At 43.1% G+C, this 102603-nt stretch overlaps 17 protein-coding genes, 1 long non-coding RNA gene and 1 other non-coding gene across 27 annotated transcripts; 11 read left to right on the plus strand and 8 right to left on the minus strand.

Moving 5' to 3' along the window:
- Nucleotides 1-9046: 9046 nt before the first annotated feature.
- Nucleotides 9047-11613, minus strand: LOC128252153 (eukaryotic translation initiation factor 3 subunit D-2). Its single transcript, XM_052979651.1, has 2 exons — nucleotides 10508-11613; nucleotides 9047-10130 (listed from the first exon to the last, which is right to left on the minus strand). The coding sequence occupies exons 1-2, from the start codon at nucleotides 11492-11494 to the stop codon at nucleotides 9468-9470; spliced, it is 1650 nt and encodes a 549-aa protein (XP_052835611.1). The 5' UTR covers nucleotides 11495-11613; the 3' UTR covers nucleotides 9047-9467.
- Nucleotides 11614-12150: 537 nt separating this feature from the next.
- Nucleotides 12151-13152, plus strand: LOC128252186 (uncharacterized). The gene has a single exon (XM_052979698.1). The coding sequence runs from the start codon at nucleotides 12290-12292 to the stop codon at nucleotides 12410-12412; it is 123 nt and encodes a 40-aa protein (XP_052835658.1). The 5' UTR covers nucleotides 12151-12289; the 3' UTR covers nucleotides 12413-13152.
- A 1945-nt stretch (nucleotides 13153-15097) lies between these two features.
- LOC128252162 (uncharacterized) lies at nucleotides 15098-17141 on the plus strand. Its single transcript, XM_052979665.1, has 2 exons — nucleotides 15098-15757; nucleotides 16398-17141. The coding sequence occupies exons 1-2, from the start codon at nucleotides 15247-15249 to the stop codon at nucleotides 17081-17083; spliced, it is 1197 nt and encodes a 398-aa protein (XP_052835625.1). The 5' UTR covers nucleotides 15098-15246; the 3' UTR covers nucleotides 17084-17141.
- A 7296-nt stretch (nucleotides 17142-24437) lies between these two features.
- Nucleotides 24438-24509, plus strand: Trnat-ugu (transfer RNA threonine (anticodon UGU)). The gene has a single exon. It is a non-coding gene; the product is annotated as a tRNA-Thr (tRNA).
- A 2142-nt stretch (nucleotides 24510-26651) lies between these two features.
- LOC128252152 (uncharacterized) lies at nucleotides 26652-29768 on the minus strand. Its single transcript, XM_052979650.1, has 5 exons — nucleotides 29207-29768; nucleotides 28930-29137; nucleotides 28316-28502; nucleotides 28138-28254; nucleotides 26652-27768 (listed from the first exon to the last, which is right to left on the minus strand). The coding sequence occupies exons 1-5, from the start codon at nucleotides 29405-29407 to the stop codon at nucleotides 26817-26819; spliced, it is 1665 nt and encodes a 554-aa protein (XP_052835610.1). The 5' UTR covers nucleotides 29408-29768; the 3' UTR covers nucleotides 26652-26816.
- A 3700-nt stretch (nucleotides 29769-33468) lies between these two features.
- Nucleotides 33469-34660, plus strand: LOC128252377 (uncharacterized). The gene is made up of 2 exons (XM_052980039.1): nucleotides 33469-33743; nucleotides 34517-34660. Exons 1-2 carry the CDS (start codon nucleotides 33660-33662, stop codon nucleotides 34658-34660), a joined length of 228 nt encoding a protein of 75 aa, XP_052835999.1. The 5' UTR covers nucleotides 33469-33659.
- Nucleotides 33719-39615, minus strand: LOC128252145 (conserved oligomeric Golgi complex subunit 1). Of its 4 annotated transcripts, none has more exons than XR_008267287.1 (6): nucleotides 39382-39615; nucleotides 38626-39308; nucleotides 36911-37968; nucleotides 36186-36851; nucleotides 34792-35089; nucleotides 33719-34687 (listed from the first exon to the last, which is right to left on the minus strand). XR_008267287.1 is itself a non-coding variant. In XM_052979642.1 (6 exons), the coding sequence occupies exons 1-5, from the start codon at nucleotides 39513-39515 to the stop codon at nucleotides 35838-35840; spliced, it is 2565 nt and encodes an 854-aa protein (XP_052835602.1). In that variant the 5' UTR covers nucleotides 39516-39615; the 3' UTR covers nucleotides 34966-35089; nucleotides 35799-35837. The 4 variants fall into 4 exon arrangements, 3 of the variants coding, with proteins under 3 accessions (XP_052835599.1, XP_052835601.1, XP_052835602.1); XM_052979642.1 differs by lacking the exon at nucleotides 33719-34687 and adding an exon at nucleotides 35799-35861 and having other exon boundaries at nucleotides 34966-35089; XM_052979639.1 differs by lacking the exon at nucleotides 33719-34687 and having other exon boundaries at nucleotides 34730-35089.
- A 941-nt stretch (nucleotides 39616-40556) lies between these two features.
- Nucleotides 40557-43031, plus strand: LOC128252159 (uncharacterized). Of its 5 annotated transcripts, none has more exons than XM_052979658.1 (4): nucleotides 40557-40683; nucleotides 41051-41277; nucleotides 41701-42567; nucleotides 42629-43029. In XM_052979658.1, the coding sequence occupies exons 2-4, from the start codon at nucleotides 41064-41066 to the stop codon at nucleotides 42823-42825; spliced, it is 1278 nt and encodes a 425-aa protein (XP_052835618.1). In that variant the 5' UTR covers nucleotides 40557-40683; nucleotides 41051-41063; the 3' UTR covers nucleotides 42826-43029. The 5 variants fall into 5 exon arrangements, with proteins under 5 accessions (XP_052835618.1, XP_052835619.1, XP_052835620.1 ...); XM_052979659.1 differs by having other exon boundaries at nucleotides 40558-40699; nucleotides 42629-43030; XM_052979660.1 differs by having other exon boundaries at nucleotides 40563-40712; nucleotides 42629-43031.
- A 1999-nt stretch (nucleotides 43032-45030) lies between these two features.
- LOC128252161 (short-chain specific acyl-CoA dehydrogenase, mitochondrial) lies at nucleotides 45031-48128 on the minus strand. Its single transcript, XM_052979663.1, has 3 exons — nucleotides 48004-48128; nucleotides 47704-47943; nucleotides 45031-46190 (listed from the first exon to the last, which is right to left on the minus strand). Exons 1-3 carry the CDS (start codon nucleotides 48035-48037, stop codon nucleotides 45217-45219), a joined length of 1248 nt encoding a protein of 415 aa, XP_052835623.1. The 5' UTR covers nucleotides 48038-48128; the 3' UTR covers nucleotides 45031-45216.
- A 1211-nt stretch (nucleotides 48129-49339) lies between these two features.
- LOC128252157 (uncharacterized) lies at nucleotides 49340-51147 on the plus strand. Its single transcript, XM_052979656.1, has 4 exons — nucleotides 49340-49652; nucleotides 49766-50244; nucleotides 50308-50388; nucleotides 50446-51147. The coding sequence occupies exons 1-4, from the start codon at nucleotides 49469-49471 to the stop codon at nucleotides 51034-51036; spliced, it is 1335 nt and encodes a 444-aa protein (XP_052835616.1). The 5' UTR covers nucleotides 49340-49468; the 3' UTR covers nucleotides 51037-51147.
- Nucleotides 51128-52170, minus strand: LOC128252169 (chymotrypsin-1). Its single transcript, XM_052979672.1, is given in 4 exon segments — nucleotides 51128-51298; nucleotides 51447-51712; nucleotides 51715-52041; nucleotides 52103-52170. Coding segments are annotated over 4 exon segments (822 nt in total). The 5' UTR covers nucleotide 52170; the 3' UTR covers nucleotides 51128-51136.
- A 306-nt stretch (nucleotides 52171-52476) lies between these two features.
- On the minus strand, nucleotides 52477-53682 carry LOC128252167 (chymotrypsin-2). Its single transcript, XM_052979671.1, has 3 exons — nucleotides 53418-53682; nucleotides 52754-53355; nucleotides 52477-52690 (listed from the first exon to the last, which is right to left on the minus strand). The coding sequence occupies exons 1-3, from the start codon at nucleotides 53506-53508 to the stop codon at nucleotides 52535-52537; spliced, it is 849 nt and encodes a 282-aa protein (XP_052835631.1). The 5' UTR covers nucleotides 53509-53682; the 3' UTR covers nucleotides 52477-52534.
- A 1263-nt stretch (nucleotides 53683-54945) lies between these two features.
- Nucleotides 54946-56734, plus strand: LOC128252188 (uncharacterized). Its single transcript, XR_008267289.1, has 3 exons — nucleotides 54946-55080; nucleotides 55737-56155; nucleotides 56281-56734. It is a non-coding gene; the product is annotated as an uncharacterized LOC128252188 (long non-coding RNA).
- A 578-nt stretch (nucleotides 56735-57312) lies between these two features.
- On the plus strand, nucleotides 57313-60267 carry LOC128252170 (chymotrypsin-1). 2 transcript variants are annotated; one of them, XM_052979673.1, is made up of 2 exons: nucleotides 57313-57981; nucleotides 58964-60267. In XM_052979673.1, the coding sequence occupies exons 1-2, from the start codon at nucleotides 57331-57333 to the stop codon at nucleotides 59129-59131; spliced, it is 819 nt and encodes a 272-aa protein (XP_052835633.1). In that variant the 5' UTR covers nucleotides 57313-57330; the 3' UTR covers nucleotides 59132-60267. The 2 variants fall into 2 exon arrangements, with proteins under 2 accessions (XP_052835633.1, XP_052835634.1); XM_052979674.1 differs by lacking the exon at nucleotides 58964-60267 and adding an exon at nucleotides 58147-58480.
- A 134-nt stretch (nucleotides 60268-60401) lies between these two features.
- On the minus strand, nucleotides 60402-61529 carry LOC128252164 (phosphoglycerate mutase 2). Its single transcript, XM_052979668.1, has one exon. It carries the CDS (start codon nucleotides 61418-61420, stop codon nucleotides 60536-60538), a length of 885 nt encoding a protein of 294 aa, XP_052835628.1. The 5' UTR covers nucleotides 61421-61529; the 3' UTR covers nucleotides 60402-60535.
- A 707-nt stretch (nucleotides 61530-62236) lies between these two features.
- LOC128252380 (probable cytochrome P450 313a3) lies at nucleotides 62237-81798 on the minus strand. The gene is made up of 15 exons (XM_052980045.1): nucleotides 78949-81798; nucleotides 66685-67054; nucleotides 66423-66623; nucleotides 66181-66366; nucleotides 66050-66122; nucleotides 65862-65988; nucleotides 65235-65808; nucleotides 65020-65172; nucleotides 63938-64084; nucleotides 63663-63863; nucleotides 63414-63599; nucleotides 63288-63360; nucleotides 63103-63229; nucleotides 62470-63043; nucleotides 62237-62410 (listed from the first exon to the last, which is right to left on the minus strand). Exons 2-15 carry the CDS (start codon nucleotides 66839-66841, stop codon nucleotides 62250-62252), a joined length of 2940 nt encoding a protein of 979 aa, XP_052836005.1. The 5' UTR covers nucleotides 66842-67054; nucleotides 78949-81798; the 3' UTR covers nucleotides 62237-62249.
- A 1841-nt stretch (nucleotides 81799-83639) lies between these two features.
- Nucleotides 83640-86052, plus strand: LOC128252148 (glycerophosphocholine phosphodiesterase GPCPD1). Its single transcript, XM_052979646.1, has one exon. It carries the CDS (start codon nucleotides 83779-83781, stop codon nucleotides 85990-85992), a length of 2214 nt encoding a protein of 737 aa, XP_052835606.1. The 5' UTR covers nucleotides 83640-83778; the 3' UTR covers nucleotides 85993-86052.
- Nucleotides 86053-93429: 7377 nt separating this feature from the next.
- On the plus strand, nucleotides 93430-93755 carry LOC128252387 (uncharacterized). The gene is given in 4 exon segments (XM_052980060.1): nucleotides 93430-93456; nucleotides 93459-93549; nucleotides 93552-93616; nucleotides 93618-93755. Coding segments are annotated over 4 exon segments (321 nt in total).
- Nucleotides 93756-96488: 2733 nt separating this feature from the next.
- LOC128252184 (uncharacterized) lies at nucleotides 96489-98593 on the plus strand. Its single transcript, XM_052979696.1, has 2 exons — nucleotides 96489-97248; nucleotides 98455-98593. The coding sequence occupies exons 1-2, from the start codon at nucleotides 96853-96855 to the stop codon at nucleotides 98551-98553; spliced, it is 495 nt and encodes a 164-aa protein (XP_052835656.1). The 5' UTR covers nucleotides 96489-96852; the 3' UTR covers nucleotides 98554-98593.
- The last annotated feature ends 4010 nt before the right edge of the window (nucleotides 98594-102603 follow it).

Below are 102603 nucleotides of genomic sequence, written 5' to 3' on the forward strand. Positions count from 1 at the left end.
CAAGTTAACATATCATTGTGTTTGTGTGGACATCACTGACTTAGAGTAACGATTAATGTTCCAGTAAATAAGAGTTTTATTATATTTGATTAATTGAGTGAAAAAACTGAACATTTGTATTCATATAGTTGTTCAATATCAACAGCTTACAACTTCACTCTTAATTCTTTTTATCCTCAGTAACTATTTTTTGTACAAAGAACTTTGTAAACACAATTATTTTATATATTTAAAGGTAACCAAATTTTTTGGAATGTGCCATTTGGTTGATCATGATGCAAAATATATTGTAACAGGGCAGTGAGTTTCAGGAGTTTTGTTGTTTTTAATGGGTTTCTGGAAACAAAGTACCGAAAACATTTTTTCCAAAGCTTATTGAACTCAATGTTCGTACTTGTTTTGCACAGACTAATTCCTCGGTTTACAGAAAACGGAACCAATGTTCGCCGGCCGGAATGTGGGTGGGTGCACTTGCACTTGGATGCCTGTGTGTGCATTTGGGATGCCTTTGTCGAGATGCCATGGCATGCTTATTGCTGCCCCTCAACCGCTCGACCGCTCACAACCACCCACACCCCCCTCGAAATTCCCACCCAAGCTGCGCCTCAGCTGCCCGACTACTTAAAGCGAAAGTAAACTTTGCTTTCCCGCAGACTTCCACACGCACACACATGCTCGCACACAAATTGCTCTGAATGTTGCCAAGCCAAGAACGCAGGGGCGGTGGAAAGGGGGCGTAACGGGGGTGCTTGGGTGGGCAGTGCCACCCCTTCGGGTGGTTAGGTGTGTGTTTCATTGCGGTCATTTAGCCGGTCCTCAATGCAGCGTGTAATGTGGTCGCTTATGCGATAGAATGATTCGTTTAACTATTTTGCCCATTGAAAGGCCAGCTATTCCACTTGCAGTTGAAATTGCAATAAAATTCTCGAATAGCTCGCATTGATTTCCGAACTTGGCGCGGATATTTTCAGCGAACAGGCATCCAAATGAACCAGCTACCCTTTTGAAATTGAATTCATAAACTGCCGGCGAAAACACGCTTTCAATGGCTTTTGCCGCTTGTTTATTACTTTGTAAATGCGACACAAGTGTGCTGGGGAACATGAGCAATCAGCCGCCCCGTATGACACAGTCGTTGCCATGGGTCGATCTGTCTTCCCCTTCCGGTCCCCCTCTTTCAGGACCCCTGCCCACTGCCCCCTGACCCCCTGACCCCCTGTTTGCATTGTTCGGTTGTGTAAAAAGTTTTGTATTACAAAACACAATCAGACACAGATGCACTTGGTGGGTGGGTGGTGCACTGCGGGAATAGGGGGAACAAAGTTTAAGGCTCTTTGTGTCACTTCTAGGTAGCTTCAGGCGAAATACTGCGGATGAAGGGGGGAGGGGCATTTGCCGGAAACGCATGCGACACGATGGCCAAAGGGCAAAAGTCGCCGCTGCTCGTCGTCGCCGCATAATAATGTCAGCGATGGGCGACGTCTTTTTCCTGCCGTAAATTGCAAAAATGCAGCCAGAGGATATGCACATGTGCACATTTTCTTTTCCTCCTTTTTGTTGCAGGTTTCAAGACCAAACGGAAGCCAAACTCAGACCCTGACAAGCTGCAGCAACCAACTAACAGAAGCAGCAGCATCTACTTCGAAAAAAAAAGTATATGTATATGTGTAGAAAAACCGGCCTGGGCAAAAAGTTTATGTACATTTAATGCACGGCAGCAGGCTACAAGGAAACAGCACAATAAATCCAGGATACATTAAATAACACAAACACGGGGGCCAAAGGGGGCGTGGCAGGCACACACAGACAGACAGGCGGCCATATGGAGCGAGCGGTCAACTTCCCTTTTCGTGTTTTGGCACGCTAAAGTTTTTTTGGGGGGTGAGTGATTTCTAGGGTATGGAGGGAAAGTAAATGACGGGTCGTGTTCATTACAAAATTATTAAATACTTTGCTAAAATATAGAAATTAAAAGTAAATTACTTGGATACTTTTTATCTCGCCCTTAACTACCTTTAAAGATAACCAACTGTAAATTTCCGGATTAACTTAACGATTTTGTGATTTTTATTTATCTTAAAAATAAGCTATAGTACCTAAATATATTTGTATTTACCTTTTTTACCTCTTACTTTATCTAGACAATATTATTACAGAATAATATAATTGTCAATTTATCAGACCTAAAAATGTTTTTTGAAAAAATAATGCAACTTTATTGGCATATTCTGCATCTTAGATCCAAAAAAGGGTTACAAATCTAGCAAATGTTACACAAATATCATTACACCCTAAATGAGAAATTCAAACAGAAAACAAATAATATATGTATTTTAAAGTAAGAGGTTGGAATTTTATTTGACCAAGATAAGAGTCACTTTGCCAGTCTACCCCGTGTTTGGTGAGTGTCCCCAAGTCGTGTTTTTGGCTGTTTATGAAAGTTGACCAACATGATGTGTATGCGCGTTTCCTGTTCATCCATGTTTGTGTGAGTGAATTTCAGCGGAAGTTAAACAAGGCTGAGGGCATTTCTGTGCGGTGTTGATGGGGGGAGGGATAGGTGGAAGGGGAGGAGGTGTGGTGTGTGTGGTGTGTGTGTGATTACGACAAGGACGGACTCCTGCGGCAACTGGCGCTGCATGCTCATAATAATTTCTTATTTAGAGAGCCACCAGGTGATAGGCGCCACTGAGGAACCCCTGCCACGTCCAGTCTCTCTCATGTTGTTTGTTCGGCTATTTTCGCATGATTTTCTCCTTCGTCCTGGCTTGACCTCCTGCTTGTGTCCCAGATTTATACACTTTTTCTAGCCGCCTTTGTTCGGAAAGGTATTTAAATTCAAATTAGGTGAACGCCATGTTCAGATCTGGTGACAAGAAAGAAATAAACGAAATAAAATCTGTGGCACTGATTAGCAGCAGAGGTTGATAATTTTTTTCTTTTCCGGCTAGTGGGTTTGGAACCTCTTGAAGTGAATGTGTGTCGAGTGACGAACACGCAGGTTGCTGGGAAAACCTGGAGAAATGGGAAGTGGGAGTTGACCTCATTCGTGGTGGACTCTGGAAATGAGTTCGTTCCCAAGTAATGCGCTTAACCACATAAAATTTAACTGAAATCAGCTCATTAAAGGCCTACCGCACTCGACACCGATACACACATCCTGCAATGGGAGCAGCTATTAAAGGAGGACCAACAAATTGGAGCCGGAGACACGAAAAACATTTTGTTTTTGGCCGTTTGGGTGGGGGGCACCGTCATAAAGGAGAGTTTATGGAGCCACATTAAAGTGCGGAAGTAAGTGGCGCATAAAGGACCAAGCACCAAAAAAAGTACACGAAAAAGAAAACTAAAAATGCAGCTCGCAAAAAACCACAACGAACAAACAACGTGAAAGTCAGACACATTAAATATGATATATTAGTGGGATGGCAGTCAGAACATGAGATATATTTTATGGCTCTGAGGGGCCAGATACGGTGACCCAAAGGAATCTTTGCAGCGGTCAATAAGTCAGTTCTTTCCGTTTATTATAATATTTTATATTTTCGTTGTTTCTCTTGCTCATACGAAAATTTTGATTGTCTCTTTGCAAAACAAATTTTTTATGCTAGCCCTAAGATCTCAGAAGATCATTATCAATATGCTTTTCGCTTGGACCCTTCCTTATCTCAGTCAATTGTTGAAATTTATGAGCCAAATAAATAATTCTTCGGCTATTATTGATTGCGAACAGTTTTACAGTTCTGTTTTGTTTTTCAACATTTGCATATAGATATTTACATTTTCTCCTTTGACTCAATTAATTACATTTTCCGTTTTGCTTGCTCAGTCCAATTTATATACAAAAATTATAGTTAATTAGACTTACATTAAACTCGTGTTGTTTTAGTTATTTTACTTTTAAACTGATTGGTTATTATTTGATGTTATACGATTTCCAATCTTATTGCAATCTTTAGGCGCTCTTTAATTTGCAATAAATCTAGATGAGTCTGATTGTATCAAAGAAAGCACCGGACCTTTGATAACTTTTCGATTCTCTCAGGCACCATCCGAATAATCACTCTCCTTTTTGCGACGCCAACAAGTGTGGCACTTGATCTTTTTCTTGCCACTTGCCACCGCACTCAGATTGTGATTGAGTATGTGCAACTGAGCCAAGGGCCAAGCAAGAAAGCCCAGAACCTCATCTTCGCTTTTTCCCTTTTTGTTTGGACACTGGCAGAGGAGTGAGTGATGAAAAATTCGACGATGCCCATCCAACAATGCCAGTTTACTGGGGATGGGTCGAAAAGGAATTTAATTTTGTGCGAAACTTGGGAAGCTCGCAGAGAAGGACATGTTTGTCATCACGGCTGCATCAGCTGTCCCCCAACTTCAGCATTCGGCAGATGATAAAACCCAATTTGTAGCAAATAAAATAAAAAACAAAGCAGACAAGCAAATGGACACAAGGAGCTCATGCTCCTCTTGTTGCACCATCAGCAGGAGCAGAAGCTGGTGCAATTGAGCAAATTCATGGCAAATTGCCACTCGATGTCTGCTGGTGTTCGAGCAAAAGGAATCAAAGTCTGCTGCGGGTTGCATTTCACTTCGCAATCGATGATCGATGCCGAAATTAGAAACTGGAAAACGCATTTGGCATAATTTTAGTGCTCTCCTCCTCGCTGCTATGTTTACAATTCGTTTATGCAAAGTCTGCCCTGCTGCGGGCCAAAGGGGGGAGTCAGACAATCAGCTTACACACTCGAAGACAAACCAATATATATAAGAGTATTTTCCATTTCAAACAGGTAATCGATTTTCATGCTTGTGGCGAAATGTACAAAAGAACTGAAACGAACCCAAAAGTAAACCAACTTTGTTGTCTGTTTCGTTTGTTTTCATTCTTATGTTTTTTCCCTCGGCAGCTGGATTTGGGTTTCGCCTCCACCTGATTCTTATGCCATGTGCGTGGGTGTGGGTATGTGGGTATCCGGTGCGTATACTTGATATTTATGTTGAAAACTTAAAGCAGTTAAGAGCTCGTCGTGCTTAAAATATTCCATCGGTGACTGACAGCCAAGTTTATCCAACTTGTTGATTTACTTTTCGCCCCACTTTCCGGGCCAAAGTTAAGCCACATCAGTGTTTCCTCTCCTTCTAGCCATTTAAAGTGATACCTGCCTGGAATAATCACGATTCAAGATCGTGTTTTGCTTTTGATCTTTTCGTTGATTTGCATAACATAAAATTCACCTTCGAGTAGGGCTTTATTGAAGACTTTGGCTTAGAAATCCAGGCGTTCCCCTTATTCTGGCAGTGTAAGCCAGTCCATTATAACACCATTATTTTTAAACAAAGTTTAGTTAGTTGTGGAAATATTACTTTAATCATTAAATGTTACTTATTCGTTTTCCACCTTTCAGATTGATGCAATGATTACGAAATCGAAGGCCTAATATTATTCAGTGGATTTTAAATCTGAATACCAGGTAAAGTGCATGTCCTCGAGCCATTCGAATTTCTAATCTGCTCTAAAATATTCAAGAGTGCAAAAGGGCACATGTGCCCGACTGGGTTGACAACGTCAAGAAAGAATCCAATTACGCTGGAAACTGGAATATTTTTGACAAGTATTCAATGAATTTCATTCGAGATTTGTAACCCTGGCAGCCAGCCTTCCGCCAGCCAGCCAGGCGTTCGTTCGCAGCCAGGAAACGAATTAGAAATGTGTAAAACAGAAGTTGCTCCACAGTCGCAGTTGGTCAGGACTTGAGGCTAAGGAGCGCAGGGGGCAGGACTCGAGTGAGACGTGAAAAATATTCCCCTTTTTTGCGGCTGCACAGGATGGGGATCGGAGAACTGGGTCCCGAGCTGAATCCATTGCCTGGCCGGAAAAGGAAAATGATTTCCGGCCTGGGCCGGGTGGGGTGATAATTCTGCGGGATCCGAGAACTTTTTATGCAATCATTGGCGGATTGTCAGCTAACTCGCAGCTGGCTCTGCAACTGCAACCAATTCATTTCATCAAATTATGTGCACATTCCCGGGCTCCAGTTACCCCTCATTGCATCTACATAATGTTAGACATTATTCTCCTTCTCTCCACCAAAAAGTTTTAGCTCAAATGGCGAGAAAAAAAAGTTTGTCAAAATGTTTGCCCAAACTTCTACCAGAACAGAACCCGTGGCGAAATGGGGCGAACAAGTTGTTTTCGTTGTTTTTGATGGAGGTGTTTGTGGCATTGATAACAATTCTCATTTTGTTGGCAGCGACTGTGTCCGCTCGTCTCTGTCTAGTCGTGCGTATAAATCACAAAAAGGTAATTTAAATATATTAAATCGGGGTGAAACTCAACCTAACAAACTGGTTTCCCCCAAAGAACTTGCATTGCGAAAAGGAGAGAAAGTCCATCAGGTAAGTGCTGCTGTGAAACGGGACAAATTTAACATTAATCTTTATATATTAATGTAAATTATGTAACTAAAAAATAAATACTATATAAGAACATTTAATAAAATCTGATTTTAAATACTTAAAGATATACCTTCAATATGACGAAATCAAAGACAAAGATTATTATTGGGGTTACAAAGCTATTTCTTGAGATTTACCCAAACAATTTGTAAAAATATAACCCTCTTCTGAGCCCCGAAGCCTTATCCTCTATTAACTGACTCGTGGCAAACTTTTACCCTGACAAATGATATTTAAATGAGCTGCATTTGAAAAGATAACGGTGAATGTGAATGGTGCCCAAAGCAAATGTCACAAAATTGACAGGATCCTCGAAAAGAAAAGAGAAACTGGCACAAGACGCCAAATTAAATATGCCAAAAGGCAAAGGCGAAATCCGAGCCGGCCAAAAGAACACAAAACTTTTGGCTTACAAACATTCCTAAACTCTTCAGCCGGGCCGCCAAAATCCCAGCCCCCGTGACCCCAACTAATGTCCAAAGATGGCAAATCCGTTGCTTAAACGGCTAGAGGGCCCGGAGCCAACTGCTTTGGCGGCAACTTTAAGTCGCATTTGGTTTCCTAATGCGGCTCAGACGGCTTCCTCTCAGTCGCCTTCCCCAGAAAAAGCGCGTGGGGCAAATTGAAATGAAATTGAATTTAGCCAGAGGTCGCAGGAGCGGTTAGTGGGAGTGGCTTGTGGAAAAGTTGACGCGGGTGTGGCAGTTTTATTTACAACTATTCCTCATGTGCTGGGCTGGGAAAATGCAAAAGAGTTTAATTTGCAATTTGTCGCCCTCATTCAACGCTTAACTTTTCACTCGAGCGGTGTTTGTGGTTGCATATGCAAATGCCTTGGCCATCCACCAGCTCCATCCACCAGCTCCTCGATCCCTCACCACCTCACTTCCGCACCTCTGCTCCTCCGCACCTATTCCCCTGGAATGGCCCGCAGCCCTGCATATGCGATAAAATGTACAAAGTTTTGCGTTAAGGCCCCACTTGAGCTGGGCTCGGAGTTGTTGCCGCTGGCAAGTGCCCTATTCTGGCCTGGCCTGCCAGTTTGTTAAACGCCTTTCAACGGCGTGGTTAGCCAAGCGCAGACCTTGAAATGCCACACATATAACCAGTCCTGGCCAGAAGCTAAAGCTGGTAGCTAAAGCTGCTAGATGGTGGCTGCTGGATGGTAGTTGGTAGATGGGAGCTGGGAGCTGGGAGCTGGGAGCTGGTAGTCGGCAGCTGAAGCCACTCAAGCAGCTAACCAGCCGGAGCAAACTTTTCTGCGGCAAACGCTTTAAAAAAGCATTTCGCAAAAGTCATTCCGTAAGTTGGTCCTGCATCCCGAGTGCACACTGGCACATGTTGATTTAGCAAACAAAATGTTTTAATTGAATAACACTTTGGTGTTTCACTGCTGCTTACGGGCAAGTTCAAGTGCTTCACTGTCCAACTGTGCGTGTACTTGATGTGTCGGTTCACGTACTGCATTGTTAATCAGTGAAGTGCAGTGGGCAGTTGAATAAAATATTAATGAGCCTGGCTATATCAATCAAATTTTTCCACCGCAGCAATGCTGCGGGCAGGGAAATAAAAATAATCTGCAGCAATTTTCACTACCGAGAATTCGCCAAATAATTTCACACACTTTGTTAGGTCACTCATCCTTCCGCCCGGCGAGTGCGACTTGTTCATGCAAATTGAATAGGTCTAAATTCAATTTGGCGGACTGAAAACAAAAACAACGAGAAAGGAAGCAAACTTCCGCAAGCCTATGTTCATATACCCTTGCAACTATTGCAAAAATGTAATATTATTGAAAACATTAAAATTTTAATTTAAAAACATTGAATCTATGATGATTTTAAGCTCAATTTTTCGATCGTTCCTATGGTAGCTGTATGACATTGTTTTCCGATTTAAATAAAATTAAAAGGGTAATTCTGAACTATTATATTATTAATATGTCACAAAGAATTAAAAAAAAAACAGTGAAGTTATTTATTTTCTTCAATATTTTGATTCTTCTCATTGGAGCTATATGATTTAGTCGTCCGATTTTGAATAAATTAAAGCCGTAATTCTGAAATATTTAACCATTACTATATCTCGAAGAACATTATTCCGATCGTTCCTATGGAAGCTATATGCTGTAGTCGTTCGATACGGCTCGTTCCGACTTATATGCTACCTGCGGACATAGCTAGTTCGACTAGTCATGCTAGTCAACAATATACATACTTTATAGGGTCGGAGATGTATCCTTCATTGCGTTGCCAACTTCAGACTCAATCTATAATACCCTCTGCAAGGGTAATAAAATGAGCAAACCATTTTGGTAATTTAGTTGAGCGATTTGCATTTCCGCTAGGGAATAATTTCTGCACTTTTGTGCCCAGTGAATGCCCAAATTGAATTGCCGAATAACAAAAAGGCAGAGTGCATATGAATTTTGAGCATATATATGAATTTAATTAAATGCTGTTGAATACGAAAACATTTTGCTTAAATTGTCACACGCGCAGCACCACAGCAGCAGGAGCAGCCGCAGCAGCAGCAGCAGCAGCAGCAGAATTTGCATTGATTGATGCCGTATTCGGTGATTTATTGAACCTGAGGTTTGTCAGCCAAACAATCTCCCACTTACACCCCTCCGTCCCTACCCCCGATCAATTATTGTGATTGTCAGTCGGTAATGGTGGGGAGGTTCTGCGCAATGCATATTTATATAGCCGGGTTTCATTCTGTATTTCTTGGAACCGCAGTGATTGATGTGGCCATGTTATCCTCAAATAACTGTGACTGCACCCACCCCGATCCCTTGCTTCCCCCTGGCATGTGATGGCTCCGCTCATATGCATATGTATTTGGGTTCGGACTCGGGTTCAAGCTGGGGTTCGGGCTTGGTCAAAAACTCAATTTAAATTGCATTTGTGTTCGCTGCGCATCTGTCAGTGCGGCATGTGTCGCCTGTCATCGGATCCCTTTATTATTATTCGAGCAACTATTAGTTAAATGAATTTGTGTAAACATTAGTTGCCGGTGGAGAGGGCACAGTGCTCGCTGGAGTCCTCCTCCTCGTCGCCGTCGGATTCGAAGGTGCTCTCCGGAATGTCGTACAGCCGGACCATCGGCTTGTTGGGATCCTTCATGATCAGGTACTTTCCGTCCGGCTGCTTCATCACGATGTCGACGAGGCAGCGCAGGATGCCCCAGGCGTTGTCCATGTTCAGGTTGATCTGGGTGGCGAACTCCTGCGGCTTGAACTGCTGCGTGCCCAGGATCACGTGGCGCAGATGATCCCGCGGACTCACCCTGGACACGTAGCCCAGTTTCAGCTGATCCGACCCAGCCAGCATAGCCTCCACCGTCCAGCGGGCCAGCTTGCAAGCGTTGTTGCGCAGCTCGGAGGCCAAAACAGCTCCGCGCTGGGTGTCCAGCTTCTGGCGCCACTCCACACTGTTGGTCACCTTCGAGTCCCACTCGTTCAGCGCCCTGATCGAGAGGAACTGCAGCTCTCCATTGGGCCCCTGGATAACCCCGTTGTGCTTGCAACGGGCGATCAGCACGATGTCGTTGCCAAGCTCCCACTTGCGGTAGCGGTAGCCCATGGCGGCCAGTTCCACGCCCGGCTCTTCGAAGGGATTGGGCTCATCGAACTTGAAGCGCGGCTCCTGGTCACCCGTGCGTAGCACCTGAAACACAAAATTAACTTCTAATATCAAACAAAAACCACTTTTTAACGAAGAAAAAAAGATCGCACCTTCAACATTCAAAATTTCTGATAAGCTTTATGGCGAAAACAATTTTTTTTTTCGTGTAATTAAAAGTGTAAAAGTTTAAATTAATTAAATTTAACAATTTAATTAAGTTAAAATTTAACAATTAAATTTCTGTACTAGAAATCACACCAAATATTTGCAATTTTGTATTTTTTAAATGCTATTAGTCACACATCTAGCAATCTGAGTGATTGTGATTTGTGATTGGGCTAAAATGTTTCCATAGCACCCCTGGGGTCTAAATCAGAACCGAAATAAAAAACCTTAAACTTAAGTCAAAGTTAATTTACCTGCTGACTGAAATTGTGGTTAATGAGCGTGGCCTCCATGGCCAAGCTATGGGCTGAGTTGATGGAGCCCTCCTCGTCCATCGGCGGCTCCAGCGAAGTCTCGTTGACGGTGAGTAGGTCAAACTGGGCGTTGTCCCTCTTGTCCAAAAACACCTTCACTCCCACCTTCTCGATGACGACATCCCAGGAGTAGTTAGAGCGAGTGCAGCACATAATGGTGGCCAGGATCTCGTCGGTGGCGAAGACATTGCCCATGGTCTTGGACAGCCGACGGATGATCGGGTCATCCGTGGTTGTTACGGTGTGCACAATGCGGTCCATCTTGAGCAGTGGCTTTTCATTCCGCAGATTGACTCGGTCGTACAGCTTGTCATAGTACTCCAGGGAGCCGCAGGTGACGATGTCCTGGCCCTCTTTGATGTTCGGAAGTGTGAGCTTGAGGAGTCGTGGAAAGTCGATCTCCTCGATCGAAACCCAATTGGAGCGCACCATCACGGAACTTTCGCGGAGTCTGGTGGGCGCATTGCGGCCGAATCTGCGACCCACATTCCGGCGTGTCTCACGGCCCTTTCCGTACTTGGTGCTGTTGCTCATTCCGCCCCCAGCCGTGGGTCCTCCGGCCACGCCCTGCTGGGCGTTGCCACGCCCCGTGCGACCCCTGGCCCGCACACTGTTGCGAGTGTTCGGGCGGTAGCGACCGCGCTGATAGGGCCTAAAGCCCCTCAAACCACTATTGTCCACCAGATGGAAGGTGTCGTCGTCGTCCTCGTGGAAGTACGCGTACTGGCTGTTGTTGCCGAAGGTCGAGGCATACTTGTTTGGGAACTTCTTCTCCTGCACCGCCACTGTCCAGTCGCAGATCTTGCCCAGACGATCGCTCTTGCAGAACGGCTGGTAGGGCACGTCCAGTTCGGGCACCTCGCACGGACCCCAGCCGTGCTCGTTGTACTGGACGTACGGCTTTACGAACGGAACGTAGTTGGACATAGCCGTGCCTAACGATTTCTATTACTAACAAAAAAATGTTTATATGCTTTACGAATCCTGATCCGTTCACCACGAGGCCAAAGTTACACTGAGCTGATTTCGATTATGAGGCAACAATTCGGCTTGACAGATTGGGTATGCAGTGACAAGCGCGGAAAAGGTTTCCAGTTTTAAAAAGTATATGAAAACTAGGAATGTAGATAAATGCTCTATACTTTTAGTGACTTGCTTATCAAAAAATCATCAATAAATTTTACTTAATTTTCTTTTCGACTGGATTTTAACTTCTGTTTTTAAGTACACCATATTTTAAATGTTTCCTTTTATAAACATAATTAGAGTAAAAGCTGTCAAATTTACTACGTTTTTTCGGGCTAAATCCTACACTGATCAAATAATTTAATAGTGAAAATAGAAATAAAATATATGAAATCATAATATTAAATACAGAGCATATTAAATTACTTGATTTGATATTAATAATTTGAATTAATGTGCAAAATATTCGATTTAAAATGGTCCCAATTTTATTCAAATTCATTTTATTCGAGTTAAATACGGTTTAGATTTAAATAAAATGTTCAAAAATTTAAATCAAATCCGAAAGTAGTCAATAGTTAATATTATCATATTTAAAAAACTTAAAACAAGACAAATCGGTGCTTAGGCTGTCAAAATAACCAATTTTTTGTTGTGATGACTTAGGTGTATTTGAAATACTACTCATACTACTACCGTTCAAGACGCCGAGAGAATGAACCGAAGGGGGACACGCTGCCCCGCCGCTAAGCACGCATGGATGAGGCCCCTCGTCGGACAACCGCAATGAAGTCATGTATAATTGCCTGTTTATCTTTCGGTTCTCCATCAACCTCCTGCTGCTTTCCTTGGCCACGGTTATTCTCGTCCTCCGCATAGTGATCTGATGATAGAATGGGCGCAGAGAATGTCCATCGCGCCGATAAATTCTTGTTTTATATTATCTTTTTTAAATAAAAACCCGCACGAATAAATGTATGTTGAGCTGTGGAAATCGCACAGGAAGCGGAGGTACTGTGACGGGATTATCACTTGACAACGCATCAGAGCTCACATTGACATGGCGCCATGCACAGTACTAAAAGTACAGTACTTAGAGCCATTGTTCGGGTCTGAGTAGCTGGAAGGCAAAGGAACAACGGCAGGGTGCAGTACAATGGAGCGAGTGTCCTGTATGCAGGATCTGGTCAGCTGCCCTTATTCTTGGATGGCAGCACCTCACAACAATCTCGTTAAGCGTAAAGGCCAAATTATAGTAAAACTAACAGAAGGCAAAAGGTAATCACATAAAAAGCTTGTTAGATAACAACGTGAGAGGCGGCGAAAAAGGAAGCGGACATCCTGCTCCTCGGCTCATCCCAAAAAAGCAACATGTCGAGCGTGTGAATGTGCCTGGATGTGTGGAAAATGATATGGGGAGGAGGCGTACATGAGTCTGGGTTTGCGGTGCCATCTTCCAGTTTCCAGCTCCCAGATTCTGAGCTAAGCTTTGTCAAGCGACGGGGTGTCATGTTGATGTGTGTGTCACTGGCAGCTGGTGCTTACATGGCCCAGCTCCAGATTCCCTCGCATTTCTCGGTTAATACACCAAAAGAACCAGTTCAAAGACACCAAAAATACGCTGGATTTAAATAAAAAATAAACTGAATAGTAAAGTGGTATGCAGATTTCACTTAACATATCAATTAAAATATAAATAAAAACATTAAGTAGACAAAGAAAACGAAAATAACAAACAATTTAAATATTTAGCCAGATTATTATATACATCCCCTGAAAGCTTGAGGACTCCCGTTGGAAAAGCTCCTAAAACTTTCCGATAGTTTATAGTTTTATTTTAGAGGTAGCATAATAACAATTTTGTAATTTTTTTTTAATGAAATCACTGTTTATTTTTGTTTTTGGTGTATTAGACAGAATTCAACTGAATTCAAATAAATAAATTTGCATTTTACCAATTCGGATTCCTCAAAATGGAGTTGTAATCGTTATCTTCCATGTTTTCCTCCAAGTGTAGACTTAAGCCGGGGATGAGTGTGCGTGCGGCAGTGCACTATAGTGTGGGCTTGAGTGTGTGTATGAGTGTGGATTATAATTGCCATGCGGCTGTCAGTGACTGCAGGCGGCGCCTAGCTGCAAACAGCTGCAGATGTGCGGCTCGTGTTGCAATATCATTTTTAATGCAAACCGCATGCCACATTATGCAGCTGCATTGCCACGTCACCGCTGCGGTTTTCCCAGCCTCTGCACCGCTCATCTTCATCTCATCTGGCATCGCTCCTGCTGCTGAAGCTTTTCTACTGCCGGTCTTGTAGGAAAAAGCGGCAGCGGTTAGCAAAGGGAACACAGCCAAGAATAATGCCCTGGCACATAAGTAAGTACTTACCCAGCGAACAAAAGCAATAAGAACAACAACTACTACTGCTATGTGCAAGCAACAAAAATAACAACAGCAGGAGCAAAGTGAAAAACCGCTTGCATACTTTGCGGAGCTCGTGAGCAATAAACGACGCCATCGTCACCCACCGCCCACCTCATCATGCCTGAAAAAGTATGCTATACTGTGTGCGATCCAACTGAAAGCGAAATTAAAAACACATTTTCACAGCACAATTTATTTTCAAAATTACTTGGAATTAATGCCCAAAGTTGATGGTATTTTGAAGCTTTAACAAATATTGATAACAAACTGTAAATTATTTCTTTAACAGCTCTTTGCATCAAGGTGTTAAACATTAAACTTCCTAAAATATGTACTTTATATATTAGCCCACACATTATCAATCAATTTATGTTCAATATCTTTTTTTATTGATACTTTTTTCATATTGCCTTCAATATTTGCAATTGCTAAAACAAATAGAAACTATGTTAATTCATTAATTTTAAATAAAAGGAATTAAGAAAATAAAAGTAACTTTATAACCTTCGTACATAATTTTGCGTTTATATGTGAGCCCGGAGAACAAAATGGAAAAGGATTTTATAAGAATTTTAAGCCAATTAATTAAAGACTTTTATTTCCATTTACTTACAATATTTTGTCTAAGGTATTCTTAATTCGAAGATCAATTCCTCATTTAATTTTTCGCGTGGCTCCAACGCGCGTCGGAAGCTCGGGCTGCTTCTGCAGCTTTTGTGCTGCATAAAAATTAAAATTTATGCCAGGCAACTTGTGCAAAGCACTGCAAATGCCATTGTTTTTCACTCCCCAGCCTCCTGCTGGCGCCACTGATGATGTTTTTTTGGCGGCGGAAGGACATTCACGTTCTGGGTGGTTGCATTCACCCCCTTGTTGCCCACTGCCTGCTTGTCAAGCCCACTTACATTCAATTCATTCATCTCCGGCAGAAAAATGAAAATAAAAGCCGCAATGCCGCCCCCTTTTCGACGCTGCCAGCCCATCGTAATTGCAGAGCAATTATACATACTTCCATCCACAAGATGGATACGTAATTAATAGCACATTAAATTGGGCCACAACAATATTAATTGTCCTGATTGATTTATGCAGGTAATTATCATTTTAAGCAACTGAGGGGAATAAATTCTGGCCCTCTTCAACGAGCTGAGTGGCAATGGCGATGGCTGTTCTCCTTCACTCAAAAATTTCGTTACATCCATCATAACTAGCAGTACAAAATAGTTGGGCAGCATGAACAAACTATAGGTGTGGAGTTAGGTAGGCTTTCTCAAGAACCGACGAGGGGCTTATGATAGGGATGTCCAGGAGGATATTAAGCAAAAGTCTACAATCATTTCCGTCGCTGATTAAAGCCCCGATCACTCGAATTTCACCAGCAACTTTGAATCAGGGATTTCGGACTTCACTTAGGAGCTTTAGCGACAGCCAAAAATCCGCGACAATGGAACTGCCAGAGGGAATCCTGATGGGCTTTGGCAATCCTCTGCTGGACATCACCTGCACCGTCGAGGACAACGTGATGCTGGAGAAGTACGGCCTGGATGCCAATGCAGCGATCGTAGCCGAGGAGAAGCACGACGTCCTGTTCGACGAGCTAATGAACATGGAGAACGTCATCTATTCGGCGGGCGGAGCCTGTCAGAACTCGATGCGGATCTTCCAGTGGATCGTGCAGACTCCGTTTCGCGCCGTCTTCAGCGGGGCCGTGGGCAAGGACAAGCTGGGCGACCGCATCGAAAAGAGAGCCAGGGCCGATGGCCTGCTGACACTTTACCAGCTGAAGGAGGAACTGCCTACAGGTACTATCATGCAATCACAAGATCTTATTTTCAATCAGTTTGAGTGAGTAACTTGCTTAGTCCAACATATCGTTGTATGTATCTGCAATAACGGCTGATATGAGTGTGCAGACAATTGGTTTTGAAAAACTATTTTGTCTAGGAAAAACTCCTTAATTTAAAAAAAATTTACTTAACATTAGGGCCATGTTGATGATTTATATTGTTGGATAAATTTAGAAAATTTCCAAAAAATGAATTAAAGCCATTTAATAAGGCATATAAAATTTGTTTACCAATAATGGTATTCTCATTATTAGGGCCATTATTCAACACGATTTGAAGGAATTTTTCCTAAAATCAAAGAATTTTGTTTTCTGAGTGTAGATTAAAGAATTTTAACATATCATTTAGCCTTAACTTTTGCAAAACTTTATCAGGTAATTCCGTTAAAAACTTAATTAAGCTGCTTAATAAAAGCTTTGTTTTTTGTGGAAACAGCTCTTTCAAAATCTTCCTTTTTTATAAAAAACCCATAAGCATTTTGCTAGATTTTTTTCTTAAATATAATTCCGTCAAAAATGTAAATAAGCTGCTTGACAAAAGCACTTGTTAAATTAATTTGAAATTACCGTGTTCTAATGAACATTGTCTTTCACAGGCTCTTGTGCGGTGATCATCAATGGGCCGAACCGCTCCTTGGTGGCCAACTTGGGGGCGGCCTCGCTCTTCACCGAGGATTGGGTTGACGACGAGGAGAACACCTGCGCCCTGGAACGCGCCAAGTTCTTCTACTTCACGGGCTTTTTCCTGGCCGTCTGCGCCAATGTCGTGGAGCAAGTGGCGGTAATGTGCTCCGAGTCCAACCGAATTGCTATCCTCAACTTTAGTGCCGTGTTCGTGCTGCAGATGCACAAGGACACTGTGGCCGAACTCATCCAGTACGTGGACATCATAATCTGCAACAAGGAGGAGGCCATCGCCTTCGCCGACTCCAACGACTGGAAGACGAAGAACATCTTTGAGATTGGCTCTCGGCTGCAGAAAATGCCCAAGGCGAACGTCCGTCCGCGCCTTGTCATGATCACGGATGCCGTGTGCCCGGTGCTCGTCTTCCAGGACAACGACCGCGTTCTGGAGTACCCCGTTCCCAAGGTGACCAGGGGCCCGGTTTTCGACACCAACGGTTGCGGCGACGCCTTCGTCGGCGGGTTCCTTGCCATGTTCGTCCAGAGGATGCCCCTGGACTACTGCATCCGCACGGGGATATTCGCCTCCCAGCAGATCCTCAACGTGGTCGGCGTGCAGATCGAAAAACTGCCAAAGTTTAGCGAAAAATGCATATAATTGGGATCGGGGTTTCTGGCAGCCTAACCTTAATAAAAATCTTACAGTATAGTTGGCATATTATTGGTAGCTTTAAAGCAACACACAAGTGTGTTAAGCGAAATAAATTCTTAACTTGATTATCAGATTAGCCCCGTCCCTCCATGGGCTATCAATATAATAATTTAAGGTACCAGTCAGCCCGTTCGCCTGTCCTCCGGCACTTCCTTTGGCCGCACCGCACCTTTTCCGGCATATTCATGCCCTCAAGAGTCGTGCGGCTCTCGCTCTGCCTTTGGCTCCGGCAAAAATAAATACATTTAAATGTATAAAGCCCCCCTCCTCGGGTGCTCCTGCCGCCAAGCCGTGGCTCTGGCAGAAAGGCAAACAGAAGTGATGTAAAAATATGCGTTGCATACTTTGCAGCGCCAATGTAAATTTCCCCCCGTCCCGCCGGGAGGGGCTTTGTCTTTCGGGTCCTGGCGTCTGCTGCCTGCCGGCTGTTGACTTTGGCCTGACAAAATATTGCTTCCATTTCAGAGTCGAAGACGCAGACAACGCGTTCGGCGAAGGGAAGCCGGGGCAGCTGGACAAGAGCACGTGCCAGCGGACAGTGTGCCGAATCACGAAATTAGCGGCGATTACTTCAAATGTTAAATTCCATTTGCTGAAAATATACTGCGAATAAGCCACTCGGACTTAAAATAAATTTGGGCTTACTTTTAATCATCATTATAAGTAATTTTAAAATCATAGTGACTTCTGTTGGACCCTCCATTGTGTGTTAGGTAAATTATAAGAGATCTATTAAATCAGTATACATATATTTATTTTTAAAATGTATTTTATGTAATAAGTTGTGAGAACTTATCAGTGATTTGATAATTACAATAATTATATTTAAAGGCATAAATACTTTTTCTAATTATTTAAAAGAAAATTAGTATTTAACGTAAAATTATGTCAAAAACCATTAAAACGAAATAAATAATAAGTAACAAGTTCTAAAAAAAATCCAAACAGGTATTATAAGTATTAAATTAATCATAACCTTTTAATTTATACTATTAAAAATTGTTAACTTTAAAGTATAAGTTTTAGTTGCTGAATCCTATAACAATATGACCAGCGAAATAACAATACGTTTAAGCTTGCACAGGTAGGTGTTTTTATTTAATAAAATTAAAAAAAAAAAGGTAATTATTGAATCATAATACTTACAAATCCAAAATTCAAAGGTTCAACCAGTGTGCAACGGGTGGTGCTGAATAAAGCGAAGGAAGAGGCGGTACAGTGACTGTCTTCCACTGATTAAAACGATGCGTCCTCGTGACAGCGATTTTTTCTCGTTAAATCCTTAAATGTCGCTTCGTTTATCGTGAGCTTTGTTTTTTAACTTTCGCAGAGTCCGTTTTTCCCTTGAAATCGACTTCGGACGCTGGTCGCCGGCAGAGCTCAAGCGATAATTTATGCATATATCCATGGTGATTTATGACATTACCCCTCCCCCGCCCCCGAGAACGCCCCCGACCACGCCCCGTCCGATGTTCCGCTGCGCTGTGTGCCCAGTGGCTCAGCTCTTCTTTTCCACTCGAACGTTCTGGGACGCCGCGCAATTAGCTGTGGGAAAAATGAGCAGCAAACAGCGAGCCAAAAGATTTCCTTTGTCCAAAGTCAAACAACTTAAAGCTGAAATTCTGGTAGGGCCCTTCCCTTCCCTCGATTACTTTGCATACTGCATCCGCAAAACTTTTGCGGCTGGCGAAGGAAGCGGAACGACTGGGAACGAACGAGCACAAATCTGGGCTGGAAAGTTTTCGGATTTGTCATATGCACATCTCAAAGCTAATATTCTGACACATGGCTGCTCGACCCGAGGGCCACATGAGTTATGAGTTATGACTTAGGTGAGATCTCCTCAGTCGGAATCCAAGCAGACAGCTTAATTACGGCAGTCAGGACCCGGATTTTGCACTCGGCTCCGGGCGGGAATTTAATTAACTGGGCCGGCATTGTATTAAAACCTCTGTGGGCGGCAAATAACAACTTAATTTATTGGTGCAGTCTCGGTTCAGTGAACAGCAAATGCTCAAATTTCAAAAAATTCTCGGTAAATCGAAGCATGTTAGGCTCGATGGTACAGACCACGGCATGTTTTCAAGTGAAAAGTTTATACTTTTTCATTTTTCCTTCAGCTACGGACTGAGGTCTAATTTATGCAATTAAGTGATTTAATTTGATTAGGCCGAAGACAAGCAAAGACAGACAAAAGGCAGGGAATTAGAGACCAAATCGAGAGAAAAACAGAGATGAGGAGGATAAAACTGGGGGGCAGAAGAGCCGCCGGCAAATTGCACTTGTCATGTTCGTATAATTGCGTCTGTTCTCGAGTTTGCCGAACAACACCAGACGCCAGGAGATTGGGGGGACAACTCGGGGCAGACAACAAACAAACACGCCTGACGTGCAGAGGTGCCCATAAAAATCACTCATACGCAATGGGAGACAGCGGCAATAGGAAGCTCCCAGCTCGCAGGACAAGTTTCAAATGCTACTTGTAACTTTGTTACAACAGCCACCGCACAGTAAATGTGAGAGTTCCCCGCCCCGAGTTTGTGCTGGGAATGGCAAAAGTTTCTTTTTCTGTGTTTTATACTTTGTAGCCAGCCAACTGTCGGCCAATGCCAATGTCTCGTCATGAACCCTTTCGCAACCCCTCAGCCTCGCACCCCTCACCAGCTAGTTTCCCACTCATTTTCCCAGTCAGTCAGTGAGTCAGTGAGACATTGTTCTAAAGCCACAATCTCACAATAAGCTCTTATGCACAGCAAGAAATTACTATCGAAATTTAGCATAAGAGTATTAAATAAGGAGTTTGTTATATATTGATAACTATTGTGCATTGGAAGAAGCTAAATCATTTTGGATCCCAAATTTAGGGTTGAACATCAGTCAACAGGTATTCGAATGTAAGTTCTTTGTATGGGTTTTTAGCTTATATGTTCACATTGAGGCACCTATTTTTTTTATAGTAACATTATGACCTAGTCTCAAGTGCTGATTGTCAATGCCATCATTTGTTCTCTGTTGGTACTTCACTACACACACATGTGTGTGAGCTTGTGGATTATGTGAAATTATCGAAGATTTTCCGAATAATGGCGAGTCGTGTTTGCTGCTAATGCCTGACATAATTTCGCCTGCGACCAATGTTTTCCCAACCCGATGCGATGGAATTAAGCGGAAAGCATTTTCATTACATGTCGCAGCCACATGGCCAATATTAATTGGGAACTTTAGGAGCCGGACGATTGTGCTGGAACTCATTTTGCGTACTTTAAAGAAGTTTAAGCTTCTTCTTTGGTCTTGCATTTTCATTCCCCCGAGCAGCATCAATTGCAAAATGTCTGAGTCATTTGCATAGAGTTATTCCAGGGCTTTGTGGAGGGGGGACTGGCTGAGTGGCTGAGTAGCTGATGGTGGTAAAAGTTTTATGTTAGCAACGAAGAACGATAATTTGCAGCAGTTACAATATTTCATGGAATATCTCTTGGCTTCTCCTTTGCCACAAAACTTCAAAAAGTAGCAGCAATAAAAAGCGAAAAAGATTTTCCCTTTGCTTTATGGCGGGATCAATATTTTGACAACCGCAAAGTAACACAAATAATAGACAAATTTTCATTCTCTGTGCGGCCATATTTTCATCTGCCAAATGCCGCAGACTGGAAATTTGTCAATTGAATAAATTGTGCTAAATATACGTATGTTATACATCTCGAATACACATAAATAAATATGCAATGCGTCTTGCAATTGTTTGATTGGGTTCTTGGGGCTGCTGCTTTTGTGGCCACTCAACGCTAATGGACTTTAAAGTGTGTTCTCAAGCGTTCATTGCCAGATTCCGCCCCTAAAAAGTTTCTTCGAAATTTCTCGGCTTGCATTGTTGTCACACATATCACGCATACGCCCCGCTGCAGTGCCATACTGAACCAAAAACGAGCGGACCTTGTTGGAATACATCCAAGTGCAGCCCCAATCCCACGAAGAACTGGTCCAGGAGCAGCTGGCCAAATAATGAACTGCCAGCCAACACCAACCCAATCACAATTACACTTACACTCCCCAATTGGAGCACAAAAAGTCTTTGGTGGCCCGTTGCCTTTGTTTTTCCAATTTCGTAAATGGCTTCCATGCATGTCTGAATGGCTGTGTGTTAATTAGCAATATCAAGAGCACTTAAATTTGGTAGAGATTAAAACACCAAAAGTTTCTCCATCCCATCCGGCTTGGCTTGTTCTTGGGTGTTCTTTGTTCTGGCATCGAGCTCAATTCTCAAGTTGCCCATTTCGGGAGCCAGCTGATTGTGTTTTGTGGCCTGAGCGGCTATTCGATTGCCAAGTTTGGCAGTTTTTGCAGCAGCTGCAAATAGTTAGCTGTGAGCCAAGGATTTGCGCTCTGACCATTCGGTGGGAATGCGAGAAAGCATTTGAATAATTCTGGGCCGGTCCGGGCCGGGCCACTTCAAAGGCTTGACCAACTCGAGCGCTCTGCTCATTTAAAGTGCATCAGGCAAGAAATGCCTGAATGCAGCCATCAAAAAGGCATTACCACAGTCGGAGCGTAAAAAAAGGAGGCGGGGCGACGAAGGAAACTAAATGCGCATTTAACAATAAATGAGCAACGTTTTCGGAAATTAACTTTCAACAACATGTGTTGGAATGCATTTATCTTCCGCACCCATAACGAGTTCCACGGCAAACTCAGTTTAGCAAGTGGGCAGCATGAAGTAGAGGTGGAAATTAATTTGAGCGCAAGAAAAAGAAGTGGAAATTATGAGTGGCTGCCAAATTGTGCTAAATGAGCCCAGGCAAGTGGAAATTAAAAGCGAGCATGGTACGGGAACAGTCTCCCAACCCAGTTTTATCCCCACCGCTTCCTATTTCCCTGCTGCTCAGACTGCTCGAGCCTTTGGGTCTGGGCCTGGAGCCACTTGCATTATGATTGCATCATTTGGGGCTAATTTGCATTTAAATACTTGGCTCTGTTATTGTTCGAGTGCAGCAGGGAAACTTTTTGCAGCAGCCAGGGCAGAAGCAGGAGCAGGAGCAGGAGTAGGAGCAGGCCGAGTGCATGGAACAGCAGGAACAGCCGGATCTGGCCAGCCCTGGGCACCTCGGACAAAGTTATGCCAAGTCAAGGATATCACGAAAATTGTCCTGCTCCAGCCGAGGCGAGCCGGACAACTTCTGTTAATGCGTTTGAATAATGAATGTGAGCGGGAGCGGGAGCGGGAGCGGAAAGGACTTCAGGGATATAGAGTTCGGGACGGGGTTGAGTTGGTCGTTGCACCTTGGACCCGGCGTATAATCCCGCAGTCCTTAGCAGATAACAATGTACAAACTGGCGCCGTCGGCGTCCAGCCGTTGATGGCAGCAGCGCGAATCCCGAGAACAGCGAATGAACTTAAAGAAAAGACTGCTTCTTATTTCATAATTAAAATTTACAAAATTGTTGGTATAATTAATTCTATAACAAAGGGTTGTGATGCATATCTCCCACATTTAAATGTCATTACTTAGTAATCTAAATGAAGAATGTGACATATGTTCATTTCATGTAAGGTCATGTCCTTTGTCTTTATTAAATGTTTAAATAATCAAAGAGGAGAAAAACGTTAACAATGTTCTTTAATTTTTCATATCTATCTAATTATTAAGGTCAGTGTTCATGTCATACAATATTTAGGCTAGTCAGATTTATAGGTATTAAAAAGTATGTTTCATTTACTATACTAAGACTATTTAAAATGAATTGTTCAGAAACGAGCTTGCATAGCAATCTTTTCAAAAAGTTATGTTATTTGTGTCATCGCAGATGTCCCACTCTCCTACAAAAATATCTGACGTAAAACCATAATTAATTCATTAAGTTATGCATTATTAATTTTATAAGTATATTGTCTGTGATTGGCAGTAATTTTCTTTCTTTGAGTGTGGGGAAGTGAGAACTGCCAACCATCTGCCTGGTGTAGTAAAGTAAAGCGAAGATTTATTGAATGGCAAATGAATCACTTCTCGCTCTTTCTCTCAACTCTTTGGCGCTGAGACCTGCCACCAGATCTGCAGTTCCCCTTCCACCAGTCCAGCCCCTTCTTCATTTCGTCGCACTTTTAATAACTTCTATAAAAGTTTTATGTCTCTCGGTGGCAGCAAACTTGCATGCTGCTGCAACAGAGCAAAAAGTTTGCGTGTGTTTGGCACTTGAAACTTTACTTTCGCGGGATCAAAAAAGTCCTGGCTGCGGGGGCTATACATATATATATATAGGTATTTTTATGTATGCAAGGCAAAATCGGTGGAAAATAATCGCGTCAAGTATTTAAAGTGGCATTAAAAATATTGAAAAACTCGATAAATATTTGTTAAGTATGATGCTGTTGCTGCCAGATAATCTGCCCGAGGGGGAGTTCTGCTGATGCAACGGTGCGTATGCGTGTTTCTGCACTTTATACCATAAGTAGCGCCAACTGGCTTTCAAATTGTTCTGCCACTCCTTCCAGTGCCTTTTCCACTAGAGTATTTGCCTTTGGTCTTAAGACCGAGCAACTCGAGTGAATTATGACCCCTGGTTAAGTGAGTGCTTTAAGGAAAATGCTGGGCTACTGGGCACATAACTAAATATTTATACGGAAAGTGTTTAAGCCACACACATTAGAAAAATAATAGCTGCAGTGCAGTGAAGCCATGTCGGTCAGTTTTGTTGTGACACAAGCCACATTTTTACCTTCGTATTTGAGCCTGTGGTTTCCATTTCCCCCACCTGTCACCGCAAATGAGTTTGCCAAAGATCACACAAGATTTCGATGCGTACAATTAATTTCATTGATGGCGCCAATTACTTTTGCGGTGTCTGGCTTCCAATCGCAGATACATCTCAGGTGATGACGCTGCTGAAGTGTGGCAGCTTATTCAGTTCAGGCAATTGATTTGCCAATTTGCCAAATAAACAGACTCCAGCGAGTGAGTGCTGTGCTGTGTTTGCCTCAGTGCGCCAGTCTATCAATTACCGACACAACGAGACGCAGGACAGACAGTTGCGAAAATTGAAAACTGCATCTCGGGCAGCTGCTAATTGGGGTCCATCTCCAGCTCCACAGTTTTAATTAGCCAACGCAGCTGAGTGATTGCCCAAATGAATGGATACATGTGTACCTTTCGGTGTCACTCGAATCTCGAAACTCGAGCAGTTATCAGTTGACAACTGTTTAAACACATGTTTATTGTTCGTTTTTGGCAGGGCGTTACTTCTTTACGCCGATGGAGTATGAAATAAGGTAGCTTTAATTGAGTTTTTCTCCGCCCGTCAAACGTGAGCCTCTTTAGCTCAGTGGCAGAGCACTGGTCTTGTAAACCAGGGGCCGTGAGTTCAATTCTCACAAGAGGCAAAGGTCAACGCACTCTTTTGCATATGTTTTTTTTTTCGTCACCCCAAACTATTTTCTGATTCCAGCATATTTCAAGCTTGATTGAACTGCTGCAGCCCGGCTTTCGGGGGTCTTCAATCAGAAGTTGACATGTTCGTTATTTGACTTATGCAGGCGGGGGGATCGTTTGCCGCCGACTTCCGAATTTCCGTTCCCCCGCTTAGCCAAGTCAATTGACTGACGGCTCCGATTTCTCCTCGTGTCACTGCTTCCACTGATTTCGCTGTTCTGACAGTGGAAGAAAGTGGGTCGTATTTTAAAAAAATAAATACAACTAAGTAAGGATAAAAAAATAGTGGTAAGTTAACCAAGCGAAATTGTGATCGACTTAGTTTAAACAACATTTGAAGATGTTAGAGCCTTGGCTCAAGCTGTATATATTTATATAAAATATTATGCTGAGCAACCTCACCCGGAAACCTTACCCATATAACATACACATTATATTTTTTTCAAATCAAAATCGGACAGTAATTGCTTAGGGCTTTATAAAAAAAAAAACTACACATATTGACTTAAACTTAAACTGCAAGGATATACAAAAAGTTATGTTAATGTACTTAAGAATGTTGAATAATAACTATATAATAGCTTATATATATCTACCAAAAAAGAAAACAAAATTTAAATTAAGCTAAAAAATAGAAAACGCTTAAGCGATTTGTTTCGTTAATGTTAAAATGATAATTATAATGACAAATCATTTGGGGTGCCTAACATTTTTTTTTCGATAAATTGTCCATTTTGGCCGTCACCTGATTCCCGAGCCACCGAGATGCAATAATTTGTGATGCCGTTGACATTTCACTCCTGCAGCCCGAATCCTCCTGCTTTTGACGGGCTCCCACAATCACACGCACAGTGAGTGAACCGCATGCCGAACGATTCACTTCCGCCGAGATCCTTTGGCAACTTCATCATGCGCATATTCACAGTTCATAAAACCGAACGGAGGGTGGGGATGTGATGGGATGGGATGGTATAGGGTGCGATGGGACGGGAGGGGACGGGACGGGACGGCACTGACAGCGGCTCAGCAAATCGAAATAAAAATTTATGTGCACATGTTTGAATTTATTGCCCGTCTTTGGGTGCCCGTGCCTGCTATCCCTTCCAGGACTCCCCGTACACCCCGGACACCCCGGACAATCCGGATTCCCCGGACTGAGATCCGGACGCAGATTGCGATTCCTTCGTGGTGCTCGCTTGCGTGTGTAAATTTTATTCAATCGAATGTGAAATCATATGAGCGCTCTCCACTCATAAACATTTTATTTACCTTTAATTTCGTGAAAAGCTTCTTTTTGTACGGCACCGTGATTTGGCACCCGTTACCCCCCCCAGATGCTTCCACCTTGCCAATTCCGTGCGTGCGATTTTTATGACTAAATAAAATGATTTTTTATTCCGTGGGAGGAGCGCCGGCACGGCGCTTGACGCAAAATGGCAATTCTTTGTTTACCCAATGAAAGTGTTTAGCCATAAAGAAACAGCGACACAATTCCCGTTGAGTTATGGCCCGAATTTCTGCCCAAACTCACACAATATTTTTATAACCAAATTGATGGGATGACGGCGTTAATCAAATGTTGTCGGCAATTGTTTTTTGAATGTTGCTTGGCCTGTGGATATTTGGAAGAGATTTGTGACATGTCCTTGACCCAGGGCATACAAAATGTAACCAAAATAACTACAAGAGATTTGTTAAATGAAAGTGAAATTTCAATTCAATTCGAAGCTATCAATCATGCTGCCTCAAAAAAGAGCAGCATCTTAATAAAATTAGGATTTTAACTCTGTTCACTACAGAGAAAAAAACATCTCTTTAATTTATTGTTCTTCAAATTTAAACAATCATGTAGAATATAGAGTGATAGGATTTATTTCATGCGCATCCATCAACGATTTTATACAAAGCATTTAAAAGGCAAGTTAAGCCGACAAAAATCTAAAAGTTTCTTTTGCTCCATTTCAAAATATATAAATATGGCAATAACTTTTCTTATACTTTTATAAGCATCATATTATTTACTTTATATCAAAAGGCAGACAAATAATTCAAACAAATAATGAGCCTGTGATGTGGAGCATAGAAATGTTCATCGGTTTTTATACTTCAGCAATTTCTTTATTTGATAAGTGCACATTGACATTGTTCTGAGAAGCGGAGGTAGTGGGCGGCATTCAAGAAGCATTTAAAGGGCAAATTAAAGCGAAAGAAACCAGACTAGATTATTCCATATGGCCAAGGGGCCTTGGGCCCAGCACTCAGTTCTCCTTGGACAGGGCGACGAACAGATCGCGGGCGTAGCGCCGCACGGCCTTGCCGTTGTGGTTCTGGGGGATCTCGTCCGCGAACTGGACGCCGGCGCGCATCTGCTTCTGGATGTCGGGCAGCCGCTTGGCCACGTGGTCGATCACCTGCTGGGCGGTGAGGCTGGCGTTGTCCTCGCGCACGACCAGGGCACCGGGCACGTCGCCCTGGGTCTCGTCGTAGACCCCGATCACGCACACACGCTTCACCTCCGGCAGCTCGTCGATGACCGCCTCCACCTCGGCGGGCCACATCTGCAGACCCTTCCACTTGAGCACCTCCTTCTTGCGGTCCGTCATGTACAGGTAGTCGTCTTCGTCGAAGTAGCCCATGTCGCCGGTTTTGAACCAGCCCTCCTCATCCCGCACCTCCTTAGTGGCGGCGGGGTCCGCGAAGTATCCGTTCCAGTTGAAGCCGTTGTGCACGACGATCTCGCCGGTCTGGTTGACCCCCAGTTGGTTGCCCTCGTCGTCCAGGATCTTGATCTTGGTGCCGGGCAGGGGGTTGCCCGCAGCAGTGAGCTTCAAGTGGCCGTGGTTGAACGCGATGAAGCCCACCTCGGTCATGCCGTACGATGAGTTGAGCACTCCGTTGGGCGCCAGCTTCTTGATCCGCTCCACCGTGGCCTGTGTCATCCGTCCGCCGCCGAAGTTCAGCTTCGTCAGGCTGACCATCTTGTCCGGCGTGGCCGTGGGGCAGTCCAGCAGCGAACAGCAGTGCTCGGGGGGAATCAGGGCGTAGGTGATGCTGTACTTGCTTACCAGGTGCACAAAGTACTCGGCGGAGAAGGGTTGGCTGCTGATGATGCGGGTGCAGCCGTTCACCGTGCTGAAGATGGTGGCCCACAGCCCAGTGATCCAGTCCAAGCTGGCCGAAATGAAGATGGTGTCGTGGCCATTGACAAAACTGCGGGTAACCAAAAAAAAATATTAAGTTTGGCACACACAAAATATTAATAATTGTAATGGAAGCTCTGGCAATTGAACATTCAAGTAAAATAAGTTACTGATTAAAGGCAGTGACATTTTTGGAAACATATTTTTCATTCATTGGAAGACTCGGGTTTTTAACGAAGTAGTCAAATATTAACTCATATTCGGTAAAAATATAAGCTCTTATCACCTACGTATGTGAAGATTAAACAGAACAATTTACAAAAGTTAAGGGCAATGCCATTGTCTTCTCCCCTTGAAAACAAAGAAACTTTAACCAATTTTTGATTTAAATCTTGTACAAACACTTTCAAAAATACTTTTGAAATTTTAAGAAACTTACACTGTCTCCTGGCTCAATATATCATTGGAGATGCACACAGCCTTGGGCATTCCAGTGGTTCCCGATGAGGTGAGGATCGCCACTGTCTGCTTGGGTCCCTCTTTCAGAGGTGTTGGCCTAATAAATGTGCAATATAAATATCCTAAACTCAAAAAACTAGTCTGTACTTGATACTCACTGGTAGAAGAACTCCGTCTTGGTGGGATGCAGCAGATCCTGAATGCTGAGCACACCATCCCTAGTTCCGGTGGTTAAAATTATCTCTGGGTTGAATTCGCTGGTAGCCGAGTATAGTTTCTCATAATGATCAGCATCGGTGAAGATTATCTTTGGCCTAGAGATATTATACAAGTGCTTAAGGGTGGCTGCAAGTTATTAAAAAAATAATTAGTCTTTATTTAGAAGATGGTGTTGTGTAGGTAAAGTGTTATATTAATTCATATAAATATAAAAATGGAGTAATAAAAACAAATATTTCCCTGTTGAATTCAAAATTGTATATTAAGTATTAATAATTAAATATTTAAACATAATATTTAGTACAAGGCATATTAATATTTAATTACTTAAAATGTGAAGAATGTATAATTTAAAACGGTTCATTTTATAATCAATTTAAATTAAATTTTCAGATATATAAATCAATTCCAGAAATAGTCAATTGAAAAATTAAAAAGGGTTAATCTTTTTATATATTAAATAACCAAATAATGGATAAAAATCAAAATTGAAAAAAAAATATATTTGATTTGTAGTATGGAAACCAATTAAGTTTCAGGTGTCAATACGTACATTCTTCGAGAATAGGGTTCGCCGACTGGAAGGGGGTGCCATGGAAGAAACAGGCCACGGCCGTGGGCATTATGTAGGTGGTGTTCCTGGCGGAGATGCCGATGATGTCCTTGTGGTCAAGACCGCGGCTCTTCAGGTGCTGGGCGATGCGAATGGCCCAGGTGAGGGCCTGCTGGAAGGTGACCTCAACGCCCTCGGAGTCCGAAATCTACGGATCGTCCATCGATTAATGGTGTCCTGGAGGGGGGAGTGGCAAAACGGATCCCATTTCACTCACCTGGCACACGTTCTTGGGCCAGTTGCGCATGTTCTTGAAGATGATGCGACCCAGGGAGGTCTCCGGCTTGAAGGGGCTGTTCTGCGGAATACCCTTCCAGATCTTGTTCTCCGCATCGTAGCTGCACGGTAACTTGGACATTTTAGCTGCAACAAAGTCTGAATGCACACCTGGAAGATCGGCCACTATCTGGGGAGCCATTCGCTCGGGGGGCTACTTATAAAGACACGGATCCCCAAGGGGCTTATCTGGGCCGATAAGCATGGCCTAGGCTAAGTGCAAGGTATCAATGAAAGATAAAACCAATCTTGACCAAAGTTGACCACATGAGTCGCCTTTTTGCATATATTTACTGAAACTTATCTGATAGCTTGCACTGGGCTCTTTAATTGAAGGGTGTCCTCAGGCGTGATAAGAGTTATTAATTTTGGCCAATTGCCAGTCAATGGCAACGACCCTACTGGCTGAAGGTTTTATCTTTGTTCCGGGTTGTGGACTTCCTTTTATCTGGCTGTCTTATGTAATGTTATGGCACAGCAAGAGACCAGTTCTATTTGGTAATTAACTTAAACGCTTTATACAATGCTTAACAGAGATAAGTATTGTACAAGTTTTATACAACTAAGACTCTATGGCGCTAGAAGGGTTATTTTAAAACTTATGAATACTGTAAAACCCTTTGAAAGTCTATCTTAAATTTGGTAGTTTAACTTTGGACTTTGCACAAAAATACCTCATGACTCCCAAAATGCCCGATCCCAGAAACGGAACGGAAAGTTTGAGGATATATTTCCAACGTTTAATTAGTCACCAGTGGATTATCGGCATAGACAAGCGCTTTTAAGGTGTTTATTTCGGGCTACTTTAAGATATATTTGACCATTTCATTTCGATATGAATACAACATGATAGCCCATTTAACAGCGCCATGATAATTCGGGAAATTCCACCAAACGCGAAATCTACCCAAATCAGTCCAATTGAATGGGTTTTTCTGGCGGCGAGCTCTATCTCAATGCTTTCCATACATTTTGGCTTTTATTATCCCTTTTCTGCGCTGCGGCTGACAAAAAGTTGGTGCAGCGAAAACGTTATTTAAATACCTTGGCGAAAAAGTTCGCTTGCAAGATATTTGCAAACATCTGTTTCCTGATTTTCCAGCAATGGCAGCCGGCAGAGAAAATCAACTTTCCGTTCCCGGTGGCACGTGAACTAAAACCCAATTCTGTGGCAAGGCTGCCGATGATGAAGTTAGGTTGTGGATGAAGTTCCCGTTGCAGCAGACTCGTGGTTGCTCTTCCCCATAAATAGTTTTTATCGGGGTAAATATTTCTAGGTATTTTTCATTTAACGTCTTTCAATGTAGTTTATTATTATTTGGAATAAATCGTTAAACGACTGATCTAATCGCAATCGAATAAAAGTTGGCAAACAGAACTGGTCATATGAGTATTAACAAAATATGTACATTTAGCTACTAAGCCCATGCTTACAGTTCGGGCTTAATGACGATAGCCAAATAGGATTTTGATAAGGTTGCGCTGGGGACTTATGTGCCCGACATTACTGCACTTTGATTTGATTGAGCTAATCTTATCGGGCTGTAATTATAAGTACCGAATTAATTTTCGCAAGCCCAAACTATCGCTGGCAGACGTCATAATGGGCGGGAATTACCTAAAGTAAGAGGAAATGGAATTTGATAATCGGGACAGGGCTATCTAAGGGTATTCCGCAGCCAGACTTTGGCGGCAGAACTATGTACCTTTGCTGGCACTGAATGGAACTATTCTTGGTGGCCGCGGCTCTTGTTCGATTTTCGGGACACAGTACTTTAAGGGCCGACCATTCGGAAGATATTCGCGGTTTCAGTGAGTTGGGTATTCTTATGGCGGCTAACTAACTGGCTAACTGGCTAAGGTAGTTGTTTGGGTTTCCCGCCCAGTGATTCCATCGCCATCCGTCGGGGCTTTTCTTTATTTTCCTTCCGTGAACTGCTGGCTGTGCAACTTATTCGCATTCTGTTGCAGGAACTACTTTTTGCTGCAGCTCCGCCTCTTGCAGTTCAGTGTGTTATTATGCACTGGTTTTTCCTATTCCTATTTCTATTTCTATTCCTATTTCTATTCCTTTTCTTTTTTTTTCTGTGTCGCTTCTTTTTGGCCCCGTTTCCTTTGGCTGCTTTTCCTTTTGCTGCTGCTGCACACAAGTTTTTCATTTGTAATTCAAGATGTCAGTCAGCTGGGAGAACCAAAACTTAATTAAAGTTCCGCACTTTTGCAGAGCCAACTCCTTACTTATCCCGGCCATCTCCCGCCGTCCCGCCGTCCCGCCATCCCGCTTTTCCGTATGTATTTAGCCAGTCCCAGAAAGTCCGCCCATTTCGTTTAAATTCAAAGTGCCCGTCCAGCATCCCATGCATTCTCCTCGCTGCTCCTGGGGGTTATCTTTCAGGTGCAAGTTTCGCCTGCGGCACCTGCAGCAAATGTCCGAAGCTGCGACTTTGTTGGCCTCGCCTCCGGATGGGGATCATCCAGGAGCTCCTCCACCCAGAACCCTTAAAACAGAGCATGTGTGAGCGTAATTTCATGAGCTTATTTCATACTTTTCACTTCTAATTTGGTTTCATGCTCGTTGCCATGAGCAGATTTCGACTTGTTGAGTTCTCCTCGGTGCTTTCAGTTTCATCGGATGATATCGGTTTCGCCAACGACGCGCCATATAAAACATCTAATTTAATTAGCTGACATCCTCTCTTTTTTTCTCACTCTCTGTCGCCCGCTGAGCAAAACATCTGTCGGAGGAAAATGGGGAAAACTGAGGAAACCGGAGGAAACCGGAGGAAAAGCTGCAGAAAAAGTGGAAGGTCTCATTATGTATGCATTGAGTTTCCAGTGTCCGGTGGCAGCGACAGAGAATCTTTTTGATAACTGTAATTAGCATATGAAGAAATTCAGACTCGGTCAGTTTTCTTTGGAACGCAGGCAGGTGGAAAGCCGTCAAATGTATTCCATTCCAATTAGGATGCCACCTGGTGAACTGGTGTGGTAATTAAAGAACAGCCTTAAATAAAATATGCACAGTTTTGCTTGCCGGATTAAAGACATTAAATTTATGTTGAAGTTTATTTGTAGAAAATACTAAGTCGATTACGTTTACACATAATGGTGAATTTCAAAATCTAGATAATTGTTTATGGCAAAAGTTTGCAACTTTATTTTAAGATTTTATTTCCTAAAATACTGGGAAATTACGGAGATATGTGGTGTCTTCGGAGGATGAAAAAGGTAATAAAAGTTGAAAGTATTTTCTATCCCTAAGATCTTTAACAAAAATACAACCTTTTACTGGATATTTTTAAAATTGTGTATTATCAAATAAGGAAAAAAAAGTCTTACACTGGTATAGCCTCATAAACATGTTTATTTATTTGCTTAAACATACAAAAATAAATTAAACTAGTTTTATGGCAATAGCTTTTAAAATCAGGAAATAACGGGAGTGGAAATGTAAATGATCGTACCAAATTAAAGTAATTGCATGGGATAGTTTTAATTTGCAAGTTCTTTGCTTGTCGATTCATTAACTCTAATTAATTGTAAAGTCAACGCTGTTAATCCCCCAGTATATCCACATAATCCAACCATTCCTGCCCCTATCAACGTTTTCAATCGCCCTTATGGCCATTTCTTTCCCATCGAAATCCCAAAATCTCTCTTAGCCGCTGCAATCTCCCTCGATTCTCGTTGCATCTATAAATACCGCCCTGTTGCACTGCTCGTATCTTCGTATCTGTGGGATTCGCAACTGAGCCGTGGGATTACCGACGTATACGTATACGTATACGTTTTGCCCTCCGTTGGCGACAGAAACCAGAAATGCGAGAGGTGGCCAATGTCAATGCCGTGGCCTTGGGGACTGGTGGACGGGTGAATGGGTGGGTGGTGGAGCGGGTCGTGTATGGCCAAATGCAAATGCAGAAACCGAAACAGAATCGAAACGAAACGAAACAAAAGTGCCAAATAGAGGAGGGGAAGCACTACAAAATAATCCAACAGTCGCCGCGAGAGAACCACTTCCCACATTTCTTCCGGCCGCAAGAGAGGTGCTAGGGCGATGATTAAATCAGTTAAGAGCCATTGGCCACTGCAGCCCGTGGCCAAATCCCCCGGCCATGCCGTCCTCACCTCGGAAAGCCAGCCAAAGCCAAAAACATTGGCGCCTTCCCTTCCCTTCCGCTTCCCGCCTTTGGCTGTTGCCCATTCTGTGTTTTGCTCTCTACGTTTATTTTGGCCTTCTTTCCTGGCCAATGATTTCATTTCATGCATTTCGCTTTGCGGCAATGGCGATGCTTATTAGTTGCAATTTGCCAGCTGTGGCCAAAGTTTGCTCGTGCCGAAAGCCAAACTAAACCAAATAAATTTAATAATTGCTGTCCTGAGAAGTTGATAGGATGGGTAAAAATAAAGGCGGTGGCGGCGGAGGAGGAGGTGGTGGAGGGGGTGGGGGTGGAGGAGGCGGCGGTGGCGGTGGCAATGTAAGCAATATTTGTGTTATGCAACTTGCGCACTAATTGTGAGTCTAACTACTTAATATCTTCATCTAAGTGCTTATTCTGTTTAGTGCCAACAAAGAAATAAGCTTCTTAGTGGCCATTTAAAAAACTTTACATTTTTAACGGACTTAATCATTTTCAAATCTTGAAAGCTGTTTTAAATAAGTGGTTACACTGATAAACAAAACATCTGACTATTGAATTTAAAATTGTATATTTAAATTAAATATTGAACCATATCTTTAAATACAATGCACATAAAATTGCTTAAAATTAAATCATAAAATATTTAAATTAATGTAGAACATTTGAGATTTTATTTGATAAAAATTTATTTTATTTAAGTTTAATTTGGTTTAAGTTTAAATAACACTTTCAGATATTAAAATTTAATTCGAAAATAGTCAAATAAAAGTTTTAAATAGTTTCATATTTAAAAGAAGAAGTAGAAGTATATACTCAAAAACATTATAAAGCAATTTTAAATAAGTGACAATGTTACTTGCAATGGACTTAATAAGATCCCTTCTTCAACTTAAATGGATAGATTATGGACATTATAATTCGTTTTCACGTTGAACATGTTTATGTAATTAAGAAACTTCAAACCCTTTGGAACCGCTCTCATTGCAATTCCGTCATTACTAACCTTTTTCTCATTTACTGACTTTGCCCGGCTACTTTAAACAACCGTGGCTCATTATTTGCTCGGTCCCAGCTCAAAGCGAAATCTTTCCGTGTTTCTTTGCCCACAGAAAAAGGGCGGTGGTGGAGGAGGTGGAGCCGGCGGTGGAGCCGGAAATAAAAACAAAGGCGGCGACGGCGACAAAGGTGGAGCCAAGAAAGGACAGGACCAAAAGGCAGCCGCAGGCGGTGGCAAGAAAGGAGGCAAGAAATAGCATCGGTGGCAACAGCAACAGCAACAGCTACGGCAACATCAAAGCGCATTAAAAATTACAAGTTTAGAGTTAAGGGGAAATTAAAACTGATATCAGGGAATATGTATCTATAATATATGTGAATTGCTTACAATTACTAGGCGGTGTCCGCCCATTTTACAAATATGTTTGGATAAAGGTTAAACATTTTGAATGCTCGGCCTAACAATGGAACAGCGGATGGGGAGACAGTGTTCGGTGTTCCCATCCGCATTCCACTTGGATGCACTTCACAGGCCACTTGATTTGACTGTTCTAGCGAAACCACTCCTGGGACATCCCGAAGAAGGAAGCGGCACTCGATTTGGATCTGCTACTGTCTCCCTTGCGGGCTCCATTGGCCCCTGAGCCAGACTTCCTCGTCGGTGTCGTCGTCGTCGTTGTCGCCGGCTAAGGGTGAAAGCAGAGAGCAGAGATAGAGGGATGAGGAGAAATGTTATTAATTAATTAGGACTATTAATTGGTAGTTTGTCTGATTAATCTGTTAATTTGCGGTTGGACTCTCAGATTTATGGCGAGCAACAAACGGCAAACCGAAAGCAGACATACACAATTAGGGAGCGATTTATACGGCGGAGATCGCAGTTGTAATTAACAAAACATGCGAGTAACGGCCAAGGAGCCGCGCCCATAAATTAACATTTGCCCAGCGATTTGATTTCAATAATTGCAGCGATTCATTAATTAGCATCTAAGGCACTCGCACACGCGGTCATAATATATACACAATCAGTTTGCCAATGTTCTGGCCACCCACTTGGGAAGTTCGCTTTGGGTTTCAAGCGGAACTTTTGCCAAGCACTTGCGGGCGAAGTGGGGAACTGGGGAAGTGGAGAAGCAGCAGCAGCATTGGTCCGGCGGAAAGTTGCACCTAATTAAAATTTGTCTTGCGGCATTCTGGTTTATTTATTGCTGGACGGACCAAATTAGTTTAATTAAACTGCTGCTTCAGCTTGAAGGGCTTTCCGAACTCGGAAATGAAGTATCCAATAAGTGCAGGGAGGGGGGGCAATTCTGACCACTCTGAATATTGGTTAAACAACTATAATCATGCAGCATGCAAACGTGGAATGATAACAAAATATCAACTATCAAATACCATTCCTACCCAACCAGAGCAAACGGTGAAACTATTGACTTAGGATTGCAATCGAAAGAAATCCTAGGAAAGAAACATGGGAACAGACAATTATAACTCGATAAAGTTTATACAGATATGAAAGAAGATATATATCAGGGCTGCGGGCTCTTTTTTTGTCCTAATTTGTAAATACAATTACCATTTATAATTTGTTGGAAGTAATAAACATTTAAAGTCTTTAGCCATTTTTACCCATAAGAAATATATAATAGATTAAATTAGTAGCTATTTTGCTTGTAACAACATAATATGATTTCTGATAGTTTTGAGTAATACAAATTAAATTAAACTATTTATTTTAAATAAAAACCCGACAGCCCCGTATTTTATCAGCTTTTTACTTACTTTCTCGGCTGGCTCTTGTGCCAGGGATTTCCGTTCGACGCCAGTGGCCCTTCCGGCAGCTTGGGGCATTACAATGGGCAGTAGGGGGAACCAGAGCGACGTGGATCCGGATGAGCTGAGGCAGAGCACATTGGGATCTGCTTCATGCGCCAATGTGCTGACTGCCGTTGAGCCCTGACTTTGAGATGCTGTCGTGGGCGTCAGCACACCCAGTTCGCCCTGCAGTCGGCTAGAAGCTCTAGTCACATGAGCGGTTATGTGCTCGGCAAATAGCTCAAAGTCGAAGGGATCGATGCAGTCGCGCAGCTGGCTCTGCTGGGAGTGGATCTGGTCATAGAGAGCCCTATCCTCGCGGGTCACTGCGAATACGCGCTCCAGGAACTTCAGGTCGAAGTACAACTGCAGGGCAATGTTCTGGCTGGATTTGGTGCACTCCGCTTTGCCCAATCCCTCGTAGTGGGAAAGCAGTTTTCCCAAAAGCCGCTGGATAAAGGCTTGCAATACTTTGGGGGGCAGTGTTTGGGGAACAGCCTGGTTTAAGGCCTGGATCAACTGATGAAGGTACGTTTGCAGTGAAAGGCGCGGCTGGCTGGGAATGCGAATGGTCGACTGAACACTCTGCTCCTGGTCCTCGTCACGCTGCTCCAAAGTTATGGTCTGCCAGAGCTATAACAGATTTTTAAATCTTTAACAAGCAAATGTGTTATTTTATTTAACTTAATTACCGCAAAATCGCTCAGGACGACTTCATGATTGATGACCTTCGGTAACTTTTCCTTGCAATTGTGCCCGGCCAGCACATCATCAACGATCAGTAGCCAGAATGTGAGCATCTCCTCTTCGATGAGCCCGCAAATGCGCTGCCAGTGCTCGATGCCCACTCCGGCCTGGTTGCCAGTCCACTGCCGCCAACTCGAAGGCTGGCAGAAGCAGAGCTTCAAGCTGGGGCACAGTTCCACCAAGGCCAGGCTGTTGCGCAAGGCCAAGAGCAGCGCGGGGCGCTCCCTAAGCTGCAGGCCCTTCAGGTTGGTCAAGTACTCTGTCAGCTGCTCCTCGGCGGTTTCTCGCAGGAACTGGATCAGCGAAACCTTATCCTCTGTCCGCGTCGTCTGCTCCTGAAGCATTACATTCAGCTCCTGAACGATATCCGCAAGGTGTGAGTCGAATTGTTTGCACAGCTCCATGGTAGCGCCATCGTAGCCCTTTGTCCGATTGGCCAGTCGCTTCGGCTGATCACTGAGCGCCGCCGCCAGGCTTAATGGTAGATCGTCGCTCTGCTCCCGCCAAATTTGTTGCGGCGATTGCGACTGACCGGCTTCGATGAGCGAGAGCACCTGCTCGTAGGTCTGCTTCATGGCTGCCGCCCAGCTACTGCGGATGATCTCCCGCACCCTGGCATTGATGAGCGGCACGTACTTCCGGACGTAGAAGTCCAACTGGCTGTGCTTCAGATGCAGCTGCTGTTCCAAGCGTACGAAATCCGGCCGGCCACTAGCCCTGGCCGCCGACTTGATGTCCTGGATGGTCTGCATGTTGCTGACCAACGCGAAGACCTGCTGGAGGTGAGCCGCAGCCAGGGCGTTCATCTTATCCAGCCACTGTTGAAGTGATGCGCCCAGTTGCTCTGGCGTCAGTTGGGGCACCTCAAACTGCGGCCTAAAGCCGGCGATGATTTCCGGCAGCAGGTGAGACAGCTGTCGCTCGCTGCTCTCCATCCGGTTGATACTGGGTGGGCAGGTGGCAGAAGCGCAATCTGCCAGGCGGGCAAAGAGCAGGCTATCACCTGTTGGAGACAACAGATATATCATAAGCATAACTCCTAACACCTTTTAAAGTACAAGAAGTAGGTTTTTGATATGACTTTTAATGTAACTAATACTTTTCAAATCTATAAATGTCGGATTCGTCGCTAAAGCTAGCCCGGCGTTGTGGCGTCGAGTTAAACGGAGCCCTGCGGCTCCTTTGTGCGGAGAAGTACACGGACAAGTTAAAGCAGAAGTCACACGACAGTCGCATTGAGCGCGGCGATTTCTATGGCATCTACTTCTTGGACAAACAGCCGAGCGTCTACATTGTGCTCTTCCACAACCGAGCGACGAGGCACTGCCACACCCTCTGGCCCACAAATGGCACCGATTTCCAGTGCTTCGACGGCATCGACAGGAACTCCACGCTGGTCAGTCTGGGGAAAACGGCCTACTTGACCTGTATGCAGCACCGATCGACCTACACCGACGACTTGCTGGAGGCGTGTGGCGCCAAGTGGTCAAGTCCCCAGCCCATGGTCACAGTAATGCATTACAGGGCAGTGGAAGACACCCGAACAGTGGCCACTTCCTCCGCCAGTGGTCAGTTTCCATGGGAGTGCCTCTTGATCATTTTGATCTTCTCCCTTCTGGTGTGCCTATTCAACAGGTTTCGTTAATAAAAAGTAGCTCACCCAGCAGACACTTGTCCAACAGCTCCACCGTGCTGTTCAGCACGCCCAAGCTGGCCAGGATGCGCTCCTTGACGCGACGTGGCTCCGATGGTCGGCTCTGCAGGCAGTTGAGGAAAGCGGAGGATCGCAGGCCGAGGAAGGTCTTCAGCACAGCACCCAGGTCGCTCTTGTCCAGCAGGAGCAGGCTCTGCAGGCAGTCCACGGCCATTTCGGGTAGAAGTTCCTCCCGCTCAAGGGCGGCCAGCACCGCCTGTTTGATGGTCACATGGAAGGGACGCAGGATCTCCCATTGCTTGCGGGCCACCGGCAGTTTCTGCATCAGGGCACTCTGTCCGTCCAGCTGCAAGCCCGTGCTGATGTGCCGGCTGAAGATGAAGAGCTCGGTGGCGGCGTAGAAGCGGTCGTTGTCCAGGTGCGTCCAGATCAGTTCCGGCAGGGCGGTGAGCAGCTTAATCTGGGCCATGGTGCCGTAGTAGGTCTGCAGCTTCCTGCCGGCCGTCCTCTGCTGCAGTGCCGCCTCCTTGGGACTCTGATTCGTGTTGGACTGGAAGCCCAGGAGCTGCTGCTCGTTTAGGCTGCGGCAGTTGGCCTGCACGTGACGCACTTGCTCCATGAGCGTGCCTGCCGACGTCTGCATTGCCGCAATGGTGTCCGCCGCCTGCAGGAGGTCCCGGTACCGCTCCCTAGGGGATTACAAGTGGCATTTAGTAAGGGGTTCGCGAGCACCTCTGCATGTGCCACATCCACATCACTCACCCGACATGGGTGCGCAGCTCCTCGCGCTTGTTCTCCACCACCGACTGGATCTTCTTGTGCACCTCGTCGATCTCGGACACGCCGTGCTGCTCGAACAGCGTGTCCACATTCAGGTTCAACAGATTGGCCGTCATTTAACTGGAAAATAGGTTTTCATAAACAATAATAGTGTAGGAATAGAGGTGGACAATAGCGGTGGAGAAGCATCGATGCCAACATAGCTCTTATCGATGTTTTCAAAATATCGGTTCTGTCGATGTTTGGCAGAGATTATCCATCCCTAACAATGAGGTGGCTTTTTATTATCTTTTTCCTTCTATTCTTCTGTTAGTTTGACGTTTGGCTTACATTTTTCTGTTAGTTCGACATTTGGCTAACATTTCGTGGTTCGACGTTTGGCTAAAATTTCGTAGTTAGTTTGACGTTTCATGGTTAGCTTGCACGCTTAGCCTCGTTCCACACCATTTCTTGCACACCCTCTGTTAAGATACTTAACATCTGCTGAAATGCAAATATGTGAAAACGTAAAAATGTTAAGAATGGATTTGAACATCCCTAATACAGCTGATATCGGTATCTAACTTTGAAAAATGGTCACATTAAACAGGTCTGTGCAGCCCTTTAATCTTGGCGGGAAAAATATTTGAATTTACGTTGGTTCCTGGTCGGTCCAAAGGCTTAGTAGTTGGGATTTTTAGGGGCCAACACTCCCCCCGACAAAAATTTGTATTCTGGTTTCCATCTGATATTAAGATTGATTTAGAATGCCGATGCAGCTCTAAATTCTTGGCGGAAAACCTTTTAAGTGTAATTGTTGGAGTGCAACATAGATTCAAAAATTAAAATAATCATAATTCGAAATCTAATCTGATGCTATCAGCGAAAAAATTAATAAATATATAGATTGAATTGATGGATTGTATGAAAATATATATTTAAAATGACGGAAAAGTAACTTACAGTTTACATAACAAACTTAGTTGCTTGTATTAAGCGACAATGTCTTTCACGGTAACGGTCATAAAGAGATATGACAACCGATTACCTGGTTCTATTGTCAACCTTTGTTTTTCATCGTATTATCAACGGCACGAGTCCGCCTAAACAAAAACCACCTAAAACCACCTAACGATATCATAAGCAAACAAACCGCAACACTTTTCTTGGAGTCTAGGTCTATCCGAATAAGAGTGTGGGAATAGCGCGCAAGTTCAGTATTTGTTTGTCGTTAGAAATCGTCGGACACGGCCGCAGTTTTTGCTCCGAGCGGGTTTTCAATTCAAATTAGATATCCTCACATCGGTTAATAACAAAAAACGTTTGTTATAAGTGTAACGCTAATATTTATCGCTGAGAAATACTTGCCCTATATTATCTCTACGGAAATCCATTTCCGAGTTTGTTTAAACGGATCAAGTGGTTTATTTGTATTTAGGGGTTTCTTAATTTGACTCAATAAAGCGCTTTATATTCAAATTTGAAACAATAGTTTGGGAAATACAAAAGCATTAAAGTTTTTGGACCTTGATCTGACCTGTTCCTATAGCGATTTTACGTAATATGCTTTCTATTTCGTTAACTGTAACTGAGATAATAAACGTATTTAATTGCTTTGATCTTGAACCGCTGATCTCGGCCGAGAGTGAATTAATTGATCTACCTATTACAGCATCAGCAGCAGAATGTCAGCGAGCAACGACTCGGAAAAGCCACTCAATCCCAACGAGCTCTTGCACATTCCAAAGTGGGTGAATGAGGATTATTTCCTGCCAATCCTCGAAAAAGATGTCAAAAACTTTGACAAAATCGTGACCTTAACGCCCATTGCGGCCACCGCCCCCGGGGAAAACTACACTTCCATTATGATCCGGGTCATTGTGGATATCCTGCTAAAGGGTAATTAAATAAAAATAAATTATTAAAATTGTTTAACTGATGTAATAATATTAAATATGTGGAACTATCATGAACTAGTACTTAAATTTGTTCGAACTGTTTAATTTAATCTGTTGATGAATTAAGACTGGACTTAAACATAAATTTTGTATTATAAGTAAGAGTCTAACATGGTATAGGCGTTGAAATAAATACAAATTGATTTGAGTTCCATTTCGCTTTGAAATCTGCTAAAATGGGAGACAAACTTATTAAAATATATCTTAAAATCAAAGATTGCAAAAGAACTTGTTGTATATAGCTGTAAATAAAATTGTATTTATTAGAGCTAATAGCTTTCTGTTTAAGTCCCTCGAAAGTTCTATAACGAAACTAATTATATAATTTTGATCAAATTAAATTAAATTATAATATTTGTTATAGATGGCAGTGAGCAGCAAGTCTCGTACATTTTAAAAACCATGCTGGAGGCGGATAGTGGCGCGGATGTGGTCAATGGCATGGGTCTGTTTCCCAAGGAAAGGAAAATGTACGAGGTGCACATTCCGCAGTTCGTCAAACTCTACAAGGAGGCAGGCCTGGACATTGAGTTGGCCCCCAAGTGCCTCCATGTGGAGGCCACCGCCGAGCTGATCACCCTGGTATTCGAGGACCTAAGCCGACAGAATTTCAAGAACTTCGATCGGCTCAAGGGCTTTGATCTGGCGCACATGCGCCGAGTGCTCCGGAAACTGGCCGAACTTCATGCCGCCTCAGCGGTGGCCAGGGAACTAAATGGGCCCTACGATCCGCTCTACTCCATTTCCATGTACAACGAGAAGAGTCGCGATCTGTTTGAGACTCTGGGGAAGATGCGACAGGTGCAGTTCCACAAGGCGATGCGCCAGTGGGACCTAGAGGATGCCGAAAAATACATCTCCCAGCTGTGGAGCCCCTCGGAGGTATTCGAAAAGGCCCTGCAGGTGAATCAGGTCGACGAGAAGGAGTTCAATGTGCTGAACCACGGCGACTGCTGGTCCAACAACATCATGTTCAACTACAAGGACAACGGGGAGATAGACAGAACCCTGTTTGTGGACCTGCAGATCGGCAAGTGGGGCAGCCCGGCCCAGGACCTTTGGTACCTGATCACCACATCCGCCTCGCTGGAAATCAAGGTCAAGGAGTTCGACCACTTCATCCGCATCTACCACGAGCGACTGAACGAATGCCTGCTGCTGCTGAACTACTCGAAACCCATTCCTTCGCTCAGGGATATGCACATCATGATGCTGAAGTACGGATTCTGGGGTGGGTTTACTACAGGTCAAGTATATATTATATTGAAATTGCCTAATGTTTTCATTTGCAGGACCCCTAACAGCCTTGGGTGTGATGATGGCCACTCTTATGCCCACGGACAAGGACGCTAACATGAAAATGATAATGGCCACAGGACCCGAGGCCGATGCCGTTCGTTACAGGACCTTTATCAATCCCTACTACGCCAATGCCTTGAAGGTGCTTTTACCGTTTTTCGACAACAAGGGGCTTTTGAAGTGCGCATAGGTTTAACCTACACTGTAGCCAGTTTATTGTGATATCGAATGTCATTAGGGCAAGCAATAAATAATAGTTTCCGTATGAATTCAACAAATTTTTGCCAGTTTCAATTGTAAAATCGCTAGTTCGAACTTTGTACACTAACAAGTCGTTTTAAACAATCAGCATGACTGGCTAAAATGGATACTCGTGCTACGAACTTGGCTTTTTTATAGAGTCGAAATTTTTCTTAAGCTTATACTGAACTCAATGACGTATGTGTCAGCAGCAATGCTTTGCTTTATTTACTGGTGTTACGGATTAATTAACGGAACGAGTATCAATTAATAAACTCAAATAGACTTTGACAAGAGACTAACAATTAACTAAAACTATATTCAGTTTTTATCAATCAAACGAACACTTATTCAGTCGGAAACATTCCATAAAAAAAAGGGCACTCCAAACAGATGACATTGAGAAAAATATTTCCAGTTTCTACGTCATAACGGGGTTTTAATTGATCGCTTTAGTCAGTCTTTATAATTAGGAACACGCAAATAATTCTCGTTCACGGCGCTTGTAAATGGGCGACCATAGAGAGATGGAAATTAGCCATTCAAATGAGGTAAACATTTATGCACTCAGAAAAAAAACCAAGAGTTTTGTTCTTGTTTTAAGTATAAACGCTCATGAAAGTGAGTCAAGTTAGGAAAATTCTTATTTATGTCATAAATTCTGTTTTTAAGAACGTTTCATTCTTAAACCATAATTCTTTATTTAAGAAATTTTTGGTCGATAATTAATAGTAAATAGTACTTAAAATAATATTGAATTCTGCTTAAATTAAGTTTTAATTCTTTTTAAATCAAGTATAACGTGCACTTAATTAAAGAGAGATTATTATTTGGGTTAATAAAGAACAATAAATTCATATTTTAAACATTACGAACTCTTTAAAAAAGAATATTTTAATTTCAAATCAAGCAAAATACTATCCCAATTTAATTAAATAAAACTCTTAGCATGAGCACTATTGGTTCTTATAATAAGAAAAAATTTTGCTTTATTTAAGAGCATAAAAATCCATTTCCAAACCTAAAAAAAACCTTAAACAGCACTGCTATTCCTTGAATTAAGGAAATATAAGGCGAGTTATTTATTAAATTAAACTCGCAAAAACCTTGGTTTTTTGACATTTTAAATTTTTGTTTTTATTTTACATTTAAATAGGAAAAAAATAGATTGAAACTTTTCTATACAAGCTACGTACCGCTCTTTTTTTTACGTTTTGTATGTATGATCACTTTTAAGTTGGTTTTCTTACTATTCTCTAAGCGTTTATTTTATAAGCAACCGATTTCAACGCATTGTTTATTTTTTTAGGATTGCAGGTTCATTAGGTTAGGTTCTTTAAGCCGGTCGCGCTCACACGTTCTTTTTTCAAAAACTTAATACTCTTGAAAACGTTAAAATTATGATTGAAGCTATAATGATTTGCAGCTTAACCCTATAGGGTTTAATTTTAAAATCATATGCTTACTTAGCTTGACATGTGTTGTCGAATAGCAGACTGATAAAGAGCCATATTATAGATTGTAATAAAGATAAAATAAAAGATATAAAAGGTAATATCTTTTATTTTATTTTTATTTTTTAATGCTAAAGTATTTTTCATGTCGTTTTATCTTTGTTTGTTATTCTTTTATTTATTTAAATGCAATAACCATAGGAGAATGCGTACATTGCTGTATTTTGTCTATTATTTGCATTGCTATTACGATTTTTTTTTTTTTAATTAGGAATGTAACTTTGTGCCAACAAATTTTTTATTTCGAAAAATTTAATTTGAATGGCCATCAGTTTCAATTAATTTTCATTCAAGTAATATTTTTTAGAAACATTTATTTATTGTTACTTGACAAAACAAGTTACCTACTTATTTTAAAACTTACCTTGGAATTACTAAACTTTTTGTTGTTGCTTTCATTAATTTTTCAGTTAAAGAATAAACATGTATGTTTGTTAAAATTTGAAGAAAATTACAAAACTTGTTGTTTGACAGAATTGTTTTGGAATTGTTTTTCCAAAAAATGTTTTTAATTTCTATCACCGTTTTTTAGGGTCTAAGGAGGGATTTCTGCAATGTCCTTTCTGTCAACGTGTAAGCATTTTTATGGTCGGAGAGGACTATAAGGAAAATAGATTGTAATTGAATTAGAGAACACATAATTTGATTTGCAATTTGTATTTTAACTTGATGTTTTAACAATTTACCCTAATAAATGCATTTGTCTGGGACGAAAAAGAGAAAATTCACTAACTGCATTAAGCCAACTTAACGAGTTTTCTCAAAGGAGAGTGAGTGCTAGAATTCTAGATGGAAGGGCAGCATAAGGTTGAGGATCAGCTCTGAAATTACTCCCTGCCCAGTTCCCGGAGCACCGCGTTGGCGATCACTATCCGCTGGATCTCCGAGGTTCCCTCGTAGATCTCGGTGACGCGGGCGTTGCGGTAGTAGAGCTCCGCGGGCAGGTCGGTGGTGTAGCCCATCCCGCCCAGCACCTGGATGCACTGGTGGGCACAGTGGGTGGCCGCCTCCGAGGCGTGCAGCTTGGCCATGGCCGCCTCCTTGGTGATGGGCAGTCCGTTGTCCTTCAGCCAGGCGGCGCGCCATGTGAGGAGTCTGGAGGTCTCGACGCGCATGGCCATGTCGGCCAGCTTCTGCTGGATGAGCTGCATCCTTGCCAGCTGCTTGCCGAAGGCCACCCTCTTCTGGGCATAGTCCACGGCCAATTCCAGGGCGGCTTGTGCGATGCCCGTGGCCTGGGCGGCGATGCCGATCCGTCCACAGTCCAAGGACTGCATGGCGATCCTGAAGCCGTCGCCGGGAGCTCCAAGGACTCGAGATCGCGGCACCGCGACATCCTCCAGCACCAGCTGGCAAGTGGAGGTGGCCCGCATGCCCATCTTGCTCTCCTTCTTGGCTATGGACAGTCCGGGCACATCCTTGGGCGTGAGAAAGGCAGTGATGCCCTTGTGCTTCAGGCCCTTGTCCACGGTGGCGAACACGATTCCCCCGCTGGCCTCCTTGGAGTTCGATATCCAGGCCTTGGTGCCGTTGAGTACGTAGCTATCCCCGTCCAACTTGGCCGTCGTGCTGGCCGCTCCCGCATCCGATCCGTTTCCCGGCTCCGACAGCGCGTAGAAGGCTATGTGGGCACCCTGGGTGTATGGCTCTAGGAAGTCCCGCTTCTGATCCTCGGTTCCGTGCTGCTGCACTGCACCCAGGTAGAGGTTGTTCACGCCCATCACAATGGATACGGCTGCGTCGCCACGAGCCACCTCCTCCATGCCAATAGCGTAGGCCTGGTAGTCCAGTCCGGATCCACCTGCGGGCGAAAGTTTCATTAATAGCTATTAACTTATTAATTAAATATTAATTCGTAAATTAATTAATTATTAAAGATCCTGTCATGAATTTTTACAATTTAAATTGTTATTCACAATTTAAAAAAAAAAATAAAATAAAAGTTTTGAAATTAAAAACAAAAACTTTACGCATTTTTTAAAAAAATAATATTTCAAATGAAAAAAAAAAACATTTTAACGAACATGAAATATTATTAAATTGAAAACAAAACATTTTGGGAGCAATAAAAGAGTCAAAACATTTTAAAAGTTAAAACGCTCCATATTTTTCTATTTAAAAGGCAAATTTTCACTGTGTAGAAAGATGGTCAAGTGATAAGGAATAAAATTAGCCGTACCTTTGTAAAAATCAGACAAAAACAAGAAGGAAAGCAAACTTCGGCAAGCCGAAGTTCATTTACCCTTGCAGCTATTGCATTAATTAAATACTTTATAATTCTGAAATAATTAAACATTGCTATATGTCGAAGAACTAAACAAAAAATTAAAAAACAGAAAAGTTATAATTTTTTTTCATTTATCTTTCCGATTGGTCCTATGGGAGCTATATGCTATAGTCGTCCGATTTTGATGAAATTAAAACCGTAATTCTGAAATATTAAACCATTACTATATCTCGAAGAACTAAACAAAAAATTAAAAAACAGCAAAGTTATAATTTTTTTTCATTTATTTTTCCGATTGTTCCTATGGGAGCTATATGCTATAGTCGTCCGATTTTGATGAAATTTAAACCGTAAATCGGAAATATTTTACCATTACTATATGTCGAAGAACTAAACAAAAAATTAAAAAACAGCAAAGTTATAATTTTTTTTCATTTATTTTTCCGATTGTTCCTATGGGAGCTATATGCTATAGTCGTCCGATCCGGCTCGTTCCGACTTATATACTACCTGCAATAGAAAGACAACTTTTGGGAAAGTTTCATGCAGATAGCTTTAAAACTGAGAGACTAGTTTGCATATAAACGGACGGACAGACGGACAGACGGACGGACAGACGGACATGGCTAGATCGACTCTACTAGTGATGCTGATCAAGAATATATATACTTTATAGGGTCGGAAACGTCTCCTGAAATTATAATACCCTCTGCAAGGGTATAAACAAAAGAAATACTTAGTCTGAATTTAAAGTTTTAATATTTAAATATATTGTTTTGGGTCATATTTGTATATCAGCATTTCAATTGAGTATGCAATTACGTAAAAAAGTCGAATCCACATTATGATAATATCAATTTGAATATAAAGTACTTAAGCATCATGGATTAGGTTTGAAAAATTGTAAAAGTATAAAATATTACCCGAGGCAGATGCTGTCGAATTCAAATTGTCTAATATATATATATATATATATATATATATATATATATATATATCAATGCGATAACGATTTATCAATGCAATATCGATCTGTTTTTCTTTCTGTATGGCATACAAGCACACAAATATCAGTCCCAGTACTCACCGTACTCCTCCCGCACCGCCACCGCCATCAGGCCGAGTTCGCCCAACCGCCGGATCTGTTCCGCCGGAAAGAGCTCCTCCCGGTCGTGGTGGCGTGCCTTGGGCGCTAGTTCCGCATTGGCGAACTCCCGGCAAGTCCTCTGCAGAATTTGATGGGTCTCGGAGAGGGCGGCCAGGCCGGCGATGCCCCTGTCCCCACCGCCGACTCCCCGCACACTCCATGCTGCGCCAGAGCGTTGACCTGCGAACGGAAAGGCGGCAGTCGATCACCCGGCCGGCAGTGAATCACCCAACTCCTCACCCAACGTGCGCGCCACTCTGATCAGCTGCTGCATTCCGTCGTCCAACTGATCGCCACAGAGCTTTCGTCCGCGAGCCGATAGCCCGAAAAAGCCCCGAGGAAAACAGCTTTTATAAGCAGCTGTCTGCGGGCGAAAACAATGCCAGGAGCGTCTTTTTTTTGGGTTAAAGGGGGTTCATTAAAAAAAAATTGTAAATTCATTTTTAAAATTTGTTTTTCTTCCCTTTCATTTAAGTAGAATAATAGGTTATTATTATTAGCAAACACTGTATTATGGTAGGGCTTGGTAAATATATATATTTTTTAAAATAAAAGACTTTAATCGCGTGTGTAATTTTTTTAAGTGTTTCACAAAATAATTGCTTTCATAGAACACAATCCTTTCAAAATTACGGAGTTGCCGGCGTAAAGGTCAGCTGGAAAGAAAATAAATGGAAAGCGGTTCATTGGTTTTTAAAAGTGTGAATCCATCAAGAACCTTGTTGATTTCCTATATCGACTGAATGCGAAATTAAGCAATGCAAATTCGCGATACACGCCCACTTTCGATGAGAAGTACAAAGTCCAAGAATTTTTTACACAAAACGCGAATGCGATTTGTTGCCCTTTACATATTACAATGAAAGAGTGGACTTTTGGAATGGTCGGTCACACGTGTGTCTTTAGACGGTGTTAGTCACACTTCCAGGGATCTATTTGGGTAACCGTCGAATATATTTGAAATATATTGTGCTCTTTTTAATAGAGAAGTAAAGCTGGTTTTCTTTTTAGTTTCGCATTTTTCTTTTTTTCTGTTTAAAAAGTGTTTTAGAAAGCTTTTAGAACACTACAAGCAAAAAATACTTATGTATCCGAATTAAAGTTTCACTTGCACACACGATCACGATCAATTAAAAATATATCAATTCAAAAATAAACCACTTATTTCCAAATAATTGAGCTTTCTGGTTATCATTAGAAAATTACTAATAGTGTAAAAAATCAACTGACTATGGTAAAGATAATTTAAAACATGATTCTTTATAAATAAAAACATGTTAATTATAAAAAAATTAATATATTTATTTGTTTTTTACCTTCCTCTTGTGTATTAAAATATAGCTTCTTATTAGCTATTTTAAAACTTTTCGGTCTAGTGGCAGCACTCTGCCATCCTTTGATAGCGCCATCTTGCGTCAGTAAATCAAACTATACCATTCTACATAAGCTGTTGTAGTTCGTTGTTTCTCCGTGTAGAAAACGTTTCAGAGCGCTGCTGAGCCGCCCAGTTTCATTTTTTCCGAAAATGAGAAATTAAACGCAATAAGTGAACAAATTTTCTCAGTTTTGTTTTGATTCACTCACATCCTAGTAGGCCAAATAAAACGGCAGCCGTTTTAAAATATCATTGTCATATTCTTCGCAGTCAAGCCGTTGTCTGTTCAAAATTATAGAATTCTAGCATTATATTTCCGAATAAATCCAGATGAATTACCTGATTCAACGCGGAAAGCTGCGCCAGCAGGCGATCAATGTGCCGGAGGGTTTGCCGGAACTTCTGTCGGACATTACGCGCGAGGTGTTACGATGCCAGCCGAAGAAGGAGTGCCTCTGCCAGTTCATCATCGACTATCTGCACTCGGTGATCGTGACCAGGGAGAAGGCGCTGGGTGAGTATTTCCGGGTTATGGCTGACTCCATTGAATGTATCAAAAGCTGTACAAAATCACTGATTTTTTAAGAACTGCAGTACTTCATTTAAGACAAAATTCTCTTCTTTCAGTGGCCAAGTCCATTTTGGACAGGGCTCTTCGGGAGGTGGACAGCATAATATCGGATCTGTGCGTCTGCGACTTGTCCAAGGAGAAGTCGGAGCTGATGGGCCAGGTGCTGGAGGACTGTTTCCGCAACTTCCTCGAGAAGCGGCGCTGCGAGATGCGGCGTGGCAAGCAGACCATCAACTTCGAGGATGTGGACATCTTGGAGGAGCTGCTGCAGAAGTGCAAGTTCTCCGACCAGGAGCTGATCCTGTCGCGTCCAGCCATCGAGAGTGCCTACAAGCGATTCGTGGACGCCTACATGTCCGCCCAACGAGGTGCTGATGGAACCGAGCTGCTCTACCAGTACTTCCGCGACCGGGAGCTGAAGCGCATCAATGAGGCGATGCGCGAACAGGCGGCCATCACCATTCAGTCGGCTTGGCGGGGATACTGGGTCCGTCTCCAGTTTCCCCAGGAAGTGTGCGTCTGCGTCTGCGCGGCGGTGAGTGAATCGATCTGTGCCCAGACTCTAGCTGAAATTGATTCTAACTCCATGTTCCATTAGGATAAGGAGGACGACGAGGAGGAGAGGCGCAGGCAAATGGCAGCGAGCATCCTTCAGCGCTTCTTCCGCAAGGTCATGCTGGTAGGTAACAAAGTTTATAGAATATACATTTTAACTAACCCTTTTTTCAATGTGCAGCGCGTTGCCACCAAGCCCATCGCAGATCCCTGTGGGGAACCTACAGAGCCAACGGAAATTACGCTTAGCTCTTCGCCGGAGACAGGGAAGAGTGAAGCGACTGTCCCGACGACAGCAGGTACAACTGCAGCAGGAACTCCAGGAACTGCGCCGGGAACTGCGCCGGGAACTGCTCCGGGAACTGCTCCAGGAACTGCACCGGGAACTGCACCAGGAACTGCTCCAGGAACTGCGCCGGGAACTGCGCCAGCAACTGCACCGGGAACTGCACCAGGAACTGCGCCAGCAACTGCTCCAGGAACTGCTCCAGGAACTGCACCGGGAACTGCGCCAGCAACTGCACCGGGAACTGCTCCGGCAACGGCCCGACCCTCGGAAACTGGTTTGGCAGAGCCGGAAACCCAAGCTGAGGAAGCTCAACCACAGGCTCCAGAAGCAGCGGTGGAAGAGGCACCAACTGCAGTCGCCGATGAGGCTGCACCACCTCCCGTGGAAGAGGCTGCCCCGGCACCACCCGCCGAAGAGGCTGCACCGGCGGAGGAGGCCGCACCACCCGCTGAAGAAGCACCAGCCGAAGCAGCAGTCGAGTAGACGAAACAACACCATCTTTATTAGTTTTCCTCTTAGTTGTTAAATTTATTTTTCCTGCAAGTGAATAATATAATCTGAAGGGGAGTAGGCCTCAACCCCCTTACGATTCCACTTGACCTTCTATCCACTCACTGAAGGTTGACACCCGGGTGTAGACATCTGGAGATATGTACAGACCACACACAACCAGACCGTAGGAAACTATGCCCACTTGCTTGAGGCCTTTTTTCGTTTGCATGACCAGGGGTCCACCAGAGTCGCCCTGGAAATTTAAATATTATTTATTGCTAAATTCCCTTTGCAGCTAAAACCAGTTGGAAATTAAAGCGTCTTAGAGGCGGCGAACAAAATAACCAAACCCATTTCGATGGATATTGACAAATGAATATTAAATGATTCCCCTGACTCACCGAACAGGCGCCCCTGAAAGGTCCTCTTGCGCAGATCTCCGTATCCGTAACGCTGTCCATTCCCGCATCCCTGCACTCCCTGTTCGAGATCGTGTGGTAGCTCATCCGTTGAAGTATGTTTGGATAGTTGACTTCATCCAGGAAGGGAAAGGGAACCGGCAAACGGAGCCCCCAGCCCGTCAGCGTCACCGGAACTCCACCGTTTACAAACTCTCTTTGCATAGATTTGTACTCAATGGAGGTGATGCTGGCATTGTTAAGCTTCAGGGGGGATCAATGGACAGCACGGCCAGATCGCTGGTCACCAGTTCTTTGTATTTGGGATGAATACTGTAGGTCAGGACTTGGGAGCGGGAACCCCTTTCGTTCAGACCACGAATTCCGGCCACCACAGACATGCGACTTGCATTCAGGCCCTGGCAACAATGGGCAGCCGTTAGGATGCGATTGGGGGCAATGATGGATCCGCCGCAGAAGTGCATCTGACCGGCACGGGTTCTGTATTGCAGGGAAACCTGGTAGGGTACATGTTCCCCCGGTGGAACATCAGCACCTCCGACAATTCGGTGCGGTGTATAGCCACTGGGCTGACGAGCTATCGAATGTTAAAACATACATGACAGATTACCCTTAATATAATTTCACTGAAAACTCACAATTTAGCCTTCCAAAGACACCTCCCACGGTTATAGCTGCGATGAAGAGTAGCTCGGTTGGACCCATCGTTGGTTGGTTAATGCTACTGGCTTTGCATCTGCCACGCTACTTAAACAAAAGCTTGGCCCCCATTAGAGAAGGAATTTGCATATGTATCGCACATATCTGGGGCACTTTGGATACTTGGTTATGCCATTAAATTTGATCTTGAAATTGAAATTATAACGAGGAGTTCTGCTGGTAACGTGACCTGGTTAACTGGCTTGCAAATATCAAATTGCGAATGTGAGAGGCTTGCAGCAAAAGGTTGATAGCTTATGTGTAGTTCTAAGCCAAGGAAGATATGGCTAAGTTGTACTGTTCATCTGATAGTAATTTTATTAAATCTGCTATTACGAATTCAAAATTTTTAAATTTTATTAGTGATACATTTAAGCCATCCTTTCCTTTATCCAACCATCGAACATGGACACTCGGGTGTAGACATCGGGGCTGTTGGAGGCGCAAAAGGCAGTGCCATAGGATACCACGCCCACCTGCCTATAGGTCTCTCCACTCTTCATCACCAAGGGACCGCCAGAATCGCCCTATTTACATGTGATAACCAAATATAATCTAGAGGTAAAATAATTTAAAAGAACTCAACTCACATTACAAGCTCCCTTGCCGAATCGCTCCAAGGCGCAGATCTCGGTATCGGTTAGTTGGGTCATAGTCTGCTTGCACTTGGAGTTGCTTAGGGTCTTGTAGTTGAGCTTCTGCAGCACAGTGGGGTATTTGGCAAAGGGTCCAGTGCCAAAGTGGAAGACAGAGCCCCATCCGGTGAGGAGAACCTCCTGGTCGGCTCCAACCAGATCCGAACCGCTCACGTCGATGGTGGCCACTCGCTTCTCGTCCAACTCGAAGGATGGGTCGATTTTGAGGATGGCAATGTCGCTGGTCACCAGCTCCTGGTAGTTCTCGTTCATCTCGTAGGACTGCACTTGCGATCTGAATCCGGAGCTGTCCTCCAGATCCCTGATCCCGGCCACAACGCTAATGCGACTGGCATTCTGGCCATTGACGCAGTGGGCGGCGGTGAGGACACGATTTGGAGCGATCAGGGATCCACCACAGAAATGACGTTGCTTGCCACCGCGAGTGAGGAACTGCATGGACACCTGGTAGGGCACATACTCATCCTCGGGCACATCGTAGCCGCCAACCACACGCTCCTGGGAATTGGTGTCCGCTTCCTCGAAATACTTGTCCACTGGGGCAAATCAGTGAATTGAGTATGGAGTACTCACTGGTTAAGTTATCAGTATCACTTACAGTCGATGACGCTGCCCATGGGCTTACCCTGTACCACCAACTTGGCTGACAAGGCTGCAACAAACAGCACAAATGAAGTTACTCCGTTCATGGTGGGACTGAGCTTGGAACTAGCAGTGCACCCGAGGCTTATATACGCATCGCTGAGCCCCAATCAATTGGGCCTTTTCGTTCTGCTCGATTCATTTGAATTTTATCGAGTGCAGCTGTGGGCGGTCGTCCCACCTCATGTAATGGGTTACAAGGTCGCTGGGCAACGATAGCGGTGGCCTAGGCGATAGGAACTGCCAGTTGGCAAGGAGAGACACATGCGAATGGGTGTGCTAATAGCCAACTGAGATTGGTTCTATTTCGTGGGTAAAGCGGTGAAATAATACTTCCCCAAAGGGTATGTAAATGGCAAAAGACAGATTATTCTTATTTTTCATTCTTGCACAATAAATCAATTTACTGCATCCAAAAGAGTCAGCCTCAGCACTTCCCTGGAATAACACCTACGCAAGGGTAAAATAATCAGAATCAGAGACCAGTCTGCCCAAAACAGAACCAGCTCCTGCCCAAACGATCTGTCTCAGAGTTTTAATCAGCGAATAATTTAAATATTCCGATTAAACAAGCCCCTGCGACGGCAGCGGACATTTCTTTTAATTCACGGTGCGGACAAGGAGACCTGCCGCTGGCAATCAGCACCTCGGACACCTCGGTTTCAGTTTCTCCTCCAGCCTCAGGTCCAGCCATGAGCCATGAGCCATGAGCCATGAGCTGCAGCAGGAGCTCTGGGACATCCACATGTTCGATGCAAATCAGCTTCGAGTTCTGCCTCAATTGCCAATGCCTTCTGCCATGGGCGGGCTCTGTGAGTGCTATCTGGTCCACATTCGGAGTCAGATGTGTCAGTTCCGGGCCTGATTGCATCCAGCTAATGAATCATTTTGGGTGTAGCTGGCTCTGGCTGTGGATCTGGCTCTGGATCTGGCTCTGGTGGACAGGGCCTTCAGCTGTGTGTGGCGCACTGGCGCGAATTAATTATGCACACCTCTCGGCTTCGTGGCGACTCCTCCGTTCGCATTGCTCCGCCGGCCGCTGTTGAGGTCTTGATCTTTGGACTTCTGTGTTAATTGTCCTGGGCCGCGATGCAGCGCCACGAAGCTGCCAGCCAGCGAACCGATTTGAACCCGAAATGGCTTTATTATATCGCCAGCAGGCCCCACCCACAGGATGTGTCTGGGGATCTGGGCATCTCTGGATCTGAATCTGAATCTCAACCTGAAACTGAACCTGAATCCGACTCTGGCGCCTGTCGTGTCGCCTCCTGCCGCCGTTTGTTAATTGGACCACCCTGTCAAGGCATGACTTATCTGCGGACTTTATGCTTAATTCCCGCCTCTAATTTGCATGTGAGCTTCGTACTTTTTCGACATGACGGGTTAATCCTTGTGTTAACTCATTAGGCTTTGTTCTAGCAAAGGAAATTTAATCAAGGAATCAATGAAAGGTACACATGAGAAAAGTCAACTAAGAACTCCATTTTTTTTTGTCAAAAACGTAAAAGGGAAAACATTCTTTACAAGCAACCTTTGAACAAGCAACTTTTTATTATAGCTCCTTGTTTGACTTTATAATTGCCGATTGGCCATTTGATACTCAAAAATAATAAGAAAAGGTAAGAGGAATTAGATGATGAAATAGTAATTAAGAGCTTAGTTGACAAAGGATAAAAAAAGTTTTAAATATGTTAACTGACTCGCGCTTTGTATGCGTGGACAACACTGCTTTAAATTAATGTTATTGCTTATATAACCTTTAATTTTTCTCTTTTCTTCTATGCCGTTCTACATAAATAACTTAATAAAAACCATTACTTTAGATTTGTGTTTATATAGAATACTTTAAATGATACAACTTTAAATGAATTACGCAAAACTAATTTTTTTTGGTGTCAGCACGTTTTTTTTATAACTTATCGGGCTGCAAACATCACAAATATTTCGTTTAAACTAAAAAAAAATTTAACAAATATAATATTATTGTTATTATTATAATCCTTTAAAACGTAAAAGACCTCTGCTGACAAATAAAAAGAAACTTAATTTTAAACAAGCCATCGCTCCAGTCCAAGCTAAAAAAGAACGCAGACGATGGTCAAAATTCTCACTAATAAAATGCACTTTAATCATTTCATCAACGGTGTTGTCGACCATATCCTCCGGCCAAGGGCTTGCGGATCGGTTCGGTGTTAACAAGATAAGCATCCTGCCTGTCCGCTGCGACGGGACGCCATCATTATTATGACATTCTGTTTGATTGCCTGCCCCGCAGATGCCCTCATTCATGGCCATGTTCGCCAGCCAACTTCTGTAGAATTGTGCGTGTGGCCGAGAAGAAGGGGTCAGAACCGAAGTGGGCATTCATTCTCGGTGCAATTTTTATGGGTTTTGTGTTTTCGGTATATGTTTTCTTGTTTGTCTCTTTGCCGCCAACGTCATCGTCTTGATTTATTGGCCGACTTCTTAAAGCAGAGCCGCTGGTTTTACGATCTGTCCGGAGTGGGAGAAGTGGCATTTTATATACCCGGCTTAAAGTCCGGTAGCCACTCGGAAGGGCACTACTCTAACCGTCTTGGTTTGAGGGTCAATACAGAGCATCGGCGGAAACAGGTGAGAGAAATTGTTCTGCTGGTTCGACCTGAATGCAAATGATTGTGACTGATGCCAACATAAACAAACGGGATCAGCCTGGTTAGTCGAATGAGTTTTCCGCTTCGCAGGCAATTAATTTCGCACTCGTTTCCAAGTGGAAAATTAATTGCGTGTTTTGCATAATCAGTAAATTGGTCGTTTATTTTAGTACTTAATTTGCTCAGGATCGCACCACGAGGTGCATCGTCTCCCACTGGAGTCACCACCCCTACCACTGGTCTTATAAATTATGACTCTGGAGCCCAACACATGCAGCGATGTGGCGTTGGCTCTGGCCCGAGCATTGGGGAAATTAAACAGATTTTTATTTGCAAATCAGATAAGAGATCATGCCACGGAGCAGCGGCCAGATACGAATACGCGTTTGCCCAGATAAACAGATGAACAGATACTCAGATACAAAATCGGGCTAAAGCTGGCTCAATATTTATCGGTCGCGTGAGCGTGTTACCTAATTGATGACAACAGGTAGGCGCTTCTGTCAAGCCTAGTCTTATGATGGGATCTGCGGATCGCATCCCCGCTAGCTTATGATAACCAGGCACGCAAGGCGACAACTGGGCAGCTGGGAGCAGAGCAGCAGGAGATCCAAGTCAACTACTGTTTGGCCAGGAATGTTAAAAAAATGTCGTATCCTTACTTTCACGAAGAACAAAGTTTCAAGTTAAGAAAATAAATAAATGAAAAAAATTTAAATATTGTCATAACATAAAATACAAAAGTTTATAATGCCCACATTGTTTATTCAAATTACTACATTATTTTACTTGTTTTTGAGTAAGTGTGGAATGTTGGTTATAAAAAGACTGATGAATGGCGTTTTATTGTTTAGTTGGTTTAATTAAATCACCAATAAAATATATGTTTAGGCTCATATGACTTGGTTGGTTTTATTAAATCACCAATAAAAAAGATGTTTGGGGTTATATATACAGTAATTATTATGATCGAAAGAGAAGTGAAAAATCATAATACCCATTTGGTCGTTTTTATTTTAATTGTGTATTTTTTTTAACACGTTTACATATAGCCAGTACTGTTATTTATAGGAGATACTTGGGAAAGGTTACCCAAACACAACCCACATTAAATTATTTCAAGATCACAAGCATTTACATGTTTGCATCGCCAAATAAACGATAAGCTCCATGTGAAGATGTATAAAAAGCGATGGTTGCAGTCGCATGCCATTCATTTCGAACAGTGCAAACGTGATGTCGTATCCGAAAATGGCAATCCTAAAGCTTTTCTGTACTTTCCTGATCCTCCGGCAAGGGCTGGCTGAAGTGGTGACCCCGACCACCGAACCACCCACTCGGATCAATGGTGGCCAGCAAGTGAACGAGTCGGTGCCCTTCCAAGTGTCCCTGCAAATGCAGCGCCGTGGTCGCTGGCAGCACTTCTGCGGTGGCTCCATTGTGAGTGGCCAGCATGTCCTTACGGCTGCCCACTGTGTGGAGAAGATAAAGGTGGAGGACGTCAGCGTGGTGGTCGGAACGCTCAACTGGAAGGCAGGAGGACTGCGCCACCGGGCGGTGACCAAGCACGTTCATCCCCAGTACTCGATGAGTCCGCGGATCATCAACGACATCGCCCTTGTCAAGGTCACTCCCCCGTTCCGTCTGGAGCGATCCAATATCAGCCCCGTCCTCATGGGAGGATCCGATCGCATTGGTGAGAAGGTGGCTGTCCGCCTCACCGGCTGGGGATCCACATCGCCGTCCACCACCTCGGCCACTCTGCCGGATCGCCTGCAGGCGCTGAACTACCGCACCATCTCGAACGAGGAGTGCAACCAAAAGGGATTCCGGGTGACGCGCAATGAGATCTGCGCCCTGGCTGTCCAGGGTCAGGGGGCATGTGTGGTAAGTCGAATACCATAGCATGAAATTTGTATATGTTCCATAAGGATTTATGCATACATGTATAAATAATAATACTTTGCAGATTCTTTAGTTTAACTTAATTTTGATGAGTCGAATACCATTATATGACATTTAAATATGTTTTTTAATATATGTTCTTTTCAGATCCGTTAATTAAACTTAATTTTGTTTTTTATTTTTACAAGGATTAAGCAAAGAAGTTACAATTTAATGTCATATAGAAGTGTTAACTTTTTTGAAATTGAATCAATTATTTTTTTAATAACAGTTTTAAAACGCTTACAACTAGGTGAAGTATTCTACATTTTTGTTGCGATATTACAGCGATTGCCTAAATAACTGCCTAAATGCATATATAAAAGTTCTTGAATTTAAAATTTAACTCTTGATCAAGACTTTACTGGTGGTGAAAAAAAGATTAAAGATAAAAACAAATCATAGCTGGACAAATTCAAAGTCAGATAAAATTAAAAGCGTAATTCTGAATTATTAAAACATTCCTGTGTTCAAAATAACTTAAAAAAAAAATAAAAATTTTATATTAAAGAAATTACATAAAAACAAATTTATAATTGTACTATATGATATGATAAAGTCGTCCGATTTTTATCAAATTTAAACCTTATTTCCAAAACAATGAAACATATCTTAATATCAAAAAACAATATCAATAAAGTCATGATATTTTTTTAAATTTTGTTCCCGATTTTGTTCGATCCGGCTCGTTCCGACTTATGTACTACTTGCAACAGGAAGACAACATTTGGGAAAGTTTCATGCAGATAGCTAAAAGACTGAGAGACCGTTTCTACGCGAACTAGAAACGGACAGCAATTTAAAAAAAAATAAAAAACATAAAAGTTGGCTAATGTTTTTTGCATTACTTTTTTCAGTATACCTACCATATATTTAAGTCAACATTTTCATTGGACTTTTCTCAAATAATTAACATTTATTTCAGGGCGACTCTGGTGGACCCCTGATTAAGTCCGGTCCCCAGCCGCACCTGGTGGGCATTGTGTCGTACGGCTCGTCCACCTGTGCCCAGGGCAGGCCCGATGTCTACACACGAGTGTCCAGCTTCTTGGCCTACATCAGCCAGGTGATCAACCAGGATCTGGCCCAATAAATACACTCCGGCAGCGCATAAATAAACCTTGGTTCAACTAAACTTGACTAAATTCCTCGGGGTCTCGCGTTCTTGGCTATGCCCCTACTGCCTCCCTCCTTCTGGCGACTAATTAAAAATCTTGTTCAATATTCGCCACAGCCAAGAATGGAAGGCGGAGGAGTCTGGGTGGAGTCCCAGTCGCAAGTCGCCTCTCCATCTCTAGGCTTGGCCCGACTCCAGCGAAAACTTGGGCTGCCGCCTGCCAGGGCGACCATGATAAATGCAAAAAGCAATTTATCGCGCATTTAACTCAATTCAGTTTCTTTATGGCAGCGGGACGGCGGAGCCTGCCACAAAGTTTCGCTGACACGCACACTGCGGCGGACGGCGGACGGTGGACAGCGGACGGCGGACAGCGGACGGCAGACTGTTCCCTGCTCTCTCTGAAGACCGGGCCTTGTAATTCGATATTAGATTTTATGCGCGACAAATACGAAGTGCAAACATTTTTATGTTCCCGCCGTTTCATAGCTGCGATTGGTATTGGTATTGTGTGCAAGTGTATGTGTATGTGTATGTGTAGGGGAAACGATTTAACGGGGCGCCGACTTTGAGTTCGACTCTAACTTTGGTCTCGCCCCGACTGCGGCTGTGTAATTAAGTTCAAATAATGTGGAGCTGATGTCTTTGCGGGCTCGAAGGACCATTTTCCTGCAGAGGAGCCCGTTTCCTAGCTCGTTTCACGCTCTCAATTTACTGGCTCAAAGCTCGCCACGCTCTGCGGGCCTAACATGGAAAATCTGGCCCCGACTGAACTTCCATATAGCTAACAGCTAACAGCGGGTCAAATGCGTCGAATACTAAAGCACCCATTTGAAACCTCCATCGCCCAGGCCAAGCATCTCATCCCAAGACAATCTGCGCTCTGAGCACTGCGCACTGCGCACTGCTCACCATATAAATTCATTTAGATCAATCAATTCAATTTGTTTGTCAATAAGCCCTAAATGAGTATTTCATTTAAACAAATTAAGATTCGACCCATTCGGAATGCCAGAGGCTGCGCGGACTCATCCCGCAGCAATTAAAATTGACGCGACACACTCGATTCCCTGATTTCTTAAACGAGCGCAATGGAAACACATATAAATACGGCTGGACTTTGGCTCAGACCCAGACCCAGACCAAGACCCAGAACCAGAACCAGAACCAGACCCTGGGACCCAGAGCGCCCTGGGACCAAGAGACCAATGGCCAGAGCCCATCGCTGTTGACTCTCCATTGTCAATTAAAATCAAATAAATTTATTTGCTGCTTGACATTCGCCTTGGCATAGTTGCGATGTGCCAGCCACTTTCGATCCGCTCTTTTTGTTTGGCATGCAAGTGCATTGAGCTGATTGCTGACCCTGGGCTGCCCAAATCACTTGGCCTTTCCCTGGTTGGCCACCGACTCCATGGCCTTCCTGACCGTCTCCGGATCGCCGAGGAATCTCAGTGTGGCCAGGGGCTTGAGGTGCTCGTCCAGTTCATAAACGAAGGGAATGCCCGTGGGCAGGTTGAGGCCCATGATGTCCTGGTCGGAGATGCACTCCAGGTGCTTGACCACGCCCCTCAGGCTGTTGCCGTGGGCGGCCACCAGGATGCGCAGGCCCTCCTTGATCTGCGGCACTATCACCTCGTCCCAGTAGGGCAAGGTGCGTTCGATTGTGAGCTTGAGGGACTCCGACTTGGGGAACTCCGAAGCACTAAGATGGCCCTGGTAGCGTGAATCCTCCACAATGCAGGCGTAGTACTCGTGGTCCGGCTCCATGGGCGGCGGCGGGGTGTCGTAGCTGCGGCGCCAGATCTGGACCTTCTCCTCGCCAAACTTCTTGGCCGTCTCGGCCTTGTTCAGCCCGGTCAGTCCGCCGTAGTGGCGCTCGTTGAGGCGCCACGTGGTGCACACCGGGATGCGGCGGTGCTCGCTGGACTTCAGGACGGCCGTGAGTGTGTCCTGGGCTCTGGACAGCACCGAGGTGTGGGCCACGTCGAACTCCATCTTGGCCTCCTTGAGGGCACGGCCGGCCGCACAGGCCTCCTGCTGCCCCTTCTCCGACAGCTTGGCATCGAACCAGCCGCAGAATAGGTTCTTCTGGTTCCACTCGGACTCCCCGTGCCGCACCATCACAATCCGGTACTTTCCCTTTTTATCCGGCTGATTGCCGCCGGAGGAGGGCTTCGAGTACGGCCTTGGGGTGCGGGCGTCGATGTTTGCCAGGCGGCCCAGCATTTGGCCACACCACGAGTTCCTGGCCAGAGCCAACATTTTTGGGGCACTTTAAATTTGGAAAAGTGAGAAGTCTAGATTGTGTTCATTGCGAGTGTGATTCCCAATAAATCTGACTAGTAGACCGCTTGACAGGTTAGAACAAGCACTCTTTGGTTCCAGTACCTGGGTTTATTTATCCATCTATCCATATTGATTTCTACTATGGTTTTGCCATATCGCTTCGAGCATTATAGCTTTAACAAATTTAACCTGTATGTTAATAAAAAATTTGCAAAAATATACTTGATATTTTAAAAGCCTTTAGTTTAAATGTAAAAATGGTCTGTCATTGTCATGGTCTTCTATAATTAAGAAATTTGCAGAAATCAGGGCCAATTTCCAATCTGAGAAATACAAATTAAATTAATAAAGCGATTATTTTTTTATTTTTTAAAAGGGTGCTCATAGCTAGCTTTAAAGTTTTATGTTTTAGGGCACCATTTTCCTAAGCATTATCTCACTTACATTTTATTTTCATTTTAGATTATCCAAAAAGCATTTGAAGAGATAGTTATAGTATTACCATACATTCGTCTGTAAATGAGAGTTGTCATTGCCCTTTTGGTGTCTGGATTATACTCAGTGAATTGTAGTTTTTAAATTAAACAATATAAAAAATTATGTAATATTTAAAAAAGCCCCGTTAAAGTATTTACTTTTAATGGAAAACTAGTAAATATATGGTTACCCAATAGGCATCTTTGTCGAATATTACAAAAATTCTTGTTTCTTTCTAATATTAATCTCAACCCAATAAATGTGTTTTATCGAGTATTAATATAAAATATTTCATTGACTATAATATACTTAAATTTTATATAACATACTAATTCCGCCTTTGAAAATGTAGCCTTGGAGACTGAGCCAGCTTCATGGCCGTGTTGTCAACAAAATCGAGATCTTCATATCGAAAAGAGGTGCCTATTTTGTAGTTCCTTAGTATCTTTACTAATGCGAGCTTGACTGACATCAATGCATATTTCCAGCCTGTAAAAACAAAGTCATTACAATTTTTGTTTTAAAATTATGTAAAATATCTAGTTAACCTATGCAATTTCGCTTTCCCCTTGAGAACGGAATGAAGGCGTAGGGATGCCTCTCGAGGATGTTTTCCGGCAGAAAGTTATCTGGATTGAACTTCTCTGGCTCGGAGCCCCAGAAATCCGGGTTACGGTGAGTACTGAATATGTCAATGCCTATAACGACATCTTTCGGAATGACAACTCCATTTGAAAGGCGAACATCTCTTATAGTTTCCCTCGGAGCAATGGGAATAGGCGGTATCAATCGCAAGGTCTCGTTCAATACGCGGTCCAAGTACTCCAAATTTTGTAGGTCTTCCTCAGTCACTTCGAAGTCGCCGTTTGTTGGAAAGGCTTTTTTAAGCTCTTCAAATGCCATATCCTGGTAGCTGGGGAACATGGCTAGCAAAATCATAGTGTGCCAAACTGTTAGACCTGTAGTCTCGAAAGCAGCTAAGACCATATTACTGCATTCACTTTTCACTTCCTCATAGCTTAAATCGCCACTTCGAAACAGATCGATTGCTCGGTTGATCAAAGTGTTAGAAATGGAAGATGTACTATTTTCCTCGTTACATTTTAGTTTTTTATCAATTATCTAAAAAAAAAATATTTTTAAATAACCGTTGATCATGTTTTATCATCCTGTATACATACATTTTCAACAGGTTTATTAATCACCAAGGCGTTCGTCAATCTCTTTTTCTCATAACCACAGAGTTTGGAAATAAACTTGTTCTGGACCAAGGGAAAGATAACGTTGACCGTTATCAAACCTATGATTCTGTAAAATTAAATCTTTAATGAGATAAGTTTAAACTTTAAGCTTTGATTTTTCTTACGTTTGATAGCTTTCCATTAGTTTATCATCTTTGAAGGTCTGATCTTCTTGTATATCAAATCCCATTGTAGTTTCTGAGAATATTAAATAATTAAATATGCTGAAGTGATAGAATAATCATACCTACTCATAGCCGTTCTAAAAGACCATCGGTGTATATCTGGAAGCACGTCCTTTTCCCCTTGACCCACAAAAGTATCCAGCAAGGTAACTAATGTTTTCGATTCATCATTGAAAACGGGCATAAAGCTGAGCAGGACACCATGTTTGAATGTGGGATTGAGCTGCTTGCGGCGAATATCCCATTTGGGCTCTACTCAATTTTGAAATAACTTTAAATTACCTACAATTTGTTTAATTTTGTTGTTGTCAATACCTCGCAGCGTCACCAATCCGAATCCAATACAAGTACCCATACCATTCACCATGTGCAATGACTTATTTAGGCAGTCTGAAGACGTTAATATGTCCTTTAAGATCGTTGGATCCCTTGTAACCAAAATGGGCACCGGTCCCAGCCAGGAAAAAATGGTTGAGCCATATTTGTCCATGTACTGGGCTCGTAAGCTCATTTTCCCTGCAATGAAGGAGTGCCAATTAAATCAAATTCAGCTTAAACACAATTAAACAAGTTAGGGATTTTTGACTTACGCTTGTTAATAGTGTACTCGATGGCTATGCCGAGCAGGGGAAGTCCCATTGGTCCTGGCAACTGGAACATCAGTTTATAAAGCCAGCGACGATTCCACAGAAATCGGATCCACAAAAATATCCCCGCAGCGATCAAGAAGTGTATTGCTAGCATTTTACCCAAATATTGTGCTAGTACGGTACGGTTGGCAGAATATATATCTCAGCTGGGGATTGTCATTTGGAGTGTTCGGGTCAAAATTTATGTTGGGTTGCGATCCTCTAATTAAAGTGGGTACTTATTTTTGGATATTTAATTTTAATTGCTTTGATTACAGTGTGACCCTCGACTTGCCAAATGAGTTTGTTAACGTTTAATTTAACTAATTTAGCACATACATCAGAAACTCTAAGCCTTACTTAATTTTAATGAAAAAATGATTTTTAATACAGTTCGAATTATTGTTTGCTTCTATAGAGCGTAAGGCGGCAAAATGGTTTAAATCTTCTTTTTAGTTATTTTAGTGTAGGAAGTATTTGAAGTTTTAAACAAGTTATTTAGGGGAATCTTAACTTAAAACTTGACGGAGCCATCATCATTAAAATGTGTTTTTTATTTACTTCTTTAGTGTACTAATTTTACTTACTCATTGAGTAATTCCTATTTTTATATTAATACAACAACAGAGTAAGCAGTTTTAGAATTGGTTTGGTGTGTTCAGGGTGATCACTTATAATTTAATTTAAGGAATATATTTATTGGTATCACACGTTTATTACTTGGTTATTTGGCTAATAAACTAAATCAAATTTGTGTCTTTTAATTTTGTATAAATTTAGTTTAAAAAAAAAAACTTCCAAACACTAAATAAATTATTGATTTAAGAATTATTAATTTATAAATCATTGCTAATAAAATATAATTCTTGATACCTTTAAACAGGAAAATATCCCCAACAAAAGAAATTCTAGAATTAATATATTAAACATCTGATATATATATATATATATATATATATAGGTGTTTTGACCTCATGTTTCATTATTTTTAGGTCAGCATCATTTGGCTTAAAGTAAAAAATAACAAAATGAGTCCTAAGTCCGCCGTTGAAATTCTAATCCTGGTGACTGGGCCAGCTTCATGCCAATGTTGTCAACGAAAACGAGGTCCTCATAGCGAAAAGATGTGCGTATCTTGAAGTTCCTCAGTATTTTGGCTAGGGCGAGCTTAGAGGACATTAGTCCATATTTCCAGCCTAATTGGAGCAATAACCAGAGATAAATTATATTTGTCATCCAAAAGAAAAACAAAACTAACCTATGCAATTTCGTTTTCCCTTTGAAAACGGAAGGAAGGCGTAGGGATGCCTGTCGCGTACGTTGTCCGGCAGGAAGTTATCGGGATTGAACTTCGCTGCGTCTGGACCCCAGACCTCAGGGTTGCGGTGAGTGTTGAATATGTCGATGCCAATGGTGACTCCTTTGGGGATGAGGACTCCGCTCGAAAGGCGGAAGTCCTGCAACGTTTCCCTCGGTGCAAATGGCACGGATGGTATTAGCCGCAAAGTCTCATTCAACACGCGCTCCAAGTAGACCATTTTCTGCAGGTCCTCATAGGTCACTTCGAAGTCGCCGGCCGTTGGAAAGAGTTCCTTGAGCTCCTCGAAGACCGTATCCTGGTACTGGGGGTACATGGCCAGCAGAGTGAGTGTATGACAGACCGTGAGACCGGTTGTTTCGAAGGCGGCCACGACTATACTGCTACATTCACCTTGCACGTGCTCATATGGTATTTGGCCATTCCGGAAAAGTTCTATGGCTCGGTTAATAACAGAGTTAATTTCCGGCTGCGAACTACTCTCCGGCTTTGAGTTGAGTTTTTTGTCCAGGATCTGCATGGGTAAGATATTAGAATAGTAACATTATCCAGACAGTCAAAACTCACTTTGGTTATCATTTTCTGAATATTAGAGGCGGCCCTCATTCTCTGATCTTCATATCCGCACAGCGTGGAAATTATTTTGTTCTGAGTGAAGGGCATCAAAACATTCATTGTCATCAGTTGTAAAAGCCTAAAATATTTGATTTTACTTAATGTAAGAATTTAGCTTTTAGGGATGGTGATTCACTTACGACTGATAACTTCTCAAAATTGTATCGTTCTTAAAGTTTTCTTCATGCTTTATGTCAGTGCCCACCGTGGTTTCTGTTGGCCAATATTAGTTGAAAATAAATCATAATATGGGTTTAAGTTTGCAACTTACGAGTGGCTATTCTAAACGACCATCTGACAATATCACTGAGAATCTCTTTTTCACCATGACCAACATAGGAGTCCAGTAATCTGACCAAAGTTTTTGTCTCCGCATTGAAAATGGGAAGAAAGCTGAGCAAGATATTGTGCTTGAATGTGGGATTCATCTGCTTGCGCCGCTCAATCCACTTGGGTCCTAATTAAAATTCAATAGATTAAACACAGCTAGGGATAGTGAACATATTTAAGTACCCTTTAAAGTGAACAATCCATCTCCAGCACTACGAGCAATTGCATCAGCCGCATGCGAACTCCTGTTGATGCATTCCGACGACAAGAGGACCTCCTCGGCAATCTTTGGATCTCGTGTCACAACAAATGGGTCTGGGCCAATCCAGAGCAGAACTGTTGACCCATACATATCCAAGTACTTGGTTCTGGTGGTCATTTTACCTGTGGTCAAAGTGATTTCAATTATTCCCCAATTGGTTGCCCCCTCAAAACACCAGCTTACGTTTGTTGAGGATGAGGTACTCCGCTGCAATGCCCAAAATTGGAAGTCCCAAGGGTCCGGGCACCTTGGCATGCAGCATATACAGCCTTCGTCGACTCCATAGAAAGTATATCCAAAGGAACACCCCAACGGTCAGGAGCAATCCGAATGTCAGCATGGTGAAATATCCTTATTGAACTTGAAGTAACGAACTCCCTAGAGTTGTTTCATACACTGAGTTTGCTCCTCGGCTTCACCAGAGTTTTATATAAAAAAGTGTGTCTTTTGTGTGATCCCAGCCAATTAAATACATATTAAGATGTGCTTAGTTACTAAAATGTAAGCTCACCTTGAACTGCCCAAACCGAGTCGCGCAGTTCGACTTTGTCCTCTTGGTAGGCATTAAAAAAAAGATTCTGATTAGGTCAAAAGCGAGTAGTTTGCGGTTGGCTTACTTCCGGATTTTAAAGGTATACAATCTATTTCGGGGCTCCAGCTATAGCAACAGCTACAGCTTCAGCTTCAGCCCGGTGATCCCCTCAATCGCAGTGCAATCCATCATCCACATTGGGCGAGAAAGCCATTAAGCTCGAGTCGCGTCAACCGCTTACGAGTCTAAGGCGAAGCTTACCCGGCTAAGCCCAAAATCTATTGACAAGAAGCTGCTGGGCCGCAACAGGTAACCCCTATCGGAGCGGCAATTAAAGTCTCGAAAAATGTCAGCGGCGATAAATTATTTTTAAGTGCGTTCCCCGAAATGTTGTCAAAAAGTGTTAGAAATTTTCACTTCACCGCAAGCCACACACAGCCAATCGATGCGTGGTGCTGTGCCAAGCGGAGTTCCAAGCGGAGTACCAAGCGGTTCCAAGCGGTTCCAAGGTGTCCCAAGGTGTGGCAGGCTGCCCACGAACATGGACTCGGCGCACGCAAGCCTCTCAGATATTCAGGGAGGGGAGGGGATCGAGAGTCTGGGGAAGACGTCTGATAGGCGCGCGATAAGCAACATTACCGTACAATTTTCAATTAACACGCAGGGGAAAATCGCGGGGGGGGAGAGCGGTGATAAATTCCTCAAAGCCTCGAACCTGGCGCTTGCAGGCACAAAACTGTTCAAGCTGTTCAAACTGTTCATACAACAAATTGTCTAATCGAATGCCCAGCTAGGAACCCAGAGGAGGACATCGCAGCCGTAGTCCTCGGCCAGGTTGGAGCTGATCTATGGTAGCCGTTAGTGTCGTCGGCAGTGAAAAGTTGTCGACCTGCACTGGCAAAATAAAGTAAATGCAAAGGCAATGGCAATGGCAATGGAAAAGGAAAATGAAAAGGAGGGAAAATCCAGGCAAATAATCGACAAACGTCCAACAAGCCAACTGGCCGTGGTAGACAATTTATCATCTCGACTTGGGCTTCGGTTTCGCCTCCAGTCCAGTGGCCGTAAAAGCTTCTTTATGGCCGCTTCTGTGCTCTGGCCCCTGGTCACAGGTTCTCGGCACCAGCATTTTACATATTGCCCGAATGGAAGCCGCTCGCCGGGCACAAATCTTTAATTTTATGTTTTAGCTCCACTTTACCCTCTCGAAATGACATGTTTTCATTTTCGTTTGCGTTTTTCGCCACGGTTTTATGACTCTTTAAATGATTTGCATAATTGAGTTGGAGAGTGTGTGCGCTGGACTCTGGGTGATATTTTTGGCAATTGTGTTGGACTTTTGGATTATGGTCCCTATTTTATGTATACATTTATTATTACCACTTAATATGGTGTATGATTTTGGTAATAAATTTAGAACAACAAACTGTAAAACAAACATTATATTAGCTTATTTTTAAACTTAGGAAGTGTGTTTTTTTAAAGCTTAAGCATTAAACCGAATGATTACGGTAACATAAATATTTAACAGACTTAAATGCTTATCAAACAGTAATTTAAAGTATACGCTTTTGATGTTCTAGGAAAGATATGTAACATTTATAAATTAATATTTTATTACATTGACAGTATTAATCAACTGTTTAATGCTAGAATTTTGTAGTTTCCTAGGTCATAGTTTTCAATACAAACTATATGTAAAGGTAAATACTTTTGATGTCATAGGGCATAAAAAAGGTATATTTAAGCATTGACAAGACTAGTTAACTTTTAAGTATTCCATAGCTTCAGTGTTTGTTTATATTAATAAGAAAATTTTCTAAGAGGTCATAGCTTACGATGAAAATTCAACTTTCAATGCACTTTCAACCTGTACAGTCAAACTTAATCAACTTTTCAATTTTGCCTAAGCAAACAAACGAAAAGCAGAAAGTGTCTTACCATTTTTCCTATTAGATGCGGCGCTTTCATCATTTTCAGGAGGCGCGTGAGGAGTTCAAAGGTGGCCCAAATGACATCCGTACATCGCCAGTGGCTGGCCAAAATAATGCAGCGGCTCCAGTGAATCTCCACGGAGATGTGGCTACTGCACAGCTGCACATATTGTGTGAGCACATACGACTACAGCTCCAACTGCAACTGCAACTGCCAGTGCCAGTGCCAGTGCAAGTGCAAGTGCAATCGAGATGAAGATGCATCGGGTGAGCACACACGTCCGCTGGCCATGAACTTTGCTCGCCTAACCCCTTCCTGCCGATGCTGAATTTCGGATTGGACCTGCGGCAATTTGAGCACCTGGCGGACCTCATGTGTGCACTTTCAGAGATCATTTTCCGTTTTCCCCCCAGAGCGCCGCGAATCGAGGTCCATTTGCGTAAATTGAAAATGAAGCGGCAAAAGGATTCAAACACCTGCAAAATTATAACAGAGCAAATCGGACTGCCTAACTAATGGCGGGCTATTGCTTGAGTTTTAAGACAAGCCCGCTCCCATGGACAACTTGGGCCATCCCTCGGGATCTGGTGGGTGTGTGAAATAGGGCTGAGCTTGCGTGCGGGTTCAAGCTCCAACTTACCCCCCCCCCCCCCCCGCATGGACATGCATGCGATTCCATTTTGATAATAATGGCACAGCCAAATAATTATAATGATCGTGATCACAATCACCGATGGGAGATGACTAAGCAATTTACCGTTTCTAAGCCGGCTATAGCCATACATTTCTGAGGCCAGACCCCGGGCACATCTTCAATGAAATTTCAGGTCAATTGTCTTGCGGCGGCTGCGTTTGCCTGTTTGTGCTGTGTCTTGCGGTCTGGGATCCGAACTCCAAACTCCAAACTCCAAATCCCAAAAAAAAAAACCCGAACCTGGGACCCCCAGAACCATAACCAGAACCAGACTTAGACCGCAGCCAGATCTTGCCCAGTTCGATTGGTTTTTTTTTTGTTTTTTTTTTTGTTTTTCGTATTTTTTCGCATTTTCGTGCTGGCGGATTCCCGACATCTAAACAGCGAACCCTCCTCGCCTGCGATTTCCTCGGAGGCCTGGCTGCGTAGGCGCTTTCACAGATTAATTGAAGTCATAAGCAATTGTAAACTTATCGCTTTTCCGTCCGCCGATCCATCCACCAACTGGATAATTCTATAATATTTTCTCTGCGGTTTCCCCGCTTAGGCAAAGCCTTTATCGATTTGCAGTTCGAATGCTGTGTTTGGTGGTGGTGTTGGCGTTTGGTTAATTTGTTTCTATATTTGATTGTGGCACACTTTGCGCAATTATTTGATTGCGTTTCTATTAAGTCCCGATACAGTTCAAGAGTTCAACAATCAGAAGCTACTCCATTGGCTCCGTTTATTTCGCTCGGCTTCGAAGTTAAATTCTTCTCAGCGATGAGTCTTGTGGTTATCCATAGATTTGTAAGTCTTTAAAAATCTGGGATATGATTAAGAAAATAAATAGGTATATGCTTTTAATTTGGTTTTGTTGCCTACGAAAAAAGGAAAAACTGTGTCAAAAAATTTTATATATTTTTGAGCCAAAATACATTGTTTATTTCTTTGATTTTTTGAGGTTTTTAACTTTTATTGACATTGTATCATCATTATACATTTTTTTCCTTTTTTTACAATTCTTTTTAAAATCCATAGTACAAATATTGAAAATAAATACAAATTTTCAAATTGTGTACAATTTTTAATTTAACTTATTTCTTTTTTAAACTCAACAATAGCAGAACTTCTCTTTAATAAATAAAGGTTTCTATTAAACGTAATTATTATCACATGCAACTAAACTTCAACTGCAACTACTCCGCATAACGTATACTGTGAAAGATGGTAAATTATAACTTATTTGGCCAGGATGAGGGGATATAAATCTCGAACTGGGATCCCAATATCGCAAATTTGTCACTTAGCCAGCTATTACCCATACGCCCCGCCAGCCAGCGAGTGCGCCGAACAATGGCAATAATAAAGTTTGGGAAGTGTGCGGCGATGCAGCCCATCCATGACAATGGAGGAAGCGCCAAAGGCAGCAATTACTGAGCGCGTCGGGACGAAAGGATAAAAGCCGGATGCTCGAATATGGGTAATAAATGCGCCACGGCAAGATGATACACTTATCCGCAGCCACACGCACCCACATGATGAGTTAAGGGGCGAATGCTAATGGAAATATGACAAGGAAGCCGCGCTCCATCCTTCAGGCATACGGCATATATGCAAATGGCATGCTAAATGTGTGAGCAGGATGTGCGCCATGTGAATTTAGTGGTTACGGAAGCTGTGCGGCAGTTAAACATGGCGTCTTGCGATTTTATTGCCGCCTTGAAAGTTTGCTTACGCTTTGTGGCATAAATGAGCCCAGCGAGCAATGGGGATATGGGGAAGGGGCAGGGGCAGGGGCGGGGGCAGGGGCAGGACGAATTGAAATTCATGGAGCCAACCACAAAGTCTTGGAGCCTGGAGCGTGCCCGAAGCGTTAATCTGAATCAGAGTACATATGGTAAGTCCATGGTTATGGCCAAAACCCCTCCCCAGATCTAACATATGTTTGCTTGTTCACTCGTGTTGTGGCAGCTAAATTGCAGACAAACAATTAAAATGTTTATGCGACTCAAATTGAAAATTAATTGCTGCTGTTGTGGCTGCGGCTGCTCCTTCTGCGGTTTTAATTAATTTTTTTGTTTGCCGAAATTAGACACGTATGTAAATTATGGAAATCTTGGAAAGTCAGTCTCCAACCCAAGTACAGCTGTAGATTTCTCTCAGCTCGAGATGGGCCAGCCAAGAAAATCATTAGCAGATTGATAAATGGATTTTCGCCACAAATTCGACAAATTTGCTAATCAAATAGATTGCTGGCAGGACATCTTTCACTTCGAGTCTCTGCCGTTCGACAGTTGAAAGGTGTTTTTAATTACTCCAAGTAGTTGACAAAGGAACAATTAAGGTTCAACTGGGACAGCTCCGGACAGCTCAGTACAGCGTTTAGCCAAATGGAAAAGTGCAAATATTGTCAGAGTCCTCCGAGCGAAGGGTAAGATGAGTGAATGTAACCCACACAGGACCAGAACATCATTAGTGGCCCCACGGAGAGGGCAGGGGATGCGACTTTTCGTCCTTCAAAAAGAGACACGAGAGTCGGGAAACTCGAAGACGCTGACGAAGTCGAAGACGAAGACGGAGTCCTTGTCTTTGGGCACATTGACATTTGCTGGCAAACGAAAACGGCTGGCGCAATGCAAACAGCCGGGGGACGGAGAACCAGGCAGGGCGAGATTTTCTAAAACTAAAATAATTTGCTAATATTTGCACAGCAACGGCGCAAAGTTGAGTCGCAGTGCGCCACATCATTAATTATTTCAGGCACAAGCTGCGAGGTTTCTTGGGAGTGGATGAAGCTCGGGTTCGACTGCCAGCGGACTGTCTTCAGAAGGTTGTTAATTGATAGAAATTTTCGTCGAGGAATTTCGCAATTTCAAATTTTCCACTGCCCGCCGATTTCTATATTAGTTTTAACGGGAATGCTGATCGATACCAGTTCTTATTGATTGATGAAGAAACAAGGCTGCAGAAATTGGCCAAAAAGGCTGGAATGCAATTGGCTTAAGGCGTTGAAGAATTATGATCGCAATAAAACTCAGGAGATGTTTCAATTAAACATAAAACAATTAAATACCATTACTAAAACCTTATAGATAAACCCTTTTTTTTTAAGAAATAGTTACCTATAAACTGTTTAAGGTCTTTATTTATATGTTGCAATTTTTTTTACATCGAATTCGACCCCACTTCTCAAACATTTTTTATTGATGTTTTTTTGTGTTTGTTTCTTTTATAAATAAGTTTTCTTCTTTCTATAAGCTTAATGATATAGCTCAGAGTACGGTACAGACTTTGCCTTAAGATGTTATAATAAACATAAACTAAATACTAAAATATTATTTTTTTTTAAGATCACAGATGTTATATTTATGTTATGTTCAAGGAAATACCGTTGCTAAGATCTTAAAAACTCTTTTTTTGGCCACATTTTATAACTTAAATAATTCTTTGAATTTCCCTCTTTGATCAGTTTCTATAAATTCAACTCCTCAGTCCTATAAAAAAACAGAAGTCTGTTAACTAACAGACAGCGCCTCTCTGTTAGATAAGCCAACTGGAAAACTACCCACTGACGGGGCGCAATAAGAAGCGTTCTTAACGAAACTCGATTCCACTCAAGGCAAACTCACTCAACGCATGGCCACGCCCCCTTTGAGCGACTGTGTGGATATTTGTGTGTATGTTTGTGGGTCTGAGAGCGGAGCAGGGCTCTTTTTTATTTGTTAATCAAATACCGTGCTCCCCGCACTCCCCCCCTCTCCAATTTGCCAGCGTTTGAGCGAGATGGCAGCTAACGCTCTGGGGGTGGGGGGGGTGAAAATTGGAATTGGAATTTGTAAGTTTGTAAAGAAAAGCGGCAAAACAAGAGATTTTCCCAGTTGGCGACCACAAAGGCAGCAGTAAAGTGGAGCGCACGCGGCATCCCAAAAGCATCCAAATCGATGGCATCCAACGGATACGGCCGATTATTCCACTTTCAAACGCTCCTCTCGAATATAGTGCGGCTTATCTGGCCGATTTCTGTTGGCCGCTTATCACTGTTTGGATTGTTCATTTCGTTAGTGCTGCTCGATTCGGTTTGGCTGCTTTAAAATGTATTATTTTTCCGGGAATTCTTATCAGCGATGCCCATTAAAAATGACTATAAAGTAGTTGTTGAGAACAAATATGGAGAGTGACCGAATCGAGGATGAGATAATTCGAGGCAAAAAACAGATTTCGATTAGGAAATTCAAAGCTTGTTATTTTTAGCCTGCCCTCGAGGCCCAAATAGGCGCAATTAATAAATGGCTGTTTTGCCAATAAAGTGACGACCGCACCTCTCACCCCTCTTACCCTTTAAACCCCGAGATTCGAGATCCTTGAACCCGTACAACCAAGATGCTGCCTCATCAAAAGATGCTTAGTTCCCCTTTTTTCTTCGACAATTTTTGGGTGCAAAATACCCGAAAAAAATTAATTTCCTTTAAAGAGTTCGTCAAAGGCAAGCAAAAAAAGGGAAAGGAGAGGGTAAAAAGTGGCTAAAGGGATGATGCTGAGGAGGGGTTCATAGGGCGATCTTTGGAAGATCAAAGATGCTCGACTGTTTAGCGCTGACTTTGCTCAAAGGAGGAGGAAAATCAAGAAGTGTGTTCACTTCTATCCCTTTTTTGAGGGTAAATCGCTGAACTTTCTTTATTAATTGCTGCTGACATGGGGCGGGGTTCAGAGGTGACAAGCTGTTTTGGTCCAGTAAAACAACTGAACTTCTGCCATCTGATGGACATTTGACCGTTAGAACTGGAGCAAATCGGAGATTTCCATGGGAAACTTTAAGATTGTAAGCTGTTCTCAGGAAAATTTGGGTAACCTTTATTCATCTGAAATATAATCAAATACCAAAGAAAATTTACAAGAGTTTTTCATATTTTAATGTGGTTATCCCATGGGTTAAAAACTTGCTTTAAAAATCCCCATGACAATATGGTTGAAAAAATAAAACCGACTTTTTCGCCAAATCACAAGCAGAACATAAAAATTGAATTAGTCCCGGCGACACATCAAATTGAAAATGATAATTAATGATACTGGCCACGGAACAGTAACTGTAACTATGAAATTTTCGCACTTCGCTTTTCCATTTACCCGGACACGGAAAAAATGGGTGAAAAAAGCAGAGCATGCAATTCAAAAATCAAACGGAAATTAACGAAAAATCCATTGAAAATGTGCCAAAAATAATTGTCAAGCGGAACGTGGTGAGAGGAGGCTGATTTGAGAAGGGGACAAAATGCGAGGGGAGGCAGCGCGGTTTTTGCATATGCGTTGGCATAGAAAATCACACCCCGGGGAAAATCTCCTGGATCGGAAGTTGGGTGTGACTGTGTGTGTGTGTGTGCGTGTGTGATGGCATGTGTGTGCGTGTGCAGCAACCTTTGACCCAGTTCCTTGGGTTCTACAAATATTTTTGCTTACCTTTTGCATATGCATGAGCCGCCGTCTTGATTCCTTTGAACACTTCAACAGCATTGAAGGCAAACAAATTTGTTTTCCCTCGCGAAGGAAAAAAGAAAAGCCGCGTGGCATCAGTTTTTTTTTGTTCTTTGCCAGGAGTTGACTTTATTATATTCATAAATATTTATTGACAGCTCAGAACGGAATCCGCCGCACACAATGGGCTGTTTTGGATTTGTTTTGTTCGATTGCCGGCCAAGGAGATTTTCGCCAAATTTTCATTAAGATTATGCTACATTTTTGGCACCTTTTGAAAGGTTTTGATAGACCAAAATATGTGAATAGAAGAAATTGGATTTATTGTTGATCATTGTTGATATTTCGATGCAGAAATCCCGCCAAAAAATCTTGAGACGTGAATAATCCACGAATTTACTTTACTTCAGATTGCTGGGTCGCAAGTAAAAATTTATCACACTCTAATAAAATGAGACGTTCGTCCAAAATGCCAAACTAATTGAGGGCTGCCCAAAGGAAGGGTCCTTTATACAGAGTCCATTTGATAGGCACCATAAACATATATATAAAAGTCCTCCCTCTCAAACTCCTTCAATCTGCAGCTAATTGAATCCGGCCAAGTATCTGATGGAGAGACAGCTGCCTCGAATGCGGAAGAAACGACTATCTCAAGTCCCCGAAGATATGCCAATGGCGATACGATTGTCATGCAAGTAAATGCTGTCACGCATAATAAGCTGTCCGTCAGCGCAATTTGCGATTTCAGTTTTATGGATTTCTAATGAAAAATCACATCGGCCAGCGATCTTCCTTGGGACACACCTGGACAAATAGGCGAGCAACCCTTCGGCTGGACAAGACTGACCCCGATGACCCCGCAACGGCTTCTGCATTTGCATACATCACGAGTTTCGAGGAGTTTTGTTCGGTTTCTTTGGGTGCATGATTTGTATAATTTTCCTCAAAATCAAAACTCGATTTTCTTTTTGGGATAAATCGAGGGATTTTTTAATGAAATTTTGAGCATTCTCAGGGGATTTCAAAAAAAAAAAAAAAAAGGACAAGCCAATGCTTAGTGAACCATCTGATTTGTATTTTTCCCCTGCTTTACTCTACTTAATTAATATTACAATACCGTTTTGCGAATTCTGATCCTTAGAAAACGTCCTCATATTGTTTTGATTGACACTTCGCTGGCACTTCAATCAAAATTCCATTATTATTTCGTGTGTGTTTTTTAATTGTGTTTGACAAAGTTGCGAAACAAGATGTTAACCCCGGGGGTTGACTGAAGATTGGAGGCAGGGGCAGGGATGCAGCGCAGCATCTTGAGAAAAGATCAGCAGCTGCCCCTGCCGCAGTGAGATCACCGAAAACTGACATTTGACCACTGGTCAGGGGGGCTTGCCAAAGGGTTGACCAGCTCAAAGTTCGTTGCAAGATTATGGAAAAGGGTTAGACCTAATAACGCTGACGTAGACGTTGGAAATTTGTAATATATATTGCGCTTCCAGTCATTCCCGCTCTTGCTAAATCAAAGCCTAATCAAAACATCTAGTGCAGAGTATCAAATAACGCGTCACTCTTTCAATTGAGTTGAGCAATCCCAGCAGCCGTTTTTAATTGCCTCTGGCTGGGCAAAATCATCGCAAATTGGGTTATAAAATTACAATTGCGGCTGCCGAACAAGAGAGCGCAAAAAATGGGCTTACTAATGCTTGCGGTTTTGATTTCAAAGGATGCTCGCTGAGGGATGCCCCGAAGTCGCCGAAATTGATACAGATCCTGGGCAGGATCTGCGGCCAAGGGGTTGCAACTGTGGCAACGAGTTGAGACTGAGGTTGAGCCGCGACAATTGCGGAGTTTCTCTGTTTGTTTCTTTTTTGCCCCGAGTATCGCATTACCCGGCCGATTGCAATCTGTTAACCCGTATTTGTCAGCCTCAGGGCAATCAAAGTCGGCCAAAAAAAAAGGGGAAGTGCCGCGTGCCCCGATGGGCTCAGGTATTATCTAATTACCGCATTAGCCGCATCAGCATCAGCATCAGCATCGACTTCTGAGGACACAGCACATCTGCCGTGGGTGGGTACCGAATAGGAAATAGTTTAAAACCCTGATCAGTCGGTGAGTCGGTGAGTCAGTCAGCCTGATGTCTTTGTCTTGGCCAGAAGGTGTTGGCCATTGTTGGGCAAGGTGACACACCTACCCGAGAGCCATTGTCCCGCTGTCCTTTGCCAGCCGTGATTTACGGGCTGACGAAAGGACCTCAAGCCACCGCCTACGCAGCGAACCCATTCTGGGTCCGGTGTTTGTCCGGCTACCAAAATAATTGACCATATTTATGGACATTTTAGCCTTTTATGTCTTCATGTCGGCGCACTTCCCTTTGGTCATTTGGTCATTTGGCCATTCAGGGCTCATTCATTGCTTTCCCATTCGGGGACAACTATTTTAGTCTAGTTTCTCCACTCCCGCCTCCCGTGCCGCGTGCTAAATGTCTAGGCAATTGTTTTAGGCCTTGTTTTTGTGGCACCCGAACTTCCTTCCTTCCGTAAGCAATTTCATGGTCATTTTGTGGGCGTTCTTACTGGACCCTCATTGTCTTCATTCCGAGCAGATGCTGGCTGAGTGTGGGAAACGGCCACAAAAAGGTGTTAAAGGGGGGGGGTCCAAAGATTTATAGTTGGGAAACCCAACTATTTCGGTACAATTTTACACCAATATTTACATGAGCCGAACCCTTGGCCCCAACCCCAACCCCAACCCCCAAGTGCAAGACCCCTTTCAACTACCCATACTTTTATGAGTTCGTTTGACAAAAACACGAGACGAAACTGAAACTCCGCCGCTTTCGCAAGCAGTCGTATTAAAATGTCAGGGGGACAAATGTCAATACAAGGGGTCCAGTTCCCCAGTTCCGACAATTATTTTATTATGATTCTCCTCCGTTTCCACTCGGCGCTGTTGGTTGCCCAGCTCATTAGTTTGTCATTTGCCGACTTCGAACTGCCGGCTAATTGTGGCTGCTTTTTGCTTTTTGCTTAATGCATTTTGATTTTGCAACTGCAAAACTCTGTGCCTTCACAGGCAGAAGTTCGTGATCTGTGGCAATCGCTTGACATTTACAAGGCGGCGGACTTTTGTTTTTAATTAGACGACTTGTGGTCGGATTCGAAGTAGGAGTAGCAGTCGAACTCTGGCTGGGTGGTCTCCGCTCCGTGGCTGATTATCGACGCGCGGGCTTAGATCTTTGCCGTCGATTAAGCTGCTTAATGCCATTAACATGATTAAGAGCCCCAAGTCCCACTTGGTTTGGTGGCCACTCCGCATGATGTCTCCACATTGTAGTGGGCCAGTTATGAGCGAACCCATCCATTCATTCACAGCTTCCAGCACAGGAGTTCCGATCGGCTAATTGAGCAATTGAACTCTGATCGCAGCCTCCGGACGATTGTGTCTTTAATTCATAATCAAATGATGGAAACGGAACTGCCCGCGGGCACTAATCTCATTCGCAGCTCTACTTCGGCTGTAGTTTTGAACTATCCCGTTTGGCGGGATTTGCTTAGGGGTGAGTGCTTTCGGGTCGGACCGTGTCAAAGGTCAAAATGGACGAAAACTTCTCATGGGTCAGCTTGGTGCTTAAAAATAAATCAGGAAAGCAACTCGATTTGGGACACGGAAAAACGAGTTTTACTACCAATTTCTGCTCGCTTTTTGAGCATGACCTTTGAACTTAGCCCAAAAATCCAGAACGGGCCAATATTTCCAGTAGTCCATGCCGGAATAGGTACATCGAGTACATGGGTATGCGGCCTGTGGGAAAGGTTCTCGAATTTAGCCAGCTGCTTACCGCATTTCAGAAAACTTTTATCATCGCGGAGCGCGCAGATAACGGCGGGCAAACAAACGAATTTGCCCGAAACTTATTTACACTTAGCGGCAACATTTGTTGGCATTCCGAATACCTCGGAGATAGTGCCAGATCTGTGGGATGCCATTCCGATTGCAGCAGACGCCCAGCCCAGAATCTAATTTTATGAATGAACTCACTCAGTCGAGGGCCGAAGGAAGTGCGAGTATGCGTAATGCAGTAACAAGTCAACAAGGCAACTAAACCCAAACTCAAACTCAAACTTATGAATAGAATGGCTCTCGGAGCCGTGGGCAAACGCAGCGTATCTGGGGGTAAATATTAGCCATGATAATAGTGATGAATGCATTGCATCTGGGTCGGGTCGTGCTCGAGATAGTTCTGCTTCCAGATCCGCAGGTGAGCAGATCGTGTGGGAACCAAGTACTCTGATTCTCCAGGTTCTCGGGAGGTGGGCAGAGCGGAAGTCTGGAAGTCTGGAAGTCTGGGGCCCGATAAAGATGGTTCCGATGTGAAAACATCTGTGGCTTCGCCTTGCCCAGCCCACCACCACCTCCACCTCCACGGCCTATGCTAATTTCATAGGACACATCCGGAATCGCTTATGTTCCGTGATATACGATTTCTTTCAGCTCGGCCGGTTAATTACTTTTTGGACTGCCACTGCCTGACCACTTGGGCCGATCGGCTGCAGAAACAGAAGCTCAACTTCACCGGAACAACGACACCTAACACTTGGGCAAAATTCACCCTCGTTTTCACCGAAACTAAATTGGCGAAACCCAATAATTCTCACATTCGCCGCCGACTTTGATTGCTCCTGACGGTTTCCAATTTCCAGCAGGCATCGAAAGGGTTGAGGCTAAGGGTTGGTTGGTCTGCTGACCAATAATATTTAATAACAATTGATATAAATATTGAAAGTATTATTGAGTCATAATATGTGAACGTGAAATTTGAGCTAGCTCTGGCATTTCTGATCCCTTGTAATCTCAACGGGCTTATCTGGGCCTGGGCCCATTAATAACATTCGAACTGCTCAATTTTCAGTCATATTTCTATCGGCGATTAAGGCTTATCGCAGACACAGAATTAGAACTGGAGCAGGCCGAGAAGATAGTCCAGCTTCGAATTTCAGATCACGGCTCGTAAAAGTCGTAAATAAATCGGCAGTAGAAAAGGATTTTTTGTAGTTTTGTGGTCGAACTTGCTGTTAGTATTTCCCCCCAGTCCAATTAAAAAATAGTCTAGCTTGGCCCCACTCTCATTTACATGAGCCCACATCCTGTAGCGTTTCTCACGGAAATCTTTTTCCATTTTTTCCTGCTCGCTGTAACAAATTCCAATGGGTTTCAGATATGCACGTTGTGCCCCAACCGCTGGTTAAATATTTGTAGAATCAGACTCAGCCATAAATTGTAATCTTCCACGGGCGAGTTGCCGCTGAAGATCCTGGCGCAGTGGATGTCACTTGAGGGTCTGTTATTGTTTTTTTAATACTTGCCCAGATGTTACTATAAGGTTGCAGTGGATTTCGACCGGGGGAGACCGAGGACTTCATGTGTCAATAATTTTTCCCCGTATTTAAATGTTCTGTTGGGTTTTGTTCTCACACTGTAGTTGTCGTGTAGCTAATTTGTGATTTCTGGTGTTTTCGGTGTTGGATTTGTTTAACGCTCGCCTTGGAAAACTATTTTCCGGCTATTGATTTCCACTGAGTGGATGGATGACGTAAAAGTGCTGGGATGATTTATTGACATGTTTACCGTTCCAAAGGGGGGAATAAACACTCTTACATTTCGGATTGATCACGGTTTGTCCCTGGGAAAATAGCTCTGTACACCTGTTTATCCAGTGAATATCCTGTGGATATCCTGCCCAACCTGTAAGCACATCCTGCATCCGTATTTGCCCGAGGACATCCACCAGGAAATCGGACTGCTCCAAAATCACGTAAATATTGTACAAAATGTTATTTACTTACCGCTTACACACTGACAGGGAAAACATTGAGGAAATCCCTGAGTTCGCTGAGTTTCCCAAGGATATTCAACTACACGAAAACAAAGCGGAAAATCCGAATTTTCATCAGTAATCCCCCACTTTCCCGTCTTTTTTAGAGCGCCTGCGCACAGGCCTCGCTGCAATGAGCGTAATTTGAAGACCGCGAGAAAGGCGACTTTGTTCACAGATTTCCAATTAGATTTTCCCACACAATGCGGCACAGGGGCAGCGGTGAAATTAGTCTCTTTATGCTTAATTAGGATTGCGTATTGAGTTTCCAGGAAGTGCTCCAAGCAATTGCCGCGTCCAGTTGACAGTTGATCTCTGCTCTACCTGGGCACAAGCTGCGGTTTCGCTTTGTTTGCCGTTTAATTGCACTTGCAACTGCACCACACCCATAAAAATCTCCACCGCAGTATTCCAAACAAACCAAGTCAAGTGCACAAACCCGCAAACGGAAAGATCCCAAGGACTTCTACCTGCTGTTCCAAGCGCAGGCGTGGCGGTTTCGGTTTCGATTTCACTTCCAGCTGCCGAACTGTGGATGTGGACACAGGACGAGAGGTCAGGAAAAAGGACATGCCGGGGAGAACGGACATGGGTGGTGGACAGCACTTTTGGCACTCGTTCTGCGGTCTAGCGGACATGTGTCTACATTTTGTGCTGTGTCAGCGGAGGAGGATAACCCACAGCGAGAGCTCGCTTGCGACAAAACTGAGGTCGTTGTGCCCACAAAAAGAGTTGAAGAGGGTTAAAACCAATATTATTTAATAAATGCAGAGTTAAAATAAATATAAATTGTGTAACACATATTTTAGCAAATTGTAATACCTATATTGCATTTAAAAATTAAATTAGATTTATTGTAATACTTTGAAGGAGGAAATTACCTACTTGTACATATGTATATATTATTTTTCCTATTTAAAAACGTATTTCCTACAAACTAGTTTATAAACGTATTTGAACTTAAACACACAATTTGAAACGTTGAAAATACAATTATATTAAATCATATATGTTTGTTTGAAATTATTAACCATATATATATATATTTTTTTACATATTTTTAATTTTTAAATTTTGCTACCGAAATTAACAATTTTAGCGATTATTATTTTGTTTATATAAAATACAATTGGAGTCTTCCTACATTCTTGGAACTTTTTCAACATTTGTTTTACAAAATTATCAATGGGTAAGTGATATAATCGCTTTGGATTTTGTAGTCCTCTGATGCAGCAGAATTGGGGAACTAAAATGTTAACGAGTTGCAGCATCTGCGGTTGGGGTGAGTCTTCTGGCATGTGGCTGGATCTTCTTGATTGCCTCGTTTGCTGTTTAATCGCTGTTGACGGGCATAAATTTCGATCCATCCTTGGAGACCCCTCTTACTCACCCCCTTCTCAAGTTTTCGACACCCCTTTTCGGCTGATTTGTTTGGTAAACAAACGGATTAGGCACCAGAGAAATTCGAGAACGCCCCAAGTTGGAAGCCGGCGAAGTGTTGCCCTGATTCGGGGTAAGGTGAGATACTCAAATTGGGAAGTGCCCGAAATGGTTTCATTGACAAATGTCACCGCTCCGGACGCCAGCATTCAAACAGACATTTCTATATTTGGATTCAGTTTGGAGACCGAAAAGTTCCCACAGTTTACCAACAGTTTTGGGAGAGGCTACAATTAAAATTTCATTTTAAAGCCAACACCAATTATGTTTTTTCCCCTGACTATAACTATGCCTAATTTCCCTATTTGAACAGGAGTGCAAGCGTACAACCCCCTGTTGTATGTAGTTCCTGGCATGTCCCTGCATCGATCCTTGTTTCAGTTCCCTCGATCTCGATCCTGTCGCAGGTGGCTCGTTTCAGTGTTTTTAGTTTTTTTTTTTAGTGGGGAGAGAGGGATTGCGTGCCTTTTCCGCGACACAGAGATTTCTCCGGGCTTGGTGTACCAATTTTATAGTTTCCGGATCGAAAGATCACTTCCTGCGGGCAATATGACAGGATGCTTAGCTGACTTTGGTGGGAAAGTTTCATTAAAATTCTTGATTCCCCATATGAAGTCCTGGATTTCTGTGGTTAGTTAATGACATGTTTTGTCATGTGACAGACAAAACAAGGAATTTTCATATGGGGATCGCTGTACTCTGGGAATTTCAAAGTTATATTAGCTTGCCAGAATAGACATTATGAAATGGAACTCAAAAATAATGATTTCATCCAGTTTGACATATTCGAAATGAAAATATACATTTTTGCTCTTACTCTTAGGAACAATCGGAAAAAGAAATTAACAACACATTTAATATTTAGTTTTTATGAGATATAGTTAAATAGTTAAATATTTCGGAATAACGGTTTTAATTTTGTTTAATCTTAAAATTGAAAAAAGTAAATAAACACAAATTATAGGTTTGCTGTTTTTGTTTTTTTTTAATATTCTCCCAGATGTTGTGACGGTTTTGTATTTTTCTAAAATTATAATTTTTGTTTTATTAAAATCGGACGACCATATCACATAGCTGCCTTAGGAACGATCGAATAATTCAGTGGAAAATCCGCATAGCTTCACTGTTTATAAATGTATACACATGAGTAAAAAATATTTAATATTTGCAATGGCTTCGGCAAGCCGAAGTTTGCTTCATTTATTGTTTATTTTGGATTCAAATAAAAAATGAAGAACTCGATCTGTCACTTACACATGGAAATCTGATATACATTTTTCCAAATTGCTTTTTTATATATTGTTAGTTAGAGCGCTTAGACGAAATTTCCGTTGCATTTGAGAAGGGCATCTAGTCATGCATCGCTGGTTTTTCGCCAACGAGCGGGAGGAGTGTGAGCCGAAGGTCCAGGACGATGAACCGAGGACGGATCAGGATGCGGGCGAAGCGACCACTCCACAAGCAGTGCCCACCACCGAGTGGCCCTTCTGCGTGAAGTTCCATCGGAGTCTGGGGGCCAACGAGTACGTGGCCATCAGTGGCAACTGCGACTCACTGGGCAGCTGGGATCCCAAGAAGGTGTTCATCCTGGCGAAGGAAGTGTGTCCCGACTGCATGTGCAAGTGCTACCAGCTCGAGGCGACCCTGGAGATACCCCGCAACATCGACATCCACTATCGCTACTGCGTGGTGGTGTACGATCCCAAGGCGAACGAGGTGTACGTCCGCTTCTGGGAGTCGCAGCTCAAGCCGAGGGTCATTCGCACCTGCCAGAACATGCTGAAGCGGTGCGACACCTTCGGAAAGCCGCACGACGACGACGAGGACAACCAGGTGGACCGTGGATGGGCCACCACGGAGACCATTGTGCACCTGAAGCTCTTCAATGCTCCCTTCCTGTGGCAGCGGCAGAAGCAACGCCTGCTCCACGTCCATGTGCAGCCAATGTTCGAGGTTCCGGAAGATACTTGCTCCGCGGCAAATCGTCCCATTAAGGTGGGTTCATCGGACACGCGCCTGTCGCGGCACTTGGAGGCCCCCCAGGGCGACAACCTGGATCTCGGCCTGGCCCTCATCGAGGTGGTGAATCTGCGCAACCCCAAGGCGCTGGCCTTTCAGTGCGAGTTTGGAGTGCCCTGCGGACCGGAGGACCTGCAGTTGTTCCACTGTTCCATTGCCTATCCGGCGGAAACGCTCTACCGCCTGGATCTCTTCACCTATGCTCATAAAGCGGCCTCCGACGAGCCACCCTATCACTACGGCTATGGCTTTCTGATGCCGAGTCAACTGCTGGGCACCGAGGGCTCGGCCCGGGTGAAGGTCACCTGCGCCTCCACCCACCGCCCCCTGATGGAGATGTGCGTGCGGTACCTCATCATCCGACCGCTGGAGAGTTTCCCCTGCGATCTGAGTCGCAGCTACGAGCGCTACTGGCGCAAGAGTCGCCAGTGCATGAACATCGGGCACAAGGGATCGGGCAACACCTACCGGATTGGCTGCGACTTGGTGAGGGAGAACACCGTGTATGGCTTCAAGCAGGCTGCCCTGGCCAACGCGGACATGGTGGAGTTGGATGTCCAGCTGACGCAGGATGCCCAGGTGGTGGTGTACCACGACCTTGTGCTGCGGTTCCTGCTGCAGCGGCTGCCCTGCTACGAGGATCTGCTGGAGAACCAGGACCTGCTGGTCTTCGCCTACGAGAAACTGAACAAGTTGATGCTGCTCTCCATGGGAGGGTGCAAGAGAAACAACCTAGTGGCCATTCCACTGGAGGCATTCACCTACGAGCAGCTAAAGGAGGTGAGGGTCCTGCGGTTCGCGGGCAGTAAGGGCTGCGACATGTCCTGCGATCGCATGCTGGCGGAGCAGCGGCCATTCCCCCTGCTCCTGGAGCTGCTGGCCGAGGACCTGCTGCCCCTGGGAATGGGCTTCTTCATCGAGATCAAGTGGCCCCAGATGACCAGCGATCGGCGTTGGGAGAGCGGCAGCTTCAAGCCCACCTTTGACAGAAACTTCTATGTGGACACTATCCTGGAGTTGGTGCTCAAGCATGCGGGACAGCGGCGCATTGTGTTCTGCAGCTTTGATGCCGACATCTGTGCGATGGTTCGCTACAAGCAGAACCTCTATCCTGTGACCCTGCTCCTCGAGGATCCGAGTGCCCAGGTGCAGTACGCTGACCAGAGGGTAAATGTCCTGGAGACCGCCGTGGCCATGGGTCACTCCCTCGAGTTCTTGGGTCTGACCCTGCACGCCAACTCGCTACTGAACAAGTTCGCCACGATGGCATTCCTTCATCTGCTGAACCTGGAGGCCTTTGCCTACGGCAGTCCCACCACCAGCCTGGAGATTCGTAATCGACTCAGGCGACACGGAGTGCTGGGCATCATCTACGATCGACTGGACCAGCTGGACCAAGTGGGCGAGGAGCTGGAGGCGGACACCATCTGCACCATCGATTCGGTGACCACGAGGCGCGTGATTCGGGAAACAGAGCTGGAGGAGTGGCGCCTGAAGTGCGGCTACAAGTCAGAGACCTTAAATGTGGTGAAAAACATTTATATCGACTGATTTTACCCCACTGACAAATAAAGTATACGAAGTTATGGGTCCTGCGATAACCGCACCAAATCCCCAGCCCACGTCCAAGGCGGACCAGGACCATAAAGACAACGGGCATTACAGGACTAAGCCGAGAATATCCCACCAGACCAGAGGAAAAGTTACGACAATTGTCAATAGAGCTAACCCCTTCGTCTACCCCCCGCGAATTGGCAAACTCTTTTCGCAAACACTCGCTCTGCGGATGATAAGCTCATGTGAACTATTGCCGGCTAGATAAACAAAGGACCCGGAAGCTGTCTTAAGAGCAGGGAAGGAGGTCCAGGTCCATGTCCTAAGTCCTGAGTCCCGAGTCCCGTTGGGCGGTCAAACGACACGGCATCGTAAATGATATCCCGTGGCGAATGGGTATCCTTTATAGGCCAGTGCACACTTTAGCAACACTCACTCGAGGCTGGTCGCTCGTCTTGGGCCCAACCCCTTTCGCGTCCCCGCACGGATATTAATATCCTTTTGCATATCACTCACACCGGGACGAAGACGTTCTCGCTGTGGGATGTGGGTCCCCCTCCTTTCATTATGCTATTTATCATAATTTTTCAATTTAACACTGCCATACACTCGGGACTCACGCACACACGTCCCGAGAGAAGGACACCGTGGTATTCTGGTATCCTTCGCATCCTGTGCTGCCCGATAGTTTCCAATGTTTACTTGCGCAAACATCCTTTGACGAACTTTGCCCATTGTCCAGAATTCGCTTTGATGATGGCTTAGCCGTACCTTCGCTTTTTTGCATTCTCATCGATTCCATCTTTGGCCAGAGCTGCCCATGTGCATGTGTTTGCCTTTGCCTTTGCCTTTGCCTTTGCCCTGCCCGGCAAGGACCTCACCTTCCTGCGCTTCCGATCTTATGGCCATCGTCCTGCGGCCGTTAAGGATGACGTTATTAATGAGCATTTTGACACTTACGTCTTGACATTTGCACAGCTGGCCGTTTGTCTTAGGACTTTTGGCCATTGCAGCGAGCGCAAAAGGTCAACTATCCGCTTTCTTTTCGTCTGTGCTATGGTGACTACAATTTAAATAAATGGGTAATTATGTTTACTTTGCCAGGGATTTGGTCAAAATCTGATTCTGGGTGTTTGAATTGAATGGTTAATAATATATACAATTTTGATAGAATAGGTGTGTAAATATTTAAAAAGGATTTTGATTGACTACGTTTAAGTTGAGACAACAGTAACATCATTGTAAGCTATGCTAATATAGGCTATTTCTAGCACAAAATTGGGTAACGCTTGGTGCTGCTGAAATTTGCTTCTAGTTTAAAACATAACCTAAGTTTCTAAAACATTTTTTTTTTTAGTTTTCTCAACTGGCCTATACCATATTCCCAGGTTTGGAAATCTGAGTTCAATCGAGTTTTCCTTAAACTACTTCTTGGAACCCGCTAAAAACCTTGAAAAAGTTATACATAAATTTTTAAAAGATTTTAAAAAATTAAAAAACTAGTTAACATTGTTTTCTTTAAATTCACTTTGAGATACACAAAACAAATAGTTTTTTAATTTTAGGTAATCAGTTTTAATTACAGATTTAATAATTGATGATAATTCTTTTATATTAAAATGGAATGCAATAAGAACTGATATGAAAATAAAGTTGGCTGGCTTTCGACAATTATTTAGATTAGTCATTATTAAGAATACAATGTATCTAAGTAGTTTAACTAAGTTGTATGGGCTATCTCTGTATTTTTCGCCTTTTTAGCTATTTAACAGATTTAATAATTGATGATAATTCTTTTATATTAAAATGGAATGCAATAAGAACTGATATGAAAATTAAGTTGGCTGGCTTTCGACAATTATTTAGATTAGTCATTATTAAGAATACAATGTATCTAAGTAGTTTAACTAAGTTGTATGGGCTATCTCTGTATTTTTCGCCTTTTTAGCTATTTAACAGATTTAATAATTGATGATAATTCTTTTATATTAAAATGGAATGCAATAAGAACTGATATGAAAATTAAGTTGGCTGGCTTTCGACAATTATTTAGATTAGTCATTATTAAGAATACAATGTATCTAAGTAGTTTAACTAAGTTGTATGGGCTATCTCTGTATTTTTCGCCTTTTTAACTATTTAACAGAGCCCGACAAATCGCTCTCCAAAAATCCAGTCCAATTAATTCATAAATATTAAAAACATAAAATATTAAAAACAAACTTTAATAGTTCAGGAATGCCTTAGCTGGTAGCTTGCCTCGCATTGTCCGGTTCCAGCACACGGCAGCTGTCTTCGGGGCGATCGGATGACCACCCCAGCCAGGTCGCTTCCAACCCATTGCATTCGCATTGCCTCGGTCCGGTCCTTGTCCGGGATTGTTTGCCTTCAATTTGACTACAAACCATAATTTATCTTTTCAGACGTGTTGGTCAGCGCGACAATGGCGGGCCAGCGACAAGGATTATTGATTATGCAAAGTGCCCGGTGCCAGGACAATGCCGGGAAAAACAAAGGCTTAAGCAAAGAGAAGAAAGGATGGCCAAGAAGTCTCAAGCTGCGCGAAGGGGTTGCCTTTGCTCGAACTGGACAGCGGTCAGTGGAAGTTATGAGATGTCCGTGCCGGAATCTGACGAGCCGGGAAAGTATCCCCTTACAGGACACAGCGCGTGTGTTTTCGCCCATTAGAGAGATAATAGTTCCCGACATTCCTCGTCCGCTGGCCGGCTTCTCAACCTTTTCGGTGTTAATGGTCAGTTTCGCTATTTTGGCATGGTTAATTAATATCCAGCTTCGGACGAGTGTGAGAAAGTTGGAGGCAAAGGTGAGACTGGGCGAGGTGAGAGGCCCAAGTTGTTGACGGATGCTGATGGATTAGGGCAATAATTAATGATCTATCCGATTCAACGGTGTCTGTCTGGTAACTGTTTCTGGTTTTTGACCAACTAATCGATGGCATTTAAGGGGCAGGACCTCTGATTCAAACTGAACTGGTTCGGTTGACAATAATATGCTGCCCTTTTCTAGCAGAACTGTTCTTTTAAAATGAATTAAATATTTTAAGGCGATAAAATAATTTAAATCAGAGAGCCCAAACACAATGAGCAAAGATATATATTGTAATATACTGAAATCAAAAGCATTGTTGACCAATCAAAGGTCTTAAGCTGGAAAGATGCCAATTTTGTAACACAAATAAGTAAAATATATATGATTTGTCGATATCTCCTTAAACAACAAAGTACTGCAAAAATTGATTATTTATGTTTTATTTTAGAATCGACGTAGAAGAAATAGGAAATCAATCTGTGGTTATCTAATTTGTATGCCCTTGTACAAAAGGCAATCAAATCCAAACACAGTGAAGCCGACCTTTCCGACGCTAATTTTTTAAGTTCGTTATTTTTGAGTTCGTTTTCTTAAGATTCGACTTATGATTTGTTTTAAATTAAAACTTATAATGATTAAGGTGCTTGCACATAACTAAATTTTTACAAGAAGACTTAATTTCATAAGCTTTTAAATGGCTATCATTTTAGAGCTGGCGTTCTGTCAACGACTTTCTTAAATTCAGATTTTAAAATTATCCGATTTAGAACATGTTAAATATATATATTTACGATTTATTTTGCAAAAACAAATATTTACATCCATTACCGAGTGCTAATCAATTAAACTTGAAAGAAAACGCACAAAATGGTGGAACTCTGCGCAATATGGTTTTTCCCATTTATAAAAAGACCATTCGCTGGCACAAAGAACTGTTTTGAGTAAAGAAATATCAATTCCGATGAATCTGAGGGGAAGAATCTTCAGCTTCTTTTTCGTTCCAGAAGCTGATTTCTTCTTGATGTTTCCACTCAGGGACCCAGTGTCGTTGCAGACAGTTGTTGATAAGAAGCATTTTGTTTCTACGAGTGCCTGATAAGCGCCATTTAAGAGAGCGACTGAGGCGAGGTCAATTGACCTGCTTTTAAGCAGAGACTTGTGCACGTCCGTTCATCAAAAAGCGCTTTCGAGATTGCCGTCCCTCCGCCCCCCTCCCGTCGCTTGGCCCCTTTGCGCTGCCAATCCAAAAACCAGCATCGCTAATCTATCAGTCGAGTGTCCGTCTTTGTTTTCGTTTCGAGTCGGCCCGTCAATTTTCAAGCCGAAAATGTAAACAAACCGAGCATAGAAAAAATATTAAAAAGTTCCACCACACGCTTATAAACAACAAATAAGTAGCTCTAAGTGTACATACAGCACCGAGATTCTTATCAGTCCGCTGAGGATGCGGCTTATGGATGGTGTCCGCAGAGGCGAGAGCTGTGAGATTAATTCAGCTGCCCACTGAACTTTTGTCCTGCGACAACAGCCGCATTCCCTGATCTTTGGCGACATCAATTTTTAGGGTGAACAATTTCAATTAGGTTCACGTTGAACCGCGATCGAGATTAACGCACTGCAAGTAGTTTCTGATAATGCAATTGTTTTGCAATCACCAGTGTGTATTTGCGTAATTCGCACTGCCACTCGGTGGCAATCGCAATCGAGTCCCACGCTTCGCCAGACAAAGGCTGTCCATTGGCATAGTGGGGCATTTTGCGAACGACAATGGAGGGACACTCATGCGGTCTGGCGCAGCCATTAGAAGCGCATTAGGGTGCCCACTCACAGGAGCAGCGACACATGCAGGCTGCGGCCCAAGACGCAGATATACGTTCCCCGAGATACAGTACTTCAACTGACGACGGCTGCCGCTGACGCTGACGCTGCTTAGGATCCAAACAAAGGCGCCTTTTGTTGGCTCTGCTGGATGGTTGGATGGTTGGATGGTTGGATGGATGGATGGGTTTGGGTCTCCCTCCTCCGCTCTTGGCCAACCGCAAATGACGCAAAATTGTCGCCAAGCCGAGAGTTTACCCACGCACACTCACACACACTCGAATCTCCTGACAAGATAACAAGATGCAACTGTGAGATACGAACGGCCACAAAAATACCGTTTAATGAGGCGCTCGCACACAGCTTGACTATTTCTTAGATCTTATCCGGAGGGAGTCACTCAAAGGATATTGGCCGGCTGCCTATTCTCATTGAAATCCATTCCATTCTTCCTGCTTTTTCGGGTTTTGTGGCCCATAACTCTTGTCGCTTTATGCAGCCGGCTTTGTTTGACCACAAAGTGTCGCTGACCAAGACCCTTTAATCGATGGAATTTCTCGCTGAATAACTGCTTCCTTCCGCAATTCATGTCAGGCCCTAAATTCAAGGGTCTAGGGCCTCGAATGTGCAGCGTCAACTGTCTAAGGAGATTTGGTGGGACTGCATTTTCACTAGACATTGATTATGGCCAAGTCCGAGCAGGGTATGAATTGACGACGTCAGCTTTTCACATATCCCGCTGAAAGCCCTGAAAGGATAATTGAAACGAGCTCTTGAGACCCATCTGAGAGAGCCTCTCCGCACATGAATATGTAATTTCGTACGGATTTGAATAGAAGGATGTGACAAAAAGCCTCAAGTGGCCATTGAAGAAGTGCTTGGGGGTGTGGGTGAGATATGAAAAGAATCAAAATTAAGTGGAAAGTTTCCCAGCTCATCAGTGACTTGTGTCAAAGCCGGCGACGAAAAAGAAAGAAAGGCCTAATTCAAATGCGCCATAAACCTCTTTCGCCATGACAACATATTAGATGGGACTTAAGCCGTAAACAATGCGGTTTTAAGGCCATTTGCCACACCCTCGACGAGTGGTCGCTGAAAAGTTTAAGCGATTAGCGCAATTTAGCGAAAATAACATGCGAAATTGCGCGCTTGAACGCCTTTTCAATGGCACTTTGAAATCCACTGTTTCAGATAGTGCAACAAGGGGAATCCCGCTGAGACGCTTCCTGGGCTCACTTAATGTGGGAAAATCGTCGTCACTTGTCAGTGCACGCCCACCACGGCAACACCCTCGACCAACCCTCGTTTCCCACACTCGCACGGTATAAAAGTGTTAAGGCACAATGGGTCCAAACAATTGTTGCCGATCTGGAGATCGCTCTCATCTCCAGAAGCGGATTGCCCATGCTAATCGTCAGATGCGTAAAACTCAATGAACATTCAAGTGCCCAGGGTCCTGGAGCCAAAGAAGCTACTGAAACACAAACAGAGGAACGCAGATCGCGAACTCCGTAATCCCTTCAATGCGCCACTTAAGCCGATCACGAGGAATCGGGACGAAACCCTTGCCGCATTCAGGACTCGACCTCGGGAACCTACGCGTGCAGCCTCCGCAGAAACTCCTTTGTGGACCATTTAGTGAGTGCGGTTCGTCGGCTGTTTGGCCCATTTGTGTCGGGGTTTTGCCATTCGCAACTAGCAACTCGCAACGCAACTCGCAACTGAAACTCGACAAATTAGGCCACTCAGCTTCCAATGGCCTTTGTTCGCCTTTTATCCTTTTTTTTCGGATGCTTTGTTTGCCCTTTTCCTTCTTAATGCCGAAGATCATAATGTTTGCGTCGAAGGGTTGATCTTGTTGATCTTGTTTTTTATGGCGAGGATCCCTTTACCTCGGTTGTGATTTATTTATTTGTATATCTGCCAGCAGGGCTATCTTGATCTGGGCCAGTCGAATGCTGCCTAAGGACTGCCCTTTATTTGGTTTGACTTTTGCACTCTCATCTTTGGGATACTGCACGTGCCGAACGATTGGAATGATTTGCGGCAGGTAATGGAATATTTTCCTAACAATAACTAAACTAATAAGCTTTGTATTACATCTGTCAATATTGATTTACTGCAAGGTAATAATATTGTACTCATTAGCAATCAAAAGCTTACTGCCCGTCAGACTATTTTTGGCACATTTCAAACAGCAGTCTAAAACCAAATTTCAACTTTCGCTGCTACGCAAATTGTCCATTAGGCTAATTACGCAAACATTTGTGAATATACTTATCCGAAAGATTGAAACGCAAGCCTCTTGTTGAACTCGAAAATCTGTTGATTGATGGTCGCATTGTTCGTGTTTGTCAGTTGCGCCATGGCCATGCAAAACCGATTGTCTGGGCGCCCAGAATGGACTCGGATTACACCTGGACCTGGGCCTCTGGACCGAGGACTGCGCAGAGCAAACAGATTATTTTCATAAATTAGACTTTATTAATGATTAAGGAGACAGCTTTCGAGACGGGATATCCAGGACAGTTGAAGGACAACGGGTTTGGCCTGGGCTGCGATTTCCTTAAAGGATGCGAGTGCGTGCGGTCGAGGACTCACAAACTGGACAGTGGTCAGCGCATTGGTCAGTCACGCACGTAATTTCGGCATTACCCCTTCGGGACAGCCGCCGTCCGCAACGGGATAGGCAGAGTTCAGAGGTCACCACCGTACTTTTGCCCGTTTCTTCTCACAGTCGAGAAGCCGAGCAGCAGGAAACTTAAGACGTTTTCACGACGAATTTTAATGATTTTTGTATTCAAATGCGGATTGCTCCGCTCCAACCAGTTTGGGCAGTTCCACCAGCACCCAAGGGAGTGTCCAGTGAATGGCAGGACGCATATCCTGCTGACGGCAGGATTGGCCCATCGGCCAAGCTGAGTGCGAATCCGTATCCGAATCCCATCCAAAATGGCCAATGTCCCATGTTCGCTTTTTTGCTTTCAATACTGCTACTACTCTTTGTTCGGTGGCCTCGACAAAGGGGTCAAATCGAAAGGGCAACAGTTGATGTTCAGGGCGCATGTGTTGAGTCCTGGAATGGGTGGCCATTTTGTAGCGAGCACGAATGAAATGTATCTAAATGAAGGCAAACGGTTTTCAATAAAAGTTTTGTCGAGTAGTATATAGTGAGCTTTTCTGCAGAAAAAAACTAATCTGGCGCCCAAAATATATCGCCAGCTGGCCAAATTATAAAGGTGTATTTAAACCTGAATAGAAAAGAGTAAGCATACCCAGGAATATATCATTAAAAGTTATTTTTTATATTTTTAAAGTTCCCGAAAAATAATTATGATATCCGGTGCGGAAATCTTTTCTTTTCGAGGAAATAAACTCTTCAACTGAACTTTGTCAGGTGACTCGTGTGGACCATTAAAAACTTTTTATAATTTTATTTAAACGGTATTATGCTTTGGGACAAAATCACCTCGGCACATGAGTTTTTGTCCGTCTTTTAATGGTTCTTTAACTGCTGGCCCAACGCTCTTTTAATGGCCCCTCCACTTGACCAGGCCACCTTAGTTGGTTTGTTGACACCTGCAGCTCAATTTCGGCTTTGATGGTTCTGCGGATCTAGATCATAAGACCCATCTGAAGATGTCACTTCGGGCTGGCCAGGCTTAAACTTTGAACTTAGCCGACTGTAACTCACTCTCTAAATCTATTTACAGGTAGCGTACTTCCGGAAGATTTCGAGCTCGTTAAATTTTCCAATTTAATGAAGATAAATCGTGGTTAGTTTTCATTAACCAAAAACAAGAACCATCTCACTGGGAAACTGTTTGGGTTTGAAATTTCACCTTTTGACATCGGTGCGGGATGTTCTCGATGTAACTTGGCAGTGAAGCAGCGTCTGCGGGAACGGTGACATTTAAATTAATAAACTGCCAGAGAGTTTGGGCCGTAACAGGCGCGTAACTGCAGTCAATTATTCGCCGAAAATATCCTGTTTCCAGCATCCAGTTTCCACATCGGCAGCAGCAGCATCGTCATCATCATTATTATTAACACTTTCCACGGCCACGGACTCGCCACTTGAACTTCGTTCGGCCGTGGCTCGGGTTGTTCCTCTCATTGTGTTTTTGTAATGCCATATAATTACACCATCAAGTTGACTGATGACACGGAATGAATCTTTGTCGCTCCCTTACACAACATAACACTCGCTCACCCAGAATCTGCATAAAATCATAATTTTTCTTCGCGCCAACCCGAGGGAAACCCTTCCTTGCCCGGTTTAGGGACATCGTTGCTCGGGATCGACTTTCCCTTAAATGGCAGCGAATCAAAGAAAAGAGTTCGACTGAATTATCCTAGAATCAAGATGCAAGAGTTTCAAAATGTATTTCAAATATACCTTACTTCTTTATCTATTTATCATTTACATATCCTTTTAAAACATATATTTCTCAAATAAGTATTAATAGGGAGTAGGTAATGAAATAATGATATAATGAAATATATTTTAAAAACATTTTTATTTCTTTAACTTCTTATCATTTACTTAGCTTCCAAATAAACTAAAACTTTATATATGTTTCAGTTTAATCAATTCAACTTAAAGAATAGTTCATTTAAATTCTCTGTATATAAAAATATCAATTGTTGCATACTACTGACTTCTTTTTAAAGCGATTTGGGTTATTCCTTTATTTTTGGCTTGCAGTGGCAAATCAATTGATCTGCGATGGAATCCCATTAAAGGGCTCCAAGTGAGTCCGGACGAGCTAATCCCTGCCATATGCCTACTAATGCCATCCTTCTTGGCCTCGATCCGTCATGGGGCACAATCGGAGGTGTCAAAATTTTTGACACTTCAATTTCTGCTGCTCGCACAACACGAGACAAATGAGCAGCGCGTGTGTTGTGTGTCATTGCGTTACATGCGAATATCCTGGCAGGAGGTGTTCTGTTTGGGACTGGTTTGTGTAGGTGCAGCCGTCGTCTGTCAAATGCGTCTTGTCATGCATCAAAAAAGGAGAAATGAAAGGAAGTTGAAAGCCAGAAAGGAACGAAGTCAAAGCAAACAGAGTGAAATGGCAGCGGAGAAAATTAAATTGAAAATTTCAACACAAGCAAAGGTAGGCGGTTGGGTGGGGGCGAAAAAAAGGGGCGGGGCGGGCAGGAAGGCTGCCACCAGGTTGCCACAGTTGACTCTTTTGATAAACAAACAGACAGCAGACAGAAGCATTGCAAAAACGTTGATTACAGCCAGCGAAAGAAAACGGGCCACAATACACGTAGCAATAATAACTTGACAAAAATCATCCAATAAAAAATGTGCTATACAAATGTATTTTTAAAATAAAATATTAATATTAATTATATTATCTATTGTTTATGTAAATAATAATTTTATTGATACCTCAAACCTTCTTAGCAATGAAGATTCTTCTGCCTCTACCCACAAATAGTTAAAGATAACTTTTTTATATTTTATTACTTTTGTATTGGGTTTTCGTTTGGATTCTGTTTTATTATTAAAGAATGCTTAAAAAGATGTTGTTTTATGTTTTTTAAAATTTTTTTTTTAACCGGTTTTGCAGTTACAAATTCATTCGCTTGAAACGGACTCATAATTAATTATTTTATTTCTATATATTCATTATATTTAGTTCGTTAGTTTTTAATTCAAAGTTTGTTTCTTTTTATATATTATTTTTTAAAGTGCAGACACAATAACGGGACAGTGGGACATATGAGACCGCTGCTTCCGCCTTTGAGTCGCAGCCGCCAAAGGACATGCGCCAAAAAAAAATGAATAACACAAAAAACGAAATGAAAGCCGCCGAGGAAATGAGAGAAGCAGGAAAAAAATGAAATAAAAATCCGTTCGCGACTCGCAACTTTCATGTGTATCCATGTCAGCTTGGCTTTTGTGCTATTTGGAACGAGTTGTCAAATAAAAGCGGCAGCCAGCGGAAAAGGAGTTGGAGTTGGATCGTTGACTTGGCTGGCTGCCATCAAAATGGCGTCTGGCATGGCAAGGACTTTAAAAAGCTGCTCGGAAATCGATGTGGAAAAGTCAGCTGCGACTGGCGCTGCTCGAGTGCTTTTACAGCCTCACCTGTCGCAGGACAAACAAATTTTAATCAAAATAAAAACGAGCAAGGTAGAGGAAAAACTACAAATCACATTTCCTGTGGCAACATCCACTTCCTGTTTGGCATGGAAATCTCCCAGTCAGCGTTTCACACGCCGGCCGCCTCCGATTTGACAACTGCAGCCGCTTTGATGTTGCATGCAGCGCATTTTCCGCTGCGTGGTGTGTCATTTAATTGTCAGTCAGTCAACGAGAGTCCGTCAACTTGGTCAGTCATGCACTCAATCAGTGGCAGGACACTGCGGAGTGGCCAGGACAACAACAGGAGCAAGAGCAGTTCACCCCCAGCGACTTTGTCCGAGGCCCTCCCCCTCGATGAAGTGCAGTTTTTAGTTCCGTTCTCGTTCCCATCCCCCCCCAGGAAGTCGGACTTCCTAAGCGGAACTGGCTGCATTATCCTTCCATGGGAATGCCAGGACTCGCGGGTTGGCCACTGCAGCAGGACCAAAGGCTCAAAGCTTGTAATCACTGGCTGCGGTTCTTTGTGGTTTATTCTGGCAGCTCCTAATTGACGCAGTTAGTTGCGTGCTGTGACTGGAACCCTTTAATTGATACTCCGTTTGGGAATAGATTGGCACCGCAGTGATAACAGCTTTGTGTGGAGTACAGTTTAGTGGGAACTAAATTTCAGGATAAATGCAGTTTAAGTTTGTTTGGGACCTTGAAATTTACTAAGGCACAAAAGGTTTGACTTGTAGTATAAGATTATTATTACACCCCTTACTAGTACAGTACAAGGGCATAATTTATTGATTGGAAAGTCTGAATAGGCAGACTTAAGCGTTTCCGAATCCAAAACTATATATATTCTTGAACAGGTTCGTCCGTATGAACGTCGAGTTCTCTGAAACTATAAAAGCTAAAGATTTGGGATTCAAAATGCAGATTTAAGCTATGTCTACGCATCGCAAGATTATTTCAATTTCAATCAATCGACTTTAGCGTTCTCTCTTGTCAGAATTTTTAAAAATGTAGGATAATCTAAACTGTACTTTATTTGGGCAAAGTTACATGGCTAAATAAGCAGTGAAACATTTAATTTCTTAACACAGAAAACCATTCTTCCTTCTTGCAACTATTCACTTCTTAAACTCAGATTCGCTGAAGACAACAATTTTAAATGACTAGATTTTATTGGCATCGATAGTATAAGATAAAAACATAAGTAAGTTTATGTCAGCATTAAAATATCACTTCTGGTGCTGGATTCCTTAAAAAGATTTGAAAATTTAAAAAAATACTATTTATATACATCACCCGTAAGAAATTTGTGGAAATTTCAAATGGAGCAAAATGTTTTACTTTTAAAAACAGTAGCTAATAAGAAATTTCGATTTTGCGAGCATTAAAAGTACGAACACATTAATAATTTGATTAATAGTTTGAATGAATTGGGATCAACCAATTTGAGACACCCACTTCGTTATCGGCACACAAAGACCTAGTTATCGAGCAGTAGTCCATCTGTTTTATATGTTTTTCCCGCCTCCCCATTTCGTACACGCTCATCATTTGTTAATCATACTTAATGCCCCAAAACCGAACCGCACCTGCGGCCCCCAACGCACCGCAGAACAGAGAATGCTTAGCCGGAATAAATCTACCATAAAGATGCTTGACATTATTCAAAATACCAAAACTACTGGATTCCCGAAATGCCTTTGCAGGAGGCGGACTTGGATCCAAAAGCTGGAGCGAGCAGTTGGACAGCGGATAATGCGACGACGATGACGATGACGATGGGCAAAAAAGGCAATAAAATTTAATGCCAGACAAGGGAGCCGCGAGTGGATCGGATCGAGTGGAGCGTGGAGGCACAAACGACTTCATTTTATCTTAATGTGCTAATAAATTTCCCAGAGACGAAATCTCTGCCAAAAACCAAATAAATTTACTAATACACGCCGCGGACATGGAGGGGCATATGCCCATGCTCATGCCCATGTCGCCGAAAATGAAATGGAGCGCCAAGTAGTTGAGTGAGTGGCATGCGTGGAATCGAAGAAATGCAATTAAGGCAGCCAAATCATCTAGAGAACCAGTCGAAAGGCAGGGCGGCCCGCAGCCCGCACGCTGTCTTAAGTGTTTAAGTAGCTAAACGCCTGACAACCGGAGAAGTTATGGCCCGGCCTGCAGTTTGAAGTTGGCGCGTGCTCCGCGGACCGACTGCACCCACATCTTGGAAAGTATTCTGTCAACACAGCGGAGTAGCGATCGCCACTTGAGTCTGGTGCTGACAATTCCGATTCCACCCCATCCCGATGGGAGGTTCTCTGCTCTATCACCTCCCCGAATGAATTGTTCAAGTGAAATTGCCCTAAAACTAAAAGGGTTCATGCCTTGGGCTCGTAAATTTGATAGTGCTCAAGTGGGGAGGTGGCACCTGAGTTGGCTACATTGCCTATTTTCGATACGAACAATTCATTTCGAATGGTTTTTCAAATTACCAATTTTGATATCTCAAGTTTTACGATCGTTTGATGGAAAATCGTAATTAATATGACATTTATGTCCCAAACAGCTGTGGAGTCTCCAAAATAAAATTTGAGATTAAAGTGAAGTTTTAAATACGACTGTACTGAAAACTAAAGGTCAGTATTGTGCCATTTTTCATTCCCTGGCGAACGCGCCTTTCAGGCGGTTGCCACCCTTAAAAGTGTCGCCCAAGAGTCCCAACCATATATGCAATCTTATATGCATTATTTTGCATGTCTGGCGACTTAGGGAACTCAAGCGTAAAGGTCAAAGATCAACGCTGGAAGGGGAGAACCGGGCGGGAAGGGAGGAAGGATTTTCTAAAGAATTTCTCTACTTTTCCTGTGTTAATGCTCTGATTTCGTTTTCGAAAAATGCAGCATTTGCATTTGTCCATTGTCCAGTTCGCTGATTAGGCGTGAAGTTTGGGATTTGAATAAGAGTCTTACCATGGGTTGACAGAATGCAGTTCCTACTTTTTGGCGGGAAAGATTTAGGTATAAATTAATTTAAGAAATTGCTGAGAAGTTCTTAAATAAATTTGAGTTTTTGGAAGAGTGTTGTTTTACCTTGATAATGGATTACCCAACTTTTATTCTAAGCAATTAGTGAATAAGAATGTTTATTTTTTAACTGTTAAAATATTATTATTCCGTTTTACTCTTTTGCTTACTCTTTTACTTTAATGTTCGTTTTATGCGTTATTATAAGATTCCCTTAAGACTTGACTATTATTTTCCCAAAAATATATATATTTCACTTAAAATCATTTCTCTCGCGTTGAGATAGTATTTATTTGAACATGGTATTATACGTTCTTATTTGCAGACATACCCTATACAAAGCACTCTTACCATGTTACAGAAGTTTTTTTAAGAATCTCCCAAAGAATGAGGTCAACATCGCCTAATTAAGGTCACTTTCATTCCAGCTCCCTAGACCATCAATTTTTTCCCGAATAAACAGTCTTACAACACGTTCCGCCTTATTATGACTGTGCGAACAAAGAACAATAAAAAAAAAACAGGGCAAATTTTTACCACCCCAGCGGGGACGCAAAGAAAAAAATAACACTTAAAAAATTTGCAAACATATTTTGCATACAGCAAAACCGATCATCAAATATTCACATGCAATCAACGGAAATCTTAGGTAAATTTTCACCCAGAATAGCGCACCGAAGACAAAGCCGAGAAAATATCCAGAATGCAACCACCGATCTCGGGAGATATCCAGCTGCTTGGCAGACCCACGTCACGATCACGATTGGGACAGATCTTTTGTGCAAACTGGAGCGAACAAATGCGAGTGCGAAAATCTACCCCATAATCCCAGGGAAAGACCCGAAATTAAACTTGGCCGGACAAAGGGAAATTCAAATGTTTATTTGCGTATCGAAATGTGCAAATTTTTTCCCATTTTCTGTTCCTTGAATATTCATAAATCTCTTGGCCGAAAGTAAATTCAAATTCTCGACATTGGTAGCTGCATGTTGAATGTTGAAGGGGGGATAATCACGGCGGAAATGCGCACAATATCCAGTTAACTTGCGCTGACATCACCTGTCCAAATCGAGTGGCCCAAAAAGTCCAACATGATAATTGGTGTCATAAAAGTTAGTTAAATCATATTGGACGTCAGTCAAATCGGTGACATTCCCAAATTAGAAAGAGCCGCAAACAAAAGTCGGGGGGCGGCCACTCCATTGCGTGGTGATTGGCACGGCCATTGTTTTGATGACACGCCAAATGGTTTCTGTTTCGGAGACCATTCCACCTGTCAGCCGAATGGACAGCAACTGAACACACAATTATCTGACTCTGCCTCATGACGAGGGCGTGTCAGGTGGCGCTTACTATATAGTATGTATAGTATAGCACGGCAATAATCACAAATTTACAGCTCGTCATCGGGGGACAGCGTTGTGTCATTTGATGGGGATTTCTGATTGCGACAATTATATGTAAATTAATTACGGGGTTTAGGTTGGACCATATAGACGCCTGCCTCCCACCCAAAGAGATACCTTGGCCCAACCTAAGTTGCAAACTAGTTTTGGCATGCAAATAGACAGGTCTACGACTTTGGGCAGACAACTCCAGATGCGATGTGGCGAAGCCTTTTCCGTAAGTGGCGAAGACAACTCAATGAGGTCTGTAAATGTTATGCTCCATCGAGGATCCCCGTTCCGCAATGCCCAATCCCCAATCCCCAATCCCCAAGTGAGTTAACATGAGCTGGCAGATTCAGATACAGATGCAGATTCGGATGGCCATGGAGTTGGAGTTGGAGATGGAGATGAAGATGCAGTTGCAGTTGCAGATACAGTTGCAAATGTGCAGCTGCCAACGATCGAAGTGGCGCGATCATGTGCAAAATGCCTCTTTTCGTGTTCCTTTACTTTTTTTTTGGGGCACTTGGGAGCACTTGACACGAAGAAATAATTCCATTGAGTTGGCAACTATGCCGAGAATCTCGAGCGAGACAAAATTAGACAAGAAGCGTGATTTACGGAACCCTTAAATCACATGACAACAGCCCAGATCGGCACAGATCGAGAATCGAAGAGCAAATGCGATGACAATGTCTGGGCAGCACATGTGGGGATGGGAAGCAGTGGATCTGGGGTCTGGGATCTGAGATCTTGAGTTGGATCTGGAAACTGGGAGGCGGACAATGATACTGATACGGAGCCAATCGATCGACGCTTCCCCTTGGCAGTCCCACTGATTTATGGCAATGCAAACGGCAGACAGATCAGACAGCCCGAGTGGAAACAGATCAAAGTAAATCACAATCTGTGCAGAGCTTTATGCCCCGGTAATTTTATATGCTTGTGCTAGGCCCTGATCATCGATCATAGACCACTGATCACTGATCGTGTGACCACACTGGGGTATTTCCAGTCAATATAAAAAGTGACTTGTTGTTGTTTACCCACTTAAGAATCGAGATGATTCTATCAGCAAAGAAGCTTCCACACCTCCCGGCTTCCGCATCGTGTGGAATTGCCCAAAAAAAAAAACAAAATATTTTTACAAACAAACGATTCACACCTCTTATTTTAGTTGCAAACTAGTTTGTTGAATGACTTGCATGAAATTAAGGCTTATGCATTGTTCCAGATACAAGCCTTATTAGCCTACCTTTCCATTAGAGTTATAAACCTCTTAGTCAAATGATGTATATATGTATATTACTTTCAAATGAAAGGAATCCCCTTTGGAACACGCCAGCTTTTTAAACAAATATTGCCAAAAATAAATTAGCATTGATTGGACTTAAAAAGTCCAGCACGAGATCACTGCGCAAACCTGTTTATTGATTTGTTTATTTCGTCA

This window comes from Drosophila gunungcola, chromosome 3R (genome assembly GCF_025200985.1).
Source record: "Drosophila gunungcola strain Sukarami chromosome 3R, Dgunungcola_SK_2, whole genome shotgun sequence".
Lineage (NCBI taxonomy): Eukaryota > Metazoa > Arthropoda > Insecta > Diptera > Drosophilidae > Drosophila > Drosophila gunungcola.

What these genes read in the sequence shown, in the direction of transcription:
- LOC128252153 (XM_052979651.1), bottom strand. Translation starts at nt 11,494, where the DNA reads ATGTCCAACTACGTTCCGTTCGTAAAGCCGTACGTCCAGTACAACGAG. An exon ending in ACCACAATTTCAGTCAGCAG is followed by an intron (nt 10,131 to 10,507) that starts GTAAATTAACTT and finishes TTTGTGTTTCAG; the next exon opens with GTGCTACGCACGGGTGACCA.
- LOC128252186 (XM_052979698.1), top strand. Translation starts at nt 12,290, where the DNA reads ATGGATGAGGCCCCTCGTCGGACAACCGCAATGAAGTCATGTATAATT.
- LOC128252167 (XM_052979671.1), bottom strand. Translation starts at nt 53,508, where the DNA reads ATGAACGGAGTAACTTCATTTGTGCTGTTTGTTGCAGCCTTGTCAGCC. An exon ending in CATGGGCAGCGTCATCGACT is followed by an intron (nt 53,356 to 53,417) that starts GTAAGTGATACT and finishes GATTTGCCCCAG; the next exon opens with TGGACAAGTATTTCGAGGAA. An exon ending in TCGGCAAGGGAGCTTGTAAT is followed by an intron (nt 52,691 to 52,753) that starts GTGAGTTGAGTT and finishes ACATGTAAATAG; the next exon opens with GGCGATTCTGGCGGTCCCTT.
- LOC128252380 (XM_052980045.1), bottom strand. Translation starts at nt 66,841, where the DNA reads ATGCTGACATTCGGATTGCTCCTGACCGTTGGGGTGTTCCTTTGGATA. An exon ending in TGGATTGTTCACTTTAAAGG is followed by an intron (nt 66,367 to 66,422) that starts GTACTTAAATAT and finishes AATTTTAATTAG; the next exon opens with GACCCAAGTGGATTGAGCGG. An exon ending in GTCTTTTAGAACGGCTATGA is followed by an intron (nt 63,361 to 63,413) that starts GTAGGTATGATT and finishes TAATATTCTCAG; the next exon opens with AAACTACAATGGGATTTGAT.
- LOC128252148 (XM_052979646.1), top strand. Translation starts at nt 83,779, where the DNA reads ATGCATCGCTGGTTTTTCGCCAACGAGCGGGAGGAGTGTGAGCCGAAG.
- LOC128252157 (XM_052979656.1), top strand. Translation starts at nt 49,469, where the DNA reads ATGAATTACCTGATTCAACGCGGAAAGCTGCGCCAGCAGGCGATCAAT. An exon ending in GCGTCTGCGTCTGCGCGGCG is followed by an intron (nt 50,245 to 50,307) that starts GTGAGTGAATCG and finishes ATGTTCCATTAG; the next exon opens with GATAAGGAGGACGACGAGGA. An exon ending in TCTTCCGCAAGGTCATGCTG is followed by an intron (nt 50,389 to 50,445) that starts GTAGGTAACAAA and finishes TTCAATGTGCAG; the next exon opens with CGCGTTGCCACCAAGCCCAT.
- LOC128252164 (XM_052979668.1), bottom strand. Translation starts at nt 61,420, where the DNA reads ATGTTGGCTCTGGCCAGGAACTCGTGGTGTGGCCAAATGCTGGGCCGC.
- LOC128252159 (XM_052979658.1), top strand. Translation starts at nt 41,064, where the DNA reads ATGTCAGCGAGCAACGACTCGGAAAAGCCACTCAATCCCAACGAGCTC. An exon ending in TGTGGATATCCTGCTAAAGG is followed by an intron (nt 41,278 to 41,700) that starts GTAATTAAATAA and finishes TATTTGTTATAG; the next exon opens with ATGGCAGTGAGCAGCAAGTC. An exon ending in GCTGAAGTACGGATTCTGGG is followed by an intron (nt 42,568 to 42,628) that starts GTGGGTTTACTA and finishes TTTCATTTGCAG; the next exon opens with GACCCCTAACAGCCTTGGGT.
- LOC128252152 (XM_052979650.1), bottom strand. Translation starts at nt 29,407, where the DNA reads ATGGCTCCCCAGATAGTGGCCGATCTTCCAGGTGTGCATTCAGACTTT. An exon ending in AAGACGGAGTTCTTCTACCA is followed by an intron (nt 28,255 to 28,315) that starts GTGAGTATCAAG and finishes CACATTTATTAG; the next exon opens with GCCAACACCTCTGAAAGAGG. An exon ending in ATATTGAGCCAGGAGACAGT is followed by an intron (nt 27,769 to 28,137) that starts GTAAGTTTCTTA and finishes GGTTACCCGCAG; the next exon opens with TTTTGTCAATGGCCACGACA.
- LOC128252377 (XM_052980039.1), top strand. Translation starts at nt 33,660, where the DNA reads ATGGGTAAAAATAAAGGCGGTGGCGGCGGAGGAGGAGGTGGTGGAGGG. An exon ending in GCGGCGGTGGCGGTGGCAAT is followed by an intron (nt 33,744 to 34,516) that starts GTAAGCAATATT and finishes CTTTGCCCACAG; the next exon opens with AAAAAGGGCGGTGGTGGAGG.
- LOC128252170 (XM_052979673.1), top strand. Translation starts at nt 57,331, where the DNA reads ATGTCGTATCCGAAAATGGCAATCCTAAAGCTTTTCTGTACTTTCCTG. An exon ending in AGGGTCAGGGGGCATGTGTG is followed by an intron (nt 57,982 to 58,963) that starts GTAAGTCGAATA and finishes CATTTATTTCAG; the next exon opens with GGCGACTCTGGTGGACCCCT.
- LOC128252161 (XM_052979663.1), bottom strand. Translation starts at nt 48,037, where the DNA reads ATGCAGCAGCTGATCAGAGTGGCGCGCACGTTGG. An exon ending in CAGAGTGGCGCGCACGTTGG is followed by an intron (nt 47,944 to 48,003) that starts GTGAGGAGTTGG and finishes TTCCGTTCGCAG; the next exon opens with GTCAACGCTCTGGCGCAGCA. An exon ending in GGCGGTGCGGGAGGAGTACG is followed by an intron (nt 46,191 to 47,703) that starts GTGAGTACTGGG and finishes TTTCGCCCGCAG; the next exon opens with GTGGATCCGGACTGGACTAC.
- LOC128252184 (XM_052979696.1), top strand. Translation starts at nt 96,853, where the DNA reads ATGGAAATCTCCCAGTCAGCGTTTCACACGCCGGCCGCCTCCGATTTG. An exon ending in GGACCAAAGGCTCAAAGCTT is followed by an intron (nt 97,249 to 98,454) that starts GTAATCACTGGC and finishes ATGCCTTTGCAG; the next exon opens with GAGGCGGACTTGGATCCAAA.
- LOC128252145 (XM_052979639.1), bottom strand. Translation starts at nt 39,515, where the DNA reads ATGACGGCCAATCTGTTGAACCTGAATGTGGACACGCTGTTCGAGCAG. An exon ending in TCGTCCTGAGCGATTTTGCG is followed by an intron (nt 36,852 to 36,910) that starts GTAATTAAGTTA and finishes AATCTGTTATAG; the next exon opens with CTCTGGCAGACCATAACTTT. An exon ending in CACAAGAGCCAGCCGAGAAA is followed by an intron (nt 35,090 to 36,185) that starts GTAAGTAAAAAG and finishes TTTCACCCTTAG; the next exon opens with CCGGCGACAACGACGACGAC.
- LOC128252162 (XM_052979665.1), top strand. Translation starts at nt 15,247, where the DNA reads ATGATAGGGATGTCCAGGAGGATATTAAGCAAAAGTCTACAATCATTT. An exon ending in GAAGGAGGAACTGCCTACAG is followed by an intron (nt 15,758 to 16,397) that starts GTACTATCATGC and finishes TGTCTTTCACAG; the next exon opens with GCTCTTGTGCGGTGATCATC.